We start from the raw sequence: 104,109 nt of genomic DNA, 5'->3' as shown, positions 1-104,109 counted from the left end.
AAAGGTAAAACCGACAGCATTTCTGTGTGATGTGCGACTTCTTTGAAAGTTTCATTTGTCTATCTGCTGAGCCTCACGCCTGCTGGACACACACTCTGCACCGAGCTACACCTGCCTGTGGCGTGTGGCCTTCAACATTGGTCACTCCCTGCTCAGTTTTGTGGCCCACTAACGAGACCCTCCTCCGCAGGCGCCAAGCGCCATGAAGCCCTTCTGAATGCCAGCAAGTGTCCACGTTCCAGCGTGGTACAGAGCTGGCTGAGGATGACGGCCAGGGAGGGGGCTGTGTCTGACACCTGGGGGTGGCCGGGGCCCTTGCTAGTGCCACCAGCAGGAAGAAGGAAAGGGAGGGCCTGAGCCTCCCTGAGTCAGGCGGAAAGACGACTTGACCCAGTATTGTCTTTGGTTCACCTGGATTAGCATTTGCTCCTTGGACTTGGTTTACAGCACTCAGCTTTAACAACAGCCTTCCCACGCCTAGGGTCTCCGGAGCGCTCAGCTGGTGCCACTGTGGGACATCACAGTACTTCCGAGCCCTCAGCTTGGGGCTGATGTTCCCACCACCTGCCCTCCTGGTTCCAGGAGAAGCTGGATGCAGTTCTGTCTCTGCAGCGCACAGACACTCTGTTTGGACTTCATGAAATGCACACGCCCGCAAGAAAGAACTCTGGAGACTGGGGGAAGGCAGAGCACTTTAACTGGTTTGCTGCACGCAGGTTGGTGCAGGTGAGGCCCCCCATTTGTCTGCAGAGGGCAGAGGCCAGGCCTGGAGAGCAGGTGCTCTTGACTCTAGTCCCAGGTGTGCCTGGATCTAAGTTGGCTGTTGGTGAAAGTGGACATGCACCTGTCTGCAGGTTTGCTGGCAAGATTGATGGCCTGAGGTGTGCAGCCCACAATGGCCACTCTGAGCCCGTGTGCGCCTGCTGCCCATCGAGGCCACCCTGGAGCAACGCAGGAGGAAGTGCAGCCTGCTGGGCATCTGAGTCCCTCCTGCCTGTCTATCCCCGCTGCCAGTCAGCTGAACCAGAGCATGCACGCATCAGGCACTCTGGACACAACTCAGGGCAGACCAGGTCTGGCGTCTGCCTGAGCTGGGCCTCCATCCGTTCACCCTTCCCGTCCCTTGATGCGGAAACCACTCCTTGATGCGGGAGGAAGAGGAGGCATCTGAGAAACCACACGAGACATGAAACAAAGTAACATGTTCACAGGAAAAATGGACGAGGCCCCGGGTTCAATCCCTGGCATTGGAAATAAAAATAAGGAAAAATGGTTAAAATAGTCAATTTTGTGTTATTTATATTTCACACTGAAAATTTATTTTAAAAAGGACAGAACGACCTTCCTCTGCCTCCCTAGTGTATTCAGCTGGGACGGTGGTGCACGTCCGTCATCCCAGCGACTCGGGAGACCGAGGTAGGAGGATTTCAAGTTCTGCAGTTCAGTGAGACCCTGTCTCAAAAGAAAAATTTAAAAGGACTGGGGATGTAGCTCAGTGGCAGAGTGCTTGCCTAGCACGCCAAGGCCCGGGGTCAGTCCCTGGTGCCTGGGGCTGGATTTAAATTCAGAGGAAGTGGGGAATTGAAGGAGCACTGGAGGGGTTACATTTCAACCGTCAGCTGGTGCTACCAGAGTTGCCCAGCATCTCTCCTATAACACGGAAAAGCCAACAAGTTTGCTTAAAGCAAGACCCTTAACATCATAAGACCATTTCAGGGGGGAGGAGGTGGAAGGAGGCAGGGGAGGAGGGAGGCGAAGGAGGGAGATGGGAGGAGGGGGGGAGGGAGACAGAGGAAGGAGATGGGGGAGGCAGGTGGAGGAGAGAGAGATGGGGGAGGCAGGTGGAGAAGGGCGTTTCGGGGGAGGCAGGTGGAGGAGAGAGAGATGGGGGAGGCAGGTGGAGGTGTGCAACCCACACTGGCCTCTGTGCAGCAGGTGCTCTGGAGGTCCAGAGATCAGGAGCTTGCCCCATCAGGACAGTGTTTGGGGGAGCTGCGGGAGCTGCCTGGGGTACTCCTGCCAAGGAGCAGGCAAGTCCCTTGCCAGGAAGCCTCAGTGGGCTCTGGAAGCAGCTGCAGTCCATCTGCACTGACCCAGGAAGCCTGCTGTGCATGGGGTGACGGGGAGAGCAGCCCTGCCCCTCCTCTGAGGTGTCAAAGGCTGTGTGCACAGGCGGTGGTGGCCGCGCGCACAGGCGGTGGTGGCCGTGTGCACAGGCGGTGGTGGCGGTGCTGGGCTCGGCCTGTGCTGGCAGAGTGCAGGGCAAGGAGCAGCAGTACCGCGGTGAGCGGAGAGGACCCTGCCACGTGTGGTGGTGGCTGGCCGTACAGACACCAGGAGAGCTGGAGCAGACCCACCAGCAAGATGCTGAAGGCCAAAACTGGCTTCCTGGTGGCCGGAAAGAGGGCCCAGGAGGCGTCCTGAGTGTGGGCGCACCGCCTGGATCCTGGCTGGACTCTCCACGATCCCCGGGTACCCAAGACGTCTGGCCAGCCAGTTCTGGACGTCCGCCCGGCTGGAGTACAGCTGCAGGCAGCTCCAGCTCAGGCAGGAGCCTTTCTGCTGTGACGCCTCCTGCCCCCGCTCTCCAGCTCTGGGCCACCGTGGGGACGGGAGGGCAGGAGAAACAGTGGCAGACAGGGCCGAGATTTGGTGCCAACGTAGGACCACAGCTGATACAGCCTGCGCCCGCATGGTGTCTCTGCCAGGAGAGGGGAGAGGCTCCGGGCTCCGCCAACCCCGGGGGGCGGGGCAGACACAAAACAGTAAACCTGCCCAACCTGCTCTTCCTAAGCACTGCCCTCAGCTCGGAGACCCGCAGAGGGCTGCTGGGAGCTGTCTGGGGGCTTGATGGGGACCTCTGCCCGCCTGCCTGCTGGTGTTGCTGATCGGGCGTTCACAGCTCGAGGGAGAGGGGCTGGAGGAGAGAGAAGGGGCGCTTGTCTTAGAGGTGACCTCACAGGCCATCCCATCTGCTCCTGTGGGAATCAACCAGCTTTGTGTCTTTGGTGCCACATCCCTGCCAATCAGCCGGGACTCCTGCCCCTCCCCTGCCCCTTGAGTAGTCCCCTCCTGCCCGTCCACCTGCCAGTCAAGGCCTGCAGGTCAGTCTTGTCACCTCTGGATTTTCTGTTTGCCTGAGGCAGACAGGACTCTTAACTCACTTGCTCGGTGTCTCTGCACTGAGCTGGTGGCAGGCACAGCGCTGCACGTGTAGGAGTAGTAAGGTTTTTTAAGAATTCATTAAATTTTTTTTTTTTTTTTTTTTTTTTTTGCTGTGCTGGGGCTCGAACCCAGGGCTTTAGTGCTTGCAAGGCAAGCCCTCTACCAACTGAGCTATCTCCCCAGCAAAGATTTTATTTGTTTTAAATTTCAGTATAAATTCATAATTTATATTTTAATTTTAATAGAAATTTGAAATTTGAAAACCTAAGTTTTAAATATGTGAAAATATTTTTACATTCAAATCCATGTTAACTCATGTTTATTGAGATCATATCCAAATTTGGGTGATTTGAGTACAATCACAGTTGCTTGACCCTTTAGACTGTCACTGTTGATAAATGTCTTGGTCATAACAACATCAATAATCAATTTTTTAGGAAATAACCGTACAGTCATTCTTGAATTATAATGTTCATTTATCTCCTTACACCTAAACATGAGCAGTAAGAAATTCAGTGGTCGTTGGTATTTTGCTTACTTTCGTGTAAAAACCGTAACTTCCTGCATTTAAAAAATGTCATCATGAATATATTTTTCAAGGTGCGTGTGTAGTGAGTTCACCGATCATCTTGATGACTTTGAGGTGGTGGATTCAGAACTTGGTGCCACATTCACACTCTTGCCTTGGACATACATTTGAGAACTGGGCTTACTCCTCCCTCCACACACGTTGGAGGGGAGGCCAGGGGAGGCCAAGGGTCTCACCGGTCCAGTCTGAACTGTGTGTGTGTGTGTGTGTGTGTGTGTGTGTGTGTGTGTGTGTGAGAGGTATTTGGAGCAACCTGACAGAATGTGAGATTCTAAGTGAATCAATCACATAGCCTTGTTACATAAACAAAACAATTTAAAAACCAGGATTTGACATCACATTGGCAGTGGGATTATTCAATAAATGAGGTATATGATTCTAGAATTAATACTATATTGATTCTCCTCATTTTTAGGATTATATTTTAACATGTAACTTTATGGTTTTGGAGATGTGTAGAAAATGAAGTGGTAACAGCAAGGCAATTGGATCAGAGGGAAAGGGGGTACTCTGGAAATAAAGTCTCAGTGTTCTGTGATGCTAGGTTACCTTTCTTTTCCCAAAGAGCCAACATTCTTTATTAAGTAAAATAGAATACACCTATGTAAGGGTGGTTTTGGTTGTTGGTTGGTTGGTAATGAAGACTGAACCCAGGGGTGCTTAACCTCTGAACCACGACCCCGGCACTTTTTGTGTTTTATTTTGAGACAGGGTCTCCCTAAGTTGCTGAGGCTGGCCATGAGCTTGCAATCCTCCTGCCTCAGCCTTCTGAGTCGCTGAGGTTACAGGTGTGGCCACCACACGCAGCATACATAAGGCCTTTTTTTTCTTTCTTTCTTTTTTTTTTTTTTTTAATTTAAAGAGAGACGTTCTTTGTTTTTGGAGACTGTTTGGAAAAGACCAGTGAACATTAGGGTCACAGGAACTGCACTACCCTGGAGCTATGGTCAGCTGTCAGGTATCTCCATTTGCAGGACCAGGAGCAGACCCCAGGCTGGGCATGCAGCTCCAAAAGCCCCGGATGCCATCGGCACTTTCCAAAAACAAACAGAACAGCGCGAACCCTCCCTCCGTGCAGCAGGGACTGGAGCATGGGCTGTGGGTCGTAGCCAAGGGGCCACACTGGGACAGGGAGCTGAGAGGGCGAGGCAAGGGCAGGGCTGTGTGGGAACTCCTGGCTCTTCTCTCTCATTTTTTCTGTGAACCTAAAACTACTCTAAAGGCAGTCTATGAAGAGGATTCCAGAAGTGACACTGCAGGTCAGCTGGCCACCAGGACTGCACGGTTCACGTGGTTGTCTGCGGAGCCTGGTTTTACACTCTTCCCCACCCACAGGCCGCAGCCGGCCTTCATCCAGCCATACCAGCAGAGGGAAAGATGTCAGCTTGTGATCTAACTCGCAGGCTTCCTGCTGTAAGTTAGAACAACTCTTTTTTTTTTTTTTTTTTCCCTTTTAATACGTTTGAGACTTTGAGTTGCTTCAGGGTGAACTGCGTTTTGGTTTTGCTTTGGTTTTGCACATTTTCTATGGGGTCTGCACACATTTTTATTCCTAATTGACAATCATGATAATTATACTTAGTTTTGGAGTATGTGAATTTTTTTTTTTTTTTTTTTTTTTTTTTTTGGTGCTGGGGATCAAACCCAGGGCCTTGTGCTTATAAGGCAAGCACTCTACTGACTGAGCTATCTCCCCAGCCCCAGGAGTACGTGATATTTTGACACACGTGTGGGAAAGACCAGGTGAAGCACATACTTTCATAGTTAGAGAAACATGCATGGGGCTGGGAACAAGCGTTGAAATTCTGTCAAACCAAGGGGTCAAATAGAGTTGATGTAGACTTCAGGGTCAACCTTGCATCTCCGGGTGGAGGCGAAATCCGAACAGAGAGGTGACAGGTGTGCCCCAGGAGTGCGAGTCCACATGCCCCATGCTCCTCCGTGCCCGGGCGGACGGATGAGGAAGTGTGGTTGCATGCTCACAACACGGCTCTCTTCAGCCCGAAGACAGGTGAAAACTCTGTTCGTGGCTACAACAGACAAAGCAGCTGGAGGAGTCGCAGGAATATGGCGTGGTTCCACCTCCGTGTGGACCTGAAAGTCGAACTCTCGGATGTAGAGAACTGAATGGTGGTTGACCGTGGCCGGGATGGGCAGGAGCCAGGGCTTGGGAGATGCTGGTCACAGGGCACAAGGTTCTAGCTAGCCAGGAGGAAGGAGTTTCTGAATACTATTGCTCAGCATTGTGACAATGATGTATCATGTTTTTCCAAACAGCCAAGAGAGTTTCAAATGTCTAGCCACAAAAGTAAGGGAGCCTATTGATGTTAATCAGCTTGATTCAGCCAGTTCACACTGCTCACATCTATCAGAACATCACACTGCGCCCGTGAACACACACCATCAAAACCTGTCAATTAAAAACAGCATCAGCTGGGTGTGCGATGCCAGTACCCAGGAGGCTGAGAAGGGCAGATGGGTTGATCCCAGGAGTTTGAAACCAGCCTGGGCAACACAGCAAGAACCCAGCTCAAATAACTTTAACTAAAAAAACCAAAGAGTGACATGGTATGGATAATCTTTCCTTGTAACTCTGTCTAACCCCAGGCTGTCAATAAAAAATGCTGCACCTCAACGTCGTAAAAAGTTGAGAGTCAGATTCAGTCTCATCTCACTTATGCTGCTTTTGGTTTTAGAGACAGGGTCTTGTGGGACTGCCCAGGCTGGCCTTGAACTTGTGGGCATACGCCACTGCACACAGTCATGACAAAGTATCACCAGCTGGGTGGCTTTTATCAGTATTCACTGTCTCAGAATTCTGGAGGCTGGTACTCAGGGCTGTGTCCCTCTGGATCCCACAGGGGGTCCCTCCATTCACTGGCCGTTGTCGGCTGCCCTTGGCTTGCAGCGGGGTGACTTGCAGCTCTGCCTTTGTCAGCCTGAGGAATCTCCCCACGTTTCTGTCTTCACACAGCTGTCTTCTTACAAGGACACTAATGTGACTTCATCTTAAGTTAACCAATGACGCCTGCAGTGGCCCAAGGATGGTCACATTCAGAGGCGCTGGGGGTCAGAACTTCAACATACATATCTGAGGGATACAAATATGTATGTCAATCCATAACATTTCTTTGGGGAAGTGAGAAAAAGAATGTAAAAGCACTGGGCACCATGGTGCACGCCTGTAATCCTGGCGGCTAAGGAGGCTGACGCGGGAGTATGCCAAGTTTGAGACCAGCCTCGGCTACTTAGTGAGACTTGTTCTCAAAACAAAAAATGAGAAGGACCGGGGATGTCGCTCAGCGGTAGAGTGCTTGTCTAGTGTGCGTGAGGGTCTGGGTTTGATCCCCAGCTTTGCAAAAACAAAAGAAGGGCAGGGGATGCAGCTCAGTGGTGGAGCCCCTGGGTTTAACTTCCAGGACCCAGCGGAGGCGGGGGATACTGAAAGCTAGTGATGCTGAGCCCTCCCACAAACTGCGCCGGCCTCCTGCAGCAGCACCGAGGGGCGAGCCCGCAGCCACGGACACCAGGCAGAGTGGGTCCACACCATTGCTGGGGTGTACCACGCTGAGTCCTCTGCCAGGCATCACCCTGCCACCCTGCCTGTCACACACAGAGAGCTTGAGTTATGGGCAAAGAAATGCACTGGGCAGGATCACATGACCCAGGGTCAGTCTGCAAGCTAGGGAGCAGCTTTGGGCTTCCAGCGCCCGAGGGTCAGCTCCTGCTGTCCACTTGGGCTTCCACTTTGCTGCCCTCTGAGGTGGCAGGCACCCTGGAGGTCTGCCCTTGAAGTAATCCTGTTGGGTTTCCTCAGAAGAGCTCCCTTCTGAATTCATACCTGTCAGCCACTACGCCTCCTGAACCTGTTCACTGAGGTCAGATTTTGTCCCAGGTCAGCCACACCTCCACCACGTGCCCTTGTCCTGAGGTCAGGATCTGGACTTTAGCTCCAGTGGCTGTGTTGAGTGCTATCAGGAACCCACCTCTAAGCAGTGTGGTCTTCCCCATGCACCCGGGCATTCTTGCCTTTGCAGAGGCCCATGCGCTCTGACCAGTGTGTAGGTAGGGTGTGCCTGCCCCTGGGAGTGCTGAGGACAGGTCAGGGCCCCCTTCCGCTGCACGCATTCTCTGCTGCACTCCCACTACTTTCTAAAAAACCAGGGACATTTCCGGTATCCTGTGCTCCTAAGGAATGCCGGCTTTGTATGTTCATATGGCTAGCTGGCTGGGATTTTTTTTTAAGCCTGACGTTTTCGTTGGGGATAACTGTGTTCAGATTACTTCCCCAACTAAGTTTTAGAAATGTGAACAACACGGAGCGCTTTGTGTTGTTAATCAGCTATACTGGTTTACTTTCCTTGCAGTCCAGGTGCCAGCTGAGAAGGCAGGGCAGACTCCAGGTTGGGGAAGGCAGGAGTCTGAGGCCAGGCCCTCATTCCCTGGCCCTCTGCAGCAGGTGTTTTCTGAAAAGTGGGAAAGAGAAAGAGGAAACTTGGACTTGGGCTGAGATGGCCACTTTCTCTCCCTCTGGGAGGGCTGAAGGAGGCAGGATGCACCATGCGGTCTCTTGGTCTCTTCGTAAAATCTACCTCAGCAGGAACTGCCTCCTCACAGATCAGAGGAGTCAACTTCACTTCAAGTCCTGGATTCTAGGATTTCTGCACCCCTGAGAGCCTAGCCTAAGTTGTAACCACAGGGGAGGACTCTGCAGCCCCCTGGGTCTGAGGGACTGGATTTCAGAGGACTTTACTTCCCCCTTGACGGGAAGTTCAAGCCAAGACTTAATCCCTAAGCCCACACTGCCTTCCTATTACTGCCCCTTCCCTCTTCCACCCCTTGTATCTCAGTAATCAAGCAATGCAAAAATTATTTTAATGCAAAGTTTTAAAATATCAGATGGCAGATTACAGGTCAGCTGCTAATTACCTGTTTTTGTAAGTGAAGCTTCCAGGGCTGGGATTAGGGTAGCAAGAGATGGTAAAGTGAATGGGGTTGGATCCTATTTCGAACTTTTGTTCATTATGGACATTTTTTGCATTTCTTTTGATTTCTTAAAATATTGCACTAAAATATTTACCTTGATTATTGAAGTTTTTGCGTGCTTTTGGTTTGTGAGCCAACTGAGGAGAGTCCTCTTTCACCTGTACTTCATTCGTCCAGTGAAAATACCGAGGAGTCCACAGAACTCTGCACTGCCCCCACTCCGTCCGCTCCCACGACAGGGCCAGAAGGTCCCCGGCGGTGCTGGGGCAGAAGCCCGCAAAGTCTCCAGGGCGCCTCCTCTCTGAGCGCGTGGGACCTACCGATGGTTTTCACGCGGCTCAGTGACCCTCGGCCAGGTCATCCCAGTTTCGCTCCGTCAGCCTCTCCTCCACGCCGCCCAAGCCGCGTCCTACCCGCGGCTTCTGCGCCTCTGTCAGGGCTCTGCACCACTCAGGGTGAACCGCCTGCTCACGCCTCGGTTCCCCGCCACGTCCCCTGTGCCGCTCCGCCAGACCCCAACCCAGGGCAGCGTGCGCCTCGCCTGTGCGCTCCCCAGGTCGCTGGCCTAAAAACGTGCCCGCGCCGCCCCAGGGCCACACGCGAAGGACGCGGGGGCGCGACGGGGCTCCTTGTAGTGCGCAGGCGCAGGCGCCCAGTCCAGCGGCCGGTGTGCGGCGCTGGCTGCCTAGCGGGGGCGCTCGGGGTGGCGCGGGCCGGGGCCGCCCGGGGGTGGGCCGTGCTGCGGCAGCGGAGGCGGAGGCAGGCGCGGCCTGGGGGCGCCGGCCCGATGGGGCGGGTGACAGCGGCCGGGGAGGGGCGGGCGGCGCGGCGTCCACGCCCTTCACTCCGACCGGAGGGGTCCTCGGGCGCGCGGCGGGGCGGGCGGGTGAGGCGCTCGGGTCGGACGCGGCGCCATGCGTGGCCCTCTTGCCTGGCCGCTGCTGCTGCTCACGCGGCGGGGCCCGGTCGCCCGCGCGGGGACGTCATCGGCCCACCAGTGGACCCGGGCCGCCCGGGCGTGGACCCCGGCCACAGGCACCTGGACAGAGTCGGCCCATGAGTGGACCCGGGCTGCCCGCATGTGGACCCCGGCCGCGCGCGCATGGACGTCGTCGGCCCACGAGCGGACCCAGGCCGCCCGCGCCCCTGGCCTCCTGTCGGTGCGGCCGGGGCTGCTGAGCGGAGCGGGCCTTACTCGGGTCCCGGGGCGCTGGGCCGGGTCCCAGGGCGCCGGACTCCAGGGCGGCCCTGCAGCGGTGGCACGAGCAAGGGCCGAAGCAGGGCGGCACCGACCGGTGGAGAGCCCCGGGGACGACTGGCGGACGCGTCCCGCTGTGACCGGGCGCTCGGAGATCCGGAAGCTGGTGGGGCTGGTGCGCCCGGAGCGCGGGAGGCTGGCAGGTAGGGAGCCGCGCCAGGAGGGGCCGCTGCGCTCGTTCGGGGACCCGCCGGCTCGGCCGGACTCCGTCGGGGCGGCGGAGCCTCGCAGGTGGCGGCGCCTGTTGGAGGGCTTGCTCTGGGCTCTCCGCGGCCTGGCGCGCCCTCTCCGCCACCGGCTTCATGGAAGCTTCTTCTTTGGTACCTTCTCCAAATGAGCTGGGGTTTCCCTCTTTTTAAAAAGTTAATTCTGGAGCTGGAGCTGTGGCTCAGTGGTAGAGCGCTTTCCTAGCACGTGTGAGGCACTGGGTTTGATCCCAGCACCGCATAAAAATAACACAGGTCTTGTATCCGTTTACAACTAAAAAGTATTAGAAGAAAGAATTTAATAAAACAATTCTGTCAAAAATATACCTGCTTTGTACTAGCAGCATTTTTACCATTTTGAAAACGTGACCCGGACTGGACTTGCTGAGCACGCACTCAGCCCAGGGAACCCCACACACCTCGGGGTTGCCCTGAGTGGTGAGTGGTGACCACCTGGCCAGGATTCCCAGGTGACTCTGGCCGAGAAACTGGACCTTATTCCACTGAACTGAGATCCAGCGGTTTAAAAAAAAAAGAAATTAAAAAATGAATGGTTTTAGAAACAACATGCAAATTGACATTTAATTTATCATTTATTTTTGTGTAGGTGAGGATTGAGGATTGAGGTGCTCTTTTGCTGAAGTACATCACCAGCCCTTTTTATTTTAATTTTGAGACAGGGTCTCACCAAGTTGCCAGGCTGGCATTAAACTTCTGTCCTCCTGCCTCAGCCTCCCTCTTTCCTCAGCCTCTGGAGTGGCTGGGATTACTGATCAGCCTCCGCTTCTGTTAACAGTTCTCTGTGGCTCTTTTATAGCCATGGTTAGAGGGATGTCTAGACACAACTGGCAGGCAGAGATGGAGGGCCCTGCCCCTGCTGGGACTTCAGCTTAGTGGGAAGAGTCAGGGGAGGACATCTTCATGATTGGAGAGAAGGGCCTGTGAGGTTGTCCCTGCCACAAAATTCCTTTCTGGCAGTTCCTTGCTGTGAAAAGTGCCCTCCTGGGGGCAGAGTTGGGGTTCAGGTCAGACTTGCACCAGAAGGGAGCAGGCAGGTGCCACTTCTCATCTGCCACCCCCTTGAACGTCTAGAGGGTTCTTGGCGTGCTTAAGTATGAACAGTTATTTCAGAGTTCAGTTGATTGTTGTAGAATTTGATGGAAAAGATCCTTCTTTTCCTCTTTTAGAAGATTTTTTTTTTTTTTTTTTTTTTTTTTTTTGGTACTGAGGATTAAATGCAGGGGCACTTGACCTCTTAGCCACATCCCCAGCCCTGTTTTGTATTTTATTTAGAGACTGGGTCTCACTGAGTTGCTTAGCACCTCATTTTTGTGAGACTGGCTTTGAACTCACCATCCTCCTACCTCAGCCTTCGCAGCCTCTGGGATTATAGGCATGGGCCACCATGCCCAGTTTTAAATGAGTTTTGAGACAGGAGGTCTCTCTGGGCTGAGCTGTCCCACAGGCAGCTGTGTTCAGCTCTTATCATGTTGGACCAAGAAGCAGCACCTTAAGTGGAGGACCAAATGACCCAGGCCCCTTGGGGCATCAGAAACACGAGGGTCCCTGGGTCTGCCCAGAGCTCCTGTAAGCAGCTGAGGGTAAGTAGGGAAATCCAGTTTTGCTCTATTTCCAAAACATCAGTTGTTGGGGTTTTCAAGTATGGAGTGTGCTGGTGCCCCTGGGCCAGCCCTGTCTGTCCTGTGACCGCCCTGTCACTCCCACGGTCCCCACCTGTCTGCTGGCAAGTTGTGAAGAGTGCTGTGGAGAAGCAAGGGCCGCCTCCTTCCTGTAGGAGCCTTGTGGTTGGCCTTGCTGATGCTGAATGGGTGATCTCAGAAACAACCCTGTGGTCTGCCCACCAGTGTTTCAAACAGAGCCTGTTTTACGTCATGAGGAATCATGGGAAGCCCTCGTTAGACCACAGGGTTTCCTCAGACAGTGCCAGCCCTAACGTGTCTGGGCCCATCTGGGGTTGGTGTTTGGGGTCAGTGGGGCTTGCTGATTTCCCTAAGCACACCCTGGGATGTAGGCCATCTGAGTATCTTGGGTGTGGAGCAGTTATGGTCTTCAAGTCGAGAGAACAAGCAAGCCAAGGTGAAAAGAAGGAATTCCGATGTGAATTTCTTAATTTTAGGGGAAAAAATTAAAAATCCCTATTCAAAAGTGTAGGTTTGACTGGGACTGAAGCTCAGTGGCAGAGTGCCTGCCTCGCATGTTCAAGCCCTGGGTTCCATCCCAGCACCACGCACACCAAAAGAAGTAGGTTCATATTTGAGTAGAAACCCTGCCAGGCACCTTCAGCAGCTTGCTCAGCTTGCTTCTGCTGTGTGGTAAGGAGGCTTTGATGCCAGCCGTTTGTGTCAGGAGCTGGAACACCAGGGTCTGCCCTCCGAGATGGTTGCAGGTGCTTGCTGGGCAGGGTTAGCTGTCTCCACTCCTCCAGGGGAACTGCTGGCCCCTGACTTGCTCTGCATGCTGCCATCTCTGTCACTTGGCAGAGAGGTGCCAGAGCCTTCTGCACTGATAACTCTTCCTCTTATCGCCTTGGCCACAAGGAGCTTCAGGGGGCGTGGAGCCCAGGAGGAGAGGCTGTGTGCTACCAGATAGGAGGCCTCCTGCATGACTGGCAGATAGGGAGCCCTGGCTCAGTCCTGCGGTGCGTGTGGGCCTCAGGGTGCCGTGCTGCCAGAGGCACTTCTGGCCTGGAGGGCTTCCTGTGCAGCCTCTGCCCTTGGAGACCACCTGCCTCCCTCTCGGGCACACGTTCCTGGTGGCCCCTGTGTGTTCAGGTGGTGCCTGTCTGGAGAGCTCAGGGCCACTTCTCCCTGAATTCCTAAGGGGCTGTGAGGTGGGAGAGGGGGCCACTGGTGAGCCACCGCTGCAGCGAGCACAGTGAACGCAGTGACCACGCCGCTGGGCATGGAGCCAGAGGAGGACAGGGAGTGCTCAGGGCACTGCTTCCTGGAGTCCAGACAGGGCAGGTTCTACCCAGGACAGGGCTCGAGGACAGGGAGGGCGAGCCATCCACATGGGGCACCTTCCAGGGTCACAGAAACCCATTTCAGAGAAAATGCTGGCCTTCCATAGCAGAGCTGTGAGCTTTGTGACTGGCGTTGAGCAAAGTGTAAAATACCCGTCAGGTTCTGAAAGGACAGAGAAGATCGTAAACCATCTCACTAATTGTTTACCTCAATTACATGCAAATAATGTTTTTCATATATTGGGTTGACTAAAGTGCTATTTGATTTTATCTATTTTTAGATATCATTATTATTTGATGGTGTTGGGGATGGAGCCCAGAGCTGTGGCCCCGGCCCTGTTTCTCTTTTTGGAGGGGTGGGGTGCTGGGAGTTGAACCACGGAGTGCTTTACCACTGAGCCACATCCCCAGCCCTTTTTATTTTTTCTTTTGAGACAGGGTTTCAGTAACTTGTTTAGGGTCTCCCTAGGTTGCTGAGTCTGGCTTTGAACTCATGATCCTCCTGCCTCAGCCTCCGGAGCCACCAGAATTACAGGGGCACATCCCATTCCTTTTTTTAATGTGGCAACTAGGAAACTGTGTTATGTGGATGCTCCCATGGTCTGCCTGGTGGCCCCTTGCTGTTCTTGGGGCAGGTCTGTCCTCTGTGAGCAGGACATCAGCATGGGCACAGGCAGCAAGCGCACCGGGGCTCATCTGCAGATCCCTCCAGGAACCTGCGGAGTCTGCTGAGGCCTCCGCTCGCCTGCCGTCTGTCCTGTGGCCCCTCGTGCCTTCCCTTCCCTCCCGCGGCAGGACCCTGGCTTCCACCCTGTGCTCCTCCATACCCACCCCGTCCACGCAGTCTCCCAACAGCCTGAAAACCAGAGCGGCTCCCTCCCCAGCTGCCCTCCCCACCAGCCCGTCTCAGCCGGGCACTGCCATGTGCCAGGCCCAGGCCTGGTGGGGCCATTCTTGCTCTGACACTGCTACAGGTAACAGCCCAGTTTGTTTGCTGGAGGCCGAGCCCTGGGCCAGAGGCTTCCCAAATCTGTCTAGACTGTTCCTCTCAGCAGTTCTGGGAAGGCGTTATTTGTATTGCCGTTTACAGAAAGAGAAACTGAGGCACAGAGGAGTGGAGCAGAGTCGGATGACTCAGGGGAGAGCCAGGTCCGGGATCCTGCTGGCCCTCCCTGGCCCCAAACCCTGTTCTCCTGAGAGCCGGGTCCGCCTGCGTCCGCGCTTCTTCCCCCTCTGTCCCGAAGGCTTTCCTTTTGTCTTCGAATGCCGTGCTGCAGAGGGAACAGAAAAGGACCCCAGGGGCACCTGGGAGAGGCTGGAGCCCTCTCAGGCAGGGTGGGGAAGGAGAGGCCAATGGAGGAGTTTCACAAGGGCCTGGGATGCCAGTTAGATTGTCAGCGTCAGAGAGTGACACGCGGCCACCATCACAGGGATCCCGCCAACCCAAAGCTGGAGAAGTCTTTCTCTTCCTTACGTCTGACTTGTGATAGACCCAGGCAGGCAGCAGTGACGGGTGCTGCTGTGCATCCAGGCCGGTGCGTGGCATGCTCCTGTGGTCCTGGCCGCTCGGAGGGCTGAGGCGGGGGATGGCCGGAGCCCAGGAGTGCAGGCCCAGCCCGGGTGGCACGGTGAGGCCTGGTCTCAAGCTGATCACACACACCAAAGAGATCTTCTCAAATGAATCAAAAGCAAACCTGAGGGTGTGCGACCCTCCGGTGGGCTTGACTTCAGCCTCTCTCCTTCCTCTGCGTTGACCCACGCCGGGGAGAGCTCAGTCCGGCCCCGGGTGCTCCGTTCAGGAAGTGCAGATGCTCACTGCAAGTGAGAAGCCAGAGCGGTGGGGGAGACTGACCTTGGTGCACCGTGCGGTAGTTCTGGGGTTGTGCACTGGCCCTGGGCTCCAGGACGGCTCTTCCCAGGCTGGGAGCCAAGGTAGGCCTGCTCTTTGCACTTGTAGCCCTGCTGGGCACTGTGGTCATGTGCATGGTGCTTTGAAAGGACACCTGGCCTTATGTCAAGGTGAACCGGCCTTGGCCAGCATCACGGCACCAGCTAGACTGCGGCTGGTTTTTAAACCAGCCCTCACGTTCTTGGCGAGCGCAGGATGGCTTCGGTCTGATGAGAGTTGCTACCTCCTTTGCCAAAGGTCAGTTGGCTCATTCACTCAACAGGTGTTGGTGAGCTTTTGCTTTGTGCCCGTCCCTGCAGTGGGGGCAGGGATAGCGGGTGCAGGACAGGCCAAAGTCGTTATGTCCTGGTGGACGGACAGCAAGCCAGGGCACACTCAGAACCAGCAGGGGGCAGACGTGGGGACCAGAGGCAGGAGGAGGCAGCAGTGGGGCAGCAGAGCAGGCCCGCGGAGGGGACCTTAGGTGACGTCCCTGGGCCAGGGCACCCTGCTTCAGAGGCACGCATTTCTCCTGCACACCAGCTGCCTGGGGTCTGCCCACCACTCTCCATGAGCCCTGTGACCCGTGAGCACTAGCTGCCAGCCAGCAACGTCAGCTGGGTGCTGGGGCTCCTCTTCTCAGGGCCCTGTGGCTCTGTGTCCACCAGCAGTCTTGCCAGGGACCCGCGGGCCCTAGGAGGTTCCTTAAGGGTGACGTGCACGCGGAGCGCCAAGCCTGAGGCACCGGCGGACAGGAAGCCCCCCTGCACCCACCTGCCAAGGGCTGCTCTTGGATGGAACCTGAGAGGCTGTTCCGTACTACCCTTCTGCGGACCTGCGTGTGAACTTGAAAGGTGGAGAAGTGAAAAAGCTGTACATGTGTGTGACTGTGTCACGACAGATCCGCCGTTACGCACAACTACAGGACCAGCGAGGAACGTGGGTGGAGCTGCGCACCTCGGGCATCTGTGTCCTGGACCTGCTCGGCCAGCAGTGATCCTGGTGGAGGTCCCTCTCCATCCCTGCCAAGTGACCTCGTCCTCTGACCACTGCACTGCATTCACGAAATAACTGCTCTGAAGTAGATCTCATTTGCTCCCCGCTGACTGAGGATTAGGATGTTTTTATTCTTTTGCTGGTGTGAGCAGTGCCTTAGTGAACACTTTTGAATCTTCTTTTTTTTTTTTTTTTTTTTTTAAATTTTGGGCCTGGGGATTGAACCCAGGGGTGTTTCACCACTGAGCCACATCCCCGACCCTTTTTATTTTTTATTTTGAGACAGAACCTTGCTAAGTTACCTAGGGCCTCACTAAGTTGCTGAGGCTGGCCTCCAGCTTGCCATCCTCCTGCCTCGGCCTCCCGAGTGTCTGTGATTTCAGGCAGGCACCACTGCACCAGCTGAGTCTTCATCTTTTTGCCTAGTGTGGAAGTGTGTCTGCAGGAGGTTCCCAGAGCTGGCATTGTGGATCAAAGGCATGGTGCATTTGAGGTCTGAGGGACTGTGGGTCAGGCTCCTCTCCATCGAGAGTGCCAACTGCATTCCCAGCAGTGGGAGGGCCTCGCTCCTGCCCCTCCCAGCTTGGCTGGCACGCCCTCTGGCCTTGGCCGCGGTGGCAGGTCTCTGGTCCAGGCTTCACTGCCCTTCCTGAGAGACCCTAACCCTAGCTGAGGTACAGAGGATACCCAGGAAGAAACAGGCGTCCCACAGCTGCAGCAGAACCACCGCCTGAGACGAGCTCCAAGGCCAGGGTGGGGAAGGCCAGGACAGTGTCCTGGGTGTCCCGTTGGCTCTCAGCCGTCCTGGTGAGGAAGGAAGGAGCAGACCAGAAACTCTTGTCTGTGAACAGTGCTGCCTCCTGTGGCCGGCTCCCCATGGCCAGCTCCCCATGGCCAGCTCCCCATGGCCACCTCCCATGACTGACTCTCTGTGGCTGCCTCCCATGGCCAGCTCCCCATGGCCAGCTCCCCATGGCCACCTCCCATGACTGACTCTCTGTGGCTGCCTCCCATGGCTGGCTCCCCATGGCCAACTCCCCATGGCCAGCTCCCCATGGCCAACTCCCCATGGCCAGCTCCCCATGGCCACCTCCCATGACTGACTCTCTGTGACTGGCTCCCCATGGCTGGCTCCCGTGGCTGGCTCACCGTGGCTGGCCTCCATGGCTGGCTCCCCGTGGCTGGCCCCTGTGACTGGCTCCCGTGGCTGGCCCCTGTGACTGGCTCCCCATGGCTGGCTCCCCATGGCTGGCTCCCATGGCTGGCTTCCATGGCTGGCCCCCGTGGCTGGCTCCCCATGACTGGCTCCCGTGGCTGGCTCACCGTGGCTGGCCTCCATGGCTGGCTCCCCGTGGCTGGCCCCTGTGACTGGCTCCCATGGCTGGCCCCTGTGACTGGCTCCCGTGGCTGGCCCCTGTGACTGGCTCCCCATGGCTGGCTCCCCATGGCTGGCTTCCATGGCTGGCTCCCATGGCTGGCTTCCATGGCTGGCCCCCGTGGCTGGCCTCCGTGGCTGGCTCCCCATGACTGGCTCCCGTGGCTGGCCCCTGTGACTGGCTCCCCATGGCTGGCTCCCCGTGGCTGCCTTGCTGGTCCTCAGCCTGGAGTCTTTTGGTCCTTCCTGTGGGGCGGGGCCAAGTGGTAAAAGGGAGAAGCCTGGCTCCTGGGCTCGCCCTCAGTCTGGACATTGGGAAGGAGCCCCAGCAGCCAGCCTGCCTGCTGAGCCGAGCTTCTGTCTTCCAGCCGCCGTTGGGTTCCTGGCCGTGTCCAGCGTGGTCACCATGTCTGCCCCTTTCTTCCTGGGGAAGGTCATTGACGTCATCTATGCCGGCCCCACCGTGGACCACAGCGCCAGCCTGACCGACCTCTGCCTCGGGCTGACCTGCGTGTTTCTGTGTGGTGCTGCTGCCAACGCCGTCCGCGTCTACCTCATGCAGTCTTCAGGTAGGTCGCAGGCAGCCGTCTTCCGGAGGAGGCCAGGCACCCACTGGGCCAGCCCGGCTCTTCCCTCTGCCAGCGTCCCCCCCACCAGGCAGCAGATCCCAGCGTCAGCCAGAGCCCCAGGGCTCTCCTCCTTCTCTCTGCCTAGTTGGGCTCAGCACTGAGGGAAACGCCACGGGGGTCTTACAGAAGGCTGGAGGACAAGGCCCTCGGCGGCAGGCACCCCGCCTTCTGCTCTGTGCTGTGTATCAGCTGGGGTGGCAACTTCACTGCATTTCTTCTGAGAAGTCAAGTTGTTAGCAGGCAGGAAAGCACCCCAGCACTGACGCCAGGGCACCCCCTCCAGGGCTGTTGCTCCCGCTCAGTTAATAGAACACCGCGTGGATAGTTAACTAGTTCTCACACTGGGAAACTCAATATGGAAAGGGTTGCCAGGAAGGAGCAAAATTAGCTTTTAGAAATCAGTGTAATTACTGGGGCTGGTGGTGCACACCTGTAAACCCAGCACCTGGGGAGACCGAGGTAGGAGCCTCAAGAGTTCAAGGCCAGCCTCAGCAACTTAATGAGACCCTGACTCAAAATGAAAAAAATTCAAATGACGGGGACGTAGCTCAGTGGTAAAGTGCCCCTGGGTTCAACCATTGGTACCAAAAAATAAATAAGAGAAAGCGAGAAATTCAACGTCCTTGAGCTTCCTCATGAGACCCACCATGTGCCTCCTGATTGTGGTGTTCTTCGTATCCCTGCCCCCTCGTCAGCACCGGCGGCCCGTCCTGGGAGGAAGTTAGTGAAGGCCTGCACACCGCCGTAGCTAGTGCCCTCCTGGTGACGCCAGCACCCCTGTAGCCCTCCTGGCGACAGCAGTACCGCTGAGAGCCCTTCACTTGTTTTGCAGGTCAGCGTATTGTGAACAGGCTGCGCACCTCGCTGTTCTCCTCTGTTCTGAGGCAGGAGATTGCTTTCTTTGACAAGACTCGAACAGGAGAATTGATCAACCGCCTCTCCTCAGACACTGCACTCCTGGGGCGCTCAGTGACTGAAAACCTCTCGGACGGGCTCAGGGCTGGAGCCCAGGCCTCGGTGGGCGTTGGCATGATGGTACGTGGCTCCTCCTGGACCTGCTGGCTGGTTGGGCTCGTCTGGGCCAGGCCTCTCCAGCACGAGGAGGTGGAGGCCAGCTGTCCTGGAGGCTGCAGAGGCAGGGCTGCCTCTCCCTGCTGGGCTCTGCCTGCATCTTTCCAGAAGCATCTGCAGAACAGCCTCTCTTGATGTTGCTGGATTGTCTGAGAACTCGGGAGCCCTGGCAGCCCAGCAGCGGGAGGCAGGGGAGCCGGGACTGGCACGAGGAGATCCCGGCTTCTGCACGTGAGCCTCTGTGCTCTTGCCAGGGGCCGCTGCACCCTGGCCTTCCTGCCCTGGGTGACTGGCTCCCCTCGCTGCCAGGCAGTGTTTGTGCTCAGACCAGTGCTGCTGGCCTGAGGGCCGAGCATAAGCCTCGCCTGTGATCTTAGTGTTCTGGCCTCGCTCAGAAAGCCGAAGGAAATAGGGCGGATTATGACCTTGTTGTTTAACCCAGTGTGAATGAGTCTTATCACTTCAGTATGTAGTTCAGATCACAATCACTAACTTTATTTTGCTTTTTTCATATTATGACTCCAAAATCCATGTGTATTTTACACCTAAGGAACAATTCCATGTGGATGCAAAATTTCCCTTGGTGATGCCTGATCCAGCTTTAGATTTCCTAAAATCTGCCACGGGAATAGTTTCGCAGGCCCCAGGTCTGCACGCGTACTTGAAAGCTTGCCGAGAACTTAAATCAAGTCACCCCAGTGGAACCAGCAGTTGGGTTTCCTCGTCACACCCGCCGCAGGTCACATGCCGAGTGCCGCCTGAGGCGCTCGCTTTGATGGCAGTTCCCCAGTGGGGTCTGAGGGCCACACCCTGTGACACTGTGTCACAGAAAGAACGGTTTTGGTCTTCTGTATCCCACGTGGCATCAGGGAGCCGTCGGAGCTATTGCTGGAGCCGACGTGCTAGGTCAGACGTGTGGGGTGGAAAACGGCTTTGAAATGCCATGGTTTTACAGCTAAAGAGAGACAGACCTGGGAGGACACCCCTTCCCAGGTGCCTCGGGTAGTCCTGGGGCTGGGGGAGGGCAGCCTGGGAGGCTCTGAACCTCGAGGGCAAGTCCGTGCAGCAGGTGGCCTGCGTGAAGGGCCTGACCAGTCCCACAGCTGAGCTCCACAGGCTTGGAGAGCAGACGTGTGTTCCTCAGGGTCTGGAAGCTGTGATTCCGGAGTCATTCTGAGGCTTCTTCCCTGGGCCTTCGGTGGCCAGCATCTTGCTGTGTGTTCACAGGAGAGAGCTGCCCCTCCCGGCAAGCATGCTGCCCCAGCCCGGGCGCTGCCCCAGGCCTCTTCCGGCCTGGTTACTTCCCTAAGCCCCATCCCCACCCAGCCACCTGGGGGCTAGGGCTCCCACCCAGTTTGGGGTGGATGCAAACTTCCAACCTCAGTGGGCCTCCCGCAGGGCATTGTCCGGATCTGTCCTCAGGTCTGGAGGAGCAGTGGGCTTTGTTCCCCCGAATGGGGCTGGGGTCCCCTAGGGAGGTCACCCCATGGGAGCAGATATTGCCCACACCACCCTGCCGTTTCCTCCCTGCTCTGCCTTGGCAAATGCCCCTTTGCAGTGCTGGGACCCTGATTAGTCATCAGGACATTTATTAAGCCTGGACGCAGAGCAAGGCCCAAGGGTGGCCCCAGCTCACCCCAGTCCTGGGGACTCCTGTGGCCTGTGCCTGCCCCCTGGAGGACACACGGGATGTGAGCTGCTCCCGAGCCTGTGGGTGTCTGAGGGACCTTGAGCGTGCTGCTCCTCCTCAGGGCCTGCGTCCTGCTCGCCTCTGGGTGGGTGGGGCTCCTGAGCCCAGGTGGCCTCTGCGTGTGCCCCTCCACCTCCTCCTCGCCCAGCTCCACCTTGCGGGCCAGGCGTCTGCCCAGTGCTGGATGGTGCTCGCTGTGTGGGCGCCCAGCAGGAGTTGGCGTTGGAGGGTGGAGTTAGGAGTTCCGGGTGCAAAAACAGCTGTGCGCGGCAGATCCAACCGTCGTGTCCCCACTGCTGGGCCCACGTGCTTGGGATTGGCCTGAGGATGAGCTTCCTGTCTTTCTCCATCAGCTCTCTGCCACATCACTTCTGTGTGACTTTCGTGGGGCTTCATGAAGGTTAAAGATGTCTGCAAAGCTCTCCCCAAACAGGTGGCCGGCCTGGGGACAGCAGTCAAGCGACTTCCCTGGGCACAGGGTCGGGGAGAGGACTATGGCTGCGCCTAATGGGCACCTCCTGCATTTCCCCAGTTTTTCGTCTCGCCTGCCCTGGCCACCTTTGTCCTGAGCGTGGTGCCTCCGATGTCCATCCTCGCGGTGGCTTACGGGCGATACCTGAGGAACCTGTCCAAAGCCACACAGGACTCTCTGGCGCAAGCCACACAGGTAATGGCCTGCCCGTGCTGTGGCATCCAGCAAGGAGCCAGAGGGCAGAGCTCTTCCTTTCCTCACGTCAGACCCTGTCCCAGATACAGCCATCGGCCTCTGTGGTCACCCCACCACGTTGCAGTGTCCGGCTTGACCTGACGCTGTTGAGCCTCTCACGTCTTGCCATTGCTAGTCGTGTCCTGGAAATAGTTTCTAGATGACACCATTCCCTTCATTAAGTCAATAAGCTAGCTCTGCAGTGCCGTGCACAACCATGTTTGTAAAAAATAAAAATAGCCTAAGTTTTCATGTTACGAAGCCATGCTTTCTTATCATTGGAAAAATGTGAAAATATACTGAGAAAAGAGAAAAGCCTGGGTAACCCTGCTTCAGGGTTGATGCCATCAGTGTTTTAAAGTCTGTCTTTTTTCCTGCGTGAGCCTTCCTGTCTGTGCTGCCCTGCTGTCCTGTCTGTCATCTGCCTGTCCTCTGTCAGTCATCTGGCTCTGTCTGTCTGTCTGTCTGGGGTGGTTTCTGTGCTTGGTCCTGTAGCCTTCTCCTGGCCCAGCTGGGTTTCATGAGTGATGGTGTTTTAAATAAGAATTCTGTTGATAGTGTTTAAATGAGAATCACATTTTGCTTTGCTTCCAGACTGCAGTGTGCCCCCTCTCTCTGTAACGTGCCTGTGTCCTTGCAGCTGGCCGAGGAGCGCATTGGAAACATCAGAACCGTGCGAGCCTTTGGGAAAGAGCTTACTGAGGTGGAGAAATACTCCCACAGGGTGGACCGCGTCATGCAGTTGGCAAGGAAGGAGGCCTTTGCTCGGGCTGGCTTCTTTGGAGCAGTAAGTGGATCATTCTGGAAGGAGTGGGAAGGCAGGTGGTAGGATTGTGAGAGATGTTTATTCTGTGGCTCTTGACACAGTAGAACATATTTAGTCACTATCAGGAAAACGGGTAAATACTGTTAGGAGGAGGTGGCCTGGGCAGGTCCAGCTGGTTCTCAGGGTGAGCCCCACCCAGGCACCCCTGCTCTGTGGCTCCTCATTCTCCAGACCTGGGCCTGGGCTGGGCCAGCAGTCTGTTTGAACAGGCTCCGGGTCATTCTGATGCAGATGAATTTGAGATCTACTAAGGATTAACCCAGAAAACCTCAGTGCCATTCCAGCAGGAAGCATAAGAACTCAGTTGCCATGAACACTTTCCAGTCATATGTCCAAACTGGAAAGAACTTCAGGGGTGATTTGGGGATTGCCACAGTTAACATGGAAACAGGGCCCAGAGAAGGCCACCCTTACCAGACGGCCCGCACCACATGAAGGTCAAGCAGAGCACCCGGGGCCAGCCGCTGTGCAGAGACCCTGCATCAGATGCGTAGGTGAGGGAGGGGTCCTTAGCCTTCCCTGGCAAGCTGAGCAGATTGAGTGGAACAGGAGCCAGGTGACTGACTTAGCACCTGGGTTTTTGTGGTGATGAGGTTTTGTCAATATTGTTTCCATATTTGAAACATTGTTTTGTTTGAAACCCAGCTGAAATTTAAAGTTTGGAAAGGGAAATCAGAGACCTGGTCCCTGCCTTTGGCTCCCAGAGAAGCCCTTGGTTGTCCCTGACTCTGTTTCCTCTTCCCACAGACAGGGCTGTCCGGGAACCTGATCGTGCTGTCTGTCCTGTACAAGGGAGGACTGCTGATGGGGGCTGCCCACATGACGGTGGGGGAGCTCTCTTCCTTCCTCATGTATGCCTTCTGGGTTGGACTGAGCATTGGAGGTACATAAGTTAAATGATTGGGGATTTACGAATTGAAAATCAGACTTTCACCAAAACTGGAAAATACCCTAAGATACAAGTCACACTAGCCTTAGGGCACTACCTGGCGGTGTGGGGTCATTGCCCCTCTATATGCCTACCCATGGGGGCTGCTGCTGCCCAGCCTTGGGAGAGAGCACCATCCCACAAATTGCTAGCCTAGGAAAAGATCGGTGTGTCTGTCCTGCATGTTTGTGAACGTGTGTCACTTTGGCACCAGCGTAAAAGCACCCTGAGTGGAGTCGTCAGTTGGGCAGGCTGTGTTTTGGACAATACTTTGTCCCATGAGTCTTCACAGGGTTTCCTCCCAAGTCTGCAGCTTGTCCTACTCTGCTGGCAGTGACCTGGCAGAGCAGAAGCGGCCTGCGCCTTTGCTGCTCCCTCAGAGCCCCCACGTAGGACCCATACTTCCAGGAGTCCGATTCTGCATTCCACACTTAGGTCTGTGGTTCATTCTGATCTCAAGAAGGGTGCGAGGCCTGTCCCTGCCCTGGCTTCTGCCTGAAGAGGCTGCGTGACATGCAGCCACTGGGTCTGCATCATGTGACCCGAGTTTCTTTCTCACAAACAGGTTAACTGTGCTTGTGGGGTCTGCTTTTGCCTGGTGCACTTTTAATGCACCCCAAAGGTTACAGCCTCCGGTGTCTTACACAAACGTCCAAACACCGCAGGCAGAATATTCACATTGCATTTTTTCAGCACCCTTACTGAGGAAAAAGGCTGTAAAGACACGTTCTCATATTCGACACAGACTGCTGAACTTGGAGTTGAAGCCATTAGCTAGGTTGTGATTCAGAGATGACTAGAAGTGGGACTGGCAGGATAGTGGGCACGCGGAGACTCCTTCCAGCTGTCAGGCCTGAGGCGAGGCTGTGGGCTGTCTTGGAGCTGCCTGCTTCGCGTCCCCCTGGTGGGGTGAACTCGTGTTCCTCTGGAGCCTTGTCCGACGGGGCAGTTCCCCTGCCTACAAGGGCTGCCACTTGGGGTGATCAGTGTGACTGGGTGTATCTGTGAATCCCCGACCAAACTTTAAATCCGTCTTAGAAATCAGTGAAGCCAGGGCTGGGCTGGGCTCAGTGGAGAGCGCGCCCTGGCACGCCCGAGGCCCTGGGTTCCATCCTCAGCACCACATAAGAAATAAAAGAACTGAAAAAAGAAAAAAGAAAGAAAAAGAAACCAGCAAACTGGAGGAGAGGCCGGAGAGCTGGTGTGGAGGGGACGGTGAGGACGCCTGCACCCCTGCAGGAGGCGTGGCCGGCTTCACTGGACGGAGCAGCGGTGGCCCTCCCGTGCTGATGGGCGCTTCTCTCCTGCAGGTCTGAGCTCTTTCTACTCGGAGCTGATGAAGGGCCTGGGTGCCGGCAGCCGGCTCTGGGAGCTCCTGGAGAGGCAGCCCCAGCTCCCTGTTGACGGTGGGTGTGGAACCAGCCTGCTCTCTGGGGTTGAGCCAGTCTGGCTTTAGACAGTCCAGCACCACCACTAGGACACGGTCCCTATGCACAGCAGGGGAAGGGTCAGGCTTCATATGCAGGGGACAAGGAAAGATGGCCACTGCAGGGCACCATCCCTGGATGTGTGGCCGCTGACCTCAGTAGAAGGGCCCCAGACAGGTCACCAGGTGGACATGAGTGCTGGGGTTGGAGGAACAGGCCAGACCTAACATTTAAAAGACCGCACTTCTTGGCTCTTGGGGTGGTTGGGGACCTGCCTCTGAGCAGCTGGAGCCTCCTCCTTCCTTGTGGGCAGTTCCTGTGGCCTTGGGCCTGGGCCAGCTCACAGACCCAGCAGACTTGTCAGAGGATCACTCTCCACTCTTGTGGGCTCCTGGGCACTGTGGGGTGGGCAGGTCTAGCAAGTCGGGTTCTCTCCAGTGTAAGAGCCAGACACACGCCCCACGAGAGGCTGAGCCCAGTCTCCCGGCCAGGGCTAGTGTTGCCAGCAGAGCAGACCCCGACCCATGTTGTGCAGGGTGTTGATTCAGGGTGGCTGTGCCGCTGTGCAGCAGGAGCAGCAGGCTGGGCAAGGCCAGTGGGTCTAAAGCAGACTGCTGAGATGCTGGACCTCAGCTCACGCTGCCGGCCCCGGCAGGCTGCCCTGTGAGGCCCTGAGACCTCAGAAAGCTGAACTCTCGGCCGTAGATCAAACGAGTCTATTACACACGGGGTCACATTCATAGCTGGTTCAGGAGGCCAACCTTGGAGGCAGGCCTGCACCTCTGTGCCCCAGGCGTGTCCCCCAGGTGGCTGCGGAAGGTCCTCCTCCCCTGTCCATCTTCAGACAGGTTTGGTTTTGCTGAAGTACCTGGGTCCCTCCTGTGTTTCAGAGGGGGTCACCTTACATGAGAAGAGCTTCCAAGGTGCCTTGCAGTTTAAGAATGTGCACTTTGCCTATCCGGCTCGCCCAGAGGTGCCCATATTTCAGGACTTCAGCCTTTCCATCCCAGCAGGCTCTGTCACAGCTCTGGTTGGCCCAAGTGGTTCCGGCAAATCGACTGTGGTCTCGCTCCTCCTTCGACTGTATGACCCCCTTTCTGGTAAGTGGCCACTGTGCAGTGGGCAAGGGCACCCTCCTGACCATGCAGAGGCCCAGGTGCTCCATGCCAGCAGCTCCTTCCAGGCAAGAGCTCCCTTAAGTGGGAGGCATTCATGGTTGTCCAGGTTTCATGTTCCCCTTTTCAAGCCCTGAACTCCACCAGCTCCCCGTGTGCCCTCGCCTGGGAGCAAATGGGGAGGCAGGAGAGGCGGTGCCCAAGCCAGGGAAGACCCCTGGGGGCTGCAGGTGCCCCTCACGACTGCACCTCTCTTCCACAGCGCGCTGGGCACAGGAACCCAGGGAGCCCTAGAGGCCTCGGGATGCTCCTGCCTGTGGGTGTGCATTGGTCACCGGAAAAGGCTTGGTTTGGCGATCGATGATTCACACCCATCTGACAGCCCTGTTGAAATGTTTTGAACTAGGAGGGATTTTCTTATTGGATTTTTTGTTTTTTTGTTTTTGGTACTAGGGATTGCACTTAGTGGCACTTAACCACTGAGCCACACCCCCATCCCTTTTTGTATTTTTATTTAGAGACAGGTTCTCACTGAGTTTCTTAGGGCCTCACTAAGTTGCTGAGACTGGCTTTGAACTCGAGATCCTCCTGCCTCAGCCTCCTGAGCCACTGGGCTTACAGGCACGCGCCACCATACCTGGCTTGTCATTCTGGTTTAATTTTACTTTTGACTGAATTAGAACATCTTTAAGAGCAAAAGCACATGATTCTACTTTTTTACATCCTGCCCAGATTCAATAATCAGTGTGTTTCTCTTTGGATTTGTATTGAAAAAAATGTTTGTCTACAAGTAAACGAGTGTCAGTGAGCAGAGTCAGGACCTCACCAAGAGTTTCTCGATTTCACCAAGAGTTTCTTGTCTAGCGCTTTTGTTTAAGCTGCGTGCAGCCAGTGAGGTACTGGGTGCACACTTGGCTTGCAGATCCTGGCTGGAGAAGCACCTCCTGCCCTGGAACAGGGGAATCGCACTGTTTGCCTCCAGAGCCGCTGTTGGGGTTCCCTCTTGACTTGCTGGAAAGTTCTGAGTTTAAGCAGTCCTGGCCAAGTAGATGCAAATCAAATCAAAATTGGTTGAGGCTCTGGTTTCTTGCCGGAGTGAATAGACCACGGTTGAGGGAACTGTGCCTGAGCCTCTCCCTGCCCTTGTCCTGCGTGCACACAAGCACCCCTGGGTTTCCAGCTGGCCCAAGCTCCACAGCTCTGCTGAGGAGGAACTGTGTTCCTGTGTCATTAGGACTCAGCACTGAGTACCCTCAGTGCACGGAATTACTACTGCTAGTGAGGTCTGTGGTTGGCCTCTGCTGTGGTGTGGGTCAGGCTCTTAGTGGCAGCAGATTCCCCTCCACCAGGTTTATGCAGAGGGGACATTTTAAGAAGCAATAAGAGCTCAAAAGTCACTGGCAAGGCTGACAGAACAGATTCTGGGCTGCATTTCCAGGACTCTGATATCTTTGCCTCAGAACCAGGTGAGGCTCAAGGCTTCTGCAGGTGCTGGCAGGTCAGGAGGCTCTGGGACCAGGCGCTACTGTCAGCACTGCGTCCCTACTCAGCTGTGGGCCAGCAGTGGATGAGCTTGCCCTCTGCCCTGCAGATCTCTTTTGACTCAAGGCCCCTCCTTGGGTGCCTGATTGTGGGGCCTCAAGTCACCAGGCCCGGAGGAGCTCCCGGCGAGGTGGGCCCAGTCGGGTGAGCTGGCCTGGCTCTTTGCCCACTGCCGAGGGAGCCCTAGACTCGGCCACCCAAAAGGCCCCTCTTAGATCTGAAATTTGCGTGCTGGCTTGGGCTCCACTTAGGACTGTTGTTAAGCTTTGCAAAGCTGCACCTGGAACTCCCACCGGGCACCATCTGTGCTCCTGTTAGCTGTCGGCTGCCCGTTGCTGAGTGACTTTGTTCTCCCCCTACAAGGAGCTGTCCTTCTCGATGGCCATGACATCCGCCAGCTAAACCCAGCCTGGCTGAGATCCAAGATTGGGACAGTCAGTCAGGTGAGAAGAGGCTTCTGTCCATCCCTCGCCTTTGAAGCTGCTTCTGCCCCTTGCTTTTTCTGGATCTCACCTCTAGAGAGAGGACGAGCTTCCAGGCCGTGGGGCTCGACCTGTGGCAGTCGCTGCTGCCTCCCAGGCGCAGCCTGTTGAAGCAGTGGCCTCAGCCCCACGTCATCGCCAACTAGTCCCCTGCTCTGCGTGACGGGTTTCCGGGATAAGCAGGCAAAGGCCCCTGGTGAGAAGTTCAGGTTCCACAGCAGACATGGCTGTGGTGTTGCCCCTTGGATGAGTTTCTCCCGTGGCTGTTTGGGACAGGGACATTTGGCCAAGGGGGTGTGTGCCATGTTGTGGGCTCCACAGACGCACCTGTGCCTGTTTCTGCCTGCTCTGGGCTGGGGCAGGTGGCCCAGTGATGGGTGCCAGCCCGGGTGGTGGGCACTGGAGAGAAGCTGCAGGCAGCCTCTCTTTCGGACCCCTCCACTCACTGCCAGGATGTGCTCCTGGGAGGAGGAGGCGCCCTCTGCCCTCAGTGGGAGCAGCTGGGAGGTGCGTGGACTGGATCCTCCAGGGTTGGGTGTACCAGGGATGGCGGCTGCGGGCTCTTGCCGTGGGGTCTCATCTGCAGCACGGTGAGGACTGCAGGTGCTCAGGTCAGGCTGGTTCAGGGAGCTTGCAGAGTGCTGGGGAGCTCGAGCAGAAAGAGGACGTGGGCAAGAGCAGAGCCCTGTCCTCTGTGCCCGAGAGCCACGCCTTGGCTCTCAGTGCTGTGCAGAGTCCACGGCACTTGGGCGTGTTTGAAGTCTGCCTTGGGATTTGTGACAAACACTTTGTTCCCATTTGTAGGAGCCAGTTTTGTTTTCTTGCTCTATCGCTGAGAACATCGCTTACGGCGCCGACTGCCCTTCCTTGGTGACGCCGGAGCAGGTGGAGAGGGCTGCGGAGGCCGCCAACGCGGCGTCCTTCATTCGGAACTTCCCTCAAGCCTTCCACACTGTGGTGGGGGAGAAGGGCGTGCTGCTGTCAGGTGGGCTGCTGTTTGGTGCTCGCCAGCCTCCCCAGGCGCGTTGGCCTCACAGGTGCCCTGCTCCCTGGCCTCAGACTGCGTCACTGTCATGGGCCAGGTGGCCTCTTCAGAGCCACGGGCAGAACCTCGTAGCCTCTCGCTTCACGGTCTCCCTCTCCTTGTGCCCCAGAGTTGTCCCATCAGCAGTTGGACGGTGCTCAGCCCCACAAGCTTTCTTCTCATCTGAGAAAAGATGTTTGCAGCTGGAGACTCGGAACTGCAGGAAGCAGGGCAGCTGTGAGGTGGGCAGATGGTCTGCCCACAGAGGTAGAGATGCAAAGCTGGCATGGGAAGCACTCTTACTCCCCAACTTGTGCCCTGTAGATGAGACCAGGGGCTGAGGAACCTTCCACAATCGACCTCAGAGCAAGCGATTCAGGTTTCATGGGCTGCACATCGTCCTGTTCATGTTTTTCTGCTTTGGCTTTTTTGAATAACCCTTTTCAAACTGGAAAAGCACTCAACTGAGGGCTGTGTAAACACAGGCCCAGTGCAGACTGGCCTGTGGGCCTCCTGACAGCCCCCAGCCTGCAGGCAGCGCTGGCCCATCCCTGTGGGCCCAGAACTATCCAGCAACCCGAGATATGTCGGTGCCACATTCCAGGAGAGAAAGATCACTTGTTCTGTGTTGCTTTAGAATGCAGAAGTAGGACCCGTGAGTACAACTGAAAGGGCAATAAAGTTTTTGGATAAACAAAGTTTTTTCCCCCCTCATCACAAATATCCAAGCAAGTCTTCTCCAGAAGTGCTGAGCTCCCTGCTGGGACCACCCAGGCCCCCGGGTGTGCAGCCTCAGGCTAGGCCAGGGCAGTGGTCCTGTCCTTCTCTAAACATTGGCCGGGAGAGGGGCCACAGAGCACCAAAAATGAAAGTCAGTGTACCGTGCGTGACTCCTGTAACCAAAGGCACGAGTGAGCAGGTGTTCTTGGTGGGTTTTGGACATTCCAGGGTAAAATCACACCTTGCCTTGTGACAATGACCAGCTGCCATCCAGGGCTCTGAAACCTGCCCTGGGCTGGTTTAAAACGGTTTAAGCTGCACAGGGAGGCGTGGCCCAGCAGGGGTATGTGAAGCTCGACCCACACACCAGTCACCTGCTCCTGTGGACCAGCTTCTGCATGACCATCCCTCCAGCAGGTTCTAAGCTCTACTTTATAACACAGTAAGCCCTGACTCCAGCCCACCCTGTGTCCTGGGAGGACAGGGATGCCCAGCAGTGGGCACCTGCACACTGACTGTACCCAGGACACCTCCAAGCACAGGTAGCCCACAGCCAGCTGCTCCAGGGACTGGCCCTGGTCAAGGGAGGGCCATCCTGGTGTCCTTGAGTGCTGGCCTCAATGAGGGGCCGGGTCCAGGGCCACCATGGTGTCGGTTGCTGGTGGTGAAATTCTGGATGAGGTGGTCTGCTCCTCAGAGTCAGCCAGAAAGGAGTGTTCTTGTCACCAAAAGCCAGTACCCACGTCGGGAGGAGAGTCCTGGGGTTTGTGAGCACCAGGTGGGAAGGAGTCCTGAAGGAAGGGAGGGAGGGAGGCAGACAGGCAGGGGATGGCCAGACCTCCAGCCCACCCCTCCCACGTCCACCCATGTGCACCCTGCTCTGAGTGCAGTTTGAACTTCGAGGGGCACGTAGCCTCCAGCCTCTCCCACTCCTGCCCACGTGTGCGAGGGCAGGGAGGCCAAGGGACCAGACACAGGGGAGAATGAGGGCCAGTGACGGCTGGAGCCGTGGGGCGCAGCTGCCCTTCACTGCGGACACCTCCAGTGCCGTCCAGAAGCCTCACCCATTGGAGGCCTGTCCTGCTAGGGAGGGTGGGTGGCTGGGAGCAGAGCCGTCCCCACCATGCTGGTCAGGCCTGGGCCTGCTGCCTACTGACCCTGAGACCTGGTCCTGCCTGCGCCTCAGCCTCTCCTCTGTAAAGTGGGAGTGACTTGGGGTCCACCTTGTAAGGTGACGCGTTTAGAAGATGCCTAAACCGTCCTCAGGGACGGCTGTGGTAAAAGTCATTGCTAGTGATCCCGAGACTGATGGGAAGACAAGCGATTCTAAAGACAGGTCTCTCTTCTCCCTCTACCCCAGTGCGGCTGGCTGGAGAAGTCACCTCCACACAGCCACCAGCCTCATCAGGAAAGCGTAGTCTTACAGTTTTTGTTAAGGCTTTTTTTGTTCTGTTCTGTTTTGTTTTTGGCCAGGTGGACAGAAACAGCGGATTGCTATTGCCCGGGCCCTGCTTAAGGTAAGCTTGAGGCCACCTGACTGGGTTTTGGTGCTGGTTTTAACTGGACACCTTGCAGTTTGTGGTTCACCATTTTTCTTCCTTACTTTTATGCTTATGGGGAGGGTGGGTACGTGGCTGAACATTCTTGTGGAGGGCAAGCAGGCCGTGTCCAGGCTCGACATGGGCTTCCTGGCTGCTGGGAGCCGGCCTGGATGCGGGGCTGTCGGGGAGAGCAGAGCAGCACGTGGCTTCCTCAAGACGCATCTGTACAGCGAGCCTAACTCAGGGCACTCGGCACACGCTGAGTCCATGTCCAGAAGTGCAGAGCTGAGGTGCAGGTGACCCCAGACGGGAAGGGCCATGCTGGCTGCAGCTCAGCTAGCTGCTGGAGCTCAGATTCTCCTCAGCCTTATGGCGAGTTTTAAAGGCAGCTTCACTGAAGCACTAGCTCCATCCGACGGTACTTCTCAGGGACTTGGTAAATTTAGTTGGTTCAACACCCAAGCCCACTTCAGCCCAGTTTCTGTCACTGGGAGTCCCTGCTGCACAGCTGCTGTGTCCCTGCCCACCCCCAGCCCCCGGACACCCGGATCCACTTCCGTGTGCCTGGATTTGATCTTCTGGACATTCAGGACCATGACATCAGAGAGCTCGTAGCTTCAGCATGGCTGCTTTGACCCGCAGTGACTATGAGGTCCCTCCCAGTGCTGCCCGTTCAGAGCCGGTCCCCTCTGTTGCTAACTCTGATTTGTCCTATCTGATTTGGGGTCTTTTCCCGCTTGGTCTGTTGCCTTATCTGACTTGGGGTCTTTTCCCCTTCGGGCAAGTTTGGGCCGTGTAGCAAGTGGCACTGCCTTTTCCCGTCCTGCGGGCAGGCTCTTGGCAAAGCTAGACCCGGTGTGCTGTGCCTCGTCTGCTCACGCACCTGTTCTGTGTGAGCTGGCATTCCTCGCTGCTGCTGGCAGATCTGGAGAGCACAGACCACACCTCACTCATGTCGGGTCCCCCCCTCACTCTGTTTCCGGCAGGGTAAATCTGGTGTGGGCAGTTCAATCTGGTGATGACCATGGCCCTGGCTTGAGCTGATCTACAACTCCCTTGTCACCAGCTACCCAGACACTCGAGTCTGGGCCCACATGCTGCCCAGTTTATGCACTTACACTTGACTTGGTGGTTTCCAGAGCTGTGCATCTGTCACCACAGTCGATTTTAGAGCCTCTCATTGTCCTGGATGGTGCTCCCCACCACCTCCACTGTGCACACCCCTCCTCTCTCCCTCCACGGACCCAGCTGGCCACTGATCTGCTTCTGTCCTCTGTGCATCTGTCCTGGACGTTGCCCATGGGTGGAACCATGCCAGTGTGGTCCCTTCCTGAGGGATGCTCCAAGGTCCACCCACATTGTGGCACTTGTCACGTGTGGCTCTGTTTTGTTACTGAGAGCTTGTAGTTTCTACTAAAACCATTTTTTCTTTTCTTTTAAATATTTTTCCTTCAGAACCCCAAAATTCTTCTCCTGGATGAAGCGACCAGGTGAGGATGAATGCATGTGTGGGGCTGTGTCCTGCACATTCCTGTACCCCAGGCTGTCCCACCGCAGGAGGGGACCCTGCACCGTGAAGTGACGCAGTCTGGGCCAGCAGTGCCAGTCGAGAGGCCAGGGCAGAGAGGCGGGAGTGGGCGCCCCGCTCTGCTCAGACAGCCCGGGTTGGGCCCTGGCCCCCGTGGTCGGCTCCTGGGGCCACCGTTCTGCTTGGATGCGGTATGGTTCCCGAGGGGGGGTCCTGCCCACCTCCTCAGAGCAGAAGTTCCCTGTCCGGGGCCCCGGGGCTGCGTGCGCCCATGGCGCTAACGTCTCTACTTGCTCCCACTGCCCTGAACCAGCGCGCTGGACGCAGAGAATGAGCACCTTGTGCAGGAGGCTCTGGATCGACTGATGGAGGGCAGGACGGTGTTAGTCATTGCCCACCGCCTGTCTACCATCAAGAATGCTGACGTTGTTGCTGTTCTTGACCATGGAAAAATCGCCGAGCACGGGAAGCACGAAGAACTGCTTTCGAGGCCAAATGGGATGTACAGAAGACTAATGGACAGACAGAACTTCTCTGCAGCCTGAGACGCAGCGCCCGGGGCACCAAGCCCAGGGACTCTGTGCAGAGGGAACGAGAGACTGATGAAATCTGCAATCTGCACTGCAGGATACTTGAAGTGTGTCTGTTCCCCAAAGTTCGTAGAATGTTGTTTTGAAATGTCCCTGTCCTCAAGACTGCTCTTGTCAGCGTCTTAGTGAGTGACCTTCTCAGTGTCCACCGCGCCGGGCCTTCTCCCGGCTCTGACTCTCCTTCCTGTCGCGGTGCTGGGCTCAGGGTCACCCAGCGCCTCATGCTCCTTTGCCTGCTTTCTAGAGTCATGCTGTTGGGAAAGACAGCTTCTGAAGGGGATTATGAATGAAGAGCCATGACTGCGGACCAGTTTAGCACACACTGTGACCCAGGCCTCCTCTCACTGGGCGGGGTAGCGAAACTCTGGGCCTTCACTGTGCCTGGAACAGAGAAGCAGAGCTCCTGGCAGACAGCGGCAGTGAGCGTTGGGTAGAGGAGAGGAAGGCTCCCCGGCCCACCCCACTTCAGAGGCGGGAGTTCCCGCACGTGTGATCCTGGGGTGAACGTCTGCACGTGTGTGGTTTCCAACATCTTGGCACCTGGAGGCCTGGCTAGTTTTAAAAAGGGAAGGAAGCTCTTCCTTGAATGGGAAAGCTTCGAGTTCTTTGTTCACGTGTTTCTCTGAGTACTCTTGGGCAAGGCATGACCTGCTGGGTACCACCAAGGAAGAGGGATGAAGGCGAGCTTCACACTTCAGTTGGATGAGACATGATTTGAAAATTATCTGTCAAAAGCTTATGATCCCGGGGCTGGGGAGATAGCTCAATTGGTAAAGTGCTTGCCTTGCAAGTACAGGACCCTGGGTTCGCTCCCCAGCACTGCAAAAAAAAAAAAAAAAAAAAAAAAAAAAATTGGCAAAAGCTTATGATCCCCAAACTAAAATTTATAGGTTTTATAATACTTTTGAAACGTCATGAATACAGCTAAAATCTGAATAACATGGCTGTAATTTTCAGCTGTAAGATGTTTGAAGAAAGTTCAAAAGCCCTGCTGCTCTGCAGAACCAGGAACCTTCTGTGGTGGCACTGTCCTGGGAGGACACCACGGGTCCGCTTCCCATATTTATGGGCATAGTTTTGTTCACCGGAATGTCTCAGTTCCTGAAACAAAGCAACAGACACCAAGTTTGCCATGTTCTGATTTGCCCTGGTACTTGTGGTTGCCTCAAGAAAAAATGCTTTTCTGCATCAGTGATGTGGAGGCTGAATCGCTGAGCTGGCATGAATTGGAAGCTCCCTGTGCCCCGACGTGCCTCAGTCCCTGTCCTCCTGGAAGAAGCTGCCCCTGTTTCAGCAGAGGCATGGAGTATTGTGTTTCTTTTGACAAAAGGGAATTTAATAATGAATACAGTGGATTCAAAGGATGAGTGAATGTGGTGTTTTTGAGTTAATAAACAGTACCTCTGTGACAATCATTTTAGTAAGCTTTGTGTGTATTCTCTACAGTTTGCTTTTTCAGTGTTGTTCCCAGAAGACAGACGGAACACGAGCCTAGGTCAGGTGCGGGGGACTCTGTTCCACATAGGTATTTACAAGACTGAGTTTGATGATTATTTTTGCTTTCTAATATAGAAAGTTTGGGGGTTTTTTAACCTTTTTTTTTTTTGTATTGAACCCAGGGTGCACCACCAGCCCTTTTTATTTTTTATTTTGAGACAGAGTCTTGCTGAGTTGCTGAAGCTGGCTTCAAACTTGCCATCGTCCTGCCTCTGTCTCCAAGTCCTGTGGATACAGGGGTGCACTGCTGCACCTGGCTAGCTCATGTCTCTTTTTTCTCAGTTGTAGACGGACACAATACCTTTGTTTTATTTATTTATTTTTATGTGGTGCTGAGGATCAAACCCAGTGCCTCACACATGCTAGGCGAGTGTCTGCCTCTGAGCCCCAGCCCCAGCCCTTGTTCATGTCTCTCAGTAACATTTAATATGATTAATATCATATTACAATATGTAGTGAACTTCATCTGTGTCTGTCAATTGTATAACTTTGTACCATATGAAGTTTCTTACTAGAACTTGCTATGGAGATTCAGGAATAAATACAAATTTAACAAATGTAGAAAGGCAAGTCATAATGTGAATTGAAAGCACACACAATCCCTTTCCTTCCTTCCTTACTGAAGACTGGTAATGTCGTCGCTTCTGTGCTACTTATAAATAATCTACTTGCTTCAGTTCAGGGAGAGTCCTCTGCCCCGTCAGGACCTGTGGGCACGCTGAGGTACTGGTGCCTGAGTACCACGTTTCCCCCGGGGTGTTCACACAGCACCAGAGGCAATGCTCTGGCAGTCCTGCAGGTGAGACGGTCGCCTGTCGCCCCCGCCCCCAGAGCGGGAGAGGAGCATGCAGGCTGTGAATCGATGCAGCGTTGCAGGAGTGCACAGTCTCGGGCAGCGTGGGGATGCACAGTGCCCAAGCAGCAGCAGCTGGCCACGTGTGCGTCCAAGCCTGCTGGACGCCTTACCTTTCATCCCACATGCTTGCAGAGTCCTTGGAAGACGTGGAACCAGTTTAGAAAAGCAGAAAAGAAAGCAAACGTCACCTGAGCTCTGACAGGCACAGTGAGAATTTCACCCTGCTGAGCTTGCGTCTTGCACGACCTCCAGGGCTCATCTCTTTGGGCAGGCTCTCCCCTGACCTTGGACCCTCAAGTTCCCAGGAAATAATCACAAGTTAGACCATCATACAGTCGGCCAAACCCCTGGAGGTAGACTTTTTATAGAGCAGGGCTCCATCTGGGAAAATCTATTTTGTTCCCAAAAAATGACAAGCTGATTAAAAAAAAAAAAAAAGTAAATGTTACAAAGCAGTTAAGTATATAAACGAAGGATTATGAGAACGACAATATCTATGTTCCTTTGGGGTGTGCATCTACATCTGAGGTACTGAGAGTCCATTTGACAAACCCTGAGTGCCCCTTGGTTGGGCCTGTGCCCCATGCTGCCTGCACCCACCTCTCAGAGCCAGTGTAGGGGTCAGCAAGCTGCCCTGCCACCTGTGTTTTTATGACCTGCAAGTTAAGGTGGATCTTAGTTTCGAATGGTTGAAAAAAATCAAAAGAATAATATTTCACAATACATTAAACATATAAGAAATTCAAATTTTAGTGCCCATAAGTAAAGTCTTACTGGAGCACAGCTGTACCTGTCCATGTAGGAGTCATCCACAGCTCTTTTGCCCTGCAACTGCAGAAGGGAGTGGTCATGAGACTCTTGGGCCTGCAGGTGGAGATGCTGCCCCCAGACCTAGTGGAGAATATGTGTTCTGCACTACTGGAAGGACTTCCACACGGAAATCCAGCCATTGGGTTTTACTGCAGTCAGTGAGGGTCAGGTGAATGCCTGCAAGCATCTGGATGTGGACGATCTCCTGCCTTTCCATTCCAGCATCTGTTACCAGCCTGCTGAGGCTGGGACCTGACAGTTCTACCTGCCTACAGAAAACAGTTCTGGCTGCTTCCTTGTTGTCGATGCAGTGACCAGTGCCACATAAATCAATGTTTGGTCTTAATTGCAAAGGCACAAAGGGGAGGGACATCTGCATGGGAGCGGAGGTTGGGCCCACACACAGGACTGTCTGAATGGATGAGGCACATTTCTCTTAACAGAATCAAAGTGGCGTAGACTACACATGTTTTCTTCCCATCCTAGGCTCATGGCTGAGGCCCTTATAACAAAAGACAGATTTACAAGAGAAAAGCATATGTGTTTATTTAATTCAAACTTTCATGACCTGGGAGCCTCAGGAAATACCCAAAGACATGGGAACTTGTGTGTTCTTATGCTTGGGTTTGATGAGCATGCTGGGCAAAGGGACACAATAAAGTGGGGAACCAGGAATGCTCGACAAGCCCTCTTGGTCCAGAGTCTTCCCTGTGCCCCGTCTTCAGGGATATGGGTGATCCTCTTCTTCAGGTACATAAGGGCACCTCTCACAAGAGGATCCAACCCGCCTCAGGGATCAGAGTGACTGTCCGCTTCTTCTCTTCTTGCTTCGTGTGTTCTCTCTCTCTTTTCTGGTACGGTGCTTTGAACTCTAAGGTGCTTAAGCACTGTGCCACATCCTCAGTCCTTTTTTATTTTTGAGATAGAGTCTCACTTAGTTGATTAGGGCCTTGATTAGTTGCTGAGGCTGACCTTCAACTTGCAATCCTCCTGCCTCCGCCTCCTGAGTTGTAGGGATTACAGGCATGTGCCACTGCGCCTAGTGCTTGCTGTCTTCTTAAATGCCAAGGTGCCACATTTTTGGGAAGAGTGTCCTGAATCCCATCACTGCATGTACTATTTTTAAAATATATTCTTAGTTGTAGATGGACATAATACCTTTATTTTATTTATTCATTTTTAATGGCTTCTTCTATTTCATTGCTTGATATTGATCTGTTTAAGTTGTGTATGTCCTCCTGGTTCAGTTTGGGAGGAGCACATGTCTCTAGAAATTTGTCAATGTCTTCAGTAGTTTCTATTTTGTTGGAATACAGATTTTCAAAGTAGCTTCTCATTATGTTCTGTATCTCAGTGGTGTCTGTCGTGATATTTCCTTTTTCATCATGAATTTTAGTAATTTGAGTTTTCTCTCTCTGTCTCTTTGTTAGTGTGGCTAAGGGTTTGTCTATTTTGTTTACTTTCTCAAAGATCCAACATTTTGTTTTTGTCAATTTTTTGAATTGTTTCTTTTGTTTCAATTTCATTGATTTCAGCTCTGATTTTAATTATTTCCTGTCTTCTACTACTTTTGCTGTTATTCTGTTCTTCTTTTTCTAGGGCTTTGAGCTGTAATAGTAGGTCATTTAGTTGTTGACTTTTCATTCTTTTCTGGAATGTGCTCCATGCAATGAATTTTCCTCTTAGTACCACTTTCCTAGTGTCCCAGAGATTTTGATATGTTGTATCGTCGTTCTCATTGACCTCTAAGAATTTTTTTATCTACTCCCTGATGTTTTCTGTTATCCATGCTTCATTCAATAGCATATTATTTAGTCTCCAGGTGTTGGAGTAATTTCTGTTTTTTATTTTGTCATTGATTTCTACTCTCAGTCCATTATGATCTGATAGAACACAAGGCAGTATCTCTATTTTTTTGCATTTCCTAAGGGCTGCTTTGTGGCATAACATATGGTCTATTTTCAAGAAGGTGCCATGTGCTGCTGAGAAGAAAGTGAATCTGCTCATTGATGGATGGAATATTCTATATATGTCTATTAAGTCTAGGTTATTGATTGTGTTATTGAGTTCTATGGTTTCTTTGGTTGGTTTTTGTTCGGAAGCTCTATCTAGTGGTGACAATGGTGCGTTAAAATCACCCAGAATTATTGTGTTGTGGTCTATGTGATTCCTGAAATTGAGAAGGATTTGTTTGATGTATAGGGATGCACCATTGTTTGGGGCATAAATATTTACTATTGTTATGTCTTCCTGATTTATGGTTCCCTTAAACAGTATGAAATGTCCTTCTTTATCCCTTCTGACTAACTTTGGCTTGAAGTCCACTTTATCTGATATATGGATAGAAACCCCTGCTTTTTTACTGAGTCCATGTGCATGGTAGGTTTTTTCCCATCCTTTCACCTTTAGTCTGTGGATGTCTTTTTCTATGAGATGAGTCTCTTGCAGGCAGCATATTGTTGGGTCTTTCTTTTTAATTCATTCTGCCAGTCTATGTCTTTTGATTGATGAGTTTAGGCCATTAACGTTCAGGGTTATTATTGAGATATGATTCATATTCCCAGTCATTTGGGCTTATTTTTGGTTTTTGACTTGGCTTGGTTTCTCCTTTGAGTGGTTTTTCTCTAAGGTAGTTCCTCCCTTTGCTGACCTACATTGTTGTTTTTCATTTCCTCCTCATGGAATATTTTGTTGAGTACATTCTGTAGCACAGGCTTTCTATTTGTAAATTCTTTTAACTTTTGTTTATCATGGAAGGATTTTATTTCATCTTCAAATCTGAAGGTTAGTTGTGCTGGGTATAGGATTCTTGGTTGGCAACCATGTTCTTTCAGAGTTTGAAATATGTTGTTCCAGGCACTTCTAGCTTTTAGAGTCTGGGTTGAGAAGTTGGCTGCTATCCGTATTGTTCTCCCCCTATATGTAATCTGATGCTTTTCTCTCGCGGCCTTCAAAATCCTATCTTTATTTTGAATGTTAGGCATATTCATTATAATGTGCCTTGGTGTGGACTTGTTGTGATTTTGTGCATTTGGTGTTCTGTAAGCCTCTTGCATTTGATTTTCCATTTCATTCTTCAGATTTGGGAAATTTTCTGATATTATTTCATTGAATAGGTTGTTCATTCCTTTGGTTTGTATCTCTGTGCCTTCCTCAATCCCAATAATTCTTAAATTTGGTCTTTTCATGGTTCCCATAGTTCTTGGAGATTCTGTTCATGATTTCTTACCATATTCTCTGGGCAACTTTATTTTCAAGATTAAATATTTTGTCTTCATTGTCTGAGGTTCTGTCTTCCAAGTGGTCTAGTCTTTTGCTGATGCTTTCCATTGAGTTTTTTATTTGGTTTATTGTTTCCTTCATTTCAAGGATTTCTGTTTGGTTTTTTTTTTTTTTTTTTTTTTTTTTTTTTTTTTTTTTTTTGAGAATCTCTATCTCTTTGTTGAAATGATCTTTTGCTTCCTGCAGTTGCTCTTTCAGCTTATTGGTATTATCATTCATTGCCTGCATTTGCTTTCTTATCTCATTCTTTGCTTCGCAAATCATCTTAATCATGTACAATCTGAAGTCCTTTTCTGACATTTCTTCTACCATACTGTCATTGGATTTTATTAATATAGAATCTAGATTTGTTTGGATCATTTTCTTCCCTTGTTTTTTCATGTTGTTCATGTATCTTCCCCTCTAGCAGTGCAGATCTGGGCTATTGCAGATTTTCCCCTATAGGCTTATAGTGGCCCTATAGGTTTCCAAAACCCTTTCTTTAAAGGGAGATCAATATTAGCAGTTCCCAATTCAGACACTATGCAATCCTAGACCAAATAGCCCCTATGAGGACAATAACAAAATTGTCATAATAAACAGAATGAGTTCAAATATTATCTTCAGTAAAACAAACAGATTTGCAATAAGGTCTGCAGTTTCTAATGAAGGACAAAGAGGATGCAGAGGGATGTAGAATGTGGCTGTTAATGGAATAAGAAAAGAATATACAGAAGTTCTAGATAATAGAAAGGGTGAGAGTGTAATCAAAAGAAATGGGATGTTAGCATGCAAAAAAGGGAGAGACTCTGAGAGAACAGGTAAACAAAAGGAAACGAGAGCAAGAAAAGTAAAAAAATAAAAACTTAAAATTTTTCAATAAGGAGAAAAAAGAAAATCTACAGTATAACAGTCATATAGTAATGAAACCTCCCAGTGTTCAGTAGCCTGATTCAGGAGAGGTACCTGACATTGAGCTTCAAGTCTCCAGCAGGCGTCTCAGGGTGGGTTTTGCCCCACCCAAAGATCGGAGCTCCGGTTTCCAGGATTACCCAAGATGGCTGCTCTGGCTTCCAAATGTGTTGACAAATGGGAAGCTGCAGCTCAGGGTGTGGACGTGGTCAGCTGGAGGTCCTGGAGGCAGGGTGCAGTTGGTCAGGCAGGGGTCCTGGAGTTCGGGTGTGTTTGGTTGTGGGATCCTGGAGGCTGGGTGCAGTCGGTCTGGGGTCCGGGTGATAGGGTGCAGTCAGTTGGTCTGGGGGTCCTGGTGGCAGGGAGCAGTCAGCAGATGTGAGGGCCCCAGAGGCAGGGAGTGATCTGTCGGGCTGAGGGATCCTGGAGATGGGGCTCAGTCAGTCTGGCTAGGGGGTCCTATGGGGCCTGGCTCATTTATTCATTTTTATGTGGTGCTGAGGATGGAACCCAGTGCCTCATGCATACCAGGCAAGCACTCTACCACTGAGCCACAACCCCAGCCTGCGAACTAATTGTGTATATTTATGGTACTCACACGTTTTGACATACATATGTGTGGTGAAATGGGTGAAATAGGTTCAAGCAAATCACCCTGTCACCTTCCATAGTTATGGTGTAAGAGTACCTAAAACCTTTTTAACACATTTCAATCTTTCCTAGTAAGACCGAGAGGAGGAGGAAGTGCTTTAAGCCTTGAAAGTAAGCCACAAAGTCACGGGAAAAACTCAGGCAGAAGAAAGTAGAGGAAGGTGAGGCCAGGTGCCAGACGCGCACAGATGGTTTTGGGGTAACGGGGACGCTCTTGTCTCCCAAGTACCAGTTAACCCATTCCCTTATTCCAAAAGATATGATCAAAGTCTACTAAATATGAGGGTGTGCACGAAGGTAGCAGTCAACTCTCTTGAGAGGCAACTATGAACACCAAAGTATTGTGCAGAACAAAGCATCACAGTCTGTGTACAGGAGCAGGTAGGGCAACGGATAAAGGGACATCCGGTCACGGGCAAGGTCTCCCTGGGAAGCGGTACTGGAGGAAGATGATGCTGGGCCACGGCAGGAGGGCAGGAAGCCCCGGGAAAGAAACGTGGGGGATCCGGTTTTGTAAGTTATCGGAATGTGGGGTCCAAGCGAGTGGCAAAGCCGGTCAGTTAGATCAGAGGAGCTCAACGAATAACCTGCGGGCGGTGGTCAGCCAGAGCCCGCCCAAGAAAGAGTAGCGCAGGCCTGCCCTTCTGCACCTGCCAGCCTGCGGCGCGCGGGAAGGAGTTCGAGAGGCCAGGGCCGCTGCCTACGATTCGTCCCGCGGCAGCAGGCGCTCTCGCTGTCATTACCACGCGCCCGCCCCGCTTCGAACCCGGCCCTGCGACTCGGCGCTAGGTTTGACGTAATTTCTACAAGTCTTCCGGCCCCGCTCCGACTACATTCCGCAGCGCAGTGATATACGTAATCTACTGCGCGCCTTCTGGCCCCGCCCCATCATGCCCCGCGGCTGCGCACTGCGCTTGACGTAATTACTACGCGCCTTCAGGGCCCCTCAGACCACGAACACGGCGCGGCGCTTTGACTTCATCACCGCGTGACTTCCCGCCCCACCCCGGGCATTCAAGCTCCGGACGCGGGAGAGCCGCGCTTGTCTTCTGTAGTGTCCTGCCTGTCGCTGCGCCCTGCTGTCATGTTTCCGGCCGTCCCTTCTCCGAGGACCCCGGGTCCTGGGTCCCGAAGGGGCCCGCTGGCCGGGGTCGGGCCGGCGTCCACGCCCCGTGCGACCAGCAGGAGGGGCCTGTCCCTGGGCTCCGCGGTCGGCTCCCCCGGGCTCTTCTCGCCGGCAGGCCGGCGGAGCTCGCTGAGCTCGCGGTGAGTGGCGGCGCCTGGGAGGGGGCGGCTGCCGGCAGGCGCCGGGCGTGCAGTCGGAGTGTGGCCGTGGGCCCTCCTCGCTCTTGCCGTTGTTTCGGCTCCGCTTTGTCGCTCTGGTCCGCAGTTTGCACTTTTCGTGGGTCAGAAGACGAAAGTGCAACAAGTTTAGTTGCAGATCGACTGACGTCTAATTGCGATTCGTGAGTCCGCACAGCCTCCGTCTGCAACGTAGAATACGAGCCCGTAGGGCAGGAGCACAGCAGTGAGTCTCCCCGGGTGGAAAGGAGGGAGCGGCACGGTAGAAAATGTTGACGGGTTAACATCAGGTCACCCTTTTGAGCGCTAAAGCAAAGGGGACTTATTTATAAGACTCAGACTCGACCTTTGTTCTCAGGAAAACTCGTTTGTTTGGGGATCTGCCCACCCTCAGATTCAACTTGATGATGCGGGATTTGGCTGGAGTGACTCCATTTCGGTTTGGTCTGGTCTTTGGGGCCTGGTGCAGGAGCTCAGTACAAAACGGTCGTTTCCATCATTTTTATTTAACAGTTCCGACCTTTTGGTCAGGGTCTCACTTAGATGAGAATGGGACCAACACTAAGGGCGTGGTGCTACTTTGTTATGTTATTCTGGTGTTCCAGCTTTTGACACATCCTTCATAGGTTACCATACCCCTGTGATTACCAGTTCCTTCAGGTTTTTTTTTTTTTTTTTTGTCATTCTGTCTAAAGAGAGATCATTTGACATTTGATGGATGGCTGCATGCAAACGGAGGGAATGCAGTGTACTAGGAAGACTGCTGTCAGGACTGGAAGATAATACCAAAAATGTGGAATATGCTTTTTACTAGGGTTCCCATGAACCAAACCGACTAAAATCAAATACATCAAAGAATGAGACAGAAGAGTCTGTTTTAACTAAGTAGACTGTTCAATTTCTTTTTTCTTTTCTTTTTCTTTTTTTGTAACTGAATCTCTGCTGTAGCAGATGTATTTATCCATGTGCAACAAGTGTTAGTGACTACACAGATTCCTCCTTGTTTAGCAAGTAGGTAACAAAAATTCTTTTATCTAGCATTCCATGATTGCCTTAAATTAAAACAGAGAATGGGAACAAGTAGATCTAGAAGTCTAACTATAAAGGGACTACCTGCACAATTTGCACAGATACTTAGAGGTGCTGTTAAAGTTACCCACTAGTTGAACTAACATTTCATAAGGCATGTGAAGATTTGAGGTGAACTTGATAACCTTACCACAGAAGCCACTGAATGAAATTCTAGTTACAGGATTATCCTGCCAAATTAAAGAGGTAGGCATGGGCAAGGAAAAGTCAGGAGAGATCAACACCTCATTATGGTGGGGGGTCTTGTTCCTGTTCCTTAGGAAAAATTGTCCACAGCATGAAATCATCAACTTCTTATCTGGTTTCCTTTGAATGTCCCTGGTTATGGTTTTGTGGCTTGGTGAACTCATGTCAGACATGAGACTTGTCCCTTGAAGTTTTCCATCTTTAGTTTACAGGACTTCAAGAACAGAGGAATTTTGTTCTTAGTGATTCCATGAAAGAATATTGGATTGGAGGAATCTAGAAAATTCAGGATCCGGTTCAGTCTACAGATAGATAATAAAAACTTGAAAACAGTGAGCAGGACTGATCTGATAACAAGTGTACTGGAGTTTTTCTCCAAATATGTGATTTTTCTTTCTACAGTTACCCACATTCCCACTGAAGATATTAGAACAGTCAGTTTAAGTCTCATCAGACTTAATCAGATTGTTTATGTAAGGATTTTTGTGATTGACCACATAGGCACTCTTTAGGTTTGCTCTGCTGGAACTTTTGATGAGGAGTCTCTGATTGGATTTGGCAAACATCAGGGTTAGGAAGCCAAACCAAGGTGCCACTTCTATGTACACCCTCAAATGGGACATCCCAAGGTCTTAGTGATAGAGCCAATATTTCCAGTGTATCGTACCATAAAGATAGCAGACTTTTACTGAACTTATTATGGCCATAAAAATAAGAAAACTCTTGAATAGTTTCCAAATTTCAAAGGGATCAAGTTGGCAGAAGTAGAAAGAAAGTAGGCAGAAAAAGTAATTCTTGTTCTACTTGACCTTGGGATCATCTCTCTCTTCACTAGGACTCTGAAAATTCTTACCCGGTTCAGTGATATGAACTGAATGTTATCAGAGTCCTTTTTATGACTCTGCTTGAAGAAAAAGTAGTTTTGGACTGTAGCTGATGCCTCGTGTGTTACAGAAGAATCAATACCTCTGCCTGTGAGTAACAGAGACTTAGAATGGACATGGTTAAAATCTGGTGAGAATCAAAGAGCCAGCAGCCAGCCAGGAAATGTCCTTCCATGGCCCGAGACACTTTAACATGACCCAGTTGTGACTGGTAACATGCTGGATTTTGAGGTCTCATACAATTTTGAAACACATGTCAGTATCAGTAATTATCCTTAAGTATGTATTTTTTATTTTTATTCTTTTTAGTTATGCATGAACGACAGAAGAGTATATTTTGACATACATACATGGAGTATAACTTCCCATTCTTGTGGTTGTGCATGATGTGGAGTTACACTGGTTGTGTATTCATATGTGAACACAGGACAGTGATGTTCCATTCATTCTACTCTTTTCCAATCCATCCCTTCCTTCCTCCCACTCCACTCTGTCCAATCCAGTGAATCCCCTCCCCTGCCATCGTGAGTCAGCATCTGATATCCCTTAAGATATCTTGAAGGGTGAGCTTCTCTTATTGTATAACTTAACATCAAATAAGCCTAATTAGCTGGGTGCAGTGGCGCACACCTATAATCCCAGCAGTTCTGGAGACTGTGGCAGAAGGATCACAAGTTCAAAGCCAGCCTCAGCAACTTAGCGAGGCCCTAAGCAACTCTAAATAAAATATTTTTAGAAGGGGGGTGCTGGGGAGATGGCTCCATGGTTAAGCACCCCAGGGTTCAATCCCTGGTCCCCCCAGCCTAATATTTCTTTTTGAAGTATTTGGGATAAAACACTTGGGTGCTCTGCCATTAGAGTACATCTCCAACCCTTTAAAATTTTTTTTTTTTTTAGACAGGGGCTCGCTAAGTTGTACAGGCTGACCTCAAATTTGTGATCCTCCTGCCTCAGCCTCCTAAATTGCTGGAATTAGAGAGGAAAGCCATTCATGCCAGTCCCATTTCTCTCTTAGAGGATTAGAAAGACACCTTTTTGGCTTTCTTGAGGCCCTGCTGGAAATTCTCAAAATTAATTCAAGGTGAAAAAGATTTAACTTAGAGTTTGATTTTGTGAAGTTTGTCAAAAAAGTCAAAAGGCTTAAAATAAATATCTCAGTCATCTGTTTAGTCAGTGACAATAAATAATAAATAATTTTTATTTTTTACTTTTATTTATTTCCTTTTTTTTTTACAATAAATGATTTTAAAGGTAAGTACAGAAGTTTACATAATTGTGAGCAAAAACTTAGCTCATTTAAAATACTAAGAAGACTCCCTTTGTTAATAAGCAAAGACCCAGTAGAAGACAACACGAAATACAAATTATCTTGATGAAACAAAGTCTGCTTCCTAGACCTTTTACTTAAAAGGAAAAACCCTTCCCATTCGCAGATCAATACTAAGAAAATTTCATTTTTTAATAGAGAAGACCAAATTCTGCCTTTGCCTCTGGGCTAGTGCTAGTGCTAATATTCACAAACCTGACAGGTGGATGTCTCATTTCAGCCAGCAGTGAGCACACCAGAGAGGAGGCCCGCAGGTGTCCTGGGCTCTTCCCTCCCACCCATTTCTGTCCTGCCTGTCCCTTCTCTCCTTCCACAAGCTGCCACTCCCTGTTAGAACAGGTCACTCTCCCTTAGAAAGGACTCCTCAGGTCATACCTCACCTTCACTCAGCTTACAGGCTCATATGTCCTTTGCATGTAGAGTTGTTCCCTTTATTATTTCAAGTATTTTATAGAAAGTAGAATTTTTAGTGCTTAATAACTTTTTGATTGCTAGTGAGAGCCCAGGAGTAAGTTCATTGTACACCAACACTTTATGAATGTACATCTCATGGTTTCTAGAGATACATGCTTACAGGACCGTTCTTTCATTGTGATAGGACCATTACTAACAGACTCAATTTTTAATTTCTTGTGATAAGAAGCCTAAAGTAGTAAACATAGATGTTCAGCAATTAATGTTTCAGTATTCCATCTTATTTGAAAAGTTCTAGGTATTGAGTGAATAGAAGCCAAAATGGAATGTCACAGGGATGGGGTGTGTTGCTCTTACGGTGACCTCCTAATGGACCCTGGTTGGGGGCATGTGGCTCTCACAATAATTACTGAGCATTACTGGTTGAGCCAGGGTTCCCTAAATCCTGTCAGCCTTTTTTTTTGGATGAAAAGTACATTTACTTACACAGCACACACATGCCAGTGTTTCACTGTTAACTCACCTCCTTATTCAGATCCTTTTATCACATGCATAAAAAGTAGGGGAGTGGACAGTCGTGAGTGATGAGGGAAGTAACGCAGTCCCTTTTCTTCAGAGGAACACCTACGTGTGTATTCCCGCATCACTCCATAACTGAGTCTGTGAACTACGATGTGAAGACGTTTGGATCGTCACTCCCTATTAAGGTCATGGAGGCCCTGACCCTGGCAGAGGGTAGGTGACACCCCCACTCACCCTGTCAACAGGTGGGAGCAAAGCAGCCTGGCGTGGAGATGGACCTGCTTGCCTTCACCTGCAGGACAGGGCGTCTGACTTGTTCTTTGCTGCAGTCGAGACGCACGATGTGTTGGAGAAGCCCGGGGGGTGGGGGGTGGGGGGGGTGGGGGGGTCCTGACACTGTTAAGTCTGGTAGTTTCAGGTCTGTGCAGAATTCAGTCCCATTTCATCACCTGCCAGGTACATGGAATTAAGCCTTAAAAACGACTTCCAGAACCAGCCCCTGATGTTATTGGGTTTAATAGTGCAGTAAGTTCAGGTCGTGCTCCCTTCCTGGGTCCTTTGGTGTCCCAGAGGCTGAGCGAACAGTGGCGTGGTGTTACCCTCGTAGAGCCACGTCAGAGGTTCCGTGTAGAAGTTCCGAGGGTGCAGTCTGCACAGCACTGGAAGAACAATATTTCAGAGTGAGGTGTTGGGCTGGGCATGGTGGTGCACGCCTATGAACCTGGAGCTGGGTAGACCGAGGCAAGAAGACAGCAAGGTCGAGGCCAGCCTGGCCCCTTAGTGGAACCCTGTCTTGAGGTGAAAATAGGGCTGGGGATGTAGCTCAGTGGTTGAGTGTCCTGGGTCCAGCCTCTCACAGGGCGGGATGCACAGAGTTTAGACTGCCTCCATGCCCCCTTAAGTCGCGTATGGAGCATTTAACATGCTCCTCTGGCTTTTCTGAAAGTGTTTTTCATATTGCATCTTGTTCCTAAAATCAGTTTAGTGCTTCACAGCTAGCGTTAAAAAAAAAGTAGAAGAGAGTCACAGTATTAGAGTATATTTCAGCATAAGTAACTTGTGTATCACTTACTGTGAACAGTAATATTTCAAAGAGAGTTTGAAGTATTCCGTTCTTGCCAGGCATGGTGGCATATATCTATAATCCCAGTGGCTTGGGAGTCTGAGGCAGGAGGACCGCTTGTCTGAAGCCAGCCTCAGCAACTTAGTGATACTCAACAATGTAGCAAGACTCTGTCTTAAAATGGAAAATAAAAAGGACTGGGATGGGGCTTAGTGGTTAAGCACCACTGGGTTGAAACCCCAGTACCAAAATATGTAAAATATATAATTATATATGCTACTCCATTCTAAAGAAAGGGATATTTCTCATGGATTTGAACTCGCACATCTTGGCTTGCAGTCCTGGGGATGGTTTTCAGACAACTAAACTACTAACCTCCATTATGTAGTGTTCTGCTTTAAGTGTGTTTTTCCTTTCTCTGGAAAAATTGCAGCTTATATTGCTTTTAAATCTTTGAACACACTCCTGGTTCATGGTACCAGTCCATGTTGATAACAAACAACACTGACTGCAAACCTGGGATTCAGGAGAGCCAGTCCTGGAAACGAGCATGTGTGCACTGAGAGGGTGCGAACCTGCAGGCCAGTGTGAGGTCAGGCCTGGAGCTTAGAGTGTGCTCGGGAAAAGGGCTTCACGAGCAGATAGAGGACGCAGCTCAGCAGAGAGCCCCAGGGCAGCCTGGGCCTGCCTCAGCGTGTCAGCTTGTGAGCTGTGGGTGCCTCAGGTTCCCCCATCGTAACGCAAAGAGCAGAGCTCAAACCAGTGACATTTCCAGGGCCGTGGGAATGAGACTGGCACCGTGTGAAGGTGCAGCAGGGTGCTGGCCTGCTCTGTCCCTTTGGGGAGCCCGTGTCTCCGTGGGATGGAACCTGCATCTTCTGTTCCAGCTCTGATTTGAAAACATGTTCTTGTGAAGGAATGCAATTTGTCTTGAAGTGCTTTTCATAGTTAATTAGGGAGTTTATTATTTGTGTTGCTTTTCAGTTAAATTATGAATGCAGCTAAATATTTCTAATTTAAAGTAGGGGGCTAGGGATATAGCTCAGTTGGTAGAGTGCTTGCCTCGCATGCACAAGGCCCTGGGTTCAAATCCCCAGCACCGCAAAAAAAAAAAAAAAAAAAAAAGATTTGAGAGCTAAAGTAGGGATATTTGCTTATAACAAAAATTATAAACCTAGGCCCAAAATTCAGTTACTGCCTTTTTGTATTTCTAAAGGTGAATATCAAAGTTAAGTCTCTTGTTTGGGAGGTTGGTGATTGTGTGTGCTTCTGTCCTGTTTTGGTGGAACGTGGTGATGGCCGTAGTGGCACAGGAAATGCCGGCAGCTTTCCTCGTTGGGGATTTAAGGTTGACTGCATCCTGTTTCCCCACAGTTGACGACCAGCTATCTGTTCACATAGATGAAGGTGGATGGGCTTGCCTCGTCAGCAAAGAGAAACTGCTCGTTTGGAAGATTACTCTGTCACCTGTCACCAAGGTAAAAGCGGGGACCAGTGGGTTCTTCGTTTCCACCCTGGTTCTTCAGAGTTGGCGGAGGATGGTCGTCTGTGCCTACGTGGGCATCAGGGATTTGTGATCCAAAACACTGAGTGCACATCACATTTGTATTCTGGGAACAAAGTGTTCTTTCAATAATGTTTTTATTGAAGACAGTAATTTTACTCCCTCTCAAAAGACCCACCATGACCAAGCGAACTGACCATGACCTCAAGGTGTCACTGTCCTTGCTCCGCACAGGGTCTGTGGGCCTTTCCTCCCTGCTCCTCCCAGTTCTGAATGCTCACCGAGCCTGTATTCTCTGGGATCTGAGGCTGGCCAAGGGCACTCTGGCCTCAGCACAGTCTTCTGTGGTTTCAGCCTCTTTCTGGGAAGAGGGCCCATCCATTCTGGTGTGTTCCCTTGGCCATTTGGCTTCCCATCTTGCATGCTTTCCCTGGGTGCATGAGTCCTTGCCCTTCTTGCATGTCACTCCATGAGGTGGGTGCTTGCCACCCTTCTTAGGAAAACCAGTGGGTTGTAGAAAGGTTCACACCCCAGGAGCACTGTCGGCATGGGAAGCCCGTGCACTGATTTTAAGCAGAGTCACATTATTTTCTTCATAAAGTCAGAGACATTGAAGTTCTCACTGAACACGATGCCAGTCCATCTGCCTAATGAAGAGTGAGGTTATGCTGCCCACATCGCCTCTTCCTGGGCAGGGTCTCTGGCACCTCTCCTTACCACGAGCGTGCTGCCTGCCTGCTGCTGCCTCGAAGACGGTGACTGTGAAGGGCAAGCTCACGGGGAAGTCCTAGAGGCAGGCAGAGCTGGCCGAGCTAGCCGAGCCCCGATGTCTGGCTCAGAGTCAAAGACATTGTCGAGGCAACTTGGTGTAGTTACCTTTTGGTCAAGCTGATCTTAAGTGTTGAGCAGATCCCATGGACCTGGGAAAGCCACATAGGAAGCCAGTGTGCTTCTCTTAGCCTGAGGACTCATGGCCACAAGTCTGATCTAGAGATGTGTTAGTAATCAAGGTCCAGTCCAGCTCTGTGTTGCAAAATTCCTGTAGCCTGATCAAAAAAGGCTATGAAAGGACAGAATAGTGCAGAATGTTATTTCCTAGCAACAAATCAGAATCTATAATATACAGAGAAAGGAAATAGAGAAATCATTTGTACATTCGAAGACGTGGGTTTGATGCAAAAGACTTTCTGTTGTGTTTGTTTTCTAGTTATCTGTTTGCAAAGAACTCCAGCTACCACCTAGTGATTTCCACTGGAGTGCCGACCTGGTGGCCCTCTCCTGCTCTGCTCCCTCAGGTGAAGCACATTCTATTCAGGTAGGTGACAAATTCTTAATGAAATGAGGGCCTTCTGAAGCTGGATGAAACATCCAACCTGATTTTGGGACGTTATTGTAAAGTACAGGAATAAGAACGTGGTACTGACAGAGGTAGTGGTGTGCAGAGCAGGATGGGAGCGCATTCCAGACCTGCTGGAGGACTACATGGTCCCTTGACAGTTGCGGAAGCCCTTCAGTGAAGGACGTCCAATACATAGTGTTGGAAGAACTGGTGATCTGTGATTAAAAAGGAACAAAAATGAATTCTATGAAGATTAACTTGAAATGGATCATTGATCTGAATATAAAATAGAAAACGTGGGTGCTGGGGCTGGGGCTCAGTGGTGGCGCACTTCCCCAGCATGTGTGAGGCACTGGGTTCCAGCCTCAGCACCACATACAAATAAGCAAATCAAACAAAGGTATTGTGTCCATCTACAACTACGAAAAAAATTAAAATAAATAAAATAGAAAACTTTTAGGAAAAGAGTAGAGAAATTGTCATGACCTGAGGTCAGGCACAGTTCCTAGAAATCTCCAAATCATGATCCTGTAAAGTAAAAATTGGGAAAATTAATAGAAAAATTAAAATAAGATCAAAGTTAAAACTTGGCCTAAGACAAGAAAGTGAAGTGACAAGCTACAAGACAGACAATATTTGTAGATCATGTATCCAATAAAGAAATGTCCAGAATATGCAAAGAGGTCTCCAATCTTGATAAGGAGGCAGTCCAGTTCAACAAGGGGGCACCGGGGGAAAACCAGATGGGCAGTGTGGGCCTGGAAGGACACTGCAGACGGGCGTGAGGTGCACCAGCGCACGAGCAGGCATTTCACAGCATCGCCTCCAGAGAAACCGAAAGCCCTCTCGCCCAGCGCTGGCTGGAACCCAGAAGGCCGGCCCTCCCGGGGCTCTGTGCTTGCTGGCGGGACGCGGCTTTCCTCTCATGGAGTTGAGGCTCGCCCACTGCGGACCCAGTGGTTCCATTCCTGGCTTGTCACACTGGAGGTCATGTGAAGATGCCACACGATGTCATAGCGGCTTCCTCTGTGATGGCCAAAACCAGCAAGAGCCCAGTGTCTGTTAGCTGGTGGCAGGGTGGCTAAAGGTTGCCCTCCTTGATGGGGTATTCTCAGCACAGCAGGCCGAGCCGGTGATGCCTGCAGTGACCAGTGCAACTGAGGCAGGAGGCCTCGGAGCGGTCAGCAGTCATGTCAGGTTCTCAGTACAGCGACGGAAACGGGTTGCCAGGTGTCAGGGTGGGAAGGTGCTGGCACTGGGAGTGGGGGGTGCAACTCTCTGGAGCCAGACTGGAGCAGCTGCACAAGTCCACGCGAGTGTTAAAGTCCGTGGTATCACACAACAAAGGGAAGGCTGTCCTGTGCTCGCTCACCTGGAAAACCGTTTCCAGATGAAGGGTCCTTGCTGGTGAGGCCTCTTGCTGACCGCTGGCTGCTGTGGCTTTGTTTCCAGGCTGTTGCTGTCATGGTTGCCACTAGAGAAGGGTCCATCCGCTACTGGCCAAGTCTCGCCGGGGAGGACGCCTACACAGAGACGTGCGTGGACCTGGGAGGGGATAAGATATGCAGGTTCCTCACGGCAGTCAAGGTGCGTGGCGAGTATTGCCTTTAGTTCTGGGGAGAGCTGAGCTGGGACTGGCTCCTGAGCCGCACCGCAGGGGAGGGACCAGCAGGGATCGGGAAGAACGTGGGTCTGCCACTGAATGGCTCAGCCACGGAGACCCCCCCTGGGGCTCTGAGGTGCTGTGTGGGGTGGTGGTGAGTAGTGTTCCTGTCACTTAGAACCGTTTTACGAGAGCAGCTTCAGATCTAGGCGCTGTGGGGATGATGCGCGTGTCCAATGCTTGATCTGCTCAGCTAGCGTCATAGGTTTAAAAGAGCATGAGCACTGCTACCAGCGTTTTTCTGTGTAGAATCAGTAGCACTGGTCAGAAGGGCTGGAGAGGTAACTGGTGGTAGGATGCTTGCTCAGCACGGGTTCAGTCCCGGCACCTCCAGGAGTTGATCATCTTATTGAACAGATGGCTCCTTAAGTGAATCATGTTAATAAAATAATGTGCCTTTTTCATTCTTTTATATTTGTTTGAGGTGAGGATGATTTTTTTCTGCATCAAAGAGGTCGTGCTGTGCCACATTAGGACAGCCTGTGAAGCACAGGTCTTCCTCAGCGTGCCGCTGAAAAGAGGTTGTTGTTGGTTTTGGCAGGCCAGGGGATTGAACCCAGGCCTCATTCATGGAAGGCAACTGCTCCACCACCGAGCAACATCTCCAGTCACTTTTTAGTTTTTGTTTTGAGATAGGGTCTCGCTAATTGCTGAGGCTGCCCGGAGCTTGCGATCCTCCTTCCTTAGCCTCCCAAGTAGCTGGGCTTGCAGCCTCTGCCATCTTGCTTGGCTCCAAGTGTCTTGTTCGTTTGCTTCCTCTTGGTGTGACACGTACCTAACCTCCCTGTTTGCTCACAGGGAGGAAGTTTCATCTTGTCCTCTGCAGGGAGCCAGCTGATTCGGTTGGTACCTGAAAGCTCGGGGAAGATCCATCAGCACATCCTGCCCCAGGGGCAAGGTGTGCTTTCAGGGATTGGTCGGAAGGTTTCTTCCCTTTTTGGGATTTTGTCTCCTAGTAGTGATATCATGGTAAGTTTATAAAATGTCTGTATTGGATGCTCAGTTAAGTCGAATGTTTCCTATGAAGTTGGTATTGCTGCCATATGATTTTAAACTAGTGTGTAAATTTAAAACTTGTTTCTTAAGGATCAAGTTCACGGTTTAGCATTTCCCCACGGGGTCTTCTCTCCCATGACCACAGCCTTCGGTGCACAACTCCCGCCCTGCCAGTTGGAAGGGTACGCCCGTGGGGGAGGTGGGAGCTGACGTGTGCAGGGTCTACTCTCGGCTAGAGCGGTGTCGTGCTGTGCCACATGAGGACGGCCTGTGAAGCACAGGTCTTCCTCAGCGTGCCGCTGAACAGCAGGCCTGGGGCTGTGCCCGGCTGTTTAATCTGCAGTGCTCGCCCCCTGCTGTTCTCTCCTGCTTCCTTGGGTTTTCTTTTTTTTTTCCCCAATACTGCGAATTGACCCTGGGGTGCTGTAGCACTGTGCTCCCTCTCCAGCCCTTTCTGTTTTTTATTTTGAGACAGTCTTGCTGCATTGCTCAGGCTGGATTGCCTGGAACTTGGGAATCTCCTTCCTCAGCCTCCCGTGTGCACCACCATGCCCAGCTCCTTGAACGTTCTGCTGTAAAACTGAACGTGTCTGAAAGCAGATTTACCACGTTCCTTCTCTGCCATGGACACACACACAGAGCTTGTCCCTCGCCTCTTCTGCCAAGGCAGTCTCAGTTCTTCATGACCTCCCAGAACCGTGGTGCTTCCCCAGCCTCTGTCTGCTTCGGGGCTGATTAGTGGGACCCTCTTGGGTCCCCTTCCGTTACCTTCTTCCTGGCTCTGGCTTTAAGCCCCTGCACTTGGCAAACTTTGACCAAGCTGCCGGGCCAGTCCTGGGTACTCCCTGTAGGCACTGTGGTGGTGTCAGAACCACCATGGACACCCAGGTAAACCGCACATGCACTTGATGAGCACGTCTGCGTCTGTAGCAGCATGGCCACGCATAGCCTTGCTCTACCTGCCGTGCGTCCCGTCAGAGCACGGGTTCGGGAGCTGTTGGCACCTGCCCTGCTCACCAGGGCTGCTGACCCCGCTTCAGACTTGGCTGGGAGTCACTGTTTTTCAGTCTTGTTTTTTAAAGAAGGCTTTTTTTCCCTTTGAACAGGATGATTCTTTCCCGAGAACCCTGTGACTTTCACACCCCACTCTGCTCTCCAGGCCTTCTGCCCCCACCTTGCTTTCCCTGGGTTTCAGGACCCCTTCCTCCTGAGTCATTGTGAGCACTGATCTGATTGCACGGCCATCTGCCCATGGTGTCTGAGATTCTCCTTGGTCCTTTCCGAAATGTGACTTACTCTCTCTGCAGCTTGCAGGTGTTCTCTGGGACAGAGCACGGTCCAGCTTCTACAGCCTCACCAGCTCAAGCATCAGTAAGTGGGAGCTGGACGAGTCCTCAGAGAAGCAGGCGCACAGCTGGGAGGTGCACCGCGCCCTGAAGGAGAGCGTGGCGGATGCTATCTGGGTAGGCGGCTCTTCGCCTGTGGTGTTCCGGCTCCTGCTTTGCTCTTTGAACTCCTTTGGAAATGAAGTATAGCTGGGGCATTCCTTCTCCCCATAGCGGGCGCACGCCAGTTGCCTGCATGGTCCATTTCCAGGTGTATGCACTACTCATGCAGCAGCCGCAAGCTGCTTTCCTAGGAGCTGGGGGCAAAGAGGGAAAAGGACTGCTTTTGGTGCTTGGGTAGCTTATGTCTTTGATATTTCCAACTTAGGGATCTGAAAGTAACTATGAAGCTATTAAAGAAGGGGTCAACATTCGGTATTTGGACTTGAAGCAAAACTGGTAAGCAATTAAATTGTTCTAAGAAACATAGGAACGGTTTGGGAAATAAGTTGGTGGTGTGTACAGTGAGCATCTTGCTGGCAGCTCTTCTAATGCCAGTCTGTGGGGTTCTGCACAGCCTTCCTTCTCTGGGGGTCCACCCAAGTAGCTCTCCAGCACAGCCTGTCCACATCCAGCTGCCTCTGCTGTGTTCTGAGTAATTCCCCTGCTCCCGCTTAGTGTAGTGCAACAACTTCTTCCTGTTCTGTGGTTGTCGCCCTGCGTGTGAGCTGGGCATTGAGACTTGCCGTGCTCCTCCTCAGTCTCTGAGAACCTGGGAAAGCCACTGGGAGGTGAAGATGATGTTGTTTGTTACCTCTGCAAGCATTTAATTAAGTACAGCTCACCTGTTTCCAGTATCACTTTTGGAAATTTAGCACTACAACTTGGACATAGCTCACCCTGGGCTCCATAGGTCTCAGCGTGGAGCAGGGAACAGGGAATGGAGTGTGTTTAGGAACTGCCGCCCAAGGGCTCTTGCTCCCAGTGTGGTCCTCTGACACAGCCTGTGAGGCTTGGGAGCCGGGCTCACCCCCTTGACCTTCCGACCTTCCTGAGCTCCAGACAGTCCAATTCTCACTCACGCCCTCAAGGTGTAGTGACCGGAATGCACAGGTAGTTTCAGCCACTGTGGGCTGCTTCTGTTCAAGAGAGTGCCTTTCTTTCTCAGAGCTATTGACTCTTGATTTAGAGTGACAGCCTGGTTTGCTTTTGCAGTGAGCAGGCTTATGAGTTCTTTTGTGAGGCTATTGCAGTAATGAAGTCCATATATCTTCATTTCATATATGAAGTTTGGATTTTTTAATCTTAAATTTATTACCTTACATATTCCCACATAACGTTTCAGTTTTTACTGATGTACAAAGTGTCTGTCTTCACTACCGGAAGTAGGTTTTTCAGATACGAAGCTTCTTTTACAATGGTGTCAAGGAAGATGGGTCCTGACCACACCCGCCAAGCGAACTGTGCATTGGGTGCACGTGAGCTGGCTTGGCACTGTGGCCTGTGGAGTACCCGTCCTGCAGTCTCCCTCGGCAGGACTGACCGGGGGGGCTCCCAGGACTCTGCCCTGAGACCTCACTCCCGCTCCTCCTGTGTGGATCGTTTTCCAGGCCCTCTAGGACACACCACTATGTCACAATTTTAAACCAGAATTCTTGACTTCTTTGGGAAGTCCTAGTGGACGCAGAGAACGGGGGAGAACCGAGGACGGCAGCTGGACATGAACTGCCACGTCGTCTGGGCACTTGCCTGTGTTCTTGGGTGTGACTGTCCATGGAGGGAGCTGGCCCCCTGTTGGTGTGTCTGGAGGCTTGAAGGAAGGTTGTTGGCATTGCCACTTGGTGTTTGGGAAAAGCTGGGATCAGAGAGCTTGGCATTGTCTGTCGGGGTCAGTGGCTTTGGAGGAGTAAAAGCAGCACACAGCTTTAATTAAAAAAAGATCTTCAAATGTAGAGCAGCCTTGGCATTTCGACAACTTGTGCCTAAAATTAAAAGCACTGGGGACTGGAGTTGTGGCTCAGTGGTAGAGCGCTCGCTCGCCTAGCATGTGTGAGGCACTGGGTGCGATTCTCAGCACCACATATAAACAAAAGAATAAAATAAAGGTCTGTCAACAGCTGAAAAATAAAAATAAATAAATAAAAAAGCACTGTCATTCCTCTCAATAAAGGCTATGCGAAGAACTGACTGGATTTTGGGTTGGTGGGCTTTCCGTGTGGCCAGCTGGAGCACAGCTGTTTTGGCTTCGAGCCCGTGAGTCCTTATGGCATGACGTCGCCTGTGGTGCTGATATCTGCTTCCCGGAACAACTCCTGTCCTGGTCTGGGCCTGGGCGGGGTGTGCCCGAGGACCATTCTGTGCCATTCCTACATTAGCTATGTGTCCATCCTTATTTTATTGAGGCAGCTTGGTTGAGCCCTCATTCCTGTTTGGTGATATTTGCCATTTTTGATGTGTGATTCTGAGTCTTGAGCAGTGTGGCAGTCAGCCACAACCTTGGTCAAGATACAGAACAGGGCTGGGTGCCATGGCCCACACCTGTGATCCCAGTGGCTTGGGAGGCTGCGGCAGGAGGATGGCGAGTTCATAACCAGCCTCAGCAACAGCAAGGCACTAAGCAATTCACTGAGAGACCCCGTCTCTAAATAAAATTCAAAATAGGACTGGGGATGTGGCTCAGTGATTGAGTGCCCCTGAGTTTAATTCCCAGCACCGGAAAAAAAAAAAAAAAAAGACAGAACAGGGCTGGGCCATTGCACACTGGTAGAGCTCTTGCTGAGCCTGGCTGAGGCCCCGAGTTTAATCCCCAGCACTGCAGAAAAAGAGAGAGAGAGAACACTTTTCATCACCCTCAAAAAGTCACTCTGTCCTGGCAGTCGTCCATCTGCCTTCTCCTCAGCGTTGCCTCTTTAGGATTCACTATGAATTCACTCAGCACACAGCCTTTTGAGTTTGACTGCTTTCACTTAATGTAATGCATGTGGGATTGATTCTGTGATTTCTTTCTTGCATTGCTGAGTTGTGTTCCATTGCACACAGGTTCTGATGTGAGTGTGCTTGGTTTTTCTCTTGGGTCAGGATCTGGGAGTGGGGATGCTAGGGTACTCGACAAGTGTGTCTGTGTTTGTAAGAACCTGCCAAACTGTCTTCCGGAGGCTGCAGACTCTCTTTTTCCCTGGCTAGTGATGGGCTCCTGATTTTGGCAGCTGCGTGGCATCCTGCAGACAGCCCCTGCCTGGTCTACTACTCCCTGGTAACAGTGGAAGACAATGGCTACCAAGTGTCAGATGCAATCACCGTAGAAGTCACTCAGTACAACCCACCTTTTCAGGTACGTTAAGTTTTGAAGTGGCTTACGCATGAGGTTTTTTTCTAACCATTGAACACTTTGAGATCTTGTTCCTTGAGCTTCATCTGCAGATCTGGGAAATGCTTCCCGACATTGTGCCGCCTCTGTTTTTCCATCCCAGCCTTGCCTTTCCCAGCTGTGGCTGAGAGTGGTGGCACCAGGAGCAGGCAGCCTGTGCCCTCTCTGCAGCCCCCAGGTCATCACTTCTGCAGCACTGAGTGGGCGGGAAACGCTGTGCCAGGTGGAGGCGGCGGTGGCGGTGGTGGTGGGGCCCTGCGTGGGGCTCCTTGTGGGTCGGGACAGCCCTGCGGGGCAGCAGCACCAGGTGCTCCTCAGAGCCCGCCCCGGCTCCCGCCTCCCAGGAGCCCCTCCCAGCTGCGGCCCTCCAGGGAAGCCTTCACAGCGGCTTGCCCTTCCTTACCCGCTTTTTTGCTGTAGTTCCCTTAAGTCTTTTTTCTCCACATGACATTAACTGAGTCCCATAAGAAAATCTTTTCATTTGTTCTTTTATTCAAATGGAAATGAACCTTACTAATTGTTCCTATTTTACAAGAAAGACATATTCAGCGTTAGGAAAACATTTCTGCTAGTGCAAAGGGGCGTAAAGGAAACAATTTTAGAATAGAATAGTGCCCTCGGATCCCACTTTAAGGTAACATTTGTAACATTACTTCTTAAATGGGAGTTTATTGTTTTTAACATTTGCTAATTTTTTTTTTTAGTGGTCAGTGGATCTTTTCTTTATTTAATTTATTGATTTATATGTGGTGCTGAGAATTGAACCTAGTGCCTCAGACATGCCAGGCAAGTGCTATACCACTGAGCCACAACCCCAGCCCCAGTATTTGCTCATTTTGTCATTTAATTTGTTCTTTATTCCCATTTCTGCCTCTGGTTTTATACATGAACAATTGGCTCAGTTTTTTTGTACTTGATGTGGTTTTTATTTTATTTTAATTTGGTGCTGGATTTGAACCCTCCATGCTAAATAAATAGGCTTGAGCTTATGCTTGATGTCTTGTCAGTAAAGTAAGAACTGGGATCTAAATGTTAACCAGGGATTATTTGTAAGGATTTTCCAGTTCTACAATAAATAATGTGGTAGGTTAAGCTTTGTTTTCTCTCTCACATTTGTTGTGGGCATCTAGTTGTAATTGGAATACCTGAAAACATTTCCAGAATTCGCTGAGAATTTGCATCCCAGCACATGATTGCTCTGAGTAGCACTTGTCCAAGTTTTGGGCTGCTGTAGCAAACACCTGCGCTTGCGTTATTTACAGGTAATAGAGAATCACACACACAGTGCTGGAGGCGGACTGTGCCCAGGGCTCATAGGCGCCTCTGCTGTGTCTTCTCACGGTGGGAGGGCAGGCGGGCTTACCAGGCTTTCATTAGACCCCTGATCCTGCTCCTCAGGCAGCAACCCAAGGCCCTTGCTGAACCCTCACCGTGCGGGTAGATCTCAACAGGAACTTACAGGGACCTAGGGTTGAGAACATCGATAGCACTGTATGCAGACCTGTCCTGCCAAGCCCTGCAAGTCATCTGATGGCCGGTGTTCAGGTCTTCACAAGGAGCCTAGTGAGCTAGCCTGTCATTTCATGGACTCCTGCCACAGGAAAGTAATTGTAAAATCATACAAATATGTTCTATTGTTTCTAAATTCACCTTTCAGTCTGAAGACCTGGTCATGTGCCGGTTGATGGTCCCAGACTTTTCAAACCAGATGGCCTACCTGTACACTGAGAATGCTGTCCACGTGTGTACGACTGGGACCGGGAAGTTCTCTCTTCCTCGGGAGAGAATCAGCTTTAACTCTCAAGGTGAAGTAGAGGTTTGAGAAGCCTGGCTCAGTTGGCAGCTCTCAGTTGGTGGTTCTCGCTTTCTCCCCACTTATTGCTTGGGCACAGTACCTCCAGGAGTCATTGAGACTCTGAATGCCACATCTGCAGTAGCTGGAGTCATCTTACTGCGACCATGAGGGCGGTAGAATCCCCAAATGTTACACTTCGGGGAAAGGATAGTTGCATTTCCCTAGGGGGAGAGACCAAGAAGAAAGATGGCACCAGGGAAGCCATCACTTGTGCCAGTGAGGGCGGCCTTTGTGAGCGGAACCAGTCTGCCTGGAGCCCTGGTGCGAGTCCAGGCGCTGTCTCCTGCATGGAGGCGTCAGCAGTGCTCACGAGGGCTGCGTGGGGGCCAGGGCCTCTCCAGCAGCAGGCAGGAGAATCAGGCCTGAGGGCACCAGGGGTTGGAGGGGCTGCTTGCTGAGCCTTGCAGAACCAAGTGTTCCTTTGGGCCCACTGCACTCTTGCAGCGCCGGCTCTTACCGTCTTAAAGTGAGGGCACAGAGTCTGCTTCTTGGCCTTTGATCCTGGAGCTGAGAGGCCAGGTGCATGGTAGGGAGAGAAGCACGCTGGTGCTTCAGCAGCCCCACGAAGCCTCCATGCCATGTGTGCTTTTCCCTCAGGAGACGGCATCCTGGGCGCTGGCTTCTGTGGCGGTGTTCCCCTCCTGTTCTCTCGAAACAGCGGGCTGGTGTCCATCACCTGCAGAGAGAGCGTGTCCCTGCTGGCAGAAGAGCTGGAGGAGTCGTTGGCGTCTTCAGTCGCTGGACCCAGCAGTGATGTAACGTGGTCCCCTGTCACACACTGCACTTCAGGAAGGCAGACATGGTTGAGAGGCTTAGATGAGAACACTGGTTCTTCCGTCTGCGCCCCCTGGTCCTCCCCAGAGCAGCTGCTTTGATGCCTCTGAGCCGTTTCTTCTGTGGCAAGCAGTGCCACGTCTGCTCTCTCCCGCTTCTCCACCTTAGGGTTAGGGTTTGGGGTGACTTGCTTTTCCTCCTTTGCCATCCCAGCACAGGACTTATCATAGTGACAAAGTGAACATCACTTTTGGTTTTCTGAGCCTGGTAACGGGCTGATTGCATGTCCTGTATCATAGGGCTCTCTGTGGGTCTTGGAGTGTGGGAAGGTATCGGCTTAACTGGCTAACAAATGTCTGCCTCCCTCCTCCCACACCTTCCTGCAGCTCTGAAAAACGCTTCTCAGGCTAATTCTTTCCATGGTCAAATCTCAGGAAGCCAAGTCTGCACAGCCAGTGCCCTGGGTTCTCCTGTGCCGTCCCCAGCTCTCTGCACCTGTCCCCACTCCGCACAGGGTGGTCTGTCCTAGCACTGCCAGTGCCTCTGGTTCTTTCTTCCTGGGGAAATTAGACTCACAGAGTTTGGGTACAGACTGTGCTTCTGTTTCTTATGAGTTTGGGGAGGGATCATAGGGTGAAAAGCCCACTTTTCCCCGTCATCTTGAAACCTGAGATACCCTTTTCTGTAGAGTTTTTAAAAATCTTTTATAGGAGAGTGAAAATATTTGGTATTGTTTTGGGTGTTTTCCGTTTGAATGGTATGTGAAACATAGGCTATTTTTGTAATTTAAAGTGATTTGATAGTTTTTACAGAAAGCAACGTTCTTTGAGGTTTGTTTTTTGATCATGTGGTTATTTAATCTTGTAGCTACTCACATGCTCAGTGGTGTGCATTGGGTGAAGCTGCGTAGAGCAGACCTGTAGATGGTCTTGGTCTTGCTGGGGTCCCCAGGTAGTTTTGGTGAGGGTGTCATCCCTGAGCTGTCCACCTTCCTGCAGGACCTGGGGATTGGTCAGCACTGGCCATGGTGTTTGGATAGGCGATGAGTGCATGTGCAGGCCTGTAGGGAGTGGGGGTGTCAGGCCTGGAAGTGTGAGCGTGTGTGTCAGGTGTAGGTGTGGGGGTGTCGAGCGTAGGGTGTGTCAGGCTTGGGGAGTGTTGGGGTCATGGGCCAGCGCAGACAGCAGTGTTGGGGCTTCAGGTGGTCGGCTTCCTTCAGCAGTTAGGAATGTTCTGGACCTTCACCTCTGAACTGTGGCTTGTGTCCTTGCAGAGCATGGTCTTTGAGACCACCACAAAGAATGGAACTGTCGCCCAGGAAGACAGGACGAAGCTGCTGAAAGCTGCCTTTCTGCAGTACTGCAGGTGTGGTGCATCTTCAAGACCAGGGCTTACTGCTGCCGGGACGGCTGCTGACCTCTGCACTTGGTTTTGGGTGGGAGTGTGATGGAGGTGGGCTCATCAGGAGGGACGTTTTCTTGAACATTAGTGCCAGCAGTGGCTCTCAACTTGGGGGTCACTGAACCTGGTGGGCACAGAGGGCTCGCTGGGCAGGGCCTCTCATGGAACATGGCCTCCACCTTCTGGAGAGCAGTGTGTACTGTTTGCTGGTACTGCAACTGTAGGAGGAAGCAGAGGAGTTGCGGGCGGTGATGAGACTGGTCTTCGGTTGGGTTTTGCTACCTATGAGCTTGTCAGAGTTGAGGTTCCTGGGGCATAACTGGGACCTGCGGGGGGGCTGCTTGTCTGTCCCTGCTGGGCTCCTGCCTGTGGCTTCTGCTGACTGGCTGCTCCTGGCTGGACCTGCTCACCTTCCTAGGACCCGGTCCCAACTGTGCTTCCCATGGCTCTTCAGCACATTGACAAGGGAGCAAGGGATCTGCTGTGGGGCCGCCTGTGAATTGCAGGCTGTTGAGTAGTACCCGCTCCTCTTCCCCAAGAGGGCTCACCCAGATTGTCTGCACATGTTGCCTCATGCCCTGGCAGAGTAGGTAGTGACACTTGGCAGTTTCTTTTTTTGCTAAGGTGCCATTACTCTTTTTATAGCACATTTTCTCTAAAATTGCTTTTTGTATTATTTGGATTTTCATTTTACTTAGCTCAGAAGATACAAATACAGGGCTGGGGTTGAGCTCAGTGGAAGAGTGCTTGCCTTTTTTGTATGAGACACTGGATTCTATTCTCAGCACCACATGTAAATAAATAAAGGTCCATCAAAAACTTAAAAATATTTTTTAAAAAATATGAATATAAACTTGTTTGTCAGAGTTTTGGGAAACTTGCTGTGTAATTTTTTAAACTGAACAGTGCATTTGTAGGAATGGAAGGAATGTGATGATTTTATAATTTTATAAAATGCGTCAGACATTTACGTAAAAGATGTTTTGATTTTTAAAGAAGTTTCCTGTTTCCTTCTTTTCGCTCTTAGAACAATGAGCGTAGTTACTGACTCTCATGGATAAACTGCTTCCTTGTGTTGGCAGCAGTTTCTTCCTGATGTTTACATTGCTGTCATCTGTACTGTGGAATTAGAGCACACCACAGATTTGAGTGCTAGAGGCCCAAGGACTTCAAGTTCCAAGTGTTAATTGGCTCAGGGCTGTTCATTGATAGTATCAAAACAGTAGCGCTGGAAATGCAAGCTTCTGTGATGGAAGTGGAACCCAGAATGAGGTCATTAAACATAAGTGTGTTTTAAATGTAAATACCATGCGTTTCCTGTAAGTATCAGGTAAATAAACTGTGTACCCCAAATTCTAGTTTCAGGCAAAAAGGTCAGCGACAGTCACAAAAAAGGTATTTTGTATTATCAGGTCCATTTTTAAATCATTTGAGAGCCTTTGGGGAAATTGCCAGTCTTTGTTTTTGCGTAGATACCCGCTGGTCCTTGGGTAGTGCTTTGTCTGCACTCTTGCACTCTTCTCTGCTGCTGTTTGTATCATTGGGTTCTTGGCAGCTTTTCTAGGCCGTGTACAGCTACCAGAAGGGGAGCTTGGGAGGTGCATATGGCTCCAGGAATCTTTGTAGATCCAGAGCAGAACTGGAGTGGTGGTAGAAGGAGGTCACACCATTGTCCCAGGCTTGTGCTCCTAAACAGGAGGCCCGGCAGCTCTGCTGGAGGTGCGGGCCCAGCAAGGGCCAGGGCCGGCAGGGTGCACCGGCCCAGGGCTCCTGAGCGCCGCTGGGACGAGCCTGCCGCCGCCTGAGAGTGCCGTGGGAACATGGCAGACAGTCCCCCCCACATTGTGGGTGGTTTGTTTTCTGGTTTTTTAAAAAATTTGTTAGATGTAGATGGACACAATGTCTTTATTTTATTTATTTTATGTGGTGCTGAGAATCAAACCCAGTGTCTCACACGTGCCAGATGGGCACATTTCCTCGTAGCCATAGTCCCAGCCCTGATGTGTGGCTTTTTAATTAGATCTTGCTCTCTTTGCCTTCGAGTACCTGTGACCTGCAGCGTGCCTTGGTCTCCAGGTTCCACCTGGCCCATTGCGCTTTTGGGTGGTTTGCTGTGTTTCCCTCATCAGCTCTGTCTCCTCCCCCACCTGGAGAGCATTTCAGCCCTTTTCTGGTCTTTCTGCCCTGTTTCTCTCTGCCCCTCCCACTCAGCGATGGCTGGCATGGCCCCATTCACAGGTTGCAGGTTCCAGTAGGTGAGGACATGCTGGGCCTGCTGACCACTGCCATGCCTGCCTGTGTCTGAACCACACAGCAAGGCTTGCTGGTGTTCCTTGGGGGCAGTGACTCACAGTTTCACCCCATGAAACAAGCTCAGAGCTCAGGACATCTTAGCATTTTCTTGCACACCTCCATGTTCTGGTACCTTCCCAAAAGGCACAGTGAATTCACATTTGGATAGACATCCTGAGGTTGGATGGTGGTCCAGACCTGCTTTTCCCCCAGCGAGCTGCTGAGCCTTGGGACAGACTGGGGATACCACTGGCTTGTCTTCCTCTGGGCGGAGGTGACTGAGCAGGTGCAGTGCGGGCAGGTCTTGGTTTGTCTGATGCATCTGTTTTGAAGAAGTCCTCAGAGTTCACCGCCTCTGCTGCCTCCAGGTCTCAGACCAGGACCCTGTAGCCCAACTCGCAGCTGAAGGCCTCAGACAGTCGTGCTGTGGTGGTTATAAACTCCAGGCCTGCTAGTGACCTGCGGGCACCACTAGGCTTGTTTCTCCTTGGTTAAAGAGGTCCCCTGGGCTCGTGCTGCATGGGTCAGCCTTCCTGGGAGATCTAGACTATCTGATCTCGCCCAGCTTCACCCGTAATGACTGTTGTGTGAGGTGTGAGCAAGGCTGCAAGCCACCGTTGTGGTTGCTTTAGCTTCTTGTGGCCGCTGGAACAAAGTACCACAAACTCAGTGACTTAGAACAGCAGAAATGTGTTGTCTCAGTTGTGGAGGCCAAGGCCCAGGATCAAGGCATGTGGGGCAGGCTCCCTCTGAGGCCCTGGCGGGAGCCCCTCCTCACCCACTCCTGGCTGCCAAGGCTGCTGCTGGCAGTGTCAGGCTGCTGGGCTCGTTGGTGCCTCAGCCCATCCTCCCAGCACGACCGTCTTCTCAGGGTCTTCTTGTGAGGGCTCCAGTTGTGGGATTTGGGCCACCCTCCCTACACAACCTGGTTGTTTCTGCAGATGCCTTATTTCTAGACAGAGCCTCATCCTGAGGCTCTTCTGGACAGGAGTAGGGGCACCATTCGCCCACACTCAGTGGACACTGCGTGAGAGGATGGCTAGGTGTGGGCCCAGGTCGGGGGGCCTCCTGCTGGGCTGGACCCTAGACTCCTCTGACTCCATTGGTGGTCCTGGCTGGGAGCTCAGGCAGGCAGGAGTCCTGGGGAAGCAGCCACGAGTGGATCTCTGCCTGTGTGGTGTGGGTCTCAGGTGACAGCTCCTTGCTGCCCTGGGGACACGTGCTGTGATCTCCCTGCCTCACACTGCCCTTCCTTCCCCCTGGGACTCAGGTGGCAGCTTTCCCACCCCTCTGCCCACTCGATGGCCCCGTCCTTTCCTGCCGCTGTGTGTTCTGAGACCCAGGGCTGATCTCTATGTCTGGCACCTACACCTTGTAAGCATTCGGTGTTTGTTGGCTTCATGGCTGTGAATGTTAAACAGTCTAATCAACAGTACTAGGTGGGACATGAACCCCCTAGGTGATCTTTCCATGGTAAGTGTTGGGAACGCTTTTCCTCCCTTCATACTTCTGTTTTCCGATTTGTTTCAGGAAAGACTTGGGTCATGCTCAGATGATGGTTGATGAACTGTTTTCCTCCCATGCTGACTTGGATTCTGACTCTGAGCTGGACAGGGCTGTTACCCAAATCAGTGTAGACGTGGTGGATGACTACCCAGCCTCTGACCCCCGGTGGGCGGAGTCTGTTCCGGAGGGTAAGAAGAGTTTGACTTTGCTCTGAGGAATGATCCATTGGAGAAGCATATTTTTTAATTTCTCATGCAATTGAGAATAGTCACCTGATATTTTTTGAAATGTTGTAAGTGTCCTCGTTATTGGAGCTTGAACAGGACTCAGCATAGATCTAGACAGCAGAAGAGAAGCTCGGGGAACATGGGTGCAAGCGCTGGCTGTTCCTTCAGAGGCAGGCCACTTTGCGGTCCTGCTTTTTATTTCTGGAGGAACTCAGTGGCACTGGTAGGCCCCCAGATCAGATGGCGTCTTGGAAATTGTGTTTGGTTAACAGGAATGGCAGACTGCCCTAGGGGCCGGGGAGCGAGTCTTGTCCCAGAGATGGCGTGTCACATCCTCTGGCCTGCCCTGGGTGGCCTCCCTTACACACGACTCCCCTGCAGCATGGAGGCCCCTCTGGTTCATGGACAGCAGGGGGCTGCCTCTGATGGTCACGCTTTAGGCAGTGGTGGGACAAAAGCCTTTCCACAGCTGTTTCCCTGGGGCCGTCAAACTTAAAACTACAGTGATCAAACTAACCAGAGCAGACTTCTTGTTTTGAGTAAGTACAATATGAATTTTAGCAAACCCTCCAAATTTCTAAGTTTTAAAACAATGGAGTAATGTAAACAATGTTTTTGAAGGACTGACCCTGTCCTCTTAGAAGTGTTTAGAGTCCACTTGACTAGCCGTGGTGGTTCTGAAAGCACTGTTCGGTCGTGTCTCGTTTCTGTGTTCTCAGAGGCGCCCGGGCTCAGCAACACCTCACTGATCATCCTGCACCAGCTGGAAGACAAGATGAAAGCCCACGGCCTCCTGGTGGACTTCCTGCACCAGGTGAGAGGCCCTGCGGGCTCAGGCTGCCCTGGGCTCCCCGTGCCCCGTGGGTGCCCACTCTCCGTCCCAGCACTTCCTGGGGCCGAGCTGAGTTCCCAGTCCCTGTGCAGACGCAGAAGTAAACAGGTCAGGCCACCCGAAGGCCTGCTCCTCCAGGGGTGGGTGCTGTGTTGGAAATCAGGTCAAAAGAAAAAAGGAGGGCGTTTCAAAAGAAGCGCTGTGCGGTTGCTGTTGTCCTCTCAGCTTTGGTGCTGTCACGTCCACCAGACCAACTCCTTTTAAAAACAGGGTCTCCTGCAGCTCTGCTGCGTGCCTTCATGAGACCTTAGGTCTTTGTACGTGGGGTGTTGTGCTGAGAGGCAGAAAGTGACCCTGGTCCCAGCAGGGCACAGGCAGACCACAGGAGGCCAGAGCATTTTCTGCAGGGCAGAGGCACGTCGTCCGGGGTGTAGTGCTGGGTGGGGCGCCACGTTTGGACACACTGCTTATCAGAGGCCACCGCCATGCAGGGCACGAGCCTCATGGCGTCTCTTGACCCAGCTTCACTGACTCAGACCCTGATGGAGTCTCAGCTGCCAGCAGCACCTGACAGTCTAGAAGCCCCTCTCCGGCTCTACTTTTATGTTTTTATTTCCTTCCATCTTTACATCTTGTCTCTGATGAGGAACCGCTTGCATTCACAGGCAGGAAGTATGTGGGACCCAAACCTTCTGTCTAAGGAAACACTTCTAGCACAGGGCTCTTGTCTCCCTTGAGCCGTACATCGCCAGCGAGGCTGTGTCCTTGTTTTGGGGGCTGGGAGCGAGGTCAGCACCTCAGGACTTCTGCTCCCACCCTGGGGAGGAAGGTCCTGTGTCTGCCATCACGAGCAGAAAGTGGGCCAGGCTGCCCGCTTCACTCATTACTGTAACACGGGGCAGTCAAATGCGGACATCAGGAGCCTTACAGAAGAGCTGGGCCTGAGAGAGTGCTGAGGGGTGAATTCAAACCGTAAGTGACTGGGTAGCTCCCAAAGGAGCCTTTAAAGTGATCAGGTGAACAGGTTGAGTGAATTACAACATTTTGATTCAAAAAATATTCCATTTGTTAAAAACAATGGATATCTAGCTAGGCACAGTGGTGCACGCCTATAATCCCAGCTGCTCAGGAGACTGAGGCAAGAGGATCCCAAGTTCAGGACCAGCCTCGGCAACTTAGCCAGACCTAGGCTCAAGATAAAAATAAAAGGGACTGGGGGTGTAACTTAGTGGGATTGGGTTCAGTTGAACCCCAGGGTTCAACCCCTAGTACCAAAAAAGTCTTTATCATTATTGTCATTGTTTAAATGTTGTGGAAAAATAAGAGTCCTTAGACCAGCAGTGGGACCTGACCCCTCTTGTGTTTTAAAAGGGGATCTGCTAGCAGGTGAGGAAGTGAGAGTGAGGTGAGGGTGCTCATTGATGAGACGGAAAACTGGCCATGCTGGTGTCCTGGCTGCTCCTGGCTCCTCTATGGTGGTTCCTCTAGTGCTCAGGAAAGCTGGATCCCAGGAACCCACTGAAGCCCCCTGGACAGGAGGGCGCCGCAGGGCCACAGGGCAGGAGCTGGCCAGGCTGTGGGCCTGGAGCCGTCCCTGAAGGTGGGACAATTGGCATAGGTGGGAAAGAGCAATTTGACCATTTTGAAAACGACAACCAGGAACTTGGGATAGCCTGGGTAGTCCCGGGTGGCCCTGCCAGGAGTGCCCTAGCTTCCCGCAGCCTTGCCTGGGTGGGGAAGCTGGAGGAGGTGACTTGGGTACCTGGAACACGCCACCCTGGCTGCAGGTTGCAGTGAGTGTTCTCTCAAGACGTGTGCTTGTTATATTCTTGCAAGGTCGGCCTCTTTGGGCGTCTGGGCACATCTCCAGTCAGAGGGACACCGATGGCAACCCGCCGGCTGCTCTGTGAACACGCAGAAAAGCTGTCTGCAGCCATTGCTCTCAAGAACCACCACTCCCGGCGGCCGGACCTCGTGAACACAGCTATCCAGGCAGCGCTGAGCAAGAGGGAGCGGGACATCCCGGCCAGCCTGACACCTGCAGATGTCTTCTTCCGTGAGGTCAGAGGCGTCCTTCTCTGGCCTTCTTGGCCCTGCAGAGAGCACTGTTTGCTGATCTTCCCCAGGCAGGGCAGAGTGAGGTTGAACTAACTCTTAGAGGACCCTGTGTACATTTTAAATTAAACTCCCAGTTTTATGGACACTGTCTCTCAGGTGTCCCTCACTGTCCCCTGCTCTGTAACAGAACTTGCACAGCTGACCTACATGGTCTTCCTGCTTGCTTTGGGTGCCCAAGGGTTCCTATCTCTACAGTTCCTCCTGGCTGCCTTGGAAAACTGGCCTCTCCTGGGCTCCCAACCTCAGGAAGCTGGCCTTCCCCGGGGACTGGGGCCTGGCCCCCTTGCTGGGTGTGAATGGGGTCACTGCAGAGGCCAGAGCTGGAGTGGCTCCGCTCTCGGCTTCCTCGCCTGCTGCGTCTGCACGAGTCTCTGCCTCCCCGGCATGAGTGGCTGCCCGCCCTCCACCCTGGGTGGACAGTGCTCACCTAGAGCCCTGCCCTGTCCTAGGCCGCACGCTGGATCTTGCCCACCACTGTCTGAGTGGTGCCTGGCTGAAGCCCCTCTGCTCCCTCTGGGTTCCTGCTGATGCCCACGTTGTGCCACCTCCCTTTGTAGCACTATCTGGTGAGACACCAGGGCAGCTCCTCCCTCACCCTGTGAAATCTGGCTCGGCTGGCACCTCAGTGCCGGCGCCTCGCTCCCGCAGCCCGGCCGTGTCGCAGGGCCCCTCGGGCTCGTCGGGGCTGCCCCCCTCTAGAGCCTGCTGCACTCTCCCCTGAGCTCAGACTTCCTGTTCAGCTCATGAGCGTGTTGGGCTCGAGTTTCTTGCTTTCAGACCCTCGTTATTTCCCGGGGAGTGTGAGGAACAGTGCTTTCTTCCGCAGTCCTGGGCTGGAGCCCAGGGCCCTCGAGTGCCAGGCAAGCACTCCACCACGGAGCTGTGCCCCGGGAGCACTCTGTGTTTGTTGTTGTTGTTTTTTAATATTTTGGTTTTTTAGTGGTAGGTGGACATAATGCCTTTATTTTATGTTTATGTGGTGCTGAGGATCGAATCCAGGGCCTCACACATGCTACCTGAGCACCTACCACTGAGCCACAACTCCAGCCCATGTATTTTTATTTTTAATCTAAGAAATTTGGTAGAAAGTTGAAAGACAATCCACTTCAAGTTTCCTAATAAGTCAAATTGTGACCTTGATGTCGTTTTGGTCTTTATTCAGATGTGGTTTTATGTGGTAAGCGAAGATTTTTTAAAATGTCGTTAATGGTAGATTTTAAAACTGTCATTAAAGACCTGAGCCGGAGGCCAGCTCCCTTCCTGCATTTGCCTTGAAGGGCAGAGCACAGCAGAGAATTCAGAGCACATAGAGCTTCCTGCTGAATGGAAGTCATCAGCTGGGTCCATAATTCACGAGTAGCTCTTTAGGAGCACGATGCAGCCAAACTGCAGGCACAAGTGTGCCACAGGAAGGTGGTCTTTAGCACTGTCCCTGTCACCCTGGTGTGCTGCTCTGAACCCTCTCGGCCTTCCCTTGTGCATGGCCACAGTGCCTGGGAGAGCTGGACACTGGGTGTGTGAATAGGTCACACTTGCAAGGAGCGTTGCTCTGTCTTCCCTGGTCTGTCTGTCCACATGGGGTGCGAGTTAGCATTCTGAGCAGGGTGTGTAGCCCAGGTGGCCTCTGACTGGAGGGCCACACAGGGTGCTTCCTCTTTGGCAGTGATGGACAGTGCACTGACAGCCTGCGCTGCCGGTGCTCTCCCCACTGGGCTGGCCTGGCCTAGGGCTTGGAGCAGCTTGTCCGCAGCTTGCTTGAGACGTGACTGGAGACATTTTGAGAGCTCCCACTGCTATGCATGTTTGTACAGTATACTTTCTTACCTTGGTCATCCCTCCGTGTCCGCAGGGGAGCAGTCCCAGGACCCCATAAACACCAAAATCCAGAAGTCCCTGGTATAATATAGCATGGTATTTGCATAGAACCTACACATACCCTCGTGTTCACTTTAAATTTTCCCTGGTTATTTACACTACCCAATACAATTGCATACCGTTAAGTAGTGCATTGTTTAGGGAATAATTTTTTTGAAGTCTACATGTTGGGTACAGTTCAAACCCTGTAGGCCTCATTGCATACTACATTGAATAACAATGTAACCTTTTTCTCCCAACATTTTTAGTCTGTGGTTTGAATGCACAAAGGTGGAACCCATGGAGTGAGCGACCAGCAGCACGTGGCTTCATTGTTTCCACTCAGCAGCATAAACATTCTCACCCTTCCACTCACAAAGTAACTGCTGCAGGGCTCCAGGCCTCTGCTAGAACACCTGTGGCTGGGTCAGCAGGAGGCTGGGGTTTGCAAAGAGAGCAGCTCCCTGGGCAGCAGGGCTGAACGCTCTCCAGTGCTCTGCTGCAGCTTCTGCGTGGACACTGATTGTGCTGGGCCTGGGCACGAGTGTCCTGTGTGTGAGGCTGCTGAACAGAAGACCAGGAGCCAGCAACTGGTTGTGCTCTTGCAGCCTCCCGACCTTTAAGGAGCACAGGCACGCTTATTACCGACAATGCAGGGACAGCATTTGTAGCTAGGGCCGAGTGAGATGTGAGATGTCGGTGCACCCTGAGGCCAGCAGTAGGTGGCAAGTGCCTCAGCTACTTGGAGTGGGAATTTAAAAATCTACTTGGTAGCAATCCAGGTTTCGCCTGTTTATAAGACTTGGTGATTTGGACACTCTTCTTTTTGGTAACGAGGATTAAACCCGGGGTGCTTACCGCTGAGCTGCATCCCCAGCCCTTTGAGACAGGTCTCCCTAAGTTGCTTAGGGCCTCACCGGGTTACTGAGGCTGGCTTCAAACTTGTGATCCTCCTACCTCAGTCTCCCAAGTTGCTGGAATTACAAGCGTGTGCCACTGAACCCAGCTTGAGCACTCTTAAAAGTTGGAAACTCTGATTTTCTTGTTCCTCAACATTTACTTCCACTGTTAACAGGCAGAAAGTTTTCTCCTTGGGGCTGGGGTTGTGGCTTAGTGGTAGAGCACTTGCCTAGCATGTGTGAGGCACTGAGTTCGATTCTCAGCACCACATACAAACAAATAAATAAAGGTTCATCAACAACTAATAAAAAATATATATTTTTTTTAATTTCTAAAAAAGAGTTTTGTCTGATGATCTCAGCATGTGCCTTGGAGAGTGAGACTGTGGCACAGCTGTCCCCAGGCCCCCAAGACTTTGTGCTAAGCAGTGACTCTGCCCTCAGGTGTCCCAGGTGGATACCATCTGCGAGTGTCTGCTGGAGCACGAGGAGCAGGTCCTGAGGGACACGGCACTGGACTCCCTGGAGTGGGCTGAGGTGGCGGTCGACGTCAACACTGTTCTGAAGGTAGGGCCCAGCAGCACCAGCACCGCAGCCCAGATGCTGGGTGGGAGAGACGAGGAAGTGGTCTCCTTGTCCCTGCTCCCTTGTAGTGACTAACCTCCTGAGGCCCTGTGTTGAAGAGAGAAGGGTGGGTGTGGCTCAGCAGTAGGCACTTGCCTGCCTCGCACAATGCTGAGTTCAGTCTCTAACGCCACAGTAAAAAGGCAGAGCCTGAGCTGGGCACGGTGGCTCACACCTGTGATCACAGTGGCTCGGGAGGCTGAGGCAGAAGGATCACAAGTTCAAAACCAGCCTCAGCAAAAGTGAGGCACTGGGCTAGGGATGTAGCTCAGTTGGTAGAGTGCTTGCCTTGCAAGCACAAAGCCCCGGGTTCAATCCCCAGCACTGCAAAAAAAAAGTGAGGCACTAAGCAACTCAGTGAGGCCCTGACTCTAAATAAAACATAAACTAGGCTAGGGGTATGGTTCAGTGGTCGCATGTCCCTGAATTCAATCCGTGGTACACCCCTCCGCCCCCCCAAAAAAGGCAGAGGCAGCACACACCAGCAGCTCAGGAGGCTGAGGCAGGAGGATCACAGGTTCAGGTTCCCTGGTACCAAAAAAAGAAAGAAAACAGAAAAACACAAAAAATGTTGAATATCTTTTTTTTCCACAGTACTAGGAATTGAACTTGGGGTGGTTTACCACTGAATATCTCCAGCCCTTTTTGATTTTAGACATGGTCTTTTTAAATTAATTTATGTATTTTTGAGATGGGAGTCTCACTAAGTTGCTGAGTGTCTTGCTGAGTTGCCAGGGCTAACCTTGAACTTGTGATCCTCCTGCCTCTGCCTCCTGACTTGCTGGGATCACGGTCGTGGCCGCCACGTCTGGGCTGCGTGTAGACTGTTTCAGGTTGTCTTCAGAAGCTGTGCAGTCTGGCTGCAGTGTCTCAGCGGTAGAGCACTCACCACCACGGATGGGCCCTGGTCCAACCCCAGCACTTTAAGAAAGGGAAAAGGAAAACAAGTCCTTCTGTCTGTGACAACGAGGTTCGTTTTTGCAGGACATGCTGCAGGCTGCTAGTCATTATCGCCAAAATCAAGGCTCCTTGTACAGCAGAGAAGACGCAGGAGGAAAAGAACCCGAATATGTTCCCTGGACAGGTAGTGCAGTGTTCTGTGCGTGTTCCTGACAGCCCATGGCGTGGGGCGTGGGCTGTGGGCCCAGAGCAGGTCTGCAGGAGCTGGACCCAGTGTGCTCGTGGTAGGGGTGCCTGCTCCGTGCCCTTCTGACAGCCCATCCTGCAGGTGGTGGTGTTCTGAGTGCAGGTTTGCGAGGGGCCTGTGTGAACCCGGGGCTGCCTGGGCTGAGCAGGGCTGATGGGCTCCTCACCACTTTGCCCGCTTGTAGACCTCCCTCCAACCTTCGTTTTAACTGGTGCTCGCTGGGCACCTGCGGGTCTCAGTGCAAGTCTCTGCTCCCAGCAGCAGGCCTGGCCCCAGGCAGTGGGCCGTAGGTTGTGTTGACTTACCCACAAGGAGGAGCCGTGGCTTTGCAGAGTTCAGAAGGAAGAAGGTGGTGCTCGCCTGACTGCTGAGGAGCGCGCTGCAGAGCAGGGGGCCCCGCAGGGCGCAGGCCAGTGTCGCCTGCGCACAGCAGTGCTGTCCGGTGGCAGTGATGTCACGTGGGCTCTAGGCAGCGGTCTTCCCCCGCCGCTGGGAAACTGACAGCCAATTCTTTGTGACTCCACAGCAACAAGTGGGCCCGCTGGCATCCGAACCGCCATCGTGCGCCAGCATGGGATCATCCTGAAGACAGTCTACCCGCAGGCGGACAGCAACCTCCGCAACATCCTGACGGAGCAGCTGGTCGCACTGATCGACTGCTTCCTGGACGGCTACGTTTCGCAGCTCAAGTCTCTGGACAGGTCCAGCGACCAGGAGAGATACAACAGCCTGGAAGTGGAGTACCTGCAGAGACGCGCAGACCTCTTGTCCCCGCTGCGTGAGTGCAGGGCGCTCTGCAGAGGCCCGGGTCCAAGTGCGTGGTGCCAGCGGAGGGGTCAGACACCTCTGTGTCCTTGTGCCCCCACATAGGACATCTGTGAAAACCTAAATTGAGCAACAGAAACCAGAGTACCGAGGGTCTTTCCCTTTTTTTGCTGCCTGATTTAAGCTTTTATAGGTGTCCCATGTGGCGGTGTCAGCGAACCCTGACCAAGGACTCGGAGTGCGGCAGACACTGCAGCTGGCCCTGTGTGTGCTGAGCCTTCTTCCCAGACCCCAGGACAGATACTGCTGCAGCCGATTAAAAAGTGACCTGGAGAGCCCAGCTCTCAGGCATTGCATGAGAAGCCTCGCAGCAGAGAGTGGCATGGCTGCCGAGGGCCTGGGGTGGGTGCCGTGAAACTGAGGGACAGGAAGGACAGCATCGTGTCTGGAGGTGCAAGGAGGCCACGTCTGCCCTTTGGCAGTACTTGTGGACTTTGAAACCAGTGCCAGCAGTCAGAAAGGTCCCCGTCCCCTCGGTGGTTCTCAGTGCAACATGAGCACAGGGAAGTTCGAGTACTGTTTTCGTTACGTCTTTAATGTCTGCTAACAGGATTTATTCCTTCCGTTCTCGTTTCTAGTCACGCTGGGCCAGTACTCATGGGCTGCTTCTCTAGCAGAGAAATATTGTGACTTTGACATCTTGGTACAGATGTGCGAGCAGACAGACAACCAGAGCAGGCTCCAGCGCTACATGACCCAGTTTGCCGATCAGGTAAGGTGCTGGGCCATACTGTGGTCAGGCTGCCCTGCTCCACCTGTCCCTGGGACCTTGGGTCTTGTAACGTTTGACTGTGGCTTGAACTTTGGGAAAGGACCTTGAGTGCGAGTATCTCCTGGACTCTCCCTCAGTCTGTGTCCCCCCCACCCCGTTCTGGTGCTCAGCACAGTGTCCTGGGCGCCTGCCTGGATTCCCGCTTACCAGGCCAGCCCCAAGGTTGTCCTCAAGGCACTCCTCCCGATGCCTTGTCCAGCACTGTCCAGTGGAACGCTCTGTGGTGGCAGAGATCATGTGTATATCCATTGTCCAAAAGAGCAGCTGGACACATGGCTGTTGACCACTGAGGTGCTTGGCCAGTGTCCGAGGAGCTGAAATTTTAATGTTAATTGCCAGACACGGTGGTACACACTTGTAATCCCAGCAGCTCAGGAGGCTGAGGTGGGAGGATCACGAGTTCAAAGCCAGCCTCAACAACGGTGAGACACTAAGCAACTCAGTGAGACCCTGTCTCTAAATTAAATACAAAAAAGGACTGGGGATGTGGCTCAGTGGCTGAGTACCCCTGAATTCAATCCCCAGTACAAAAAAAAAACCAAAAAAATAAAATATAAAATAGAACTAGGGATATGGCCCAGTGGTCAAGTGCCCCAGAGTTCATTCCCCAGTACCAAAAAATATATACATATATTTTAAATACCACCAACCTATATGCATCAGGTTCTGCCAGTAGCGAAGCCACTGATCAGGTACAAGGTCCCTTCTGGACCTGAACTTACTGGTGTTGAGTGAGAAGATTGAGGCCAACAAACAGGAAAGTCACTGCCGTGGTAGGCGTATGTCTTGACATGGTAGCAGCATAGGAAACTTGCTTAAAGAGGACTGCCTGGGCCCCTGGATGCTGCTCAGTGTTTTGCTGTTATGAAGGTGTGTTTTGGAGCTGCATTACTGAGCATTCATGGGTTCCTGCTCTGTGACTTGTAGAATTTTTCAGATTTCCTCTTCCGCTGGTATCTGGAGAAAGGCAAGCGGGGCAAGTTGTTGTCTCAGCCTGTTTCTCAACATGGACAGTTGGCAAGTTTTTTGCAAGCTCATGAACATCTCAGCTGGCTACACGAGGTTAATAGCCAAGAGTTGGAAAAGGTAAGATAGACCATTGTGTGGAGCGGATGCATCAGCTGAGGTGTTTTGAGTTTGTTAAGGTGTTTATTGATTAAACCACTATTTCTGGCTGCACACCTGAGAAGGGACTAGTATCCAAGGTCTGTACACAGAGCTTGGCTCAAAGGCAGGAGAACAAATCACGCAGAGTAATGGTGAAGAAGTGGCATGGACAGCGTGGGACGTGCAGGGCAGGGCCACTGCAGCCCAGGCCTTTCAGAGCAGCCTTCATCAGACAAGAGGGTGGTGCTGCGGGGCCGGAGGCAGAGGGAGGCCCCACCTGCCCTCTGTGGGAATGTCCTGGTGCAGCCTGTGGGGGCCATGCAGGGGCTCCTCAGAGACCAGAAGCAGCAGCCGCATGCCTGTCGACTGACTTCTGGGTGTGTCCAGACGATGTGAGATCAGCGTGCCACCCAGACCTGTGCACTGCGTGGTCGTTGCAGCAGTCACTATACAGTGCCCAAGTTAAGGGGTCAGCTGCATCCACCGTGGGTGAGCGGCATGCACATGCACAGTAACGTGGCACTGAGCTTTAGAAAGAAACCTGCGACTGGCCGCAGCGTGGGTGACTCTAAAGGACCAGTGCTCAGTGGCATAAACTGGGCTCAGAGTGACCAGCACCAGTCTCCTGCACCTGGGGGTCTGGCATGGAGCCACTCACGCGGAGAGCAGTCGGCGGCAGAGTTTGGGGTGAGGGACAAGGGCCAGGAGGGAGGAGAGGCGCAGTGCGGGGCGTGCTGATGGTGATGGTGGTGTCCTCGGAGTAAACTGCACGTGTTCTCGCAGTGAAGTAAGTCCTCGGTGACGGAGGTGTTCACTGGCCCGCGTTAGGAATTCCCCATTGTGCGCGTGCTTTACAACCTCACTCTGTAAAGCCTGCGTTTAGCGACTCATAGTGAAGAGTTTTCACAGGTTTGGAAGACAGGACTTACAGATCATTAAGCCCTTCCCCTCGGGTGTGATTCGACAGGCATCTTGATTTATCACGATGGTGTCATCCCTTCTGATGTCTCAGGAAAGGACCCCTTGTGCTCTAGTGTTGCCGCAGTCACTGACGGCTGTGGTCATTGGCTCTCATCATAGTGAGCACTCGCGGCTCAGTCATCCCAGGTGCTGAGTGAAAGTGCACCCTGCGCAGGAGTCCGCGTCACAGGCCCAGTCGAGCATGCTGTGCTGCCCGCACGTGGTGGCTCCAAGCAGGCATGGGTGGGCTGGTTGCTGGGGTGTCCCTTGTGGACTCAGCTCAGGGGAGGCAGCATTTGGGGTGTGCTGGGCCCTTGCCTCCAGGTCGGGTTGGCACCAGGGCCTTACCAAGCTTCCTGTGGTTTATTGTAGGCTCATGTAACACTTCTGGGTTTGGCAAACATGGAAACTCGTTACTTTGCCAAGAAAAAAACTCTTCTCGGCTTGAGTAAACTGGCTGCACTAGCCTCGGACCTTTCGGAGGACGTACTGCAAGAAAAAATCGAAGGTGAGAAAGAAATGTGAAGGGTTGCGAGTCGCTGAGTTATGTGCTTGGAGTCCTGAAAAATAAGTTCAAAGCCAGGTGTGGTGCTGCACACCTGTGATCCCAGCCTCTCGGGAGGCGGAGGTAGGATGGTGGAGAGTGAGTGAGAAAATTCGGTTTTGTTTTTGAGAGCCAAGGAAAAGGGAGTCACAAGTGTGATAGGAAGGAGAACTGTTCCATACTCTGATTGCAGATCTCAGGTGGGGTCCTGTCTATGAGCCCTGTGCAGTCTGGTGTCCACTAGTTCCCAGTGAGGGGAAGCAGGGCTGTGAACCAGGCGACCTTGGAGGGTTCTGGGCCAGAAAGCACCGTCCATGTGCAGACAGTGAGAAAGCACAAGAGCCTAGAACAGCTCCTTCTGAGTGTCGAAGGATTACAGGTCACAGTTTATGAAAGAAAAGCCAGGCCAGGCATGGTGGCACACACCCTTAATCCCAGCATCTTGGGAGACTGAGGCAGGAGGACCACAAGTTTGAGGCCAGCTACAGCAACTCAGCAGGGCCCTGTCTCAAAAAAATCCAAAAACTTAAAATATACATAAAGAAAGAAATCAAAAGTCCATGAATCTATAGTGGTATCCAAAAAGGGGGTCAGTAAAATATTTATTTATAAATGATTGACGGCTAATATGGACAGAATGATGAACGGCACCATTTTGCAACTACAGCAATGATTGGATGCCAAAAGACACTAGAATCAGTGGGCTGCTGTTGTACATACCTGCAGTCCCACCGACTCTGGAGGAGGCAGGAGCAAGATCAAGGCCATCCTGGGCAGCTTAGCAAGGCCCAGACTCAAAAAGATGGCAAATCCATTGAGTCCAGGGTCTGGTGAAGCAGGTGTTCTTGGGTTTTCAAGTATCAGTGCACAGATCAGACACACAGCCCACATCCCAGGCTTCTTGGGTGGTGTGACAGAGTGGTACCTGCGGTGCCTGCTTGTTACTGCCTGAAGTGTCATCCTGAATCTGGTCACAAGGGGGCAGTCGGGTGCACCTCAAGGGTGGAACATTGTGCAGCACTCAGCTGGGACTCTGCAGTTGCAGCAGCACAGAAGACGGGGGCTGTAGATCACAGGAGCCCAAGAGCCATCATTGAAGATTCACAGTTGGCTCTTAGACCACACCTGATTTGGGGACCACTGGGAGATCTGTGGTATGTTTAATTCGAGGTGACAGTGGCATGCTGTGTCCACTCCTGTGGGCCTGACACTGAACCATGGCTGACCAGTGGTGCATGCTGAAGTATGCGGTGTGGTGTACCGTGAGGTCTGCCCCCCGTGAGATGGGAAAGTATGTAGTGAGCCCACTCGGCCAGCAGAGCACTCAGAGACATGCAGGTCCCCAGAATGTACAAGTTGATGACTTTCTCAAAATAAAAATTGAGGGGGGCTGGGAGCGTAGTGTAGCTCAGTAGTAGAGGGCCTAGCTGGCATGTGCAAGGTCCTGGGGTCAGCGCCCGGCACCACTGTACACACACAGAAGTAGCAGGAGGGGCTCTGCCGCGTGGACAGGCTGAGGTCTGCGTGCAGGGGCTTGCCCACGGTCCCGCCTTTGAGGCCTGGGTTCTGAATGCACTGCTGTCATGGGGCGGTCAGTGTGGTTTCAGGTGTGTGCTCTCACACCTGCTAGTTCTGCAGCCACGGGTACTGGGGTTCCCTCCTGCACTCAGTTTCCTCATGAGTCGGTGGGTGGTTGAAAAACTGAGGACACTGTCTCCTGGGGAGAAGGGCTCACCTGGTCGTCGCCGTGGCCTTGACTTTCGTCACTGAAGTGGCTCTTCACTGCTGGGGATCCTTCCTCTGGCCCTGTTTTGTGCTCACAGTGCCTCTTGTTCTAGAGACCGTTGTACCTGGGTTTGGGTTTGTGGCAGGTGTCTCCCTGGGCCTCCCATAATGCCCCACCAGAGCCAGCTGGCCCCACACCACCACCTGGCCTGTGCTGACCACCAGAGACCGGGGATGTTAGTAGAGAAGTTCTAACTCAGTACTTGGTTGTGCCTCACATCCCTGAAATCCCTGGAGCTCTGGCCATTGCTTCACCTTTGACCCTTCCCAGTCGGGATTTTTGGTTTTTTTGTACCAGGGATTGAACCCTGGGGCACTTAACCCCTGAGCCACTTCCCCAGCCTTTTATTTTTTATTTTGAGACAAGGTCTGGCTAAGTTGCTTAGGGCCTCACTAAGTTGCTGAGGCTGGCTTTGAACTTAGGATCTTTCTACCTCAGCCTCCCAGGTAGCTGGGATAACAGGCGTGTGCCACCGCCCCTGACTTTTTAAAAATTTCCTTCCCTAGGTTCTTAGTGGTTATTTTCAGGTCTCATGGATGGATTTATAGTTATATGAATAACTATATGGGAAAATAAAAAATCATATAGGAAATTTGTAAATTTTAGAGAAAATACCAAATAAGTTGTGTTTGATAATGGACCCCAGCTTCCTGAGCTACCCTCCAGGTCTGCTTTTCTAGGTATGAAAATGCACAAAAACGCTGACTCTTAAAACCTGGGTGTGTGTGGTGCTGCGGTGCGTTGGCCGTGCATCTGGCATGATGCGCAGGGTGTGTGTGGCGTGCAGAGGCCCGTGGCCTGCTGGTGCCTGCGGGGCTGGGGACGGCCTGAGTCCTCGCATAGCAGTGATGCCGTGTTAGAGCTCTTCCTTGTCGCTACCTGGTTTTGCTTTGTGACTGCAGAAGCCAAAGTCAGTCCTTCTCCCCCTCTCCTTGAACACCAGCAATGGCTGAGCAGGAGCGCTTCCTGCTGCACCAGGAGACCCTGCCCGAGCAGCTGCTGGCGGAGAGACAACTGCGCCTCGGCGCCATGCCTGTGCTGACGGCTCCGCAGCTCATCAGCGTAGGTGTCGCCCTCATGCTCCCTGCCCAGAACCCCCCAGCACCTGCTGGCCAGCCTCCACCTCCCCAGCTGCTCCCCTGGCCCTCCAGATCCACCCCTGGTCACCAGGAGGAGTCGCCTTCGGTTCACTTTCCTGGTGCAGGAAGAGTGCACACTGTGCAACAGATATTTCCTCCAGAATGTCACTCTTCAGTCCTGTGTAACAAAATGGTTCAGAATAGGGTTTGCATGGCATGCTTCTTTCCTGGAACCAGGTGTTCCTGAGGGCCTGGCTGGAGAGGGGGCTGGTGTTCTCTCCTCCCAAAAAGACCAGCGCCCCACGGGTTAAAGGCCCACACCTCACCAGGTGGCTTACCATGGTGCAACTCACTGGCTTCTACCTGGGTGGGGTTCTGGGCTGTGAAAGCCTCCAGCTCACTTTGACATGGTGGCTGCTCCAGCTTCTCTAGCAGTAGGGCTGTGATTGCTGAAATGATCTGCCTCATTTCACTTGCTGCAGCTGTACATCTGTGAAGAAAACAGAAGAGCCAATGAGTACGATTTCAAGAAGGCTCTGGACTTGCTGGAGTATATTGAAGAGGTGAGGCAGTCGCCCTGGGTCTCAGGCACCAGCCTGGAGCAGAGCTGCCATGGGACTCCGGTTCCTGGCGACTCTCTCACGTTCTCGTGCACAGATAAAGAGCGGCAGCTTTTCAGAGTTCTGAGGTGTTTTCCTCATAGCGTTCACCTTAGGGGGAGTGCACTTGCTTTCAAAAGATCATGGTGCCGCTCTGTCGGCAGCCTCCTGTTAGTGCCATGTGATTGGGAGTTGTGTGGTGGATCTTAAAAACACAGGTTAGCTGTTATACAGCCTCACTTAATAACCTTGACCTCTTAGGCTGGGGTTGTAGCTCAGCTGGTAGAGCACTTGCCTCGCACGCACAAGGCCTGGGTTCGATCCCCAGCTGCACACACACACAAAGACCTTCACTTCTTGCAGTTCCTGGTAACTGGATTATGGTGACTGGAAGCTAATTCACACAGACGCAGTTGGCTTCCTTGTCTAAGTAGTACTAATATCTCAAAGGGGGTTTTTAAAAGTGAGGACCTATTGTATTAGTATTAAAAAGCAAACAGTATCCTGCAGGCTTAGGAGATGACATAAATAAAAGTGAAGACTGTTTCTTTGTGAAATCCTGATTTAATCAGGATGCTTTGTTGTGCTCTGAAGGATGAAGACGTAAACATAGACGACCTGAAGCTGGAAATCCTCTGCAGAGCCCTGCAGAGGGACGAGTAAGTGCCCGGCCCAGCTGCTGCCCAGGGCGTGGCCCTCCGCAGCAGGACACTCAGGCTACCACAGCTGCCACTGCCCCTCGAGACCGGCCAGAGGGCTGCAGCTTCCTTTTGCAGAGGCAGTCAGACGTGGCGACGAGGAGTGGGAGCACCAGGGCGGCTGGTCCCGGGTGGTGGTGGTGGCAGTGGGCACCTGCGGAGCCCTGTTGCAGTGGGCGAGCCCTAGCTCTGTGCCCTCGGCACATCGGTCCTTTCCCAGACACCAAAGAGCCTCGTCCTGGCTTCTCGCTGGTGCTGGCGCTGGTGGCTGGTGTGTGTGGAGCACTGTGGAGCAGGGTCACGTGGCCCTCGATGAGCTCTGTTCTGTCCCGATGCACCGGGGCGCTTGCTCCTCTGGGAGACAGGCCTGAATGTGTGATGATCACCCGTGTGCCAAAGACCTGGCCCAGGGTTCCTCCCGAGTCTGGGGCCCAGAGGTGGGTGTGGCTGGGCGCATGTCCACACTGCAGGCCTGTCAGTCAGCACTGTGTCCGCTGTCACAGAGAGCGGCTCTCCCTCCCCACAACGTGATGGTGCTGTTTCTCTCATGTGGTTTTGTTTTCTAGCTGGTCTAGTTCAGATGGTAAAGATGATCCAATTGAAGTGTCTAAAGACAGCGTCTTTGTGAAAATCCTGCAGAAACTTTTAAAAGATGGTAAGTGCTTTGTACCATTAGAAATGACAGTATCAGGGGCTGGGGTTGTGGCTCAGTGATAGAGTGCTTCCCTAGCACATGAGGCCCTGGATTCGATCCTCAGCACCATGTAAAAATAATAAATAAAACACAGATATTATGTTAAAAAGAAATCACAGTATCTACTGGGTGTGGTGGTGCCACACCTGTTATCCCAGCAACTTGGGAGACTGAGGCAGGAGAATTGCAAATTCAAAGCCAGCCTCACCTACTTAGCAAGGCCCTAGGTAACTTAGTGAGACTCTCTCAAAACAAAAAGTAAAAAAAGGCTATGAATGTGTCTTAGTGATAAAGTGCCCCTGGGTTCAATCCCTGGTGTCAAAAAAAAAGAAACCATGGTATCACTCCTCATTGGCAAGTGTTAGAATGATGGGTATTTGACAAGATGTCAGGTGACAGGGAGGTTAACATGAAGCAGTTTCAGTCAGGTGGGGCACAGACGGAAGGATCAGTGTGAGGCAGCCTGGCCACTTAGTGAGGGCCTATCTCAAAATAAGAAATAACAGGGCTGGGGTGTAGCTCAGTGGCGACAGCATCCCTGGGTTCAATTCCCAGTCCAAAAACAAGGAAAGCAAAGTAGTGGTGCAGAAGGGACTCCATGGCCGTCGCCTGCGAGTGGCTCCCAGCCTTGACGGTGGCAGCATGGCGTCCACTGCTTTTTCAGTTAGTTCTTGTGAAGTCTGAAGGTGTGAAATGAGCTGTGGCCTTTATGGCGTATTCCCTGCTGCACTGACCACGCCATGCTCAGAAACAGATCAGAAGATATTCGTACAGATCCTCGAAGGCTAGGATTCGCTTACAAACAAGTGTGTTTGCACCGAAGGCGGTGAGCAGAATTCCATTCGGTGACAAACACAGGTAGGTGACGAGACTGTCTCAGATGACAGAGCTTGTTCTTGAGGGAGGCGAATTTGAGAAGAACATTCACAAACCACCTTCCATGTCCCGGGAGCCTGAAATACTCAGAACTGGACAGGAGAAGAGAGACTGCGTTTCATATGTGAAAACAGCTGTGACTCGTGTTTATCACAGAATCATGAGGTGGGTGTGGGCTGCCAGGAACAGGTGGGGCTCCAGGCAGGGACCCTGCTTCGTGACAAGGACTATTCGTCAGGTCACGTGTCCACACACTGGGCGCCTTCTGTGCCCAGACCTTGTGCAGTCTGCGTGTAACACACCCTGCCTACTGCCTGGCACACGGTAGTTGCTCCATAAACATTCGTTTGTGGTTAAATGTGGAATTATGAGCAGATCCATGTGCCCGGCTTCCCTAGACCAGGTCTTCCTCCCATGCCCCTGCCCTGTGTGGCAGTCCTGCAGGCCAGGGTCTCTGACTTAGCCACATAAAGAAGGGACCCCAGAGCAGCACCAGGCCACACAGCCAGTGTCTGAGCTGGAAAGCCTTTTGCCGGAAATTCATGAGAGCTGACCTGTGTCTGCGAGGCTTTTCTCTCCCTGTGTGAAGTTGGGAAAAGGCCGTCTGCAGTGGTGGCGGCTCCAGCTGAGCTGATGAGTTGGGGAGGCCTTTGGGCCCAGCCTGTGCCCTTGTGAGCAGGTGCTCATGGACATGGTCAGAGCTGGGTTCCTGGCACTCAGCACCCACCCTCAGGAAATGGTGGGACACAGAGAGCAGGAACAGAATGTCCTGGTTGTACACGATGGATACCCGGGGAAGCTCCTGTAACTTAGAGGGGCGTGTGGCCGTCCTGCCTTCAGGGCCCTTTCCACACCTGGCTCTTGTGTACGTGGTGCGTGTCTTTAAGGACAGGTTCCACCGTGAGTTGGGGGGCTGACACTGCAGTGTGGGCTCTGGGGGCCCAGGGTGGCTGCAGCCTGTGGCTGCATTCATCCTGTGGATGTGAAAGTGACCCTGGTGATGGTGCACCTTGCCTCGTGGAGCAGAGTACCACCTCTCCTTGGAAGCCCTGTTTCTCTTTAGGCAGCCACCAACCCCCGGTCATTGGGGGTGCTTCTCCTCAGTGATGTTTCCTGACTTCTCTTGAAGATCGAGGGGTGGCTTGTCACAGTCACAGGGAGGCAGCTGTGCAGCCTCCTGAACCCCCTGCCCGGAGGCGGACGGGCCTTGTGCCCTGAAGCCCACAGCAAGGTGGGTTTTTCTAGAGGCTGAGCTGACCAACCATCTCATGGTGTCTTCTTGAGGGTTCTAGTGCATTACAGAGAAAAGAGGTCTCTGCTGACAGTGTGTCACTGGCAATAAGTAACATGCATGCTTCAGATTTAGCCTCTAACATTTATTAATCCAGATTTTCATTTGGTGAGAAGTACAGAAAAATGGTGCTAAACACTTGGAGGACTTTCTTTTCAAAACCAGGACTTGGTTTTCAGAACTTAGGTGATGTAATGAATTTTATCTTTGTCTTATTAATTTAAAAGTTTGTCCATTTTCCTTTACTTGTCCAATTAGAAAATCTCTCATGCGTTCACGCATCCACAGAGACCTCACCTGCTGTGCCTGACCTGTCCAGCGGTGCACCTTGGTGAGGCCCTGTGGCAGACAGGCTGTGCTGCTGCTGTCCGTGCCCAGCCGTCCCCTGGGGCCCAGCCAGTGCTCCTGACAGCCTCTCTGCCAACAGTCTCCAGCTGGGGAGCCTTGTAACTACTCAAAATCCTCCTTTTGAGTGATGGTTAGTCTAAAACTTTCACGCTGCAGCTGTGACTTAAGCTGTAGGGAAGAGGCTCCAACTTCAGATCCTGCTGAAGCCTCCAAGGAGGGGCTGTCCACCCGCAGGGAAGACCCTGGGAGAGCGAGCGGCTCTGCTGCACAGACTGCAGCTGCACCGCCCGGGCCTGGGCCTGGGCCTGGGCCTGGGCCTGGGCCTGGGCCTGTGGAGAGCTCTGTGCACTGAGTGCCTTTGTGTTTGTTCACAGGCATTCGGCTCAGCGAGTACCTGCCAGAGGTGAGGGGCCTGCTGCAGGCAGAGCAGCTGGGAAGCCTCAAGTCCAACCCGTACTTTGAGTTTGTCTTGAAAGCAAATTATGAGTATTACGTCCAGGGACAGATGTAAATCTTTCTACAAGTGGTCACTTTCCAAACTTCGTACAAGTGTGTGCTTGTGAAATTTCAGGCCTTGAACAGCTGGGGCGTTTGTCTTGTAGCATGTGCAACTGAGTTTTTCTGTGCTTTATTTGGAAGCTAATATAAATAGCTCTAACTGTAATTCTGGGTTTTTACATGGCATTTCCTCTCTTTTTTTCTGTAGAAATTTATCAGTTGTTTATGTTCTTACCCTTTCCCTTCTGTTTTGTTTTATGGTACTGGGGGTTGAATGCAGAAATGCTCTGCCACCAAGCTACATCTCCAGCCTTTTTAATTTTTTAAATTATTTAAAAATTTGAGACAGGGTTTCCCTAAGTCACCTGGGCTGGCTGTCCTCCTCCCTCAGCTCCCAAGGTACTGGGATCACAGGCCGCCACGCCCATCTGAGCCTCTCTGTTCTCTGAAACGTGGTCCGGTGAGTTTTGTGACTCTCATGCTGGTTTTAGCTCCTGGCATGCACACATCACTTCCAGGCCTCAGTTTCCTTGACTCTGAAAAGTGGCCAGGGCCTCAAATACCTCTGCAGCCCTACGACTCTGATACTGTGCACTGGAGAGGATCTGGGTGTTTGGCTTCTTTGGTTGAAAGTAGTGGGAAATACCTGTCAATTTTACTGACTTATCACAGAATTAAAAGCAAGACACAGTGGGCCTAAGTCGTGTGAGTTTGATAACTGATGACATCCCCAGGAGCATTTTTAACTTGCACATAAGGGAATCAGTTCAGTGAAAGTTCTTCCGTGGATACACGCTGGCCTTGCTTCCTGGCCTGCCGGTAGCTGTCCCCTGCTGGTGGTCGTCTGGTGCTGGCGAAGCTCCTTCAGGCCTCACTGTGTCTGCCCTCGTCACCAGCACACGCCACGCTCAAGACCCCTGGGGTCCCAGTTCTCCAAGCACTCTGTCCTAACCAGTTGTCACTCGGCGCTGTCTGGCTTTAGATAAAAGCAGATTAGCAGGCCTTGCTGGCTAGCCACTCCTGGCCAGGCAAGTCTCGCTAGCTGCTTGCCCAACAGCTGAGAAGGTCAGAAGTCACACATGGTGCAGAGCCAGCCACGGTCCCTCTTACCCATGGCTTGTTAGGAAGGAGCTTGGAGGCCCTGTGTCAGAGCTGGGTCAGGAGTGTTGGCGGAACCCTGGTGGGTCAGTGGCTAGGAGACCAGGCTTCAGTTCACACGTTAGCAGTTGGTGACGGTGACGAGTGCTCTGGGGACATGGCTCCTCCCACCCCCACCTGCCACCACAGCGGTCCCCGCATGAGAGAAGGGTTTTAAGGGGAGCCAGCTGATGCCCAGGCCCCAGGGTTTTGTGGTGAGGAGTGGCCCTCCTGGCCAGGCCGAGGCTGCTTCCTGGCTGTCTCAGCATCTTAGCTCCAGAACAGTGGCCTTTAACAGTAATAAGGAAATTTAGATGGTTTCGAAAACTTTTTCCACTAAGCTTTTTTAAAATTGGGTCCGTATCAGTCTCCATCGAAGAGTCGTCATTAATGATTTTTGGGGAATCAAGTAACTGATGATGACTCTGCTGGGCTGCGTCCCGTTTTCCGCAGAGGGGTGTTTGCCCGCCTTGGGACTGTCTGAGGCCCAGCTGGGGGCCTCGGTGGCAGCAGTGACCTGACAGCAGGCCTCGGGGGCCTGTGAAGGGGTCGAGGAAGGCAGACCAGCAGGCCCTGCGTGGAGGAGCCCCTGACAGCCTGAGGCCTGGGGCCTGGACAGCTGCCTGTGTGTGAGCAGCACACTCACTAGACTCCGGTGCTGAGCTAGGCTGGAGCAAGGAAAGCTGATTCAGAAGGCACGTGGAGAAGAGGAAAAGGAAATACACATTTGGGATAAAGGGGGCTGGAGATGTGGCCCAGCGGCAGAACACTCCTGAGTTTGATCCCTAGTACCCCCCACACAAATAAAAATAAAAAAACAAAAAGGCTCATGGAGGGCAACAACCGTGTCAGTCAGCTCCCACCATGACCGAGGCACCGAGAAGAGCAGCCGAGGAGGGAGAGTGTGCTGTGGCTCAGTTTCAGGTTTACTCCTTGGTCACTGGGAGGAGGGGAGGATGTGTCGGAAGGAAGAGGTGGGACGTGTGCGTGCAGGAAGAGGCCCCTTTCAGGGCAGCCCAGTGCCCGCCGCCTCCAGCCAGGCCCAGGCCCACTTGCCTCTGCCACCACCCAGCCGGTTATCCAGATTAGCATGTGCGGGCAGGTGACAGTTCAGGTCTGATCCCTTCACCTCTGAGCATTGCTGCATTCACAGGGGCTTTGGGGGACACCTCACATCCAGCCCTTAACAACCCCTGTAATCCCCCAGCCAGAAGGAACTGAAGTGCGCCTCAGAGCGTATGGAGCCGGTGCACCAGGAAGCCCATAAACTGGGGCTGGGGCAGGAGGGTCTTGAGGACGAGGGGCAGGGGCAGGGGCTGTCTGCGTCCTCTGTCTCAGCCAGTGCTGCTCAACCCTAGCTCCCATCCCCCGCCTCCTGTGGGGCGCATCCAGATGCTTTTCCAGTCTGCTGCAGCCGGGAGAGCTGGCCTCTGTGGGCCACCAGGCCTTTGTGCTCTGCAACAGCCCTCGCCCCGAGGGAATGCGTGCCTTAGTCCTCAAGTGGTGTTTGTGTTTCGATTGTACTTTGTGCTTCCGGGGCTTGAATCCACTGTGGCTCAACCACTGAGCCACATCACCAGCCCTTATTTTGAGACAGTGTCCTGCTAAGTGGCCAAGGCTGACTTTGAACTTGTGATCCTCCTGCCTCAGCCTCCTGAGCCGCTGTATCACAGTGTGCCCACTGGGCCTGGCGGGATAGGGTTTCTCGGCTATGTGCACGTCACTGTGTACTGCACTGTAGTTAATACAGCTTGCTGTCCCAAAGTTGGGACATGTTGTCGAGGGCTGGGGGTTCGGTCGTAGAATCACCTGTGCAGACCACCCCAAGATACGGTGCCAGTTGCACTGGCCCTCCCACCCCTGGGCGACTCCCGTCCCGACCTCCAGCCCCTCGCCCTCGCAGGCGCCCCAGGCACTCATGCAACTCAGCTCAGTCTCTGGAACAACTGGATCCTGCACATGCGAGAGCCTCCCAGAAAGGGCTTACTCAAGGTCACATAGCAGCTCTGCTTGACCCAGAGTGCACGGGTGTGGGGAAGGGGCCAGAAGGTCCAGGTCTCTGCCTGAGCCCCCAAGCCTGGCATTTCATACGTGTGGCCTGCGAGGGGAAGCAGTGCCCTGTTCTGAGGGGACAGTTGCTCCTGAAGCCATTACTTAGCATTCCAAGAGGTCTTTGACTCTTCCTCGGAGAAGATTCCAGAGCCCCCCAGGGCAAGTTGGTGAGCCCCTGTCCCTGTGTTCCAAGCGCGGGGTATAACTTGGTGTTGGAGTGCTTCCCCCGCGTGCAAGGTCCTGGGTTCCTCCCAGCCGGGGCCTGTGCTCAGCAGAGGAGCACTCGTGTGTGGAGATGGCTCCTCCACCAGACCAGTGTCTGGTCTGCTGGCCACTGAGAGACCAGAGTGGGCTGAGGGGCCTGGGTGGCTGTCGGGACCTTTCAGGCCAGCACCCTGTGCACAGCTGTCCGTGTGTCTGCATCTCAGGCTCCAGGCCTAGGACTCCTTGCCATGGGAGAGGTGAGTTGCGCCCTGCTGAGTTTTGAACGTCGGGTGACAGCATGTTCCTTCCACCTTCAGGGCCCAAACTGCATTTTCTACTAAGTTGTACACACAGTGCACTTCTGGCCACTACCCACTACCCACGGACACAGGTGGACACAGGGCATTAAGCGTGATGCTGGGCCTGGGGCTGTAGCTCACTGGGCTCGATCTTCAGCACCACATGAAAATAAATAAAGATTTTTTTTTTTTTTTAAGTGCAATGCTTTTGTCACCGTTCTCCAAAATTGGAACGCTGTCAGTGGCCCCTGCCGCCTACTGCATGACCATACGCACCCCTGGAAGGCTGCAGGGGTCAGTGTGCAGACGGCTCCACACCGAGCTAAGCTGTGTCACACAGAAGCCAAGGCCTCCCTTCTGGCTGGTGCCACGCCATACATCTCCCTTGAAGCACGTCAGTGAGCTCTTCACAGGACACTTCCCTTTGGGCCGTCCTTGTGCTCTAACAGTCCCCCACCAAATCCAGACAAGCTCCCACTGATGACCTCTGCTGACCCCGCTCCACCTCAGCACAGCAGATCCAAGTCCTGGAAACGCAAAAGGCATGTCCCATATATCAGTGGTATAAATAGACCAGCGCAGCTCTGGCAGGTGGTGGCTCAAAGGTGGACTGGGGAGCAGCCTGGCGGGGTGGATATCATCCTCTAAATATAAAGGGTTTGTTCAGCCCTTGCGGAGAGGGGCCTGCCACGCGAACAAGCTGGGTCCTCAGGGAGGGCACGCCTCCACACAGACCCCTCCTCCACCTCCAGAGCTGGCTAGTCGCAGGCTAGGACCCTCCGTCAGCCCCGGGAGAGGGACACATTTAGCGCTACCGAGGAGGTGGGCGAGGGTGCCAGCTCACCCCAGTCACCAAGGTGGGGTCCTGAAGGACGGGCGCACCCAGCCCTTTGCCCCCTCGAGCTCCTGGAGGCTTGGCCTCCAAGGCCTGTTGCCAAGCCCCGCCCCCACGGCTCCGCCTCCACGCCAGCTGTCGCCTGGTGACAGCTGCACACCCTTGCTTGGGCGGGGCGGGTGGGGAGGGCCGGCTTGGACCGTCTCGGGTCAGCCTCGGATCTGGAGGGAGGGGCTTCACCCGCGGGGCTCTCTTCCTTCCCTGCCTGGAGTGCTCCTCTCTGAAGCCCACCTGGTCTCAGACCCCTCCAGGAAGCTCTGCGGGCAACTTGGCCCCTGGGAAAGAGGCAGGAGGGGAGCAGAATTGTGTGGGGTCAGCTGTCAGCACCTCAGGAGTGCCCAGTGTGTGCAAGGTAGACGGCCAGGAGGCCTTGAAACAGGTGCAGCTGCAGAGCAGGGGCGCACACCAGCCCCGTGGGCGTTCGCACTGACCCTTGCCCCACCCCACTCTGGCAGGCAACTGGGCGGGTTGGGGGGGTGCAGCCCGGCTGGGGACACTCCATATACGGCCTGGTCCGCGTTACCTGGGCCAGGGCCAGCCCTCTCCTTCTTTGGTCAGTGCAGGGGACCATGTGGAGAACCAGCTGAAGGAAGGGACTCTAGTGTCCAACACCCAAATATGGCTCGAGAAGGGCAGCGGCATTCCTGCGGGGCGGCGTGGAGGGAGTGCCCACGGGCTATATAAAACCTGAGGAAGAGGACAAGCGGTCACTGCAGCGGACAGCTCCCAGTGAAGCCTGCTTCCCTCTCGCAGCGACCAGGGCCCCAGCCGGAGAACAGCAGGTGTAGCCACCCACCCAGGTAGAGTGGAGGGGAGACTGGGGACAGGACAGGGTGCACGAGGGGCACTCCAAGGACAGGGCAGAGGCAGCCGTCCAGCCCCAGGCCTGGGCCATCTGTGCCTCCTTCCAAGAGTCCCAGATGCTCTGTTTTGAGATGGGGCCTTCTTTACTTGTTGCCCAGGTTGGCCCCAAACTCGCCATCCTGCCTCAGCCTCCAGGGGAGTTGAGGCTACAGGCGTGTGCCATGGCACCCACATTCCAGGTGCCTTATGGAGAGGACAACAGGCTGGAAACCTCCAGCGGGACTGTTCCCCCTGGCAGTTAGGACATGCCTGAGGAGGTCAATTTTAGGACGTGCTTAGAGAGAGTTGTTCGTTGCTTCATTCTTTCTGAGGACAGGCCCCCTGACCCTAGCAGCAAGGGCAGCAAGAGCCACTTTTCTCAGGATGGCAGACAGAAGCAAGTGTCCCTCCTGGGTCTGAAATGTCCAAGGTGTCCGGGACAGACTGCTTCTCCCCAGATGGGGCACCAGAGGTGGTCTGTGGGCCACTCCTTACACTCTCTGGCTGGCCAGAAGCAGACAGCCCAGCCTTAACCCCTCTGAGCCAAGAGCCCAGCTCCTGGAGCAGGTGGACTGCAGTGGAATCATGGGAGTGGCATCCTCTGGGTCCACCTTGGAGAACTCAATGTGCCTTCCCTCTGGGGCAGCATTCCTGAGCCCCTGCCAGTGTCCCTTAGGCTCCTCTGGTTGCACAGAGGCTCAGTGTTGGGGTGTCCCTAGGTCCATGGGGTGTAAGTTCCTGGGTCATCAGGGCCTCTTCTCCTCACGAGGCTCCTCGGTGACTGCCATTGGTCACCGCCTTGCAGAAACCAGACACCATGTGCGACGAAGACGAGACCACTGCCCTCGTGTGCGACAATGGCTCAGGTCTGGTGAAAGCTGGCTTTGCCGGTGATGATGCCCCCAGGGCTGTGTTCCCATCTATTGTGGGCCGGCCCCGCCACCAGGTCAGGCTTCTCTTCCGTGGAGGGAGCTGGGATGGTTCGGCCACAGGCTCTAACCCGCCTCCGTACCGAGCGTGTGGCGTCTCCTCTGCTCGCAGGGTGTCATGGTGGGTATGGGTCAGAAGGACTCCTATGTGGGCGACGAGGCCCAGAGCAAGAGGGGTATCCTGACTCTGAAGTACCCCATTGAGCACGGTATCATCACCAACTGGGACGACATGGAGAAGATCTGGCACCACACCTTCTACAACGAGCTGCGTGTGGCCCCCGAGGAGCACCCGACCCTGCTCACAGAGGCCCCCCTGAACCCCAAGGCCAACCGCGAGAAGATGACCCAGATCATGTTCGAGACCTTCAACGTGCCCGCCATGTATGTGGCCATCCAGGCGGTGCTGTCTCTCTACGCCTCCGGCCGTACCACCGGTAAGTGCCCGCGGCCGCCCAGCCCTGCGCCCCCGTCCCCACCCTGCGCTCCTGCCCCGCGCCCTGGGCCTCAGTCGCAGACCCCGCGGCTCATGCGCTGCCCGACCCCGCGCAGGCATCGTGCTGGACTCGGGCGACGGCGTCACCCACAACGTGCCCATCTATGAGGGTTATGCCCTGCCGCACGCTATCATGCGCCTGGACCTGGCCGGCCGCGACCTCACCGACTACCTGATGAAGATCCTCACAGAGCGTGGCTACTCCTTCGTGACCACAGGTGCGCGGCCGCGCGGCCGGGGCGGGAGGGCAGGCGGGCGCCCCGCCGCTCGGTGCTGAGGCCTGCGCTGCCCCTGCCCCTGCAGCCGAGCGCGAGATCGTGCGCGACATCAAGGAGAAGCTGTGCTACGTGGCCCTGGACTTCGAGAACGAGATGGCCACCGCCGCCTCCTCCTCCTCCCTGGAGAAGAGCTACGAGCTGCCCGACGGGCAGGTCATCACCATCGGCAACGAGCGCTTCCGCTGCCCGGAGACGCTCTTCCAGCCCTCCTTCATCGGTGAGCCGCGGCCGCCCGCCCGCCGCGCGCCCCGGCGCCCCGTCCCCGCCGCCCGGGCCCGCGTTGCGGGGCCGGTGCTCACGCTGCTCCCCGCGCCCCCCAGGCATGGAGTCGGCGGGAATCCATGAGACCACCTACAACAGCATCATGAAGTGCGACATCGACATCAGGAAGGACCTGTACGCCAACAACGTCATGTCGGGGGGCACCACCATGTACCCTGGGATCGCCGACCGCATGCAGAAGGAGATCACGGCGCTGGCCCCCAGCACCATGAAGATCAAGGTGGGTGGGCGCCGCGGGGCGCCGGGCGGGCGGGCGGGCGCGGGCGGGCGGGCCCTCTGACGCGCTGTCTTGCAGATCATCGCCCCTCCCGAGCGCAAGTACTCCGTGTGGATCGGCGGCTCCATCCTGGCCTCGCTGTCCACCTTCCAGCAGATGTGGATCACCAAGCAGGAGTACGACGAGGCGGGCCCCTCCATCGTGCACCGCAAATGCTTCTAGGCGCCCGCGCCCGCGTCCTCCCCTCAGGACCACAGGCGCGCTGGCGTGGCGGGCTGGCCTCGGCCGCCCGCGGCAGCGACCCCGGCGACAGCCCGGCGCCTCTTCACCACGTGTACATACATTAACTCGATTTACCTCATTTTGTTATATTTAAAACAAAGCCCTGTGGAGGGAAGTGGGAGCTTGAAGCATTAAAGCCGGCCATCTGTTTTGCTGCATCGCGTGTGTGTCGTCTGTGCTTCCGGGCGGGCAGGGAGGGCCCCGGCCTCACTTCTCGCCACCTCCGAATCGTGCGCCCCTCGGAAGGCACAGCCGTCTTCCCACTCCCACGCCGATCGGCTTTCCCGGCTGATCAAACCCGTTCCCAACACGGGGGCCGCGGTGGCCGCCCTGGCCCCTGACGGGGGGCTGGGCAACTCCCTCCCTCCGCCCGCCCCGCGCCGCTGCAGGCGGCGGCGCTGACCATGGTGCTGCCCGGAGCCGCGTCCCAGGGCGCGTCTCCGCCGTACTCACCGGGCTCCCTGCTGACTCTGCGGGTCTAACTGAAAGTCTGTGCTCTGCATCATGAGCGCCCCCTACCCGCAGCAGGGGTTGAACCCAGGGGTGCTTTAACCACTGAGCCACATCCCCAGCCCTTTTTAAATGTGTGTCTGCATATAAATTTTGAGACAGTGTCTCCCTAAATTGCTGAGACTGGTTTTGAACTTGCAATCCTCCTGCCTCAGCATCCTGAGTCCCTGGGACTACAGGCGTGTGCCACCGCGCCCGGCTAATGAGGCAGTTTGAAGACAGTCACCATGTCTTCCAAACTGGGAAATCCTTTGTCTTGTGCCCAAGAGGAGAGCCCCACTCCCCAGGTGGGAGGAGAGCAAGGAATCTCGGGCTGAAGGCCTGGGCTCAGCCCCATCTGGAGAAGGGGGTGTAGGTAAGGGGAGGAGGACCCCCCCAAGTACACACCAGGGTTTTAATTTCTACAGGAGAATGCAATACCTATTATTAAATAGTAACTAATCAACAATCCCAAGAGCAGTGGTCCCTAAGTTAAACAGATTCTGACACAATGAAGGCGATAAGCCTGTTAGGAAACAGGCTTAAAGGTGGGATCATTGCGAGCAAGGTGGTAATGGCACCTCAGGGGCTAAACAGTTTATCCCGTCCTTTCGGGCCTACTGACTAGCTCAGAAATCTTCGGGGCCTCCAAGACGGTGATGCCGCCAAATCCAGATATCAGGAGAATCAGTCACTTGGTAAAGTTTAAGATTTTAATAAAACAAGTATAAAACATGTTATAATAAAACACGTTTACTAAAAAAGCCTATTTCCCCCTATCCAGTCTGGATAAAAGTTTAAGATGGGCTAAATTCTAGGCTTTCAGAGGACTCCAGATTTTATTGATAATATGAAACACACATTGGCACGTCTGACATGAACCTGTCACTTAAATAAGCCGCAAGCCTGTGTGAAGTCAGGGGTAATGACCCACTTCTGTGGCTGGCCGCAGCGTCCCCGCTCTCGTTCCCTGGAGCACCACCAATACATAAAGCCTGCTTTGACGTTACTCTTCTACTGAAAAAAGTGCAGAAAGTAGAAATTGTGTGGTTCCCTGGAAATGTGCCAAATCTAAGAATTACCTTTCCTTTTCTGACAGTTTTAAGAGAAAAAGAAAAAAAAAAAACCAGGATGCATCTTATCAGTGCTCTTGTCTTGTGCTTTGGTAGTAGGTCATGCTTCCAGGCACTGAGTGAAGTGTGCTACCTCAGGAGGCCTGCGAGGATTTGTGGGAGCCTTGGGCAGAAAGGACAGAAAGGAACGACTCTAAAACAGAAAATGAGCCAGGTGTGGAGGCCATGCCTGTCATCCAGCAATTACAAGTGACACAAGTTTGAGGCTAGCTTGGGCAACGCAGCAAGACCCTGCCTCAAAATTTGAAACAACATTGCCTTGTAAGCACTAAGGCCTTGGGTTCGATCCCCAGCACCAAAAAAAAAAAAAAAAAAGAAAAGAAAAGAAAAAAAAATTGAAACAACAGAGGCTGGGATGTAGCTTAGGATGTAGAGCCCCCCCACCCCACAGCCTTCCATAGTCGCTGCTGTCTTTCCCGCCTCTGGAAAATGGCTCACCTCCACACACAGGGCTAAGGAGTCCTGCTCCAAATTCTGCTGCCATTTTACAGCTGCTGTTGTTTCCCTGGGCCCAAACATGCACTGAGTTTGACAAGTGTCCAGGAGGACAGGCCACAGGTGGATGCCCATGGCCCTAGAGCCTGAAGGCAACATGCCTTGTGTCCTTAGGGATCCACCGAACCGTGGGAAAAAAAGAATGAAGGGCAAGAGACAAACGAAATAGGCCAAAGTGACCGGTCACTGTGGGGGGACAGGGGGAGACTCTGCCTTTGTTATACTTCCAGGTCTCTTACAACTTAATTCTCCAACAAACATGTAACTTTAGTATTAAAAATATTAAAGTGAAAAACAAAAATGAGTAAACAGCCAGCCCAGCAGCCCCAAGTCCACAGCTAGTGCAGCGTGGGCAGACCCATGGCACCTGCTGCTGACCTGCCACAGGCACTTGGGGTCTGGGCTGGGCAGGGTGCAAGGTGCAGGGTGGCACTGTGCTCCCCAATCTCTCCCTGGGCTCCACAGAGCCCTGGGCACTTGATGGACAGTAGTGGACTGAGGACCCAGGTCAGAGGCTGAGTTCAGGCCTCAGTCCAGGCTGCCCAGGAGGCTGGGTTGCATGTCTGGAGCTGGGGGAGAGGGCCAGGAGGCTGCTCTGCAGGACTCGACAGTGCGCGGCGTGAGAGCCTTGAGGTCCTCCCTATCTCAGGATGCCGTGGTCCCTGGTGTGGGACGGCTGTACTTGAACTTCTCCAGTAGATGTGTAAAGGTGCCTGTGGCGCGTCCCCCTGCCTCTAGAGTCTGGATTTCCCCGATTTCAACTTCTAGTGCTCAATGCAGGGCAGGCAGATGGAAAGCAGGACCCCAGGCTCAGCGAGGCCCAGGTCACCTGTGCTGAGACTCCAGAGGTGCCAGCTCCAGCCTGCCAGCCCTTGCCTTCTCCTGCGGGTGTGGGAGATTGTTTCTTGCCCGACTGCACCTGACTGTGCAGGCCAGGAGGAGCTGGGACGGCAACTCCGCCAAGGTCTTCTCACTGACACGGGAGGGAGGCACAGAGGCCCGCAGCACTGCACCAGCTTGCTGGCTGGCTGCCTGCTGCACCAGTCCCAGCCTGCTCTGGGGCTCTGCTGTTTCCAAGGCATGATGGGTTTTTTCCCAGCCGGGGAGTGTCTGTCTTATTCCTTCACCGTGCTTTCTGGTTCTCTGAGCCTGGGGTGTCAAGACATCCAAAATTCAGCTCATTTCACAGCTGGATCTAGAATCGTGGCACCCACTGTCGACCTGCTTATTGACACCCTCCGGGTCTCAGATAATTCAGGAATTTATTTAAAGAACAGTCGCTGAGCACCGAGTATGTACAGGAGGTACAGAGGTGATCCAGAATGAATCTCGGCCCTCAGGGACCCTACCGTCCCACCTGGGAGGCAGACACCTATCAAGTAGCAACACAAATCACCCCTCTCTGCAAACTGGACACTGGTGCAAAGAGAACCCCTCCCCCAGCCACTCTGCGGCCTTGGAGTGGAGCTGGGGGAGGTGGGGGGTGGGAGCAGCAGCTCCTGCATGCTAGGGGGACCCTCCGAGCCCTGGAGGGAGGTTGTGGCAGGGGTGGAGGACAGTGCTAGTGCCCAGGTGGGGCAGCTTGCAGGCTCTTTGCTGAGTACATGCTCCTGTATGGGGAGAGTGCGGGAGCTGCTGACCTGGGGGTGGGGCTGACTGGGGCAGGAGCAGGGACTCCATGGAACTTGGGGCCTCTGACTCAGCCACTGGGTGCTGGCCAGGGAGACTGGGGCCCTACGGGAGTGTGGGTGGTGGTGGGCGTGGGAGCTGACCAGGGCTCCAGGACGAGCAGCCTGGGCCTCAGCCCTTCCACTTCCTCTCAGTCCGTTGGCGCCTTGGGGCTGACAGGAGCGTCCTCAGAGCCAGAGCGTTCTCTGAAGAAAACCCTAAAAGACCACAGGAGAATGAAAGCCTGTGCTATTTTGGTCTCCTTCTTCCTCATGCGCTATCTGGGAGACAAGTAGGCTAGTAAATGTCTTAAGCCACCCCAGCAGGCTTCACCCTGAAGCCCTCGCTCTGTGGGAAAGGGGAGGGGGAGGGGCGGAGGAGGGAGGGGGGAGAGAGGGATGGAGAAGAGAGGAGCAGGCCGGGAGGGGAGGGAGGAGGGAGCGGGCAGGGAGGAGGGGCGGGAGCCCGCAGCTGTCGCAGAGCCGCCTGCCTGCCGCCTGCCTGCCGCCCGCCTGCCACGGTGACTCACAGTGCCAGCTCCCTCCGCCAGCCTCTATTTTTACAGCAGCGCCTGCTCACGTCTGAGTGGTTAAATGAGCCTTCCAGCGGGTGAAGGGGTTCTGATGGCAGAAGATGAGGATGAGGGAGCAAGTCAGTGTCTAAGTGGGAATCATAAAGCCTTCCCTCTCTTGTAAGGAACTCTTCACCTGTTTAATGACAGGCGCGTCGGGCTGTGGCCCTTCAGGGCTGAGGAGCTGCAGCCTCGCAGTGGGCCGGCTGGGAAGGAGGAGAGAACCCACCAGGACCGCTGGCCAGGCACAGGCAACGCAGGAGGCGGGGGCAGCTATGCTCAGGCACCTGGGCAACCCCATGCCCAGGTAGCAAGGCTCCTGAGCACATCACGGCAGGAGGGCATGGGGGGCACAGGAGAGCACACCAGCTGGAGCTGGTGCAAGCTGGCAGTGCCCCTCTCGCCACCCTTCTGTGTCTCTGAGGCTCAGTTTCTCATCTGTGCAGGCTTGACTGGCTGGGGGGACATTGCAACAGACCAGGGGCCCTGTCCTTGCTGGTTGTGCTGAAAGGGGCCCAGGAACAGCTCTTCCCCTCCATGTATCCAGCACAGCGTGCCCTGGATCCTGGGGAGCCAGCACTGCCCTTTTCTTGGCCTGAGATGGGCACAGAAGCCCATCTGGTGGGGGCCCTTCTGGGGTCCAGTCTCTCCTCCAGGAAAGAGAGGCTGGAAAGAACAGGTCCTTCCTCCTCCAGGGCTCTAAGGTTCAACGGGTGTTTGGTGCATCCCAAGTTGCTGCTGGGAGTCCTGGGTCCTGGTGCCCATGCCAAATCCTCCTGTGGGTGTTGAATGAGGGAGAATCCTGGTCTCCCTCCTCCGGGGCGGGGCCCAGGAGGCTGGAGCAAAGTCACCTCCTTGCCACTCTCTGTGGAGATGGACAGCCAGAGTTGATGTGTGCTCCTGGGTCCCCAGGGTGGACACCTGCCCTCCTGTCTATTGGCCCCCGGGCCTGATGGGGAAGGGGCCCGCCAAGAGAACAAGGAGGTGGTGCCTGGCCCTGCCGGGTGCAGCAGAGCCCAGAGCCCAGCACAGCTCCCTGAAGCCCCAGCCTGGCCCACAGCATCAGGCTCAAGCAGGGGTGGGCCTCCATCCTGAGACTCCTGGCCCCTGACGTCCCTTTCACATGCTGTGCCTGACCTAGAGGGAGCAGAGGGACACTGACAAATGTCCTATTCTTTTTTCGCTGCTCTCCTTGGGCAAGAAAGCACAGCTTTCAACAGAAGTGCCAGGGCCCAGGGAGGCTCTGCAGGCAACTCCCAGGTCTTGTGCTGAGGGGCAAGGAGCCTCCGGACCCCACCCGGCAGCCCAGGCCAGCCGCTCAGGCTCAGGCTGTCCTCCATGCCTGCCTGCCTCCACTGCCCTTCGACCCCCTCTGGGCACGGTGGCAGGAGCCCTTGGCCCCTCAGTGTCTGAGTCTGTGCCTCAGCGCCTGTTCAGAAGGGCCCGCTCACTCCGCAGCCCTGCGCCCTCTCACAGGGGCTGGGCTTCTGCATGGACCTGTGTGCTCCTGGTCAGGCCCCTGGGCAGGAGATGATGCAGTCCCTCCCTGGGGTGGGAGGCGGCTCTGCCCAGAGCTGCTGGACACCCTTTTGGCCCCGGCCCCCCACCCAGGCCTTGTTGATCTGCAGGGCTCCCTGAGGGCAGGGCTCAGGCTGCTCTTGTCCTGCGGCCCCAGAACTTGTGTGGTTCCTCACGCCAGGGCTGCTGGGGTCGGTGTTCCCATTTGGCAGATGGGAGGACAAGGCTGGGGTGGACCAGGAAGTGTTATGTCAAGCAGACATCTCTTGCTGCTGCTTTTCCTGAGGCAGACAGTCCAGTGGGGTGTCCTGGGAGGCTCCTTCCTGGGACGGAGGGTCAGAGGCAGGGGTCACCTCTAGACCCCTCAGCAAGTCCCCTGAGGATGGGGCTGCCCCTCTTCTGTCCTCCATCACCTCCTAGGGTTCCCCTTCATGGGACTGGTCCCTGTGTGCATCCCCGTCCCTCCCTGAGTGTGGCGCCCACCTGGTCCTAACTGGGCGAGAGCACAGGGCCGGGTCTCTTCACAGACCCTCCGCTGGCTGGGGGCCTGGGCAGGAAGAGGCGTGGCAGAGCCTCTCTGCGGGTGGCTGGGCAGGGCGGGTGGGGACAGCGGGCGCATGCCTGCCATTCCCCCCAGAACGCTCATCCTCTCAATATAGGCCCTGCTGGCGCCACACAGCCCCGCTCTTGGGCAAGGCCAGTGGGGACAGGCCAGGGCAGGCCTGTGCTCTTCTCTCCTTGCATGGCCAGGGCCTGTGGCCTGCCTTCTGATTCGTGTGTATTATTAGTCTGGAGAGGGTGGGGCGACCGTCTATGCGGGGACCCTGTCCCTGGACCTGGGCTTGGTGGGGGTCCTGCAGCCTGGCTTCCTCCAGGCCAAACGTGGAGGGGCCTCTGCTGCCTCTTGCTGTTCCCGACTCACACGGGGACCTGCCTTGCCAGCTGCCCACACCTGTACCTGGGGCCCTTCTTCCTGGTGCCGGCTGGCAGGGCTGGCTTGCCTCCCCCGACCAGGCACGTCACCGCTGGACCATGTCACAGCTCAATGAGGAAGGTTCCTTCTGGAAACTGGGAGGGGCTGCCCTGGAGAAGTGGGGCCTGGGGGTCAATGCCGCCAGCCCCCGCCCAGGGCCTGTGAGCACTGGGCAGAAGGATCTCACCCCCTTCGGTGTGACCGGGACTGATGGAAGTGGGGAAGGTGGGGTGGTGATGGACAGTGACTCCGACCCCCTTCACACACAGCGTCCAGCAAGAGGGAGCGCACCACCCAGAGTCAGAGTCACTGAAGTCCGAGCACCCTGTGGCTCTGAGCGCCCTCTCTGGTCTTTGGTGTCACCTTCCCTTCCTCTACCTGCGGGGCCCCAGCAGCTTCAGGTGCTCACGCCAGCACCTCCCTTGCTGTGTCCTTGCTCTGAAACTGCTGGTGCCTGGCCGGTTTGCCAGTGCCCACTCCCTGTGCGAGTGGGAAGTGTCCCCGGGCCCACGGGTCCAAGATCTGAGCAGCCTCTCTGCGCCTCTGCAGCGGGGCCCCAGGGAAGGCCGCCTTCCTGGTCTCCTGATCTGAAAGCCACTTGGACTGGACTTCAGTGTCACAGCCAGACTGTACCCTACATCTGGGCAGGCAGCAGTGACCTGACCACCAGCCACCGTGCCTGCTCAGTGCTGGGCAGGGAGCAGCCTGGCTCCCCCGCCTCCCCTCTCTGCAGGAGCAGAGGGCTGTAGGGATCCCTTGCTATCCAAGCCCGGGACACATCTAGTGCATGCAAGCTCATAGATTCCAGAAGCTTCCGGGTTGAAAGCAAAGGAAGCCTGGAGGGGGAGCCCAAGGGTGTGGGGGGCTGGAACGGCCGCTACAGAGTAAAGGAGGCCTGGGGACCACTGAGGGCCTTCGGTGGGGCTGAGCTGAGGGCGCTGACTTGCTCACAGAGGCAGATGAGGCAGAGAACAGGCCATCATTGGGCACCTACTGTGTAGGGAGCACTCTATTGGCCACCGGGGAAGCGGCAAGTTGGGAGCATGGATCCTGCCCCAAGTGCTCCTGCCTTCTGGAGAAGGAGGGGTGGCTGCACCTGATGGTCCAGTGGCCTCGCTGGCAGGGCTTGGGCCCCGCAGGACTGCAGGGAGGAGGCGAGTCAGGATGGGGAGGGCTGAGCCTGACAGTGTGCAACCTCGATGGCCCCAGACGTGGGACCTGGGCTTGCAGCAGGGTCCACCGTGTGCTGTGAATTAGCCCTCGCTGCCCTGCCACTGTGACTTAGTTTTGAAATGGACGTTTCCTCCTCTTCCTCTCTCCCTGCTCCTCTCCAATCCCCCCCCATCTCAGGGGAAGCAGGACCACCTTTCTTCCCCATCCTAGGCAGAGCTGTCTGCCCCTGAGTACACACCCACCACAGAAAGGAGGTCATCCAGACTCGGGGATGGCAGAGAAGATCTCAGGAATGGCGTCCCCCAAATTAGCAGGTGAATCACAACTCAAGGAGAACACCTGAATGCAGCCTGAGTCACTCCTTAACCTCCCCTGTCGCTGCTGACGGGCAGAACCACAGCCTCTGGACGGGAGTCCCTGTGCTTCTCCTTTGCTAGCAAAGCAGTGAACCTCCTTTTGCCTTTTTCTCAAAACTGTGTCCTTGTTACTGGATTGGCATCAGGGACAAGGACCAAGCTTTGGGCAACCGGGTGTTCACTTTGCTCCCGCAAGCCTTCACCTCCTTGTGAATAGAGAGAGAACAGCCTGTATCCTGAGGGTGAGTAAGAGGCCCACACGGGGGCCTACACGTGCTAGCCCCTTCCAGGTGGTGGCTGCCCTTGGCGCTCTCCCCCAACCCAGCGTCCTCCCGAGGCAGGGCCAAGCCTGGAGGCACTGCCCGCCCAGGTCCGAGGGGTCTTTCCCAGGTCTGTGAAGACAAACACCCCCTCTGACCTCTGCAGCCAGACTCTGCCCACTGCTTGGAAGCAGGAAAGACTGTTGTGTGGTGGACAAAACCATGGCCCCTGGGATGTCCCCCACTAGTCCTGGAATGTGACCTTGCATGCCCAGGGACTTGCTGGGTGTGGCTAAGGAAGGACCTCTGCAGATGGGAGCTGATCCTGGAATATCCACCAGGTTCTCATGAGGGAGGAGGAGGGTCAGAGTCAGGGGGGGTGATGGGGGCTCAGAGGTCAGAGGTCAGAGTGATGTCTGGGCAGGAGGGGCCCTGAGCTGGCCAAGCAGATGGTTTCTAAGGAACTGGAGCCTCCAGTAGGGGCAAAGCTGGTGGCCATTCAAGTTGAGACCCATTTCAGAGGTCTGCCCTAGAGAGGTGTGAGCTGGTGAGCGTGGTGGTCAGCGCTGCTTGTGGTGATTTGCGGCAGCACCGGGGCAAGAGGTGTCTTGTATGGGAAAGGCCTTAAGACCAAGTGGCCTGCTTCTTGGCCCTTTCCACTGGGCAACAGGACCCTTGCAGATGGTCCTGTATTACAAACATGTTACCCACAGTAGTTAGGTGGTCGCTGGTGCTGGCCGCCCGCCACCTCCCTGTCGGAGTTGAAGGTCACCTGCACTGTTCTTGATGAAGAGCTGGCCACTGGCCACTTCCCCTTGGAAGGCAGTGCTTATCTGCCTTTGCTATTTGGAGCATCTCCCTTTCCTGGGTATCAGATGACCACGGAGCCCTGCACACAGATGCTCTGTGGCCTTCACGCGCTGCTTTTCCTTTCCGAAAGCACATCCCGGGAAGGCTGCATCCCGAGGGGACTGTCACGCGGGCACAGGCTGTGCACAGGCCCGTAACCACGTGGCTCCCTGTGTTCTGGCCCCTCCAGGAGAGGGGGCTACACCTGAGTGGGCCAAGGAAGCCTCCCAATACCTGCTGTCTTCTTTTCAAGCCTGAGCCCCAGAACCATCCCTGTGCCACAGGCCTCCCCCTCCCTCCTCCTCCTCCTCCTCTTCTCCTTCTCCTTCCTCCTTCTCCTTTTCTTCCTCCTCTTCCTGCCCACCCCACTTTTTTTCGGTACCAGGGATGGAACCCAGGGACGCTTAACCACAAGCAACATCCCCAGCCCTTTCTATTTTTTACTTTGAGACAGGGTCTTGCTAAGTTGCTTAGGACATTGCTAACTTGCTGAGGCTGGCTTTGAACTTGTGATTCTCCTGCCTCAGCTTCCTGAGCTGCTGGGATCATAAGCAGGCCCCACCACGCCCAGCTACAGAAACTTCTGAACTGGGAGACCTTCCACAGACCTGGGACCCAGCAGCTGAGCAGGAGAGCAGAGCTGGGCCCCGCAGGCCATGCTCCAGAGCTTCTGGGCACGCACCCAGTCCTGCCAGGCAGATGCTGCTGTTCCCTCTACGAACAGTAGCATTCTCTTCTCTGCAAGCTGGAGAAATGACTGGAGCCATGTTCTGCATGTTTGGGAGCCAACCCCCTTACCAGCCAGATGACCTCACCTCTCCGTGCCTGTTGCCCCTGCAGGAAGGAATAGTGGTTTTACCCACAGGGCATT

At 53.6% G+C, this 104,109-nt stretch overlaps 3 protein-coding genes across 3 annotated transcripts; all 3 read left to right on the top strand.

The window, feature by feature from the left end:
• Positions 1-9,470: 9,470 nt before the first annotated feature.
• Positions 9,471-34,810, top strand: Abcb10 (ATP binding cassette subfamily B member 10). Its single transcript, XM_047520907.1, has 13 exons — positions 9,471-10,141; positions 17,815-18,015; positions 18,908-19,110; positions 21,369-21,503; positions 22,183-22,329; positions 23,116-23,251; positions 24,607-24,702; positions 25,614-25,823; positions 27,744-27,823; positions 28,667-28,847; positions 31,080-31,123; positions 32,603-32,637; positions 32,989-34,810. Exons 1-13 carry the CDS (start codon positions 9,655-9,657, stop codon positions 33,218-33,220), a joined length of 2,187 nt encoding a protein of 728 aa, XP_047376863.1. The 5' UTR covers positions 9,471-9,654; the 3' UTR covers positions 33,221-34,810.
• Positions 34,811-42,228: 7,418 nt separating this feature from the next.
• On the top strand, positions 42,229-88,228 carry Nup133 (nucleoporin 133). Its single transcript, XM_047520978.1, has 26 exons — positions 42,229-42,518; positions 47,071-47,189; positions 49,414-49,517; positions 50,751-50,858; positions 52,335-52,469; positions 53,344-53,514; positions 54,849-55,004; positions 55,255-55,325; positions 58,050-58,197; positions 59,891-60,038; positions 60,686-60,843; positions 62,136-62,227; positions 66,086-66,249; positions 67,008-67,102; positions 68,957-69,181; positions 72,436-72,558; positions 73,600-73,699; positions 74,289-74,540; positions 75,166-75,299; positions 76,287-76,445; positions 77,799-77,934; positions 80,700-80,818; positions 81,318-81,398; positions 82,029-82,093; positions 82,699-82,787; positions 85,716-88,228. The coding sequence occupies exons 1-26, from the start codon at positions 42,337-42,339 to the stop codon at positions 85,850-85,852; spliced, it is 3,471 nt and encodes a 1,156-aa protein (XP_047376934.1). The 5' UTR covers positions 42,229-42,336; the 3' UTR covers positions 85,853-88,228.
• Positions 88,229-91,068: 2,840 nt separating this feature from the next.
• Positions 91,069-93,911, top strand: Acta1 (actin alpha 1, skeletal muscle). Its single transcript, XM_047521331.1, has 7 exons — positions 91,069-91,226; positions 92,075-92,215; positions 92,311-92,635; positions 92,751-92,912; positions 92,998-93,189; positions 93,293-93,474; positions 93,550-93,911. Exons 2-7 carry the CDS (start codon positions 92,087-92,089, stop codon positions 93,691-93,693), a joined length of 1,134 nt encoding a protein of 377 aa, XP_047377287.1. The 5' UTR covers positions 91,069-91,226; positions 92,075-92,086; the 3' UTR covers positions 93,694-93,911.
• Positions 93,912-104,109: the final 10,198 nt, after the last annotated feature.

This window comes from Sciurus carolinensis, chromosome 12 (genome assembly GCF_902686445.1).
Source record: "Sciurus carolinensis chromosome 12, mSciCar1.2, whole genome shotgun sequence".
NCBI classification, from domain to species: domain Eukaryota; kingdom Metazoa; phylum Chordata; class Mammalia; order Rodentia; family Sciuridae; genus Sciurus; species Sciurus carolinensis.
The sequence above is the reverse complement of the archived record's forward strand: the minus strand, read 5'-3'. Positions and strand labels throughout refer to the sequence as shown.

What these genes read in the sequence shown, in the direction of transcription:
- Abcb10 (XM_047520907.1), top strand. Translation starts at nt 9,655, where the DNA reads ATGCGTGGCCCTCTTGCCTGGCCGCTGCTGCTGCTCACGCGGCGGGGC. An exon ending in CTCTGGCGCAAGCCACACAG is followed by an intron (nt 21,504 to 22,182) that starts GTAATGGCCTGC and finishes GTGTCCTTGCAG; the next exon opens with CTGGCCGAGGAGCGCATTGG. An exon ending in AGATTGGGACAGTCAGTCAG is followed by an intron (nt 27,824 to 28,666) that starts GTGAGAAGAGGC and finishes TCCCATTTGTAG; the next exon opens with GAGCCAGTTTTGTTTTCTTG.
- Acta1 (XM_047521331.1), top strand. Translation starts at nt 92,087, where the DNA reads ATGTGCGACGAAGACGAGACCACTGCCCTCGTGTGCGACAATGGCTCA. An exon ending in TGGGCCGGCCCCGCCACCAG is followed by an intron (nt 92,216 to 92,310) that starts GTCAGGCTTCTC and finishes CTCTGCTCGCAG; the next exon opens with GGTGTCATGGTGGGTATGGG. An exon ending in CTTCCAGCCCTCCTTCATCG is followed by an intron (nt 93,190 to 93,292) that starts GTGAGCCGCGGC and finishes CGCGCCCCCCAG; the next exon opens with GCATGGAGTCGGCGGGAATC.
- Nup133 (XM_047520978.1), top strand. Translation starts at nt 42,337, where the DNA reads ATGTTTCCGGCCGTCCCTTCTCCGAGGACCCCGGGTCCTGGGTCCCGA. An exon ending in ATAGCCAAGAGTTGGAAAAG is followed by an intron (nt 76,446 to 77,798) that starts GTAAGATAGACC and finishes GGTTTATTGTAG; the next exon opens with GCTCATGTAACACTTCTGGG. An exon ending in ACTGCAAGAAAAAATCGAAG is followed by an intron (nt 77,935 to 80,699) that starts GTGAGAAAGAAA and finishes CTTGAACACCAG; the next exon opens with CAATGGCTGAGCAGGAGCGC.